The sequence below is a fragment of the Haemaphysalis longicornis genome, unplaced genomic scaffold (genome assembly GCF_048455015.1).
Source record: "Haemaphysalis longicornis isolate Haplotype H1 unplaced genomic scaffold, Haemaphysalis longicornis Haplotype H1 scaffold_7, whole genome shotgun sequence".
NCBI classification, from domain to species: domain Eukaryota; kingdom Metazoa; phylum Arthropoda; class Arachnida; order Ixodida; family Ixodidae; genus Haemaphysalis; species Haemaphysalis longicornis.
In genome coordinates this window covers 76,965,788-77,109,966 of record NW_027526422.1, presented here as the reverse complement: position 1 = coordinate 77,109,966, position 144,179 = coordinate 76,965,788, and the positions used below count along the sequence as shown (strand labels likewise).

The window sequence follows — 144,179 nt, the reverse complement described above, 5'->3', positions numbered from 1 at the left end:
GCCCTGGACAGGCTCGTTTCGCATTTAAGTCATATTGCGGAGAGAAATTCATAAACTGTGTGGAAGCAGCAACCCTACTGTACAGTAAACATGTGACTGGCTGCCGTTGCGGAGGCTCCTTTTCCGTAGAATCAGGTCCTGAGAGCGTGGTCCACATATTTCCGGCAAAAACTAGGAAAGAGGGAATTACTAAAGCGACCGTTGAAACACTCTGTGCTGAGTTCCGGCTAGTAGGGCTGGACCGATCTCCTTGGCAAGATCCCAGAGGAGCGTGAAGTCTTGTTCCTGTGAGCGAAAAACTTTTCTGGAGGAGGGCAAAAACTAATCGGAGCGATCCACAACACCTGTAAAGGGCATAGAGTCGTCGAACAAACTACCGGCACCCGGAGACCGCGTAAGGCGGGAGGAGCCAATTGAGTACCTTGATTTTTGGAAAACGTTTTCGACGAATCATTTGCACATCTTGCCGCGGCCTGCCGTAAGCACGGGCGGTTGATCCGAGTGTGACGGAATGGCTTTCAGAAAGTGGGTTTCAGAAATGTGGGTTTCAAAAATGTGGGTTTCAGAAATAGCATTTTTTTTTAATCTGAGCAGTTATTGCACCATAACAAGCAAGTTCGCAGCTGGGAAAATTTACTATCCGGTGGGTATTGCAATAAAGACATTTGCTGCCCTTTTATTTTCACTTTGTAGCGAATTAGTGACGAGAGTTTAGTTTTTTTCGACCGCCCGTGGATTTTATATTCAACTTTTGGTGCCGGTTTTCGGTAAGATGGGCTGTTTCTCCAGATCGATTATGTTCGCAGTTTTTCTTGTACTAAGAAGGTTTATTGGCCGTTACAACCTTCAAAAGCTAAATTCCACCGCCAGCAAATAAATGCCCTGCTGAGTTCCGCTTTTATTGTCCGTGCGATTTAAGACACGTTTCGGTAATATACGAAATCCAGCAAACCTGAAGCCGTTTACCCACAGGGGCGAGTTTTATGTGTGTAAGAAGCTAGGAGGAGTAGATTAGGCCATACATTTCTGGTTCATCTCTCTTTGGGCAGATATGAACAAGTACAAGCCGACGCTTTCTGCTGTCGTGCCGTTGTCATCGGACGACTTTCTACGTAACGTGATCACGCTCAGCGGCCAGGTTCATCTGACACACGACGACGCTGCCCTCCGGAGATCGCTGCAGCAGTTGAGCGGCGAGCTTCGGTACGATGGTGAGGTGTTTCTTGTGCCGTCCATGTACCTGACCGGTGACCTGCTGCACTCAGAGGCCTCCGAACCGATGCTCGACTACGCCACGGCCGGAGTTCCCGTTCTGGTTGACTGGGCACGCTTCCTTGTCAAGGAGGTACGCCTGCATCTTGCCAGCATCTTCTTAGCTACATACGTTGCTCACAGTTGAAGGACTTAGTTGAACCACCAATCAAACATTGCTGTGGTTTAGCTTTGGCTAACCCTAGTTGATAGCGAAAGCTTCACTGCCCTGGCTAGGCCCACTGTGGAGATGTGGTCGAGGTGTTATTTTACGATGATATACAGGCATGTTTGCAATGAGTGCACTGCCGATTTATCGTCTTTTTTCTCCTCACGGCTTTGTATAATCAAGTCTCGCCGTACGAGCGATTACAGCTCGATGTTCATCTTCCTCCATTGCACACGGGTCCGCGCCGCACGTGGCCTCCTGGCCTTCCTTTCTGGCGCGCGCTTATGGCTACAGCGGCGGCCTCCTCGCCTTTTTCCGCAAGAGGCGATATGGGTTCCACGCACGTCTCCGTTCCCTCCTCGCCTGTGTCTTCCCAACATCGGGCTGCTGCTGTGTGCCGAGCGCTTCTGGAAGGGGGTGTGGTCGCTCTCAATGTCAAAACTGATCACCCCGCGAATACTACCCGGGGTAGCGTAGTGTAGCTTTCGCTACAAAAATAACCGTGCTAGGGAACAATAAAAACGGAGTACTCAAGGATCTGGTTTGGCAATACCTCCTTCTCCCTGCAATTGTGTAACCTTGGTGCATGTGGACAGCTTTGCAAAAGATACGTACTGTGGCCGCTTCTCTACTAGCAAGATTAGGGAACCCTGGAGCTTCCGAAGTGGTAACGATGTGCATACGGGGCTGTGGCTGCAGACCACGATTGACCGCATGACTCGGGCCATAGTCTTTGGAATAATTTTTTTCACTTTCTCCCCTTGGAGGGCTTAATTGCGGTTTTCCTCTTCGAATGTACCCGATTGGCTTCTTCGAGTCAATGCAGATTCCGCAATGTTTAAAAATATTTATTTGCAAATTCCGTTCAAATATAAAACATGGCACATGGATAGATCGTAGCTCCTTCATGAGGCAGCGAACACGTAACGCTGGCCTTCAGCTGTACCGCCGCATGAGCATCACAGCGATTTGACCAAGTCTATGTCACCAATCAGCCTGTAAATTCCACACTTGAAAACAGACACCACTGTTCGACGAGCCACGGAATGAGCAATGCGGAGAGGAAGTTCATCACATCCTGATGAAGTGAATGAGCTGGGTAACGCGTTTAGAGCCTAGGTAGCAGTTCTGTCAGCCTGTACAAAAAATTCTGACGGTTACTTTTATACTTCCTAATCGAAATTTGGGTCCAGCGTGAGGTGGAGTCGTCTCGGTCACGGCGCATATCTTCTGCGTGTCTCGAAGTGATCGCGTGATCAGCGAACGGGCGGCGGCGTACGGTACTCTGCTGTTATCTCGTACCATGTCGCCGCCGCCGGCCAGCGTGTTGTGGTAAATCATGTTTGAATCTCCCGCGCAAATGTCACGTGGTTTGGATTAACGGTGGACAAAACAGCGTTTGGGAAGGCGGAGGGCGGAAAGGGGGCTCCTTGTGGGGCGACGCCTGAAACAAGAGTGAGGGGTAAGCAGGGAGAGAGATGACAACATAGTGACGCGTGCCGCCCTCTTCCTCACCCTTGTCGCGGGGCTCTGCTACGTTTTCTTTCTGCTTTCGCTACTGCGTCGGTCACTCGGTTACGAGGACGCCTTCGCCGCGAAGTCCAGGTCACAGCTGCGAAAGCGCTAAGCCCTAGAACAGCATCTGCGTACCTGATGCTTTATAGCATCCACAAAAGAATAAGGAAAAATTTCAACTTGAGACACCCAATTTGCTCACCTGCATGCTAAAATCTATTATTCTTGGTCACCAATACCACTACATCAAATTATCCCTAAACCTAAGCCTCTAATTACGCCATGTGCGACACAACGTGCTTTTGCTGAGACACCACGTTCCATTCCACTTTAGCTTTCAGAACCAACATCTTTCTTCAGAAGTAAACGATATTTTCTGTTGGGCCAGATTAGCTATCTGGAGTTTTGTTCTCGCTAAACGTAAATACTGAAAGTAAATTCCTCTCTGTTAAATGAACCCTGTAACACTTACCATCGACTACTCGGAATGTATTTTGGGGTAAAGTTTATTGTCCCAGCAATCATCTCCCACAAGAACTATGAAAATTCGTTCACTATCACCGAAACTACGCGCGATGAAAAATCGCGCATAAATGTTCCCTCTCAACTCAACTGCGGACAACCAACGTCACCTAGATAGAGTAGGCGCGCTCTCTCCCGGAGTGGGGGGCGGCGCGCGGCGTTCTGTTCGGCGGCCTTCGATATGTCACAGGCCGGGGAGTTTTGTCCTCTTCCCCTCAACGTGGCCGGGTCTATGTCCGGTCTGGTGCCACAAAAAAGCAGGCATGGCGGCCTGCTCGCAAGCAAGCGCTCAGGCTGGTGGGGCGTTTGTGGAGCAATAAACGTTTGTTGTCGAGTGGGCTCGTTGAAAGTGGAATATTTAGGTCGTCACTCAAACCCCGCGTGCACTCAAAACAAAAGAAACACCAAAAGCACGCGGACAGGTTCAGACATAGAAGAGGTTGATACACAGCGCCGACGACGGCGGATCGTCACAGGAAATGCCAGAATTTAGCCGCGAAGTTGACCAGCGACAGCCAATAGGACAGCCAGGACAGCCATGGCCCAATTGACGTCGCAGAGGCCATGCCAGGGGTGCATAATGAGGAGAATTGAAGAGACCGCGGTTGGTTTTTCCGCGTTTTTCACGGCGATTTGCGCGCTTACCGCTTCACGTGCACGTGTAATATTTGGCTCCGGTGTTCCTGCCAGTGTAATCTATACGTCGCGCAGGTTAACTTGCACTGCACGAAGAGTGTTGCAGGGTCCCTTTAAGGTAGCCGACCAGCGAAGCCCTTTGGTACATGACATTGAGGCGACACGTAGTTGGTACCAGCGATATTTTTTTTCTCCTCGGTCTTAATACTAGTCACACTTCAGAAGGACAAAAACATAAACCGAAACCCGTTTATTTTAACACTACTTATTTTGAAAACGGCACCTATTTATAACTGTCGTATTTTCGTGCGTATAACCCACCCCTGCATATAATCCGCACCCCCACTTTCAGCTCGCCGGAAAAGAGACAAAATCCTCGCGTATTGCCTGCACATTTGATACACCAAAGGCTGCACCGAAGCTACTGCAGCCGGAAAAAGCGTATATTTAGATACACGGACTGCAAAGCAAAAGTCACAATTCACTGGTAAAATTCAGTTAAAGTTAGAGTGCACTCGTCCATGCTTTTTCTTCCTTGTTGGCCTTGCATGTTTTGCGAAATCGCTGCCATGGAAGTCTTAGTCAGTGTCACTGCGTAGGAGCTTCACGGCACAACGTGCATTGCCACGAAGCTACACTAAAAGTAAAACCCTGCGCATCATCCGACCCCTACTTTGCCACTTAAATTATCGAATTTGCAGTGCGGGTTTTACGCGCGAAAATACGGTACTGTTTTCGAAATGCATATTCGAGTGATTAGGCGTGTAGCTTAGGGTCCAAGTCTTATGTTTATGTTGTAAATGGTGCCTACTATTGTTTCCTCAACTGAAGATGCATACGCAAGTGGCGAGATGCATAAGATAATGTTGTGAACCATGATGCCATTTTGTTGATGAGCGCGTGCTAATAGCCCACAGATGCCGGGGCGTTCGTTTCCCAAAGCCACGCGCTACAGAATGTCTTGCGCTATTAAGATGCTGAGAGCCTCGCGACTTCTTTTCTCGGAAATGAAAATACATGAAATCCTATACATGTGAACTTGGCTTAAAGGGCCGTGTAAGTGTGCCATAGACGCGATAGCTACAATACTGGCTAAGAAGCTCCATCTTAAAAGGGGAGGGTTAAAAAGAAGTCAAGTATACAAAAGGTTGTCAGTTTGAAAAAAACTTGACATGTTTAAATATTTCCAATTGAAAAATACATCTGTCATTCGTATCCAATTACCGAAACCAGAACGATACCTCTAAATGCAGAACTGTAAACACGAAAGTTTCTGAACTATAGTTATCGCGCAAATTATCTGCGCACGGGCAATAGACTGACCGTTCTGTGCCTTTGTCATACTCATTTTCCAGAATGCAACCCTGAACGCACAGCTCTCTGAGCGCGTAGCGTGCATTCGGAAGATGCTCCAGGATTCTGTGGACGAAGGTTCAGCCCCAGAGCTGACCTCTGAGATTTTGCACCGCATTGCCCTCGTGCCATGGGCTCTGGACGTAGCCTTCGCCGCAGCCCGTATGAACTCACCGCTCCCCGAAGACAATGTGACAGACGTACGGGCGAAAGAGCAGGTCTTTTTTCGTCGATTTTGCCACGTAGCCTGTGGGGATCCTATCGCCGACATCTTGTGTTCCCATGCTGCTCGGAGTTCAACGTGGTTTGCAAGCACGTTCGGTTGCCGTGACGTTCCCGGACTGGTCTGCTCTTAAGCATACGACAGCAACCTCATTTTCTGTGTTGTAATATACGCTGCAGTCGAAAGGGGAAACTTTTTGTTTTGTGTTTTTAATTCTTACGTGGCCGGTCGATCTTCAAGCCCCTGTTTGGAAAAATTGCCCTGCAAACTTCTTACTCTTCTAGTTTTTCCCAAGAGGAAGGCAAAGTCGCGGCATGATTCTTTAGAAAACATATTGTAAATGTAGGTCCTGTGTGTTTAGCTTGCTCTCTTACATTGCGTTTTTAAGCGTACTTCACTCTTTGTGAACAGCATGTACGCTGCCCTACGGTAGACGTTCAGTATCGTCCTTTAACTGACACCTTAACGTCGTTTGGCCTACCATGTTTTTATTGCCCCTTAAACTTGCCTAGCTAGCCGTTTGAGTTAATTCTATCTGCGAATGCCATTAGTGTGTGGTGGCTGCTTGTTGGGCTAATTATACCGGTTCCGAGCCCGGCATTGACGGGTTGTGTCCGTGTAGTTGTCTGGTGCTTTTATATACCTGTGTGTGTACTTTGTGTAGGCTTTTGTTCATTATGTGTTACTCTTGTCAATCAGATTCGTCATCTTATGTTTAAAAAGGTTTCTTGTCTGCTCAACTTTTTTCTCTTCTAGATGCGTTCTGCGTATTTTTCTTCTCCTTGCCATAGTGAGTGTTGGCAATCTGTCTGCTGTAATGGCGTATGATTGCTCTAAGACTCTCATTGACCTAGCCCGTCGTTCAAATACTTGAGTTGTCAACAGTGCACTCTCGTAACCTTCCTTTATACGAAAGTTCAACTCTCGTGTGAATTCATAGAAAAATATATTGTGAGTGTTGAAGCATACTGCAACCTGTTTTTCTTGGTCGCCTGCTATGTCTACTGGTGGTTGCACTCGCCCAAGTGCCTTTGTCAGCTAATTTCACCTTCAGAGACTGGAAAGTCTCGTGATTTTTTTATTATGAATGCCTTATTTTGGAGATGCTTGCAGAATGTTTTTTCCATTTCTGAACTTTTGCAGTGTGACTGTAGCGCATTCCAATACCTTCTTTTGTTGCCTAAGCCAACATAAAAGTGGAATGAAATCCAGGTGCAAAAACACCAACAAATATCACAACCTATTGATGTTGTAGAGGCTGTACTTAAGTGCAACCAACTAGTACAGTACTGAATTAGGATTCTAAGAATGGCGTGTTGCTACAAATCAGTAATAGAGTGGGAGTTTGCGCCAGATGTCTGCCTCTTAGAGGAATTAGGATAAAACTTGAAGGGCGCCTTGATTCTGCCGTCTCCGCCGTATGGCAGCACTGGCATCGAGGCACCCTGCCTGGAGCAGTAGAACGCGGCAAATTTAAATTGATTTCAGCAAACTTCAAGCGTGTTTACATTGCAAGGAGCGCGACGGGAGAGAAACAGCGTGAGAGGTGAGCAGGAGAGCGAAGCGAGACATTTACAGCAAATGTCGACGAAAGACTGCCGTCTTTCTTTCGTCGTCATTTGCAACGAAAGGAGCCGATACGCGGCCAATTTCTCATTCTCTGACGCTAAAATACATAAACCCTAGCCGTATGAGCTTCGCCAGACACCGCAGGACTGAGAAGGCCAGACACTCGCTCATCAAATACAACAGTACACCCAACACTGCACTCTCGCACGACACAACTTCCAGCCACTGGCTGAAAAGTTGCCAAACGAACACGAGGTCACCCTCCGACAGCTCCAAGCACATTGCCACCACACGGCTACATGCCAGTCACGTTACCATACGCAAGCCCCTATGTTAGAACTGCCACATCCAGCCGCATTATACCATATGGTTGGGGGCATGCCAGCAAATGGCAGATCTTGTACCAATTAACCGGGAGGATATGGAAGAAAAGCAAAATGAAAAAGATTATAACGATAATGAGAGGGCACGTAGGGCAATGGGACTCTATAACGCTTCTGCAATCACTACATAATTAGGAATGGGAGGTGTGCTTGTAATTATTTCCCGTAGTTGTTCTTGCAACGAAGGAACTCCTCTAAAGAGCGCGCTGGAGAAGAATGGCCGGATTCACATTACCATACTCACCTTTATCATCATCATCATCAACAACCTATTTAGGTTAACTACAGGATGTACACCTCTCTCATCGACCCTAACCCTTCCTGTCGTTGTCGGCCCGGGTTCACTCAATGTCGCAGAATTTTCTCATTTCTTCCATGTACCAAGTTGATGATCTTCCCATTCTTTAGTCCCATTTACCTGCACCACCTGGTGCTCAACCGGTTGTAAATTTCGCCGCATTGCGTGCCCAATTTATTACCACAATGGCGTGAAGAATCGGCGTTGGGATGAAATGATAGTTTCTAACTGTAGAGGAGGACAACTGGCAGCTATGAGAATTTGCGGAGCCGTTAATATACGTTAGCCGCGCACAAAATAAAGGATTTATTTTACACCATCAGCTGTCAGGGTGGTTTATGCTCAAAATCGGTCGTCTTCCTTAGCTCCGCAAAATATTACAGCAATGCTGCTGAGTCTTTACTTCGGCCTGCAGGAAAGCTAACTACTTCTGACGATCATGATGAATGATCCTGGATACAGTGAAAGAAAAAACCGCTTCCCGTTTGCGGAATAGTAACCGGGTCCCTCGCCTTATGAAGCCGGAGTCTATGCGATTTTTTTCTTTATTGCATTTTGAACAAACACTCACATCAGTGTCGGTTTAAAACCCGCCTACCGAACGTTGGTGGGCGGAAACAAACAAACATCCAAAGAAGACAATTTCTTTAAAATAGGTAACCCCGCAAGCTCCAGGCACTGCATTCTGGGTAAAGCACTTGCTGACAGTCTTTGCGCCAGCATCAGAGTGGCGCACCGCCGTACGACTCAGCCAGATGGCGTGCAGGCCCAAAAGCATTATGGTCGAAGCGAACGCTAAGCAGAAGTTACTGATTCGTGCCGTACACCCCAAACCCAAACGTTAGGCCTACGGTGTGCACACGCGAGAGTTGCTGTGGACATTCTAGAAAACTGGTGCGTACCTCCAGAGTAGCCCATACTCGTAGTGTGGGATTGGAGCGAGACAGCTTCGCGATCAACCACTGTCGTAGTTAGATGGAGAGGTGCATGCATGATTTGATTTCCACAACTTTCACTGGTGGTGCAAGGCTCAAAAAACATCAGAGCTGGTGGGCCCCCTCTCTTCGTCGGAGACCCAGCTGCTGCACCCGACGTGGATTTCAAAAGTTGCCGCTGGAAGGTCTCCATGACTGGCAGGACCGGATCGTTCCCTCCGCAGGCTTTCGCATCTCACAAAGTTGACCGCGTTTGCACGGGTCGGAAGGCAGGGCTCATTCAAACAATTCAGAGCTGCGTACTGCCTCTTCGTGTCTGAGTTCGTGTTTTGTATGCACCGGTGTATATATTAAGAATATTGCTGCCTTCATTCCTTGTAGGATTTGTGTTTGATATTAACGATCTTCCGTGCGACATCAAACGACCACGTTACGTGTTTCGTCGTATGAGCCATTTTTTTCAGCTAAATGTTCTGGGTTCTGAAAGGAATAAATTGATCTTTACTTCCTAGCAGGTATACGTAATCACTGGATGTCGTCAGGTTGTCTGCTGCCCCTAAGTGTCACTATCCGCCAATTTTTATCCTTACAATTAGATAATGGTCTTATGAACGTTGCATCCTCAGACGTATTTGTTCTTATAAAAGATTGCTCGTGGCATGAACAATTAACTACTACAGCCTGACTTTCTAGGTTTTCTGCGGTACCTATGGTAAGAATGAGGCCATGCAACTATGTCCGCGAAGGCTTGAGGAAGGCAAGTGATAAGTATTGTTAGAATGTACGATTATCTGTGCTTCTGCGTGTGGTCATTACTATGGGAATCATATCATCCCTTACACGCAGCATTATTATGGCAAATATATCTTTGTGAACCCATACATTTTATGACGGCGCTTCCTTTAAAGCAGTTTTCAGTCTCGAGGAGAACTGGACATACCGCATAGAGTAGTTACCCCTAAGATCTGTCCTATGATGTAACAATGCCGGAGCATCAGTTCACGATGGTCCGTGAAAGCATGTGTGGTTGGATTGCTGAACCGCCTGCTGACATCATCGATAGCCAGCTCCATTGAGTGGACATCCTAGGTTGTGCAGGTTATGCTGACGTAGAAGTCGCGTGCATCTGTAGACTGCTGTCATTGTCAACGAACTGTACCAGAGGGGGTTTATTTCTAAGCCTGAATTCAGTCTTAACGATAGGTTACCTTACCATTGATCCCGATGACGGGGCAACCAACGTCAAGCACAGTCCAGATCAAGCTATGGGTAGATCTCGTTAGACTTCAAACAGAAACGTAAGGGCTTAAGTCGGGCGGTCGCATACTCAAATGGTACGTTCGTCTGCCGCATGTCCCAATCGCAGCCGCATGAGGATTCCTCTACCGGTCGTGAGTCCACGTGCCTCCGGCATCGGTATTGACCAATACACGTAGGTTCGTGTCTTGTTAGAATGCCGCGTAGGAGATAATGCGGATGACATGTCCTTTTTTATTGATAAATATGCCCTCCAGCATAAAGTAAATGAACACAAACAGTCCCATTTCCACAATGATGTTAAGGAGGGGCCGGTATTTGGGACCGGGTTTCTAGCGGCGAAAGTCGGAGGTCGTCCTGGGTGATACCCGAGGGCCCCCATGAGGTGAACTCCGGCTGACTGAAGACCCGGACATGTCCCCAAAAGATTGTCCAGAGTCGCCTGAATGCATGGGCTGTAAAGAAAGGACACGGCTTTTGCTAATCTTCTTTGCGGGCGCCTCTTTCCTCGACAACTGAGCCGCGGTTAATTCTTTTGCATTAAAAGTTACTCTATTATAAAATCAAGCCCTTGCCTAGCGCGCAAGTACCTGTATGTTCTTTTAGAAGCCTGTCGAAAAAAGATGCTGTATTCTCGTCAGACTGGAGGTAAAGCAGTACCAAAGTAAGCGGTGAAGTCGGATTCAACATTAGAGCGAAGACTAATGGACAACCAGGGTCCGGAAAAACAACCAACTTTAGGCCAACGGTGGGTCACCGCAGGAGTTTAAGCCTTCCCGCCCTCCCAACAGCGGAGCTGTGCTTGCTGGACGCAGTGTGAACGCCGTCATCAGGAAACTCCTGGAAGTAGTCAGTCCCTCCGTTTGCCGCGCACGTGAGCACGCGCTTCACGGGGAGCGCCCTGTGTCATCCAGGCTCACGCGTGGAGCTCGCAAAAAATACCAAGAAAGCACTTCACGTGTGCCCGCACCTACATGGGGGAGCAAAGGACGCCCAGTTCGCGAAGTTTGTTGCTGCTGGTTCTCGCGCGTGCTGACGTGTTCTACTTTGAGGGGTGTGTGAAAGCATGCGGACAATCGATCCGGGCCCCCCAGGCATGCATGAGGAAGACGATGATATAGATGGATATGACGATGACTCCTACTACCACAGGGAAAAGCGATGGCGGAACATGCAAATAAACAATTTCAAACCTAACGCAATGTTAGCGCTTACATAGAAAGAAATCCTCCCGCTTCGCAGCGGTTCAAGCCTTGCAGAGCCTAGTGCAAGCTTGGCCATTTTCTTCTTTTTCTTCTATCTCCCCCCTTTTTGATGTGGTTTTTCAGCTTTTTTTTTCCTTTCCCTCAAAACCTCGTACACGAGTGCTGAAAGAACGTTCATATTCGTTCATGTACAGTGGTCTGCCTCTACTTGGCCTTTGACTTCCTATGAGCTAAGTAATGTTGACTGATATCAGCAGTTCTACCAGTGGTAGCAGTTTGGAAGAGAAGGAGAAGCTCTAACATTAGAAGGTAGGCTTAGGCCCGTTTGTAGAGACATGTCCAGTAGACATGTAGAGACCCCGATGATACGACTTTCAAGGGACCGTGAGGAAGCGACGTGGTTCGGCCGGGGGGTCGTACTACCGAGGTGCGGGTGAATGCCGGCCTAGTGGACGGTCGTACGTGTCACGTGGGTAAAGAGCTTATTTAAACTAGTATAGTTAGCGCGTTCTCGCGTGAATTCCGAACGTTTAGCTGAAATCTCAAGTTAAAAAATTGGCTCCAATCCACCCTCTGAAGGTCGATGCTGGAACGACCCCACCCCCTTCCCCCCAATAATTGCACATGCGACGTCCCTTGCATTCACACACGTGGCTCTAGAAAGACGGAAACAGATTTTGCCATCCGTTACCTGGGATTCGCGGCGGTGCCGTCCCGAACACAGCAGCCACGGCCACGGCCTGCCTCGAGTGGCGGACGCCGCCGCTGTAGCCGGGCTGTGTGTGGGAAGAAATAAAACAGAGAGGAGAGTGTTTCGAAGGGTGAGGCAGCAGAACCTAGCCATCCTTACGTGCTAGCTCACGGCTATACCACCGCACGACACAAACGCAGTCACCGTAACAATCGGGCCTGTGAGCTTAGTGATTCCAATTTATACAGATTTCAACTAAATAGTTTCGGAAGTCTGAGAATAGCGAGAAAGTTTAGGGAACTTTTATAATCTATATTTATCAGGACCCGTTGCTACTTTCGCCTTTTGTAATACCTCTCAAAACACAACCGAATTGGTAATCACCAATTTGGAAATCGGAGTGCCATTTGTGGGAAGCAGTGCGCAAAAGTTTGCGTTTCTTTAGCGGCCAGGTGTCTGTATGTGGTTTGCCGTACGACCACTTAATTCCGTCGGGTCCGGGTTACCAAGGAGGTGCTGTCGAACAAGTTAATGAAGCCGGGCGAAGTAAGGGCGCAATGAGCGTGAAGCTGCGCCAAAACAGGCCCAACACTGCCGCTAAACCAGACGACGAAGCCGACGAAAGGGTCTCGCCGACGTGTCCGCCAGGGTGAGCACGGGGAACGGTGGGTAATAGCGCCCTATCGCCGCGCCATTGACACTGTGCTTCGTGAGTGAAAAGCGCCCTCCGCCTCCCCAGCCGCGTTGGGAGTTTCTTGTCTTGCGCGCCACAAAAGAATCGTTGGCTGGTATAGGTATAAAGCTTTACTTTAAAAAAAAAATGCCTATGTTGTGCCTCCTTGCCCTCTCCATATTATCTATTGGCGCAACAAATTTGGGGTATGCAAAATAGGATATGTATAAATGTAATCAATATTTTCTTTCTGCTTCAGGTCGTTAAGAATTGCTGATGAGTTCTAATAATGGGTAATTCAGGTATTAATCGTAAAAACTTTCATTTTATGACCTCTGTCTTTCCGGAAATAAATTAGTATGTTGAGGTCCTCACGAATTTCGACAACCGAGTTAGCACTGGCCAATACCCGCTTGTGGTTACACGCCGAAAAACTTTCAAAGCATCATTATCATCCTCGTCATAACTACCAGCATCATAGATGGTGTGAGAGTCCCAGGCACTGTGCAAATGTCAGGTCGATCGGCAGGCTCGATCGGCGCTTAGCGCTTTGTAGAATAAACAGGCAAAATCAAATATGTATAAATGTGTTCCCTGCTATTCCATTTCCACTGTTCTAGCACACGTGGCCATAACTTAAAGGGGCACTGACACAAAAATTTTGCATCTTGTTTTTTTTGTTGCGATAAGTAGCTAGTGACCTACTTATAACCTGTAGAAACCTCATTTGCTTCAGCGTGCGACGGTTGTTTAATTAGAGGCATTTTCAATGCGGCCAGTCGCAGTTTCGGTTTCAGCGAGTGCCGCGAAGCGATGGATTTTGTGGATTTTGTGTGAACAAAGCTGACCACGTGACCGTCGGAGGGATATCACAGAGCAGAGCCGCCGTAGCACTGTCGAATCCGCATCGACGGCAGTTTCTGCGAATGCCCCCACGTACTGATCTTGTGAGGCGCTTAATTAAAAAATTCCCCCGCATTTCCCCGAGGGGGAGAATGTGAAAGTGCGAATGCACGGTTGTCGGCCCGCTTGCGGCGCTTGCGCTCGGCCCCCGCAGCCCACCGCCTCGCCGCCTTCTCTTCCATCTCTTCCATCGGGTTTGTAGTATCACGTGTACACCACGCAGTTATCAAGCCGCTATAACGCCGCTGAGTCGCCAACGCACGCCGCTGACGACGTAGTTTGAATGCGTTAAAGATATAAGGCGCGTTCTGACACCGATATCAGCGTCGCGTCCGTGGCTTATTCGGTAGAGCGTCGGGCTGCGGCCCGCAAAGTCCTCGGATCGAAACCTGGCGCCGGATGCTGTTTCTTTTTTAAATATAGAGGAGCACTGCGGACGCCGACGCCGCCGCCGCCGCCGCCGCCGGCGGTGGATGGTTTGGGGTCGCTTATAAAGTGCATTCGCACTTAAAAGCGACCGTGGATGTGACGCAGGCGCTGCGAGTGCAAATGCTACCGCGGCTAAAGAACGACGCGCGACGCTCGAGACGGTGGGTGGCAAGACGCGCGCTGGGAGCTGCCGGCCGGTCTGCCTACAGGTCCGCCTACAGATGTGTTCGGCTCAGCACTGCGGTGGATATTCGAGTGCCGCTCTCGTAAGCGGTGCAGATGACAATTTTTAATGCAACCCGCCATCGCATCATTAACTCCTTTCTCATTTAAGCCACTATGGTCGGGACTTGGGGACAATTTCGTGCAGCGGTAACAAGCTATCACTCGAGCTACCTGCGCCGGCCTGGGCCACTTCGCGGCCGTGGCCGCCGCCTGCACAGCGACCGTGCGGCTAGCTCAATGAGCTTTTCGTGCCTCCGGCGCGTTTTCGCATCCAATGGTAATAAACAGTAATAGAGACAGAGTGCCTGGAATCGCTGTAGAACTTTGGTCGCGGCCAGCTGCCCGATTAGCTGACGAAATCACGGCGCCTCCGCCGCCAACGATCGGGTCGTTCGTTCTCGAGAGGAGAAGCTCCGCCCTCCGGCCCTCCGATTGGAGCGGCGAGCCGGGCGAACCGGCAAAAAACGTCGGTAGTGCGGAAGCGGCAAACACAAACTCGTGACGTGTTTGGATGTTGTTTATTTACAATTGCGCGTGGTCCTCTGCTGGCTGCTCGGTTGCGTTTCGCACACTTCAAAATTGATTTTAAATATGTTCTAGGCTGTATTCGCCGCTGATATTTTGCAGACGATGTATATGTGTTCCCACCAATCTATCTCCGAAGTTATCTCGCCTTCAAAATTTTGTGTCAGTGCCCCTTTAAATCGTCCTCCTCCTGGCATCATCTCTGTTTCGGCACATTTTCCTGCCGTTCCTTTCGTTGTCCGCTCTCGTCGCTTGTCCGGTCTTTTCTTCCTTGATCTGGTTTCCCCTATTTCCGATACTGCGTAATCCCATTCGAAACATTTGGGTTCATTGTACATTTTCCGCGTATTTTTGTCAGCCCGCCACCTAGGCCTACTTTCCGGAAATTTTGCTGGAGCTGGTTCATGCTCCCTTGAGTTTTTAAACCAATCTCCTATATTTAGTAAGTGCCATTTATGAGACCATTCGTAACCATCATAGTCACCATCATCATTTCCTCCACTGCCGCTAGCCCGTGAGCGTATTGCTGGAGAAAGATGGAGAAGAAGGGACTGCATGAGGGAGCAAACATGGCGGACGTACCACCACCACCAGCACCGTCGAACGCCGACACCCCCGTTACCGAGAGCCCCGAGATAACCAGCGAGATCCCCACTGCAACCGAGCCATGCGGCACTACTGTTGGTAGTTCGTCGAAGCACCAGCACACGCATCGACGCACCCTAACAGTCCCCGGCACTTCTACGGCGATTCAGGGCGGCCCTAGCGTAAGTACCTTCCACCACTGGTGCAGCTGGCGGGATGCCCATTCTCTATATTCCAGCTTGGCGATCCGCACAACGGTATCTTTCACTGAAAGTAAGGAAGGAGATTATTGTTAAAGCTAAGCTATCGTGTCCTCAGTGATTCCGTTCTACACCAATACGGCCTGCCGGAAAGCTTAGTTTCTCTGACAATGATGATGAATGATCATGGGTGAAGGGAGTGGGAGAGAGAGAGAGAGAGAGAGAGAGAGAGAGAGAGAGAGAGAGAGAGAGAGAGAGAGAGAGAGAGAGAGAGAGAGAGAGAGAGAAACGTTTATTATAACAACAGTGACGGGATAGGGGGGAAAAGCGTTAGGAAGAATAAGTGGCCATCCCAGTCTGGCAGGCCGCGTTGGCAGCTCTGCAAATACAACCTTCCACTGCTAAAGGGTAGAAAAAAACGCTTCTGTGGCCGGAATCGATCCTGACTCCCTCGCGCTATGAAGCCAGCGTCTACCCGATTGCTACATTTCCGTCCGGTATAATACACTGGCACACGGGCTCTTTCAATCGCGATTGAGTCGGTCGGCATCGAACTCACTCGGGTTCGGGTGCTCCTACACGACAGTTTCAATCGCGATCGAGCCGATCCCGCTTGAACTCAATCCTGGTTCCTCAAGCACGATTGACTTTTCTGTAGTATCCGGAGTTTTCGCATCTCGGCGTTTGGGTAGTTCTACCACCAGGGGGATAACCTCAGGCTATATATATGACGTCACTGAATAAACTAGTCTCTTTTTGGCTTGACTCTTCCACCGGGCGTTTGTCTCCTGCTTCGCCCTTCGGGGCCGTCGCCGACGCGACACTACAATGGCGCAGCCGACTCAAGAACCGTCCGAAATGTAAGCGCTCGACATTCCTGCAGTAACATGTAAGCCGCCGAAAAGGCCGCAAGTTTTATTTTCAAGTAGTGAGGGCTGAAACAGTCAGCCGAGAGCGATAGAGAGTTAGGCCTACGCGGACGGCCACACCGGCGAGGAAACGGCGGCCAGCAGCATAGTGCCGAAATCGACGTGCATCGAGCGACACGCAGCAAATACGTCCAGCGACATGTAACCTTCAGGTAATACTGCAAGATATCGTCAACTGGCACCAAGTATTTTTCGCGCCAGGATTATATATAAACTTCATAAAGGAAAGTAAAGCGGCACCACTTCGTTCATTATCGGGTGAAGATGGCTGACATAGCCGCGAAGCCGCAACCATTTTTGCCGGGCCCGGGGAGGCCGGCCATTTCATGGCGCGAGTGGCACCGCTCATTCGAAACATACCTAATCGCAGCAGGCTGTGAGAAATTCACTCCGCGACGCAAAGCAGCGTTCTTGAAGACCTTTTTGGGAACGGAAGCGAGCCGAATTGCCCACATGATCGAGTCCGCCAGACCGGCGGGCGCAAGCACCGGCGACGACTACGAATATCTCGTTCAGGGCCTCGAGGCTCACTTTGACATTTCGACATCCCAGCGGACGAACCGCATACAGTTTCGAAGTTTATGTCAAGCAGAAACGGAATCGGCGATCGACTTCGCGCGCCGTGTGCAATACGTGGGTCGACAATGCAACTTCGGCTCCGACGAAGCCACGTCACTCGTGGATCAACTCCTCGTGGGACTGGCGTCAGAACGCACCAGAGAACGTCTGCTTACAGAAGGCCCGGCACTCACGTTTGACAAAGCCATCCAAGTTATTCAAAACGTAACTGAAGTCCAGGATCTGCTGCGACAATATCGAGCAGCCAGAGAAGAAATAGTTCAAGCGATCGACGGTACTCAACGAACTCGACCGCTTCGATTTCCACGTCGCGAATTCCGCCCCACAATCTCAACAAACAGAAGTGCAGCACCATCACGTCCGGGGATTAGGTTAGCCCGGACCAGTTGTCGGCGTTCTCCTCCAGTGTGCGGCCGCTGTGGTAGGATGTGGCACCCGCTTCAACAGTGCCCCGCTCTGGGGAAAACGTGTTTCCAGTGTGGTAAAATCGGCCATTTCAGAAATGCCTGCCGTACGCCGCGTACTGCAACCACGCATCCGTCGTCACCTCGTGTGAAACGATACACCCGGCCACCGTTGCGAAACATCGAGACCCCACCCGACGGCGATAAAACAACAGTCGTCAACCACCTGGACCAACACGAAAATTCATCACGCCAGGGATTCTACTATGATGTTAAGAAGACAAGCTCCGATACTGGCAAAAGCCAGTCTGGAATTGATCAACTGCGCGAAGTGGTTAAACAGCTCCGCCTTGAACTACAGGGTCATATATCTGAGCTAGCAGAAAGCAGACGGAGGCAATCGCAGATGGGTGAAGAAATACGGCTGCTAAAATCGCAACTAGCAGACCTTCGAAAGAAACTACAAGCGACTCGTCTGAACTTGGAGAGCGCAATTGAACCTCAAGAGGGTCAAGAGGAAGAAGCTAACAAGAACGCGGGAGACTTCGAGAAGGCCGACGAAGAGAAGCCCAAGATCGAGGACGTCGAGTATGACGACCAGTCCGCCAAGAAAAAAAAAGAAAGAAAAAGGGGAAAGGAAACAGTGCAGAGTGAAGTGAAGCACGGTGCAAATACAGTGAAGTACATTCAAGTGAAGTGACAGACAGTTTTGGACATGTGGATGATATTACCTTTGCTGTGTGGACTGTCAGTTGTTTGTGTAGAGTATGGGAATGTCATTTGCTCGTTTTTATTTTTTTTTATAAGGGGGAAAGATGACGTAAAAAAATTTAAGGGAAGGAGTATGTAGTATCCGGAGTTTTCGCATCTCGGCGTTTGGGTAGTTCTACCACCAGGGGGATAACCCCAGGCTATATATATGACGTCACTGAATAAATTAGTCTCTTTTTGGCTTGACTCTTCCACCGGGCGTTTGTCTCCTGCTTCGCCCTTCGGGGCCGTCGCCGACGCGACACTACAGTTTCCAAGCGCGATCGCTCGAAAACGGCGATACTCAGGCCATCGCTCAGTAATGGCGCAGAAGTTGACAACTTCAAGTGACGCCAAATATTGTATCACATAACTTTACTCAAATAATGTTCGATACATTAATATGGTTACGTGTCCCTACGACCGCACAAGCGAAGCTCGCGAAATACATTTTCGATTCTCCTCCAAGTGCACAAGTGCGGTGTCAGCTTCCTACCGAGTTCCCTCCTCACAAACGCATTTTCTTTCTAAATCTATCCTAAATGCGTTCATACATGCACACACACTGCGCGCAGACGCAAATAAATTACCGCTTAGGACATCTCATACATAAAATGTAGAAGCAGAGCTCTGCAGCACGACACACGCTTAGAAGGTCCCCAGAACTTCGAAATTACCACCCCAAACGAATGTTGAACAATACTGGCCGCCATGTCATGGTGTTACGCAATGGCGCCTAGGAGACTGTTCCAATTGTAGCAAGTGATATGGATGGAACTGAATAGCTCGCAGCGATGTGCCTCACCAAAAACGGCGCAAGTCTCCTCCTTAGACACGGCCGGACGTTCCCCACCCAAGCTGTTACAGCGGCCACATCGGGTACCCTTGACGGCCTGAATTTCGTGGGCTTACCATCTTATGTTTGAACAACGCTCAGAGAGCAGTGCGCACCCTCCCACAGCCTGGCTAGCCTGGTGAGATCTGTAGTGCCTTAACCTGCTTTCTACCCACCAGTGCGGCAAATTAGGCTATGTTTATCAAAACCATCGCTGTCTATAGGTATTATGCTTGGTGCGTCAGACCCAACAGCCAGAGAGAGAGTTAGCACTACGCTTTCGCGCATAATTTGTCACTGTCACATCACGAGACCGCCATTACAGACTTCGCGTTTCCCTGCTACGTGCTTGTAACCACACGAAGTGCCGACAAACATTTTACTTTGGCAATATCAAAGAAACTTCATGGTGCCAGCATTCGCGTTCACGCTATACTCCAGCTAACGGAAGGTGAAAAGATGAAATGAAATACAGAGACTAAAAGAAGCGATGGAGTTGTCTCCAGGCCATTTTTTTTTCTATTCTGGCACATTTAAACCAGTCCGAGGAACGAGTAACATTTGGATGCCATGTTAATTACTAAATTTCATCGGGGTTAGCGGAGAGTCAACGTATCCTCCTGAGATACCTTTGGAACGCGTACTGGGCGAAACAAAACTTGCGGATTGAACCGACATTTTTTCTGCAGTATGCAGACGTCAAGAAACACCACGGTGTTCCGCGTGTTCAGCGTCACGACGACCCGCCGGAAGAAGACGGCACCTCGAGGCAAAGGAACAACGCTGGTGCCTTTCCTTCGTCCGCCTATTTCCCCGTCAGCAGAGTCAGCGGACGCTCGGAGGCAACGGACAGCGAATTCGACATGGAAGCAATCTGCACCGAGTTCAGGGCACGTTTTTTTTTTTTTTTCAAAACCATTGAGCAGCTTTTATTGGTACCTCGGCTGTCTCTTAGTAACAGTTAGAACAGGCGCAACATCCAAAGTACATTACCTAATGCATAGTCCAACATATCTTAAAACATACAGATAATACAATGCTGTTAGTCTTGTGCACGTATTCTTTTTCCCGTCGTCTGCCCGTAGGAAGATTGGTTTTCATTGATTTGTGAGCACAACGCTCCGAAGAAGCACCTGAGCTATCAGGCGCGTCGTACTGGAGAGCTACGGAATAATTTTGACTACCTGCTGTTCTAACGTGCACCGAAATCTGGACACACAGGCGTTTGCACTTTTCGCCTCTATCAGAAAAGGTTACACCACTGCTTAGAAGATGAACGCCTTGGCCACTGAGACACCGCGGTGAGCATCGCTAGAAAGGTGTTGGTTGTGTCATTTTTTTTTTTCTTTGAAACCATTTTTTTGCTGTGGCGTGCAGTTGATCGTAGTTTTATAACGCCATAAAACTTTCATTGCATGAGCAATAGATGGCGCCTGTCGGCAAAAATTCACACTTTCGATTCGCGGACGAAGAGAGGCAGAACAGGTAACGAGAAGGCTCCGGCCGAAACAGGTGACGTCCGCTGTGTCTGCGGCAGTGTTGGCTGCGATGGCGCTGCGTTCACACTATGGTTAGAGGGCCTACGTCAGCGCGCTTCCCTGCCTCCATCTTTTCGGGTGATGACAAGTTTCACCACGGAGGCACGGCGGAGGGCACATGTAGTCTACCCAGCAGGTCCAGTTCAAGTGGTTACGACTGGCTCCCACTGTCTACCCGGCCAACGACTGTTGCACGACGTGTGACTCAGCCCCTAAGCGCTCGTTCGCGGAGTACACTGGAGCATTTGAGGAGTGCACGCAGAGTAGGCGCAAAGTAGGATGGAATGCCAATGGCAACAATGAAACTAACGGCAGGCAGCCAGCTTGCTGCTAAGGCGAGCAAATGTGACCACTTAGACGCTGGAACGCAAAGCACAGTTGGGATGGTTTGCGAGGGGAGTGCGAGAACAGGCACATGGCGGACGTCTAAATCCGGAGAAAGGTGTGCGCATACAGCCGAGCCCAGAAATGCGAAGTGAACGGAAAGATTTGGTCGAACATTTCTGACGATACACCACTTCATCTTCCACTGTTTTTTCGAACTCCTGTGCTTCTGTTTCTTCTTTTAGGAAGAACCTAAGAACCAGGTCACCGGTACACCCGAGGCTGAGGCTCCAGAACGGCCTGCGATGGTCCACCGTGCGAGCGAGGGCTTCGCGCTCAGCGATCTGAGCGCAAGACTGAGCAGCCGCAAGCAGACTGGCACAACCACACCAGTCGTGGGCTCGAACATCGCCTCACCTTTCTTCACAGCGGCCGCTTCCGGTAATTTCTTACACTCGATAAATGTGTAGCGCGCTGCTTTAAAATATATTCCCAGAATACAGTACAACAAACAAGCGAAATGCAATGTTAGTGTTAAAAAATGAAATAATGTGTAAAGAAGCAAGCCGACGCCTGGGTAGCCGGTTGGAGAGGGGTTTATTCGTGGTCGAGAGGCGCACACTCAAGAATCGAGTGCAGGGTTCAGCGAGCTCACACGCCAAGGGTGCTTATGTTCTTCCTCCGACGCCGATGCACTGCATACCCGCATGGCTGGGCAGCGCTGCGGTACGTCTACTTGCACAGATGTGTCAGCTCATACTCTTCGCTACAAATGATTAAAAGTATCAGGGAAGGAACTACTAATTTTTTTTTAAGAAGACTGCATTGCACATCGACCCCAACCATTGAGAAGCGAGACGTCTGCATAAGAGTCTGAAACATAGCAACCGGTGTCGTGATAACACCTTAAATGTTACTACAACCGATTTTCAATAGGACTTCAACAGATTTTCAAAACAGATTTTCATCATTCACAAGCCGTTTCATTTCATTTCAGTTGTCTCTAACTTGCTCGTAGGAAATTGGAAGTGCAATGTTTGCCTTAAGGTGTTTTAGAAAGGCTGTTTCTAGAAAAAGCGTTTTCTGGAGTGCCGTCTGACGGCAGTATAAGCATTCCACTAAAGTGACGTCCACCGGCGCTTTCTAGAAAAAATTCTTCATCTGCCACTACTACGCACTCTCTTGCGTAACGTAACCTAACAAACATCTAAAGAGCATGAAGAAATACTTTAAAACACTGGAAATTACCGTAAACAATGAAAATTATAAGCAATACTAAGGTGAAAAAAAATGAAGCCGGGAGGAGACGCACTCGAACCTCAGCCGTTGCTATATCAGGAAGCCAGGACAGAAGCTCTACGCCACAACGGCCAACCGTCTGCCCTAGGCCAATTTTGTCTTAAAGGGCCTCTGCAACACTTCCGATAAATGCCTTTACTGATTTATTTGTTTGGAAGCATTTTGAAAGGTATAGTTTCACCAGCACAGAGCGGCACTGCTTGACTTTCTCGCCGCAGCAGATCAGCGTTTTGTGTCTGCTCTGCTTTTGGGGCTTTTCTAAGTCGCTATCCAGTGTGTTTTTTGCTGCAATGGAAAGAAAACCGACCAATGGCCACTACACCGCTGTAACGAACTGATAAGAGGGCTCGAAAAACGCCAGGACCGGGAAAAAGATTTTCCTAAAGGAGCCATGAAGACAAAATACAAGTTAGGTTTATTAGAAAGACATCTTAGTCCCGATAACATTGATACCAATATCATCGCAATCTTCGGACAAATAACGGAGACATGTAAGAAAACGTGTGAAGCAGTCGCGACCCCCTAGCCAATTTCCCGCAACTTTTCTGTGACGTCACGGAACCTTGTTTGTGCGGTTGGCGGCCGCCTAACTGACCTGTCGCGACGACACATTACTGGACGTCTGTAATGGGGCCTCTAGTTCCATTTGACCACATCACTTGAATGCTAACGTGCATTTAACACACTGAAAATCCTGTTTTATTGTTGGCCCGTATGACGTCATTCTTGCTCATAACACGTCACTGTGGCGCAAAATTTGAAAGTTTTTAAATACTTCTTGCTGTTTTTTTTTGTTAAAAAACATCTTTTGTGGCTCTAATGGAACTGAGTGAGATACTGAATCCTAGTTCTTTCAAATTAAACAAAGCTGTATTTTCTCTTCATGGCTCCTTTAAGAAGGTTTTTAAGGTATCCGATGGGCATAAAGCAGTACCTTTTTGGTTGAGGTACTTTGTGACCGCCTATTTTAATTACTAGATGTGTTTAAATATATTCTCAATGCATTTTGTATTTACAAAAAGGGTAAAACAGTGTTACACGGTTTAAAGATTCGGAAGGAGTGGGACGTTACTGTAGCTATTGCTGCAGCGCGGAGCTGTAACGCCGTAGGACAGCACTCTAGGCACTGCGTTTTACAAAATTGGCGGGTATTCCTACTCAGGCACTGTTTCACAATTGTTTCCAGTGAGGTTTACCTAAAACTAAAACTTCATGCCTGAAAATATTGGAGGCATTTCGAAACGTGATCCTGTTCAGTGTTCAAAATTGGTAAGCATAGAATAAAGTATGCCAAAAAACAGGCTGCTTTTCTATTGGATCATTACTGCAATAAAATAGGCTGCAATAAAATAATACACGCAGACCCGCCATGGTGGCCCAGTGGTTAAGGCTTTGTGCTGCTGAGCACGAGGACGTGGGTTCTATTTCCGGCCGCGGCGGCCACTTTTATGATGGAGGCGAAAAGCTAAAACGCCCGTGTTTACGAGATTTCGGCGCACGTTAAGGATCCCCAGGTGGTCAAAATCAATGCGGAGCCCTCCACTACGGCGCGCCTCATCCCCTGCGTTGCATCGGCGCGTTAAACCCTACAATTAAACAAATCAAAATAATACACCTAATGTGTTCGGCTGTTCTCACAACCAGTACTATTAGCAGAGATAAAAGTACTTCCGTTGGTATATTCAGGTTACAATGTCAATGTTTTTTTTTTTGCATTTAGGAAGTTGAAGCCTTGTTTCTGTCATCATCATCATCGCTGTCACTATAAAACAAGAGAACAAGCTGCCAAATAGTCCACTCGCAACAACGATCGCCCCGTAAAGGTGGCAGTAAGGACCCCACAACACAAATAACTGAATATTAGCTTCTTCGTATGACAAACCAGATAGCATTTCATTTGCATAATTACCCCGTAACATCGTTCACAGTTTTTCCAAGCCGTTATTGGCAAATTCGTAAAAATATAGTGGTTTTTGTATGATTCCTGTTTGACAGAGCAGGGCTTTGTCATTGTCTACCCCATTCACGTGCTTGAATACCCAAATTTACCAGCTGACGCGAGGAAACACCAAAGTGTCACGACACGAACATTTTTTTAAAGGCAGACGCCGCAACAGCAAATGAGCGTGGCAGGCTTGAAAAGCATTCAAAGCTGTCGATCTTCAACTTTTTTACCAAAGTAGCTTTTGCAAAATTGAACTAGGGTCCTAATTTCCTGCACGAAACATAAATGAAGCGTTGGTAAAAGTGTCAGTATGCATTTAGGCAACCAGTTATTTCAGAGTGTTATGGCCACACTAGTAGCTTTAAGGTGATCCCAAAACAGGAGTGCTAATTTTAGCCCTTAAGTTGCAGTTTGAACCTAGTCTACGAGCGGGCGGTTCAAACGGGGACAAATTGCTTGCGATAAGAAGAGTGCTACATCATCTTCTCTCTAAAGTAGTAATATATCTCTAGGAGGATATAATTTGACAGCCTTCAACAACGCTTAATGTGGAGCGTAGGAATACAACTACATCCCCCATTGCAAATCAGCTACAGTATAGCCACAACCGGAAGCTCTCAGAAAAAAGAACTCTGCAGAAATTCAGAGGATTATCTACTAATGCGTAGCATTCTTGCGCAGCTTGTCTTAAGGGCTAGTTTTTATAGTCAAAGTTTTTTTTTTAAATCCTGTCGGACCAGTTATCTTCATTTAAGCTATTATAACGATCAGAAGAGTAACAATCGCGAAATCTTCATTATTGTGGAAATGGAGGTTGTTTGTTATACGGTTTGCAAAAGTTCCGTACTTTTTCATCTTCTTGTTATATTCCCTTTTTTTTTCAAAATATCGTTCGACCAATGATCTCCATTTACGCTATTATAACGATTACAGGTGGAACTTTCTGCGAAATCTGCGTTAGTATTGCGGAAATGCAGGGCGTTACACGCTACACCATTTTCGGGAAGTATTTTTATTATTATTTATATTTTAAAATTCTTTCGACCAATTAGCTACCTTCACGCTATTATAAGGATTACAGGGGAAACTTCCGCGAAATCTGCATTTTGGTGGAAATGACATGCATTATAGGTTTTGCTATTTCCCGTAATTTTTCAGTATTTTTCCTATTTTTTAGTTTCTTAAAAATTCGCCCGACCAAGTATCTTCATTTACGTGATTATAACGAGTGCATGTGGAACTTTTGAAAAATATATAGATTATTGTGGAAGTCATGAAGTTATACGGTTCGCCATTTTCCGTAATTATTTTATAGTTGTCTTTTTAGGTTTTCAAATTTTGTTTGACCAATTATCTTTACTTGCCTGTTATAACGAGTACAGGTCGAACTTTGGCCGTATCTGCCATATTGTGGAAATTCCATGCGTTATACGTTTTGACATTTTCCATAATCATTTTATGTTTTTCTTATTTTTTATTTTTTCAAAATTTCGTTCAACCAATGATGTCGATTTACGTTATTATAACGATTCAATCTGCAACTTTCCCGAAATCAGCATTGTTGTGCAAATGCAGGCTGTTACAGAGTTCGCCAGGTTTCGTAATTATTTTATATTTTTCTTAGTTTCATTTTTTCAAAATTTCGTTCGACCAATTATAGCCATTTACGCTATTATAACAATCACAGTAGGGACTTTCGCGATATCTGCATTATTGCGGACACGTAAGGCATTACACGGTTCACCAGTGTCCGTAATTATTTGAAATTTTTCTTATTTTCGAGTTTTTCAAAATTTCGTTCTACCAATGATCTTTATTTACACTACTATAATGACACGAAGCCAGAGACGACGCAGTTGCCTTGAAGGAAAACATGTTTATTGGAGCGAACTTGTGCTCCCCTAACAACTCAAAGAATACACAGGCGGCGAAGCAGCAGTCAACAAAGTGACGTGTGCGAGCGAGCGTCGACGATCGGAATGCCGTGGCGTCTGCTCTACAGGCTTTTATCTTTCGGCGCGAGTGTTTCTGGAACCGTCGATTTACATCCAGAACATTGTAGATCAGAGAAGTATATTCTGGGCTAGTGACGTTAAGACGAAACAGTCTGCTTATCTAAATGAGATAGCCCGTGTGGCATAAAAATAAAGAATGCAAGACGCGCTTCGCTTGACACAGATAACAGGGCCTGGCGTGGCAGGACAGTAAAAACAAACAATAAATAAACAAACGCATACATGGTTCGCGGCAATATCTATTACAGGTGCAACTTTCGCGTAATCTGCATTATTGTGGAAATGCATGGGCGTTAGACGTTCGCCATTTCCCTAATATTGTTGTATTTTTTTATTTCTTCGTTTTTTCAAAATTGAGAGTGGCCATTCATCTCTATTTACGCAATTATAGCGACTACAGGTGGAACTTCCGCGATATCCGCATTTTTGAGGAAATGGAGGGCGTTACACCGTCCTGGCTATGGGGGCACTCGGCAAAGAATGCTACGCTATAAAAGAACTGGTCATGTTTTTGTACCATTTTAATTGAGGAATAAACCCAATGGACAGCAGAAGCATTAAAAATATTTCGTACAGAAGGAAGGAAGGAAGAAAACAATTAAGAAAGGATGGCCCGAAGCCGCAGGGAAACACATCTCAGTGTGCACGATCAATTGCTACTGCAGCTCTACTGAATACAGGGGGGGGGGGGGGGGGGGGTGACAGCGATGGTGCTCTTGAATTTCGAATGCATTACGACCTCTGGAACTGCTCTGTCACAAATTAACATAACCCTGCCTCATAACTTGGATGAAATTCAGTGAGCCATCTGCTCATCAAAAACGCGAACAAAACCTTGCCCACACCGATGAAGGCAACTGCACCAGCTAATATGAGCGTGTTGATTAACATGTGCAACCTAAACATTTCAAGTAAGGTATATGTGACTGGCGGTTAGAGCTGCAATCGCCAAAAAGCCGGGATTCGAGGGCGAAGGGAGCTTGGCGAGACACCGCGCTAGATCGACCCGTGGGGAGTGCTGCAGCTGCTGTTGTCGTTGTTGTTGATTCTAGATTTTTATGATCTTATACCGTCTAGCCACACGGCGTAACCACAAAAAGGAAATGGTCCTCTCGCTAGCGGTCATCCAAATGACTAGAGCCTCGTCAATGCTCTTTAATACACATTTTATGAAAACTCCAGCTGTGATTTAGATGTTTACAGAAGTGTATTTTCTTCTGCTAAAGAATGGGAACTTAATAAACGCACCTTGGAGCATAAGTTGTGGTTATTATGGCTTATATTAGGGGCAATCTCACGATACATTAACAGTGCGTACACTCGGAGGAAACTGTTGACACCGACTAAGCTAATAATCAGTGATTGCACATGGCTACCTCTAAGAAGGCTCCACTCCCACATTGGTCTGCCAAATAAAAAAGATTATCTCCCTTTCTCTCTCTCAATGAGATCTTGTTCCAGTACTAAGACTTGACAAAAATATTGTATTTACGATTGCTTTGGGGTATGTCAGTACCAACTGCTCTTCCAAAACCTTTACCAGATATAAAACATTCAACACAACACTGAATTGCATTTATAATCTGGGCTTATAACCTTGCAGTCAGCAGCCGCAGAGAGGCACACAAGACTGGCCTCCTTGCCTGTATCCTGGTATTGGTGGCCTTTGGGCTTGGACTCCTGTTCGGGGTCCTCTTGATCTACCCAAATTCTAAGCGCGCCACCAGCGGTGAAACTCCGCCTCAGCCCGATGCTGACAACATCTGCTCCAGCCCATCCTGCGCCATGGTTGTCGCTCTTCTGACACAATCAGCACAACTGGACGTAGAGGCCTGCAAGAATTTCCGACGCCATGTCTGCGGCCGGTGGAACGGCACAAATGTTCACAGCGGCGGCTACGGAGGCGGGAACCGAGTAGCTTTCCACGCCCGCCTAGGGCTCCACCTCAAGCGCCTAGCCAACAATAGCCGGCTGGCTGGCTCTGGCAGATACCAAATGGCTCGATTCTATTCCGCCTGTCAGCTGTACGCACGCAGGCAAAGCCAAACCCGTATCGAGGAGGTCCTAGAGATATCGGGGATAGGTGCAATGGCTTGGTCCAGGGCCAATAGCTTCGAAGAGCTTTTCGTCTTAATGGTGGCCGAAGTCCTGCGTTCCGGGCTTACGTCTATCATCAGTGTGAAGTGGAGTGACGCGCGACTGTACGTGGATGTAGGGACTTCGCTCTCAAGCACCATGAGAGGGCTGTATGACCACTTATCTGCCTTTGTCAGAGACGTGCTTATTGCACTTGGTTTACAAGAGGACGCAACGCTGCTATCGGCTGCTATCCATCTAGACAGCGAGGTGGAGCGCTTACTGTTGGCTGCTCCCTCAGAATTCTCCGCGTTCACTGTCTGCGAGCTGCCTCCGGTGGGTTACTGTGGGCACTGGGTCCAGGGCCTCAACCTTGGATGGGATAACCGCACAATTATTGGTCACAGCACGTCGGTGATGGCACGAGGCTTAGTGAAGCTAAAAACACTCATCTCGACCCTTGCCTCTGCCAACCTGACGATTGTTTCCATCTACACTTTGCTCATACCTCTATCGCAAGTGATGAGATACGCATATGCCATCACTCCGGACAAGACACGGTCCAGGAGCCAAGATGGAGACTTCTGCCTACGGGAGACGTCTGAACGCTTTCCAACGTTGTTTCCCGTATGGGTTGCGGATACGGTAGAGACAGCGGAGTCACGTGGGTACTTTGATGAAATGGTGGCAGCGCTTCAACAGGCCACTGCTGAACTGCATCAACTTGCGGGTGGTGTCATCTTTAGCCCCGCAGACATTGTGGAAACCCAGATGAAAATTGACTGTAAGTTCACGTTACGTTTGTTTTTTCAGATTTTCTGTCACATGCACAACCATTTAAATCCAGGATTCGGAGCAGTTACGTGATGGAGGGCTGTTATTACTGGAGGTTTAGCAGCGTACTCCCAATTACGCGTAGTTTCTAATGTTTTAGCTCCTTGAATAACAAGGACTGCCATTTTACTCCTGTTTTCGGCTATTATGTTCAAGTCCGACAGTTATCACTACGTATTCTAATCTCCCCTAAGTGAGCTAGCATAACCCCAGTTTTTCTAGTCAAAACTATCCAAAAGCCCGTCGGTCAGCTGGTGCCCCCCCCCCCCCCCCCACACCCGCCAGCTAGCTTGGTAATAGCGGGATCGGCTCCCTAGCTTTGGGCAGTTGCAAATGCAGCAATGAGTGGGTGACCTGGTCCCGTTCTCGGGGCAGTCAATGGCCAAGTCAGCTTGCAGCAGCTCCCTGGGAATTTAAGGGCAAGTGTCTTCTAAGAGACCGATGCCTCATGCGGAGGCAGCCCTGGACAGGCCCGTTTCGCAATTAAATCAAATTGCGGAGAAAAATTCTTAACCCGTGTGGAAGCAGCAACACTCCTGCACAGTAAACATGTGCCTGGCTGCCGTCGCGGAGGCTCCTTTCTCCGTAGAATCAGGTCCTGAGAGCGTAGTCCACATATTTCCGGAAAAAAACTAGGAAAGAGTGAATTAGTAAAGTGGCCGTTGAAGCACTCTGTGCTGATTGCCGGCTAGTAGTGCAGGACCGATCTCCTTGTCGGGATCCCAGAGGAGGTTGAAGAGTCTTGCTCCTCTGAGCGAAAAAGTTGACTGAAGGAGGACAAAAAATAATCGGGGCGATCCACAACACCCGTAATGGACATAGAGTCGTCGAACAAACTACCGGTACCCGGAGACCGCGGAAGGCCGGAGGAGCCAAGTATTTGGATTTTTGAAAACTTCTTGACGAATCATTAGTACCTCTGGTCGCGGCCTACCGAAAGGAGGGGCTGTGAATCCGAGTGTTGCTAGAGCTGCCCCCGCCCCCTGTTATACTTTCTCGGTCTGTGACAGTCAGAGCACAGCAAACAACACATGCGCACCCCATTGCAGGGACCACAAAATTACTGAATTTGCGCCACGCCTGAAATTTCAAGGAGTCACACAGGAGAGCATCAGAACAAAAACTCGGTGTCCGATTCGCTGCCCAACATAACTCATTTGTTTTTTCTCTGTTCCTCTTTCCTTAAACAAACGTTACCGCTTCTTCCCAGGGAACACTGGAGTCTAACCCGGGCCTGTACTCCCCGCTGTGGGTTGCTGAGTAGCATTTCCCTTTATTTCCACCTTTGGCTTGTCGAAATTCCACTTGCCACTCTGCAAATTTATTTGTTTTACCATTGTGATTGGGAGTGAGCTTCGACAAACATGAGCAACTCCAATTTGGTGCTTCACAGACAACCAATGTGTAGGCAGAATTACCTTTACATGTGCGAACTATCTGCATGGCTTGGGCGGTGTTATAATTGGGAATCGTCGTAGTAGCCTCGCTGCCTTATATAACGGAATCTTACGACAACTGAAATCAACGCAAAGCACTGAATGTGCCTACCGCAAGGCGTTTGCTTTTCGGCTGGAAAGAAGGGAAGCTGACGCAATATACCTCTAGATACGGTGTTGCTTCTTGATATACAAAAATAACTTAATGTGGCTTAGAAATGTTTTTGTATGCGCGTTCTTGAATGTGCCTACTTCGCCTCGAAGCTTCTCCAGCGCTGCAAACTGCCTCCGTATCCTTGGAAATTCCCGACACTCCCATGACCTCCCCTCCTTCACGCTTTGTTAATCCGGGGTTCACACGACGGAAAAATCCAGTCTATCTAGCCTGCGGACCCGCCCACGTGACCAGTTTTAGGCTCGCCTCTCGGCTAGGAACGCTCGCGGATACTCCGGGAAAGAAAGGAGCCTCCGCATGTTTTTGCTCGTCGCCGGTGTACCTCCGCACGGAATGGAGTCTGCTTGTGGCAGTTAGGTCACGCGGTTTTAGGCTGTACCGGGAACGAGGGTGGCTTTTACGACGTGGCGTGGTTGACACGTGTGAAAGTGACAATTGCGGGCGTCGGAGAAGCGGTGCCTTGGCGTTTGGGGGAGCTGTGGGCGATCGAGAGCTAGGGTGTCTCGATGTGTGCCTCTCAACAGCAGTGAGTTTTATGCTAATATATACTAGAAGGAAATATGGCGCTGCAATCGCAGGCACCCGTGGGCGGCAAAATTGCAGCTAGCCACATACCTCGCCTACTTGGCTTAGCTACCCATATGGCTTCTTTTTTGTCTCCAAGCCAAAATCAACCAAAAGGGTAACATTTTTTTTTCTCTTTCGTTTAGCACGGAACTTAAAAAAAAACGCCCTTTTTCGACCTTCAATTTCATAATAACAAAACCATTTTTAATAATATTTTACTCAGAAAATGTTGCTTTTTTGAAGCCAGAGCCAAATCTTAAGCCGGTTCTTGAACCATGGTAAGGACAAGTGGAACGCGCCTGCTCTGCACATGGCGGAACGCTCGCTGCAACGCGGCTTCCCGTGACAGTGGCGCTCAAGAGCCGCCTCGCTTCTTCCGCGCTGTGGTCTGCTATTGGCTCCGCACGTGTGGATGCGCCGCCAAGCAGGGTCATCCGGTGAGGCCGGGTTGATGTCACATATCCACCCGCCTTTGCGGGCCTCTTCGTCCGTCGTGCGAATCCCGCTTCACAAGAGTGTGCGGAGGAGAGCGTTCACTTCCGGTCGTCGTTCGCTGTATAGGATGCTTATCCGGTCCCCTCTCTTGAGAGAGACCGAATGCTAAACCCACAACTGTCAGCGTACTTCCCTTCGACACGAGCTTCGTCGCCCATGTGCGCAACAAAGGTAAACAAAACATTAACCTGTCACCGTCTTTTGAGCAGGAGGGTGCACAAGCGGTACAGTGGTATTTAGATAGGCGGAATTTAAAATAAGGACCTCGCGACTACCGCAGAGTCAGCTTCGGCTGCATTCCTCTGGCTCGTTGTACATTTTGTTAGCGATCTTGAAGCGTTCCGCATGCTTGATCTAACACCTCAACTCTCTTCCTAGATCGGAAGCCTGAACAGCTCCGATGCCGGTGCGACAGCACCGTTTTAAAAATGCGGGTTTCAGATATAACAATTTTTTAAAATCTAAGCAGTTAATGGCAGCATAACAAGCAAGTTCGTCGCTGGGATAATTTACTATACAAAGGGGTATTGCATTAAAGGCGTTCGCTGCCCTTACCTTTTCACCTTGTACCGAATCAGTGACGAGATGCTCAGTTTTTACGACCGCCTGTGCATTTTATATTCAAGTTTGGGCGCCAGTTTTCGGTGAGATGGACTCAGTTTCTCCCGATAGATTATGTTCGGAGTTTTGTTTTTTGTACTAAGAAGTTTATTGGCCGTTACAACCTTCAAAAGCTAAATTCCACAGCCAGCAAATAAATGCTCTACTGAGTTCCGCTTTCATTGTCCGTGCGCTTTAAGACAGGTTTCACTAATGTACGAAATCCAGCAAATTTGGAGCCATTTAACCATAGGGCCAGTTTTATGTGTGTAACAAACAACTAGGAGTAGTAGATTGGGTTCTAAACTACTTGTTCATCTCTCTTTGGGCAGATATGAACAAGTACAAGCCGACGCTTTCTGCTGTCGTGCCGTTGTCATCGGACGACTTTCTACGTAACGTGATCACGCTCAGCCGCCAGGTTCATCTGACACGCGACGATGCTGCCCTCCGGAGATCGCTGCAGCAGTTCAGCGGTGAGCTTCGGTATGATGGTGAGGCGTTTCTTGTGCCGTCCATGTACCTGACCGCTGACCTGCTGCACTCGGAGGCCTCCGAACCGATGCTCGACTACGCCACGGCCGGAGTTCCCCTTCTGGTTGACTGGGCACGCTTCCTTGTCCAGGAGGTACGCCTGCATCTTGCCAGCATCTTGTGGGCATCATACGCTGCTCATAGTGGAAGGACTTAGTTAAACAACTAGTCAAACATTGCTATGGTTTAGCTTTGGCTAACACTAGTTGATAGCGAAAGCTTCACTGCCCTCGCTAGGCCCACCGTAGAGATGAGCTGCAGCAGGATGGAAAGTTGGGCGAGTTGGTGTTGCGACATGGTGACTAAACAGCGCAGAAGACGAAACACAGAGAAGAGCAAAAACAGGACGAGCGCTGTCCTGTTTTTGCTCTTCTCTGTGTTTCGTCTTCTGCGCTGTTTAGTCACCATGTCGTAGAGATGAGGTCGAGGTGTGGTTTTACTATAATATAAAGACAGGTTTGCAATGAGTTCACAGCTTATTCATAAACTTTTTTTCTCCTCATGGTGTTCTAAGTGTCGCCGCTGTACGAGCGACCACAGTTCATCTTCCTCCATCACACACGGCTCTGCGCCGCACGTTGCCTCCTGGCATTCCTTTGTGGCGCGCGCTTATCGCCGCGGCGGTGGCCTCCTCTCCTTCCTCCGCAAGGTGGCGACATGGGTTCCGCGCACGTCTCCGTTCCCTCCTCGCCTATGTCTCCCCACCATCGGGCCGCTAGAGGGGGGCGTGCTTGCTCTCAATGTCAAAACTGGTCACCCCGCGAAGACTGCCCGAGGTAATGTAGTGTAGCTTTCGCTACAAAAATAACCGTGCCAGGGAAGAATAAAAACGAAGTACTCAAGGTTCTGGTTTTGCAATACCTCTTCCTCCCTGCAATTGTGTAACCTTGGTGCATGTGGACAGCTTTGCCAAAGATACTGCGGCCACTTCTGTACTAGGAAACTTAGGGAACCCTGGAGATTCCGAAGTGGTAATGCTGTACATACGGGGCTGTGGCTGCAGACCACAAGTGACCGCATGACTCGGGCCATAGTCGTTGGAATAATTTTTTTCCACTTTCTCCCCTTGGAGGGCTTAATTGCGGTTCTCCTCTGCGAATGTACCCGATTGGCTGCTTCGAGTCAATGCAGATTCCGCAATGTTTAAAAATATTTTTTTGCAAATCCATTCAAATCGAAAACATGGCACATATTTAGATCGTAGCACCTTCATGAGAGAGCGAACACGTAACGTTGCCCTTCCGCTTTACCGCTGTATGAGCATCACAGCGCTTTGCCCAAGTCTATGTCACCAATCAGCCAGTAAATTCCACACTTGAACAAAGACACCTGTGTTGGACGAGCCACAGAATAAGCAATGAGGAGGTGAAGTTCATCGCATCCCGGTGAAGTGAATGAGCGGAGTAAAGCGTGTAGAGCCTACGTAGCAGTTCTGTAAGCCTCAATGAAAAATTCACTGACGGTTACTACTGCACTTCCTAATCGAAATTTTTGCGCAGCGTGAGCTGCAGTCTTGTCGGTCCAGGCGCATATCTTCTGCGTCTCACAAAGTGATCGCCTGATCAGCGAACACACGGTGGCGCGTATACTCTGCTGTTATCTCGCACCGTGCCGCCACCGCCGGCCAGTGTGTTGTGGTAAATCATGTCTGGACCTTCCGCGCAAATGTCACGTGATTCTGATTAGCCACGCAAGAGCACCACAGAATATGTTGCTGCAAAACGGATTTGAACCTCCCGCGCAAATGTTACGGGGTTTGGATTAACGGTGAACGCAACAGCGTGTGAGAGGGGGGAGGGTGGAAAAAGGGCTCCTTGTGCGGAGACGCGTGAAAGGAAAGTGAGGCGGAGGCAGCGAAAGAGATGACGCCTTAGCCAGGCGTGCCGCCGTCCCCCTCAACCTTCGAGCGGCGATCCTCTCTATTTTCTTTCGCCTTCGCTGCTGCGTTCGGTCACTCGGTTACGAGGACGCCTACGCCACGAAGCCGAGGTAACGGCTGCCAGAGAGCTGCGCCCTACAACAGCGTCTGTGTACCGGGTGCTTACCGCATCCACAATGAAATTACGGAAAACTTCAGCTTGAGACACGCTATTTGCTCACCTGCATGCGGAAATCTATTAAGATTGGTCCCCAATACCACTAGATCAAATTAACTCGAAACTACCGCCTTAATTACGCCGTGTGCCACACAACGTGCTTATGCTGAGACACCACGTTCCATTGCACTTCAACTTTCAGAAGCAACATCTTTCTTCAGAAGTGAACGATTACTTCTGTGCGGCCAGTCTAGCTATCTGGAGTTTTGTTTTCTCTAAACGTAAATACTAAAAGTAAATTCCTCTCTGTTCAGGTAGCCGACCAGCGAAGCCCTTTACCACATGACATAGAGGCGAGACATAGTTTGGGGTGAAAGGTAGAGCTTATATTATATCTCTTCGGCATTAGCAGCGGTCACACTTGAGAAGGACACAAACATTAACCGAAACCCGTTTATTTTAACACTACCTAATTTTAAAGCAGCGCCTATTGATGAGTACCGCATTTTCAGCGTATAACACGCCCCTGCATATAATCCGCACCCCCACTTTCATCCCGCCGGAAAAGAGAAAAAAATCCTCGCGGATTTCCCGCACATTTGATACAGGAAAGGCTGCACCAAAACTACTGCTCAAGCAACACATCCCATACCATGCAGAAAGAAAAAATATACTAACTGCAAGGCGAATGTCACAATTCACTTGTAAAATTGAGTTACAGTGCACTCGTTCATATTTTTCTTCCCTGCCCATGTATGTTTGGCGCAATCGCTGACATGGAAGCCTTAGTCAGTGCCACTGCATAGGAGCTTCACGGCACAACGCCCATTGCCGCGAAACTTCACTATAAGAAAAACCGCGCGTATCAGCCGACCCTTACTTTGCCACTTAAATTTTCGCATTTTTGTTGCGGGTTTTACGCGCGAAAATACGGTACTCTAATCGAAATGCATATCCGAGTGATGAGGCGCGTAAGCTTAGCGTTTAAGTCTTATGTTTATATTGCAAATTGTGCCTACTATTGTTTGCTCGAATCAAGATGCATACCCAAGTGGCGAGATATATAAGCTAATGCTGTGAACCGTGATGCGATTTTGTTGATGAGGAGCGCGTGCTAATAGCACACACATACCGCGACGTTCGGTTTCCAAAGCCACGCGCTATAGAATATCTAGTGCTTTTAAAACGCTGAGAGCCTCGCGAGTTCTTTTCTCGGAAATGAAAATACATGAAACCGTGCACATGTAAACTTGGTTTAAAAGGCCGTCAAAGTGTACCATAGACGTGATAGCTCCAATACTGGCTAACAAGCTCTGTAATCATAGTTGACGGTAAACAGAAGTCAAGTATAGAAAAGGTTGCCAGTTTGAGAGAACGTGGCATGTTAAAAATGTCTAATTGAAAATACATCTGTCATTCGTATCCAATTATTCATACCAGAACAAGACCTCTAAATGTAGAACTGTCAACAAGAAAGGTTCAGAACTATAGGTATCGCGAAAATTATGTGCGCACGGACAATAAGACAATAGATTGACCATTCTGTGCTTTTCTCATGCTTATTTTCCAGAATGCAACCCTGAACGCACACCTGTCTGAGCGCGTAGCGTGCATTCGCAAGAAGCTCCAGGATTTTGTGGACGAAGGTTCAGCCCCAGAGCTGACCTCTGACATCTTGCACCGCATTGCCATCGTGCCATGGGCTCTGGACGTAGCCTTCGTCGCAGCCCGCAGAAACTCACCGCTCCCCGAAGACAATGTGACGGACGTATGGGTGAAAGAGCAGGTCTTTTTTCGTCGATTCTGCCACGTGGCCTGTGGGGATCCTATCGCCGACATCTTGTGTTCCCATGCTGCTCGGAGTTCGACGTGGTTTGCAAGCACGTTCGGTTGCCATGACGCTCCCGGACTGGTCTGCTATTGAGCATACAACAGCGACCTCATTTTCTTTGTTTTGTAATAGACGCCGCACTCGAAAGCGGAAGCTTTTTGTATTGTGTCGCTTTTTAATTCCTACATGGACGGTCATTCTTTAAGCCCCAGTTTGGAAAAATTGGCCTGAAAATTTCTAACTCTTGTAGTTTTTCCCAAGAGGAACGTTAAGTCGCGGCATGATTCTTTAGAAAACATATTGTGAATGCAGATCCTGTGTGTTTTCTTGCTCATTTACATTGCGTTTTTTAGGCGTACTTCACTCTTTGCTAACAGTATGCACGCTGCCCTACGGTAGACGTTCAGTATCGTCCTTTAACTGGCACCTTCACGTATTTTGGCCTGCCATGTTTTCATTGCCCCTTAAACTTGCCTAGCTAGCCTTTTTCGTTAATTCTATCTGCGAATGCCATTCGTGTGTGGTGGCTGTTTGTTGGGCTAATCACACCCGTTCCGAGCCGAGCATTGACGACCAGTGTCCATGTTGTTGTCTGGGGTTTTTATACTTCTGCGTGTAATTAGTGTATTCTTTTCTTCATTCTGTGCTACTCTTGTCAAACGGATTCATGATGTTATGTTTAAAAAGGGTTGTTGTCTGCTGAACTTTTTTTTCTTCTTGATGCGTTCTGCGTATTTTTCTTTACGTTTGTGTGGTGGGTGTTGGCGATATGTCTGCTTTTATGGCGTATGATTGCTCTTAGGCGCTCATTGATCTAGCCAGTCGTAAAAAACCTCGCGTTGTCAACTGTGCGTTCTCGCAACCTTTCTCCTTACGGAAGTTTAATCCTCGCATAAATTCTTGGAAAATATATGGTGAGTGGTAAACCATACAGCAACCTGCTTTCCTGGGTTGCCTTCAATGTCTAGAGTAGGTTTCAATCACGCAACTGTCCTTGTGAACTCCTCTCCCTTTCAGAGACTGGAAGGTGTGCGATTTTTTTTCTTAGGAATGCCTTATTTAAATATTTTGGATGCGCTTGCAGAACTTTTTTTTATTTCTGAACTTTTGCAGTGTGGCTGTAGCGCGTTCTCAATACCTTATTTTGTTTCCTAAGCCAACACAAAAGTGGAATGAAATCCAGGTGCGAAAACGCCCAACAAATATTAACCTATTGATGTTGTAGAGGCTGTTCCAAAGTGTGACCAATTAGTAGAGTACTGCATTAGGATTCGAAGACTGTCGTGTGGCTACAAATCAGTAATTGATGTATGCCCAAACGATGTTCCCAAAACGATGTTGCCATCAGCCCAAACGATGTTCCATGTGGAATAATGCATGCCTAACCTCCCCGTTATCTTTATGAGCCACCATTGGAACTGCATGCTAAAACACCCACGTGATATTGTTACAGCAAAAGCATGAGTACAATCCGTTAGTAGAAAATTGGTCACGCCTGCCTCAGACTGCACACAAAAACGGGTGAAGGATGGCGCACCAAATATCCGAAAACTTAGCAGCAACGGCAACGAACATTCATTGACGTAATTTCAAGGGTAGGGATGTGCATTCAGCCTTTGTCGTTGAGAAGACGACGACTCCGCGCTGGAATCGAGGCACCCGGCCTGGAGCAGTGTAACGCGGTAAATTTAAATTGACTTCGGCAAACCTTCAGCGTGTTTACCTTGTAAGGACCGTGTTGCGAGATTAACAGCGGGAGAGGGGAGCAGGAAAGCGAAAGGAGACATTTACTTGGCAAATGTTTACGAAAGACTCTCGTCTTTCTTTCGTCAACATTTGCAACGAAAGGAGCAGATACGCGGCTAATTTTTCGTTCTCGGACGCTAAAATACAGAAAACCCTAGCCATATGAGCTTCGCCAGACACGGCAGGAGAGCTACTAAAGGGCCAGGCACTCACTCTGCGCATACAACGATATCACCCAACACTGCATTCTTGCACGACGCACATACCCGCTACTGGCTGAAAAGTTAAAACAAACACGATGTCACCGTCCAACAGCTACAAGCACATTTCTACCACACGCCTACATGCCAGTTTCGCCACAATACACAAGCCCCTATTTCGGAACTGCCACAATCCAGGCGCATTGTACCACATGAAGCAATACCGCGAGTTGGGCTAGTTGGTGCATGATCGCTTTGAAGTTTTCCATTGTACCATATGGTTGGAGGGTATGCCAGCCAATGCCAGACCTTGTATCAATGCAACTGATAATGATAATGAGAGGACACGTTAGGCACTGAGACTCTAACGCTTCTGCAATCACCACATATTTTGGAATGGCAGGTGTGCTGGTAATTACTTCCCGTAGTTTACGGTGATTATTTCCCGTACTTGTTCTTGTAACGAAGGAACTCCTCAAAATAGTGCGCTGGAGAAAAGTGGCAGGATTCACTTTACCATACTCACCTTTATCATCATCATCAACAACCTATTTAGTTTTACTACAGGATGCAGACATCTCTCATCGATCCCAACCCTTCCTATCCTGGGCTGCCCTGGTTCAATCGATGTCGCAGAATTTCCTCATTTCTTCTATGCACCAAATTGATGTTCTTCCCCTCCTTTAGTCCCATTTACCAGCACCGAATCTGTTTCCTTGGTGTTCCACCGGATGTAAATTTCGCCGCAACGCATGCCCAATTTATTGCCACAATGGCATGAAGAATCAGCATTGGGACGAAATGATCGTTTCTAACAGTAAATCAGGACAACTGACACCTATGAGAATTTGCGGAGCCGATAATAAACGTCCACCACGCACGAAATAAACGATCTATTTTACACCATCAGCTCTCAGGGCGGTTTCTGCTCAAAATCAGTCGTCTTCGTTAGCTCCGCAAAATATTAAAGCAATGCTTAAGTATCTTTCCTGCGACCTGCAGGAACGTTAACTTCTGCTGACGATGATGATGAATGATGCTGGATAAAGTGAAAGAAAAAAAACGCTTCCCGTGGGCGGAATAGAACGCTGGTTCTTCGCGTTATCAAGCCGGAGTCTATTCGATTGCTCCATTTCGACATGGTCGAAGCGAACGCCAAGCAGACGGTACAAACTCGAGCCGTACACCTCAAACCCAAACGTTAGACCTTCAGAGTGCACACCCGAGAGTTGCTGTGGGTATTCCAGAAAAGTGGTGCGTACCTCTAGAGTGGCACATACTCGCAGTGCGGGATTGGCGCAAGAAAGCTTCTCGTTAAACAATCGTCGTCGTTAGACGCAGGGATGCATGCATGATTTGATTGGCGCAGTTTTCACTGGTATTGAAAGGCTCAAGAAACATCAGAACTGGCGGCCCCACTCTCTTTGTCGGTGACCTAGCGGGTGCACCTTGCATGGGTATCCGAACTTGTCGCTGTAAGGTCTCCATGACTGGCAGGCCCGGATTGGTTCGTCCGCAGGCTTTCACATGTCACAAAGTGGCCCGCGTTAGCACGCGCTAGGACCGGCGGCAAGTCTCTTCGCGTACTCGGCGTGAACTGGGGAAGAGAAAAGCACACGAAAGCTAACGCTACGAACGCTCCAGGAGTGTTTTCCAAGGTGGAGTTTGGCGATAACAGGCGCTCGTCACTAGGCGCACGCTCGCCTGCTCTCGGTACTTTTTCGTTTTTTTTTTTTTTGGCGAGCCCATCACTTGGGGCAGCCCACGCGCAAGCCTGGACGACGCTGGGCGCTCCTCACGAGACGCACATTAACGAGTGCTCTGTAATTCTGTTCATAGACGGCGCAACCAAGTGCTGCAACAGTTCTGCTGGTAAAATGGTCACCATAGGCTTTTGGATGACTCGTATTCTTTGAGGTGACTGCATAATATCCTAGGGACAAATGAAATTATAACTCGTGTGCTCTATGCAGCAGATCTGCTCAGAAGTTGCGAACCCGAAGGATCGTCCAGCACACCCTCAGCATTGACTATGAAATAGCCTAATCCCAACACCCTGTCTGTCTTTTAGAGGCTGTCCGAGACAGCGTGGTTGCTTGGCTTGCCACCATATTGTAAAAGCCACAGAAGCAGTCCAAAATGGGCGCACACGCTGTGGTCTTTTATAGGCACTGTTAACATTTCACCAGGCACTGCTCAGGTTAAGAGGTAATGAAAGCCTGATGTTATTTGATAAATCTGGAAGGTTTTTCCAACTCAGAAGAATGCAGACCCTGGAGTGGCCCCGAATTTCTCGTAAAACTGGGAATGAAGTCACTTTGTACGTAGAGGAATGAAACGCTGCCCTCTTTTAAACCCTAATTATTGACAAGATGTGAAACAGTGCATTTTTAAGTAGACGGGCTAGATTGAACGCTCAGGTTTTTTTTTTTTTTTTTTTTTTGCTGCCTTCTATGTTTCCCAGTAACCCGATTGTGTTGGAAAGCGTGTTTTCGCCAGCAAAAAGCCCTCAACGTAAGGTTTATTTCGAACGGCAAATAAATATATTGGCAACGTGCACCTCTCTTTTACCGCAATGGAAATACTAAGCAGATTGTAGTCTATTTAGAAAAGCACGCATGCTATAATTCGTTATGACGTGTATGTACTAATACGCTTTAGGCTTTCGCTTTCGAAACGATAGGACGTGGTCACTCCGCCTAAGGTTGCTGATCACAGTGGCGATGACGTTGGCCCCAAAGGTCGCAAGCACAGATGTTGTAGAGTCGCCCCTGGCTAATGGAGACAACAACACTGCACTGAAAATTGGCTAGCAGAAATCAGTCTAAAAAAGTTGCAGGCGAAGAATAACAACTGTGTTCAGAGTGTTGTTAATGGATGTTATTTTACCAGCAAGATCCAACGTGTCACAGTTAGTGGGGGCCCATAGCCAGCTCACGTGGCCTTGATGTCACATACATAACTTGCGGCCATTTTAAAGCGAAGCTATCTCGGTCTCACTGATAGCGGTGTCGTGATGAAAACGCACCGCAGGAAAGCCAACTCTGCACAATAGGAGGGCACATTATGATCGTGATGGGGTTGATTAAACAAGAAAAAACGCTCCTAGCGGCCTGAATCGAACCTGGTTCCCTCGTGAAGTAGACGTCTATCCGATTGCGCCGTCGTTGCATTTTTTCTTTACTGCTGGGGAGAATACGCTCAAGCATGATTGTACGAGGGCACCACATAGTCTAGCAAAAAAAACCGTACAGTAAAGTTAGGGGAAACCCGCACAAGCGTTCAAGAGAGAGAACCAGTCAGGTGGTTGGCCAAACAAATAAAGGCGACAGCACGTCTCAACTCAGTGCTTCGGAAGAGTGCCGCGCTCGCTGTACTTTCTTGCTGATTTTATACCCCCGGGAGTTCGTTGCAGCCGTGAGAAATTTCAATCGCTCCAATCAGGACTCTCGCTGGCCAAAGTTTGAATCCGACGATTGGAGGCGAAGCGATTGTGTTAGCCGAGCCGCCGCGATGGGGAATGGGAAGGCGACGCCGTCGACGTCTCAGCGGCGCCGTCTCCAAGCAGGTAGCGGCGTGTCTGCCGCGGGCCCTTAGTCCGAAGCATGATTCGGCCCAGCCGTTGAGAAGGGAAAGGTAGAGGCGACTCTGCGGCGCCTTCAAGTTTGGGCATGTCTGCCGCGGTCGGTATGGTCGAGGCGGGAATCGGCCCGCTGTCGGCGCATCGCCCCGTGCTGCGAATTTGGGCTGGGCGCTCTGGCACAACACTATGTACAAAAGCTACGGTTTCTCGGGACTATGACTGCTGATCTTGGTAGCTCAGCATGTCTATCACATATGCCAAATCACCACAAACTGTGCAAACTAAGCAAAACTAACATTTCATAAGATGTCTCCCCAGGATAGCCGAACGGCAAAAATCGGATTCAGAAAGGCGTGATGTTTATATCTCTTCTGAGTGTTCGCTGCAAAATATCTCAGAAAAAACAGCATCTCTGGAAGCTACAACACAGTGATCGATTGTCTCTGGTCGCGAGCAGAGGCGGCAATCTGTCGACCAAGCTATATACAGACCCAGATATTTCATCCAAGTTTTAACAGGAAGCGTACCAGCGTGCAATTCTAAAAAGAACGAAGCTCACACTAACGCGTAAGCCCTGAAGGTAGCGAAGCTACACGCAACCTTCACGACCATCACGACGGTTTAAGTCTACGATTGCAGCCAACTTCCTTCTTCTTTGCTGCCTGAACGACCTGTACTCCATCATTGTTGCTGTAAGTGTGAGCTTCCTACATTTTTTATGTGATAGTCATCGGACATCACCTTGGGGGGGGGGGGGGGGTGGCGTATGCTATGACGTATATTTCTCGCTCCGAGCAAGTGTTGCCACTGTTACGGCGAACGTTGGAGTTTTCTGCCCAATCTTGGCCAATAGTTCACCACGTGGGTGTGCTTGGCTTGACAAACGTGCGCCGGGGACGCTGGGCAGTCGCAGCGAGCCACGCACACTCGAGCGCTTCGCATTCTCTTGGCTTTTTTAATGCCCGGCGGTCGCCGCGAGAAACGCGCTCACGTGCGCTCGGCATTTCCTTGGAATTTTCAACTGCGGACACCATGCACAAACATTTGCTCAACAGCTTCGGTGTTAAAATGTTTGAACACCTTGCAGAAGACATATTTTACACTATAATGAGCAGTCGGACACTGAAGGTACGGAACACGATATAAAGGCATGGGAAAAAACCCAAAAAACCAGCGAATCGGAAATAGAGTCTTGCAAACCCCTAAATATGTACCCAAGGCTAAACCGAGCATGCAAGCAGCGGAATGTGTCAACCACTTTTTTGAGAAAACCCCGCGGACTTTTGGACTCCCTTTACAGGCACCGAAGACATGGTAATATAGTGGAGAAAATGTGCAGGACGTTTAGCAACGTGTGGGTACGAGCGAGTTGGTGATCCATTATAACTGTTGAGCGCAGCAAAGAGAACACAGGACGAGGGATACAAGGACGAGCGCTACTTACAACTGAATTTTAATGACAACCACGGGACATATAAATAGAAAAGAATCACAACACGCTCAAATGACTATGAAGTAAATGACATCCTGCACATCCCCCCACGCACTCTTCAGGCACGGACGTGTGATAAATGTTTATCTAAGAAGGCCAGCCCTTTCGAACTCACAGATATGGACGTCGAACGGACGCAGTCACCTATCCGCCATCCGCTCCATCACCATCCGCTCCAATACGCAGGTGAGTCTGTAATGATAACAAATTTTCCTCCCGTTCACGAGGTTGAGATGCTGCGTAAACGACAAGAAACCTCCATGAATGGCCCGCACATATGATTAGGCGCCCCTCCCGATCAGCGGGTACAAATTATACACCTCATTGGCGGCGCTTGTTCAGAAAAAATCACACCATCTCCCCGAAGGGAACTATGTGGGGATGCAAAGCATCTCGGAGTTCCCAACCGCGGCCGCTTTCGCGGCGTGGTCGCGTTGACAGCAGCATCCGGATCCGCTTGGCGACACTGGCGTTTCGAAGCGGCTTCTCGTTGGCGAACCGCATCCGCATCCGCTTGGCGACGTTGGCGTGCCGAAGCGGATTCACTTTCGCCAGTTCGCTGACAGAATGGACCTCTCCCTGTATGTAAACACCGTGACGTCACGAAGCGCACGTGCGTGACGGGTGGCGCCTGCTGGCGGCCGTGAAATGCGGTGGCGGTTGGCAGAAAGCGCCTGCGCGGCCTGGCCTGGCCACGCGGCGCCCGAAAGAAACGATGTGCCGTTGGTTCGGGCCGTCACTGGCCGCCTACATTGCAGGTGGAGGTCCAGCTATCCTAGCTGTGGCCGTCGCACTTTTATGTAGCTTTCCGCATCTACAACCTCCGCAACAATTTCGTTTCCCGTAAGGTCAACTGAAGGGCGACGCTTTCGGATAATCAGTGCGCGACAGAACAGCCTAAACGAGTCATTCTGAAAGCTGGTGCTCTTGCGACGCATTCCAATAATGTTTTTTTTAAGATTCTGTGTGTTCGGACACATACCAAGGAAAGCTAATTCATTGTTGCTTTCGAGGTCCGCTTAAGCTGAGCTCGATGCCTCAGGCAGCGTATACGCTCCCTGTTCTTGGTCCCTTTGCGTCGCCCGGAGACAGTGGCGTACACATGATTTCATCTTGAGGGGAAAAAGGAAAGGTAGAGCATAAAAGAATTAAAAAGTAAAATAAGCAGTAACGAAACAAAAATATGAAGAGCAAAAGCCAAAAATTATTCCAATAAAAATATCGCGATGATGTCGTTCTCGACGTATTTTACCGATTGTTTTGTTACCTTTTTCCCCAGTGAAATCGCGAAACGGTTCATCGTCATTGTGAGAGTAACAAAGAAGCTACATATGGTTACTGCGTATAGCTTGCGTGTGCACTGAAATGATTTTCGGTAGTCAACATTTCATGATAGTTAAAGTTAGTGTCCTTGTACGCCCGCTGCATACGCCAGCGTCGGGAGGCCGCAACAAAAGAATACATTCACTGAGTCTGTTCGCTTAGGGCACACACAATTTTCGAGTTTTTTCGAGTCGCGTGAGCGGCCCATCTCGCGCCGAAGGCACGATGCTACATGTGATCACGGCAAGCATCTCTGTTGTGCCGCATCCTCAAGGGAGAATATAATTGATCAAGGTAAAAATCTATTGCACTTACAAGCAATGAATTTCGTTTGACTTGAACAGATCCCTCCATACGACCAAACTTGTCGTTGACGATCTGGCGGCTATCGCGGATCCCTCGTCGAAACATTTATTTCGCGTCGCCTAAGCAGGTTAGGTATTCAGTGTGTTTTTAATACACTACTCTAGCTCCTCAATACATGAAAATATTTAGCAGCAAGAAAATTTCCCTATGCCCCCTATCCCCGGCACTATTTCACTTGACCAAATTTGTGATGGTGCTGCATGATAGCATATGGTTGATAAACAGCATCATTTCATGGCACGAATCAGCGCGGACTGCCAGTGTAGACGGTATGGCTGCGCTTTGGAGAACAGCAGAAGTTAGAGAATGGAAAATTTTTCTATGAGTAAGAGAAGACCATGCCGCTGCTTTAGCTGCCAGCCTCTTCGGCACATTGCGCGCATCCACAATACACGCCGAATTTACCTGTTTGGGGACTCCGAAAAGTCTGATACCGCTGATTCTGCTCGCAAGATTTGCGTAGCCGGGAGCACAGCAGCACACCGGCATCAGAAAAGCCAACGCATAAACAAAAACTCCACTTTTACGCGCGTCTAATGCAGCCTCACTACATACGCCCCGCGCGCCGGTCCGAATGTTTTGCCAATCACCCTCTGGGCCACACCCAGCACGTGCGCTTTACGTGACGTCACGGCCGCCGCGTGACGTACCCCGGGAGAGGTCCATTGTTGGCGTCCATTCAGTTCATCGGACCAGCAGCAACTGAGGGAGCGGCGCGCGGAGAGGAGGAGAGGAGGAGCAGCGCGCGCGCTATCGCACAGCTGGTGGGGAGAGGGGAAGAGTAGCAGCGCGCGCGCGATCGCACAGCTGGCGTGGACAGAGGGAGAGGAGGAGAGAGGGAGAGGTGCGGATGGATACCGACGGACGGACACAGCCCGAGCAAGAGATGCTTTGCATCTAAAACCATGCGCCCAACAGATAGCCCTTTCCCGTTATAACGCCAACGTACTCTGATTGAAAAGGAGCTACAGCTTCCGCAGCCCCTTCGTACGACTAAATTTTGGTTTCTTGAATGGTCAATACGTCATAACTTCCAACCCCGCAATAAGTGAATAAAGTGGCCTTGGCGCCTCTTGGTACGTAAGCCACGTACATTTAACGTTCGAAACTGAAAGGAAAGAGCTCGTACCAAGAAACCCTACAGCATTGTAGCGTGCTTACCTCGCTGAGCTGAAGATGCATGCGCTTCTTATTCAGCCAACACCACGCAGTACACCTTCATCGCTTTTTCTATTCAAACAAAGACCAACCCTCCGCCTCCCTCGTCTAACGATGACGATATGTAAGGGAGAGGAGGGACGCCGAGATTTCTCGTGTGGATTTTGCTTGCTGTCGTCTACGTGTGAACTTTGACCCGCAGGCAGTCAGCATTTTGATCGTTTACGCTTTGAATTTGACTTTGATTGCAGCGGTTTTGACATTGGCATGTCGCCGTTTGATTTGTGCACGCAAGAAGATTACGCTTTTCAATCATCATCGTCGTTAGACGGAGGGTATTTAAACTTTTTTCAGCCATCCTTCCCTTTGCATTAAAATTCGTTGTCTGACTAAGCAACTCGAAACAACGGATGGGGTACGACGGAGGTAGGTATTTCTCATTCCTTGAGAAATGCCCATCGTGTTCACCAGAGATACGGTTGGTGGTTAATTTCCCTGGGTGCACGCTCAGCATTTTGTGCTTGGCACCATCGCAGTGACATAGCCTCAAGCCATGACGAGGTAGTTGTGTCGCCATCTTGCCGCAGCATAGACAGCTCCGGCGTTCAAGATGAACGCGGCAGCGTCCGCCCTGCGGTCGCACATAAGCTGCTGGATTATCATGCTGCCGGGGATGTCTGCATAAGCCGACGGGGCTTGAACCATCGTCCTGTGCTGCCTGGCGCCCATCTACTAAGGGGAAACTATGGCGGCCAGCAAAGCTTCCGGCACCGAGCCGGTAATAAGAAAAGGTATGCCCTAGTTTCACTATGGACTCCTTAACAACAGGAGTGCGCGCGTTCCGTCAATTGCAAGAGATATTTCAGGTTGTCTCCATGCCCATTGCCTGTGAGTGCTGGAAGCATCCACCTTTCCTGTCTCCTCACTAATAATTTGCGGAGCCGTATTTACGAGCATAGAGTATGGCTAAACTACGCGTGTTTAATGTATACACTGATGCGGAAAACTTGAATCTCTTGTTGCAGATCCTATAGGCCGCTATCTAGAACCTTGTTTTTAAACTGAGACTTGTGTCCTCACAGATGCCGTTGTACGCCAATACGCCGTACAAAAAAAAAACTTTTTCTGACGATGATGATGAATGGTCGGGGGTAAAGTGAGAGAAAAAAATTGGCCGTGTGTATCTGCTCCTTTCCTTGCAAATGTCCACAAAAGAAGATAGTACTTCGTCGGCATCTGCCCAGTAAATATCTCCCTTCGCTTTCCCGCTCACCTCTCATGCTGTTCCTCTCCCGTCTCGCTCCTCCCAAAGGTAAACACGATGGAGGTTTGGTGGAGTAAATTTAAATTTAGCGCGTTCCACTGCTCCAGGATGGGTGCCTCGATGCCAGCGCTGCCATACTGCGGAGACGGGCGTGAATCTAGGAGCCCCACTTCAACGTTTATAGAGCCGCGTTGCCCTTCTCCACGTGCGTTCAAGCCGAACGTGGAACCTATCTAGTAGAACGTTTCGTAAGTTTTGCCGTTTGATTTCTTAAAATGCCGCCAGAAACCGTAGTAACGCAGGCGACAGCAGGTGACGGAGTGATTTTTCTTTCTGCAGTGGATGTAGTATTTCATTTAAATCAAGCGTCCATGAATTTTTGATAAAGGAACACTGCAAACATCACCTATGTATTGATTTTCTGCTTCACATCTGCGTAATGTTTTGTTCTTGTTCAACAGTCTTGACAAGTATGAACGTTGCCACCGGACTTGGCATATAAGCCTATTTTGCAACTTTTCACTTTGGCCGGGGGACGGAATCGAGTTACAGACACACAGATAGACAAACAGACGTACAGGCAGACCGAACTTTCTGCGTTTAGGTAGCTCAAGAAAGGCTGTCGTTTTTCAAAAACGCCTCCCGTGGGCGCAATCTAACGTCGGTCCCTCGCATTATGATACCGGCGTCTATATGATTGCTCCATTTCGACATGGTTGAAGCGAACGCCAAGCAGTAGTACCGACTTCCGCCGTATCCAGCCAACCAAAACGTTAGGCGTATACGGAGTCCGCACCCGAGAGTTGTTGTGGGTATTCCAGAAAAGTGAGTGGTGCGTACTTCCAGAGTAGAACATACTGGCAAAGTGGAATTCCCAACCAAACATTCCATCGCGAGAAAGCTTCGCGTTCAACCGTCGTCGTTAGACGGAGGAGTGCAGGATTTTTCAGGGTCGTAGCCCCATAGGGTCTAGGGCTGCCGGCGTCTAATGATATCGTCGTATCGTGTCGTCGTAGCATCATGTAGTCCAGGTACTAAAACGCCGGGACACTCGTTTTCCAACGCCTCGCGCTAGAACGTAACGCGCACTAAAAAAATACATCGGGACACTCGTTTTGCAACACCTCGCGCTAGAACGTTTCACCAGCGTGGGAAAAACGCGTACTAAAAAAGCACACCGGGACACTCGTTTTCTAATGCCCCTCGATAGAACGCTTCATGCTTCAGACACGAGAGTTACACCAAAGCTGCATACTGCTACTCCCCAACGATTTCACACCCGTGGGCAAAAACGCCAAGGCGCCAAGAATACACTTATACACTGCATGCTTCGCCCCTCCCCAGGCTTCACGTTAGTGGAGATGGCCCGGGATTTTTTGAAGACGATAGTCTTTCTTGGGCTACTTAAACGCAGAAATGTTGGTCTGTCTGTCTGTCTGTCTGTCTGTCTGTCTGTCTGTCTCTCTGTCTGTCTGTCTGTCTGTCTGTCTGTCTGTCTGTCTGTCTGTCTGTCTGTCTGTCTGTCTGTCTGTCTGTCTGTGACTCGATTCAGCCACCCGGCCAAAGTGAAGCAGAAGCTGTGCAATAGTCTTATATACCCACAGCCACTTATAAACGTGTAAGTCCGGTGTCAATGTTCATACTTGTCAACATTGTTGAACAAGAACAGGACAATACGCAAATAAAAGGTAATATAAGGCCATACTTGTCAACATTGTTGAACAAGAACAGGACAATACGCAAATAAAAGGTAATATAAGGCAGAAATCAAAACATAAGGGATATTTGTAGTGTTCCTTTATTAAAAAATTATGAATGCCTAATTTTTGCAATAGCAAATGAAATACTACATCAACTTCAGAAAACCATCGCCTGCAGTGGCCCGCGCTCCTGGCGGCATTTCAAAAATTAAACGGCAACAGCAACGAAATGTTCCACTGGATAGGTTCCGCGTTCCGCTTGAAACGCTCGTGGAGTAAGGCAGCATGATTCTACAAACGTTGTAGTAGGGCGCCTCGCTTCACGCGTGTCTCCGCCATACGGTAGCGCTGCCATCGAGGTACCCGCCTTGGAGCAGTGGAACGAGTTCAATTTAAATTGACTAGAGAAAACCTCTAGCGTGTTATCTTTGGAGGAACGAGACGGGAGAGGAACAGCATGAGAGGTGAGCGGAAAAAGAAGGGAAGCATTTACTTGGCAGGGGCGCCAGTCGACCATCGTCTTTCGTCGACATTTGCCACAAAAGGAGCAGATACGTGGCCAATTTTTTCTCTTTATCTTGTTTTGTCGCGTGCTGTATGTCTTCCTTGATGCGCGAAAATTACGATTAGGCCCTTTGGTTTTCTTGAAAGCTTTGTAATGCACAAAGAAAAATGTAATATGAATTGATAGCATTAAGCAGCGTTCACGTTTGAAGCTAGTGAAGCAGGGCATGCTGCCCACAAGAAAGCAACCAACCGTGCAACCTCGATAGACAGTTGCAGGAATCGCAGCATTATATTGAGATAAAAGCTTCTAAAGCACGCGGCTGGATTCCCGAGTTCCACTGCTCGCGCCATACACTGGAACCGTTTTTTTTACTTTTGGACTTAAAACACTGACACAATGGGACCCCTAGAGTGCTTTTTGCCTTTTCACGGCATATTTTTTTTAAAAAGTAACCTTAGAAATCTGAAAGCCATGTTTTTTTTTAATTAACACGAGGTATATAGAAACATTTTGTTTTGCAAAGCTTGCGGAAAGAACCTGTTCAATCGATCTTTCACTACACCACGCGTCAAGAACGAGTGTTGCATTGTCCAACAAGACGCTTGAACAACTGGTTTTTCGCTCTTCATATAAAGCGCGGTCATTCCGCTCAGATGTATAAACAAGCACGACGTGGACTATCTTCTTACTCCCACTGTACCAGTGTCATGTATCAGCGTATAATGGAGGTCCTCTGAGCTCTCACATCTCACAAATACCGAACACCACGGAACCGCTGAACCTCACAAAAGTATGCAACACGTTAGCGCGTTTTTGTACCAGTTTGATTGTAACAAAAAATCTATTGAATGAACCGAACTTGTGTTTTGTTTTCATGGCTGGAAGCAATACTCGGCCATATAATATGGCAGCGGCACTGAAAACCAATGGCAATTCACAAACATCAAACTCGCCGCAACTCGCAACCATCAAATGGAAACTCGTTCCTCTTTATTTTAACAATGGTAATTCTTTCCGAGATGTGACCATGACTATATGCGTTCAAACTGTTTTGTTCCATGTATTACTTACACCAAAATTTGTGTCATCTGTTGGAAGCATAACCAACAATTGATGAAGAAAATTGAGCTTCGAGCATAGATATTTGTTCTAGTTTACTACCGTGCATGAAATGTCGTGTTGGAAGCTCGGCGTTTTCACTATAGCTATGTAATATTTTTGAGAAGCCACGTTTTTTGTGTGTGGCTGGGAAGAAGGTAACTGATGTTAGAGTCTGTTATGTTTGCTTGTCATTGCATATTTGCAGCTGTATGCCTTCCTCTTTAGCGACGCAGGTAGTTTGTTCATTACTTCCCAGTGCATGCTGAATGCACTCCTCCACGGCGACCGGGCGCGGCCTTCCGCCTTCCCCTTGTGACGTCACGGTGGAGCCTTCAGGCCTTAAATTCTAGAGGGTGTTGCGCTGATCGGCCTTCCCTCTCCACGTCACAGCGGCTCGGCTGACACCATCGCTTCGCCTCCATTCGTCTGATTCAAGCTGCGGTCAGAGGGAGTCCTGATTGGAGGGATTCGAACTGCTCGCGCTGCAACGGACCCCCGGGGGTATAAAACCAGCCCGGAAGCAGCGGCGAGGGCGGCACTCATCGGAGGCACCAAGCTGAGGCGTGCCGTCGTCTTTGTGCGGGCCATGTAACGCTCTTGTTACCCTTGCACATATTGTATATAAATGCGGCTTCAACTCACCGTCGACTCTACGATTTTGTCGCTTAGCTTGCCACCGGCTGAGCAAGGCAACGTCGCAATAGTGTTGACTGCGCTCGGATGGCCAGTCCCAACAGTTTCTAACACTGGGCTTGCCGCCTCATGGGAAGTTTACTGCATTCGCATTGCCCAGAAGCGACGCAGGACGAAGCCCTGTGGGGCTCCCGACCGCGTACTTCCGATGAAACAGTCAGCTTCAGTCCGAGCCCGTGACGTGAAGTGAGAAATGGCCAGAACATTTCTAAAACATTAAATACGCCATTTACATAATTTGCATTACGTCATCATGGATTGGCGCGTGTAAAGTATTTAAGTATGTCAATGTTTTAACGCTTTCTTCGAATAGACGCACAGGCTACATGTAGTTGTTGCCGCCTTGCAGGTCTTGCAACAAGTGTTGCAAACCGCACGCCACTGCACGCTTTCATCTCCCGCTGGACAGCGCCCTCAGTAGACAGCGCTCTCAGAACCGCCCGCAACGAGCTTCGCGAATTCGGCGTATTTAGCACGCGCTGTTCTGTGCTGCCCACCTGACGCGAGAAAGCACGTAAACTAGCGAGAAGAGCACTCAAGGTATCACTCCTCGAAACCTGGGAAGTGTGGACGAGCCAAGAGGAGCCAGGCTTGGACGAGCCTGGACGAACCAGGCTTGGCACTGCTTATGCGGCTGGGCGAAGGTCGTTCAGTGCTGCGCACGCCGGAGGAATTCTTTTTCTAGATATTTTTTTTTTTGCGGACGCCAACTAACAAACAGTAATCTAAAACAGCTCTGCTGTTAAAAAATAGTCAACGTTATGTGTGACTAAAAATTTCCCCGCATTTCCCCGAGGGGAAGAATGTGAAAGTGCGAATGCACCAGTTGAATTTGCGCGGTTCGGTAATGTTCGCGAAAGAGAGATCACACACACACACACACACAACTACAAAGAAAGAAAGATGCATTTATTCACAGACACCTATTTGTGTTGTCGTTGTACTTGATTGCTAGAGCGGATCTCAGCTTTGAAATTTCGTGTCAGTACTCCTTTAAGCGGGTGCATTAGCCCTTCTCACGCCCGATTCCTGGCCAATCCCCCACGTGGGTATGTGCCATGCACAGACACCTATTTGTGTTGTCGTTGTACTTGATTGCTAGAGCGGATCTCAGCTTTGAAATTTCGTGTCAGTACTTCTTTAAGCGGGTGCATTAGCCCTTCTCACGCCCGATTCCTGGCCAATCACCCATGTGGGTATGTGCTATGCACAGACACCTATTTGTGTTGTCGTTGTACTTGATTGCTAGAGCGGATCTCAGCTTTGAAATTTCGTGTCAGTACTTCTTTAAGCGGGTGCATTAGCCCTTCTCACGCCCGATTCCTGGCCAATCCCCCACGTGGGTATGTGCTATGCACAGACACCTATTTGTGTTGTCGTTGTACTTGATTGCTAGAGCGGATCTCAGCTTTGAAATTTCGTGTCAGTACTCCTTTAAGCGGGTGCATTAGCCCTTCTCACGCCCGATTCCTGGCCAATCCCCCACGTGGGTATGTGCCATGCACAGACACCTATTTGTGTTGTCGTTGTACTTGATTGCTAGAGCGGATCTCAGCTTTGAAATTTCGTGTCAGTACTCCTTTAAGCGGGTGCATTAGCCCTTCTCACGCCCGATTCCTGGCCAATCCCCCACGTGGGTATGTGCCATGCACAGACACCTATTTGTGTTGTCGTTGTACTTGATTGCTAGAGCGGATCTCAGCTTTGAAATTTCGTGTCAGTACTCCTTTAAGCGGGTGCATTAGCCCTTCTCACGCCCGATTCCTGGCCAATCCCCCACGTGGGTATGTGCCATGCACAGACACCTATTTGTGTTGTCGTTGTACTTGATTGCTAGAGCGGATCTGAACTTTGAAATTTCGTGTCAGTACTCCTTTAAGCGGGTGCATTAGCCCTTCTCACGCCCGATTCCTGGCCAATCCCCCACGTGGGTATGTGCCATGCACAGACACCTATTTGTGTTGTCGTTGTACTTGATTGCTAGAGCGGATCTCAACTTTGAAATTTCGTGTCAGTACTCCTTTAAGCGGGTGCATTAGCCCTTCTCACGCCCGATTCCTGGCCAATCCCCCACGTGGGTATGTGCTATGCACAGACACCTATTTGTGTTGTCGTTGTACTTGATTGCTAGAGCGGATCTCAGCTTTGAAATTTCGTGTCAGTACTCCTTTAAGCAGGTGCATTAGCCCTTCTCACGCCCGATTCTTGGCCAATCCCCCACGTGGGTATGTGCCATGTCAGCGGCCAGGCAGCGCGCGCCCATCTCCCCCCGTTGCCAAGGAAGACGAGGAGCGCGCGCACCCGCAGCAGTTGCTATGTGGACGGACTGCGGTCGCCGGAATTCAGGGTCGCTTATAAAGTGCATTCGCACTTAAAAAGGGAAATTATGTGCAAATGATGGAGTCACTAATACAGTAAGTAGAAGACGATGATAAGGGCGCACTTGGCTCCACTCGAAGGATTCCTTGGCCATAGCTTTGGCACACCAAAAGCTAGACGCGCGGCCCCTTCGATTCGGGCATATTTATTGGTTATATTTTAAAAAACAATGTCGCTTGGAGCATTTCACTGATTATTTCACACAGGCCAGGTCACAGGCCTGCTCCTTATTAGAGTTTAAAGGGACACTGCAACACTTGCCATCGACTACTAGTAATGTATTTTGGGATAAAGTCTATTGTCTCAGAAATCTCCTCCCGCAAGAATTATGAAAATCCGTTCACAATTAACGAAACCACGCGCGATGAGAAATCGCGCATAATCGTTCCCTCTCAACTCGACCGCGGACAACGCGACGAAAACTGCGCGCTCTCTCCCGGACAGGGGGGCGGCTCGCGGCGTTCTCTTCGGCGGCCTTCGATATATCACATGCCGGGTAGTTTTCTCCTTTTCTCCGCAACGCGGAGGGGCCTATTTCCGCTCTGGTGCCACAAAAAAGCAGGCATGGGTGCCTGCTCGCAAGTGCGCGCTCGGGCTGGTAGGGCGTTTTTGAAGCAATAAACGTTTGTAGTCGACTGGTCCCGTTGAAAGGGAAGTATTGAGATCATCACTCAAACTCCGCGCGCACTCAAAATACAAAAAAAAAACGGCAGAACTGTGCCTACAGGTTCAGGCATAGAAGAGGTTCGTACACAGCGATGACGACGACTGAAATGGGAGAATCTAGCCGCGAAGTTGACCAGTGACAGCCGATCGGGCAGCCATGGCCTATGTGACGTCCCTTAGGCCATGCCAGAGGTTGCATAATGAGGACAACTGAGGAGAGAGTGGTTGGTTTTTCCGCGTCTTTCACATCGATTTGCGCGCTCACCGCTTCACGTGCACGTGTAATATTTGGCTCAGGTATTCCTGGCAGTGTAATCTAAACGTCGCGCAGGTTTACTTGCACAGCTCAAAGAGTGTTGCAGGGTCCCTTTAAAGCACGCTCCGCCACGCCATTTGTTTATTCTGACCAAAAAGCAACAAGTCGCATCGTGTTTCAGCTTCGTGCTTCGTGTCACGCAGATCTGACTAGGAAACGAATACTCGACGCATTTATTTTCTTCCGTCGTGTCACCTTAAAGTAAGGAAAGGCGAGACAAAAAATCATTTCGTTTTTTTATTTCCGCGCAGGCAGCATAGAAAGCGGCCGCAGGGATCAATACGGCTGCTGCCGACAATGCTTGGCTATGCGCATTCTCTGCCCCTAAGAAAGACCGTTGGCTGCAGAGCTTACACAGCCTTCTGGGCACTTCCCTGGGCTTTGGCAAAGGCTATGAATATGTGCTCGAGAGTGTTGTTGCCGATCATGGCGTACTCGAGCGTGAAGTCCTTCTCCAGTAAGCGGACTCGGGTGAAGAGCTCGCTCCACAGGAGGCGCTCCACGAGATGGTAGCTGAAGACATTCTGTAGAAAGGAGGAGGAAGTGCGAATAAGTTTCACTGTTCTTCGCAGGTCCTGGATAGAAATCGAGACAACCAAGTGAACAAAAAACTGAGGGGTGACTATTCATCCTAAACAGCACTTAACAACACAACGACGAGGAAGAGCGGACACAAGACGGCGCTGACTCTCAACTAAATCATTAATCGGAAGAAAACAAAATATATATACAATCATACAACACACATTTCTCTAAACGTCATCACTACACAGCAGTGCGCCAACAATCCTATCGTAGCCCACTCCCCCCCCCTTCTCCCCCCCAAAAAACAACACAACCTAAGGCATCGTCTTTGACAGGAAGGCAAATTCCTTATCGTACAGTGTCACAGAAACATGGCTAATGCACTTCCCTTCCCTTTTTCTTATATGAAACGCTTCCACCAACTCTCTTGTGAACTCGTCATTGTGGCGCCAAAGAATACCCGTGTCCTCATACAATGGTTTACATTTTTCTTGACTGTTTTCTTCGTGGTCCTTACAGTGCCGAATCATATGCGCAAAAGGAAATAATCCTGCGGGGCTTAATCCTGCGGATTAAGCCCCGGCAGGATTATTTCATGAATTATGTCATATTTCCTCTTGCCACTTCAACATTTGCAGTAGTGGTTTATATGCAGAAAAAGGATATCGTGAGCGCGATGTCTGCTTGCCCTTTGTCCAAGACTATCGCAAAGCAATGCAGTTACAGTGCACGTGGAACGTTCATTCGATGTTACCAACTATTTTCATGTTCACGGTCCCGCCGAACACGACATAAACACGATCATACTTTAACTGAATAGTTCTATCGCAATGATACATTTAAATATTCATTTTTCCAGCTTGCGATACATGAATGGAACCAATTGGATCCTAACATCATCAGAATCAGTTCATCAGCTGAATTCGAGAAAATAATAGACGAGTTAAGTGAGAGCTATCACTAAACTGTTTTCCTGTGGATTGACGTTGTGGGATGATACGACCCTTAAACACATTACGTTTATTATCCTCTGTTAATGTCTCACTAAAAAGTGTATTTTTTCCGCAGTCATGTCTGATTGCCTAGTTCTCGGGAAGTACTAAAATGTTTTATGATAAAATTTTTGCATTTTTTGTTTTTCGTCTCTTTTCAAATGTCTTAGCCTTTGTCATGCTTATCTTGGTTGCTTCTTTTGATATATTGTGTTGCAAATGTTAGACTTGTGGGAATCGTGGAGAACCGCGGCCCGCGATCCCGAGCCGGCGCGCACTTCGGGAGAGACTTGTGCGCGGAAACCGGTCCGGCGCTCCGCTGGTTCGTCGGCGTCCCCCGAGAGATGGCACCACCGATCTTGTGTGCGGGCATAGGGGCATAAGCGCGTGGGCGCGGGCGGCGCGACTGGGGCAGAGTCTCGGCGGAGACCCGGTCTGGGCGAGATCGGCGGAACATCGCGGCGGTGATGGATACATGCATCTCAGGTGGGAGCTTTGTTTGTCGCGCGCCGTCAGTGCCTGCCTCCCGTTCGCGGTCACGACCCGGACGGCGTGATTCGTGAACGCCGTCGAGCCTTGTGCTCGCATGCTTTGGGATTTTCCAAATAAACGGCTGTGCTTCGGCACTACTGTCTACTGTGTTCTCGTATCGGCGAACCTCGCTGGGCTGCCGTAGGCATGGGAGCCCGCGTGGTTGACACGCCGGGTGCTAGCGTGGGGGCCTACCCCAGAGTGCTGGCTAGGTCCTCGAGGAACCCCTCACATATCCCACAGACTTTATACAATTCATGCTGGTGGTTGTATGCAAAATGTAAAGTTGTTGTAACTAATCGTCATAAAGTGACGAACGCTGATTTTTTTTTGTTTTATGTGCCTCATTCCTATCCTCGTTGCCTGTAACTACTGTGGCACGCCAATGCATTGCATTTGTTGTGCCCAGCTGCAATCAAGCTGAGAGTGGCAGTAATGGAAATAAATATATAAATAAATAAATGAACCTCTCAGTTTCCTGGCCAATTCTCTGTGAGCACACGTCTCATGCTATGACTAATGATTTCAATTTCTGGCTATGAATGTCGTACGCCACAATTTCCTGACACGAGGCTCAGCTGGCGAAGTAAGCTGTAAGTGTGCGTTCCAGGTATCTGTTCTTAATCTACGTTATATGTCTTATGTACGGCAACACGTACTTCGTCGAATAATTTCTCATTACACAGTCTTATCGAGCCACAACGAATCAAAAGAAATTAAGCACAATACTTCCTTGCGCGGGGCATAGCGGCAGCCTCAATTTCCCGCATAAGGTTCCCTGCTTTTTTTTCTTGCTTCCCCGTGGGGTATGCTATACCTACAAAAGTGTCGGAAACGGCACGGTTGGTTCGTATCGGTCCACGCATTATTGGATACTGGATTCACTGTGCCGTGAGCAGCCAGGAAATGACGTCCCGCGCTTCTTTCCTACGTAACATTAAAATTCGCCTTCCATAAATAAAAGCGAAACCATAAAACGCTCTTGCGGTCTTGTGATATTCTGGAAAGGCGTGTTATACGCACTGCTGGCGCAAGAAAACGACGAAATCTTTAATTGGTTCGTTACCTTGCGTGGAGACACTCTGGCTAAAAAAGATTTCCACAAACATCTTTCTAACCACCCTGAATCCGTTAGCCTAGAACCTCGATTTTTGAGTTAATGAGGGCTTAGTGACTTTTTGTTTTGGGTATTTCTGGTTATGATAGCCTGGAGAACCTACCGGACATGAACCGGCACGTTCCATCTACGCTTCTGTTAACACGTCTGTTTCCCACTTCCGTCTTTGCTCTTGCAATGCTGTGCCATAAACTGAGCCCCGCCTCGCCATACGCATAACGTATTTTCGAAGCAGATTTTTTGAAGCACACCCAGTGTAGTCGTCCTCAAACACTTGGGCCATGGCCATGAACTAGCGCATGAATTTTCGGCCCCTCCCTCTCTCGTGCCCTTCACTTTTTTCGAAGCCGGGATCCCACCCCGGTCTGTGTGGTAAACAACCCTGGCCGGCTCTTATGGTACGTGAATAGCTTGCACATCCGCAGTGCACCATGGGAAGCATGTTTGAAGGAGAGAGAGCAATGCACAAGTTTCTGCACGAGCGTTAACGTATGCGTACCAAGTTTGGTACAAGTCGCTTTCAAACAATTTCAAAAACACTTTCGACCACATAATGTGGGTTAAGAGTTTCTATTAAAAATCAAACAACAAACGCGTCCGTAGTGTGGCCTATGGTAACCATGAGCTGAAGCAATCGAGCTGCAGTACCTCGTGCCGGTCGCTCAGCGTGATGCCAGGGAATAGCTTTGGCACGGCCACCACGAACTGATCGGCGTCCGAGGAGGCCCCGTGCTTCAGCATGAAGTGGAGCCGGTATCCCTTTCCGTGCTTCTCGCGAATGTGCTGCAGGGTCCCCAGGCACATCATCTTGCCCTTGACCATGATAGTCAGGCGGTCGCACGAGGCCTCGCACTCGTCCATGCTGCAGGTTCAAGAGCACCAAATCATATATACTAGCCACTAGGACTTACAAAATAAACCTTCTATAACGTTTCTGTACGTACTGACTTTACGTTATATAGTACGGCCCTAGGTGACCTATATATTGTACTGGAGATAGTACTCCACCAAAAGATGGGCACATCTGTGAGTGTACTCTAGTTAGAACGTATGCACAGCATGGCGATCCAATGTGATCACAGTAAGCGAAAAAAAGAGAAAACTCGATCGGCATTGTTTGGTCCCGGACGGGAGTGCGCTCTGGCAGAAGACGCCAGGACTTTGGCTACCACTACTTTGGCCCTCTGGAACCAGCAAGCCCCTAGCTGAAACCAACGTCGTTATATGTAATCACTGTCATCTGTCCATTCATTCCTACTGTAGGTCATCAAAAATAGCCACATACATGCGTTCATTGCCACCAAAATTTCGTTATATCACCTTCCGTCGGTTATCAGTTTATACTGCAGTCTTTTTGAAACCATTCCGTTACTATGGGGGTCCACCGGTTTGCGAGACTTTGCCTAACATGCTCAGGCAACATCAACTGCTTTTTTACCTTGAGCTAGGACGTCTGCCACACAAATTCAAACTCAATTCAAGGTGCTCGTTTTGCAATCCCTGAGTGTTAACTCCTATTACTCGCCTTTTTTTCCTCGTTTTGTAATCCTATCAGTTTTCTAGAGCTGCTTAGTAAGAACCGCAGTTTCTGCTTCAACATGCATTAACGGGAGTAAGCATTCGCTGCATAACATCTTTAGTAGCAATGGAAGCCTACTGTTCATTATATAATACAGTCGAACACGGATATATCGAACTCCAAGGGGATCGCGAAATAGTTCGATATATGAAAAATTCGATATAAAAAATATGGTCTGAAACCTCACCTGTGGCGGACGACCGCTTACCGATCGGCGCATTCATGAATGACAACTAATTCCGCACTAACGACGGAACAGGATACTTTATTTGCGTGAAAAGAAATCGCTGATCTTGGCCTGCTTCTTCGTCCTGTATATGGAATTAAAGGCGGTGGTCTCGATCTTCTCGAGGATATCCAAGTGCGACAGCCCAGTTCCTTCCATGTCGCCGCAACTACGTCGAATGAAGCTGAACGCAGCCGCCATTTCACCGGTGGGGTACGATCGTGTAGCCACATCCACGTCCAGACGATCTTCGCCACCCGTGCTATCAGCCTGAGTTCCTGCAACCGCAGCTACGATATCCTCGTCACTGGCACTTGTAACAGCCTAAACATTGCTGTCAGCGTTCACGAAGTTGCCAGCAGACACTCCGGCTGGAACAGCAGCCGGGAAAAGGGACGACAGCTCGCGAAACGTGTCGTCCATGCCCTCTTCGTCGTCGTCGCCGTCTTCGCAAGCTTCCGAAAATTCAGCCGTCACGAAGCCTGCCTTCCGGAAGCAGTTGGCCAAGCTCTGCTTTACGCTGTTACCCCTCATCATGTGTATGGCCCCCAGCTGGTCAACTTTAAGCTCGGTACCCACGCGGAGATTCATCAAAAGACTATCGAAGAGTCGCCTCCTGTACCCAAGCTTGAACGACTTAGTCGAGCGGTCGAGCGGCTGCAGCCTGGCTGTTGTGTTCGGAGGCAGAAACTTGAGCTCGATGTTGTCGAGGTCGCAGGTGGTTTGGTTGGCCGACCAGTTATCCATGAGAAGGCAAGCGTGGCGCTCCGAGGCCCCGGCTTCTGTCCCTGTCGGGTTTCGGCGAAGGCACTAAGCGACCGCGGAAATCGGGGGTGCAGCGACCGCCGAAGAGCACCTTTCAGTTCGCGCGGCGTTCGATATACCCAATGTCGGGAAAAATACCGTTCGATATAAACGTACAAATCCCTATACTTTTACACTGAATTTTCAAGGGGATAATTCATGAGTTCGATATAGACAATAATTCGATATACCCGTGTTCGACTGTAGTACACACAGAATTCTTTTCAGCTCACAATATAAAATACGCCAGATTTTCGCCTCGTGGTTCGTATTTGACCCGCTAAGTTGATTAGTTAGTGTTTCATTCCCTCGCCCCTTCGTCTAGAACTGCACTGCCCAGGGCAAACAGTGCGCTTTATGCTTGTCTATTCAAGATTACTTTCAAATTATTCTTATCTCTTTTTACTCCTCTTACTATGCTTTCTGTGTGAATTTCTTGAAACAGTCTTCGTAGGTCTTACACCGATTTACTCAGCAAGGCGATGCCATCTGCGAATCTCAATATGGGTTTCCGAAGTATTCTCCATCTGCTCGTATTTGTCCTCCCCATAAGATTTTTGAAAATGCCTCCAGACGTGCTGTAATTAATATTGGCGCCATGATGTCCCACTGCCAGACACCTTTCCTAATAGGAAATCCCCCCCCCCCCCCTCTTAATACGGGTTTTTGTACCTGTATATTTTGTGTACATGCCTTCGCGAAGAGACCTGTGCCCGCCGCCTCTACTGCTTTTCTCAATGCTTCCACCACTGCCACGGTCTCTGTTAAATCAAATTCTATTTTCGTTATGTATAAATGCAATGTAAAAAGGGTTGTTATATATACCCGCAAATTTCCCCTTCCGATGTTGATGGCATGAATGCGATCGAATGCTGAATAGCCTTGCTGCAGCATACTGCAGGACTTGGTTAAATCCAATCCAGTCCACTCGTTTTCCAGTCCAGTCCAGTTTTCCAATCCAGTCCAGTCGTAGATCCAGCCTTATCCATCGGTTATTTCAAACCTACTTCATAAGTCGTAAGGCGAACTAATATCTTGTCGTAGCAGCGTCTGTACAACGGGAGGTAGAGAAGGATTTATAGGATGGAAAACGGTGTCTTGGATTAGTGAGCGGGGTCAGGCGGAAGGCACCGCATAGCTCAAAACAAGAGAGTGAAAAAGGCCGCTGTGAGATAGGTCGCCGCACGTAAATATGCTTCCTTTTTACAGTGAAGGTTCTCAAAACGGCGTGTCACAAGGCACGGACGCGCACTCCCACAATAATAAAACTAAAACGAGGGCACACCAACCAATGCGAACAAAGAGTCGTGCTTCTCATTTTGGAAAGCTCGGTAACCTGGCGCAGCAGGCTACAGCCAATCCATAAGCCAATGAAAACATCCAACGTTTCGCTTATTGGTATGGGCATCAACGAACCCTAGGAGCGTTTTATTATGATTGGTATCAACTCCTAACTGTTTGTGTTCATCCTAAGCCAGCGACGGTTATTGATCTGCCGCCGCATTTGGCTCCGACATGGCATGTTTGGTTCCGCAAACCGCCAGGTAGCGCCGCTGTTGCAGGTTGTTCCAAAATGCACAAGATAGCGGCGTTTTTCTAGTGGGCAAACTTCTTTTTATTTTTCTGAGAGATAAAATAAGGGCTGTCCTTGTTGGTGTTAAAGAAATCAACCACAGACTGCAACCTGCTCGTAAGGATTGAGCGCGAGCGGAGAAGCGGTTCGCTCAGGAAACATTTTTATAAGACGTTCATTCATCGATGTGCAAGCGACGCCATTCATTAGACACGCGTGTCGGCCATATGTCCGTACCACTCACTTGTGTGACGTGAGCATGAAGGCGGTGCGAGACTTCTGCTTGATGGCCGCGATAGCGCGGCATATCTTGGCGCGCGAGACGACGTCCACGCCGGCGAACGGTTCGTCCAGGCACACGACGGGACGCAGGCCGAGCAGCGCCGCCCCGATGGCCAGCTTGCGTCGGTTGCCTCCGCTGGAAAGAAGGTCAAAGATAAAAAAATTGGCTTCGTATCAGCTTTCGCCTCCGAAAATGTCGCCCCAAGACGATAGTTCCCTGCCGCCGAGCTGGCTAACACATTCTCCTCTCTCCCTCTTCTAACCCACTCCCGCACTCACAATTGTTGGAGTAATATTTCAGCTTTTGTTCCGGCGGTAAAACCGAGTGACCGACAGACAGAACAAAATTTTTGCGCTAGGTAACCCAAAAAATTTAAAGCCACTCAACGTGAAAGCTGTAAGGAGTGCAGAGCAGTGATTCGCCATTAAGTTCGGAAGCGGCGTTATCCGCTCACGGCTACCACCCAATGCAGTTCAAATTTCCCGCCTTCGCAGTGCTCGCGCGCCACCTGCCTGCAACTGTGCCAGCGGGAGTTCTTTTTTGCGCTTGCTTTTCTTCCCGCACGTTCCGGCGTTGTGCTGCCACTTTTTTGTAGCGTGAGCTACACTGGCCGAGGTTGAGCAGTTTCGCGTGGCTTCTGGAGATCCGTGCTGCGCATGCGCGAGTACCAGTACCGCCTCACGGCGCACAGCTGGCGCGCCACCACCGCGATTGGATTGGATTAGATTGGATTGGAAATCGTTTCAGCAGCAGTAAATATGGTGATCAGCTAATTCTAGACAACCAGAAAACCTAAGAATAACCAGCTGCGCATATCCTGGCATAGCCGAGCTAAGCCACTGCTGTTCTTCGCAGTGCCTGCGAAGTGCCTGAAAGCGCCTGCACAGCCGGAGCGCCATCCATGGAAGGACTGAGCGACCAAGCGCCGGGGAAACAGGCATTGAAACCTCGCCTAGTCAAGTGGTAGCACAGCGTCGAGGCTCTTTGGAACGAATCCTGAAGCGTGACGTCACAACGGCCACACGCGCTCCGGAGGCTTGAGGTCCTTTTGGCGAGATAAATGGCCTTGCGAGACATGGCGTTATAGAGATTTCGCCCTGAAACTGTGAGACATGTAGCTCCGGTTGACGCAGCTGAATCCCTTGTCAGTCTTTACCCGGAGGGATGCAAGCCAGGGTAGACCATTTACCTGTACAATCCACATTCCTTGCTGGCGTGCTGCTGGAGATCAGCAACGGAGATGACGCTGTCCACGGCGAGCTTGAGGTCTCTCTCCGGTATCCCCCGTAGTCGACCAATCAGGTACAGATACTCGTAGGCATTCATTCTGTCTAGCAGGCCACCGGACTGAAAGCAGTAACTGATGTTTGACTGCCACTGCAAACGGCACAGAGAGAGGACAACACACTCATGGAAACGGGAAGAGAACTGCTACACTGCAGCATATCTGTTTAGGACTTCAGTATAAATTATTCGAGTGTTTTTTGAACGCACACGAAAAGGTGATTTCTCGTGTGGAAGCACGCTTTTGATGTCCCATGAGTTAAGGAGCAAGAGCGGGATATCTTTCTTTGCACGATGTATTAAGAGGCTTGTGTAACTAAATATTCCTTTCCGCGTTGCTTACCTTTTATTTATTTACGTTATCCTTACAGTACTGGCCCGTGCTTAGAATATTATAAGACAGATGTTCCCACACGTACACAGCTCACACGTCTCACGCCGACAAACATCGACATATTTGGATGGTTGAAAAACCAGCCGTAAACACAGGACACAGAAAAACACGACACGACAAGCTTGTCCCGACGTTTTCTTCTGTGTCCTGCGTTTACCGCTTATTTTTTATTCATTCAAGCGTATACAAACTAGCCAAATCCAACGCCTTGTTATGACAAACATCGACATCATCCGTATTGCCAACCGAACGGCTTACGCATATATCTGGTGAACCCGCCAGCTAACCAAATAGTTGGAATACCCTCTGCCATCTTTCGGATGCTTATTTTTGCCAGTAAACTTTGCAAGGGCGCTGAGGGACATTCGTAAGACTAGTGAGCGCACTTGACTCGGTCCAGCATTCCAGCATTCCCTTCCAGCATTCGCCATGACTGCGCGCGAACTGCGTCATATTTTTTTTTTGAAAATTAAGGCCTACATTCACTCGTTGATGGGCTGTTTTGTGATTATTTCATGTTTACTTCGTAGACTACACGCTGGCGTTGGTTTAGATAACACGAGGCATACTTGCCTTTAAGCAAAAATTTCACTATGCGCAAGTCATGGTGCATCGCTAGCACTACGTTCCTCTCCAGGCGAAATTTTTCTTCACGAACGTCAGGAGGGTGCCTGGGCACTTACACATTATAGGCTCCAGTTGGTGACGGCAAGCCAGCTTCCAAAGACCGAGCTAACGCGAATCATTTTAATGTTTGCTTCACCTCTATGCACCAGTGCATCACTCGGAAGACATTTTTCTGTGGCAATATAAGCCGTCTAATATCAAGATATGAAGGCCCTATGACCTCGTGTATTTCTACGAGTTTTTTTCTTAAGGGGGCAGTTGGGTCTTTAGGGCCAAAAAATGGTAAAAAAAAGCGTTTTCTCAAAAATCGCAGTTTTGGCATCCACAGCTATTTTTCTGTCAGTCTGTAAATTTCCTCATCAAAAGGCAGCATATTTTGTTGTTATTATATTATAATAGCATTTTAAAGTGCACTCTACAGCTCAGGTAGCGCAGAATTCGACGGTGAAACAGCATTTTTCTTGCAATGCAAAGCTGGCATTTCATCCTCAGATATCCTGGCACCCAGAGCAGGTACAAAATTCCTTTTGCTTCTGATACCGAAATGTGTGGAGAATACAATAATGGAAACAAATTTTTTAAATGGAGGCTTTGGAAAATTATTATTGTGTTCAATTGGCACCACCTGCGAGCCATTTCTGGCAGAGCGCGGGAGAAGCGAAGTTCCCTGTGTTGTAAAACGACCAAAAATATCTGAATCAAAAACGTTCTTCCTGTGTTGTATTCTTTAGTCATTTGTCTGCCTAGCCACGTGGTAGTTGCCACTCTGTATGGAGTGGTTATTTTGTAGCGGTGACCGAAAAAATGGCAATTAATCATTAAATAACTCAAAATATAATCAACTTACAAAACATCTAATGGCAGATTTCAAAACTCTATAACGCAGTGCAGTTTCATTAAAATTGGTTGGTAAATAAAACAAATAGCTCTAAGACCAGTCTGCCGACCTCAAACTAAGGTTTTTGCCCTGCGGAGAAGCTTGCTCCAAAGAGACCGGGACCCACGGAGATTCTCGTCAAGGCTAGCGCTCGAATAGCTCCGCTGTGAGAAAAAAAATTTACACCATCTTCCCGCGAGGGGAACCATGGGTAGATGCGAAGCATCGTGGGGTTTCCGTTGCGTTTCCGTTATGTTGTTTCCATTTAGTGTGTCAATTTGTTGTTGTTTCCATTATATTACGTACGGTTACGCCGACCATCGCGATAGCAGGCCTGTTATTCTCCGTTCAAATCATCGGTGGTCATCGGATGTCATCGGAGCGGCGGAACGACTGAGCGGAGCGGCGCAGTTACCGCGCTTATATGTACCGCGCGTTAACAGTGAGGGGAATGAGAGAGAGCAGCGCATGCGCATGTGTTAGATGTTTAACCGAACGCTAACGCGCGCTGACGCACAGCTGGCACGGCGACGGGAGCGAGCGCTAACACGCAGATGGCGCTGCGGTGAGAGCGGCGTTAGCGCGCAGCTGGCGCGGCGAGGAGAATGGGGGAGGGATGCGGACGAAGAGCGAAGGAAGACGCCGGAGGGACAAGGCGAGTTAAAGAGATGCGTCGCATCTAAAAAGCGTAAATGCGCGCCTCGCTTAGAAAACAAGACAAGATTTCTGGGCTCAGCCAAGCGGTAGCTGGCCACAAAACACAAGTAAACAAGTCGAACTCATGGGTCGCTGCCTTACTCGAAACCCTGTGCTCACCGCGCGTACGTCGTCGCCAAGCTTGATGTCCATCATGTAGGCCTCCCCATACGACACGTTCGTCAGCCCAGCCAGCATTTCGAAAGTGGTGGTCTTGCCAGCCCCGTTGACGCCCAGCAGGCCGAAGCATTCGGCCGGCCTCAGCGCCAGGCTGACGCCCCTGACGGCGTACACCTCGTCGTAGCGCTTGTGGAGGTTCCAGGCGACGAGCGCGTAGCCGCCGAAGTTCCTCGTCTGGCACAGCCAGTTGACCAGAGCGCGCTCTTCTTCGACGTCGCTGTCCTCCGACTGCTGCCGGCCGCCCGGAAGGAAGCTGCTCCCCGAGAAGAAGGCGCCCGACAGGATGTAGCTCATGGCCACGAAGCAGAGCAGGCCGTCCACCAGGAAGAAGAGCAGGTCGCTCAAGATGCCGAATTCGTAAAAGCTGAACGGCGTGGTGACGTCACACTTCGGCTTGTATTGGTCCAGAAGACCTGCACCGACACCGGAACACCGAGCGATCATTTTCGTGTCGTTCCATTCACTGTCGATATCATGTATTTCGACCGTTACTAACATCCTGGCGGGAAGCGCATTCGACGAAAAAATAATGGTTTAGCTGTTCTTGTACACAGTGCCTAATTGTTCCGTTATCTACACCTATGGACTATTCATATAAAACATCTAACCCCTCGTCTGAAGAGAACAGTGGTGTGGGCGAAGCTAGTCACAGGGTAAGTGTAAACCGAACCAATACTCAAAACACCAAACCGACCCTTAACCAAACCCAAAACGACCACCAAACCCCAAACCCATACCTAATCAACCCAACACAACCCAACCCAACCCAAACCAAACGAGATCGAGCCCCACCTAACCGACTGACTGAGCTTGACCCGTTCCTAAAAGAAAACCATACCAAACACACACCAGATGTAGAATCACACCTCATCACATTCACAATTTGATTGTAGGGTTTAACGCACCGACGCAACGCAGGCGATGAGGCGCGCCGTAGTGGAGAGCTGCGGATTAATTTTGACCACCTGGGGATCACACACGAGCGTTTTTGTTTTTCGCCTCATCAGAAAGCGGCCGCCGCGGCTGGGAACCGAACCCGCGTTCTCGTGCTCAGCAGCACAACGCCTTAGCCACAGAGCCATCGTGGCGGGTGTCACATTCGCAATGACCTCATTACCTCATCACCACCGGCGTGCCTGCTGTCACGCTATACTTCTCGGCAACTTCCAGGTCAACCGGTCATCTCCCGGCATGCAGTGCGCTTTAGCAACGGTGGCGCCCGTGGCAGCGATGCAGCGCAAGGATCGTCTCCAACGCCGTGCATATGAATGCCGTGTACGAATAGTACAATCGAATACTTCCGACCACGCGAAGCTTATTTTTCTTGAAGCGTTTGGTTTTTTGGAACACCACCACGAGCTTCCCCGGCACAAGCCAGTCAATAAAGCCTTGTTTGAAAAAAAACACAGAAAAATTAACCTTCTTTCCCGTCTGCCCGATTTCCGTCCACGGCCAAAGAAAAACAGAGGAATACAAAACAAAACCAGACTGACGGAAGGAACCAAAAGACGGAGTGACAGCTTAATCACCGTATTTTTACTCCAACAAAACGTAATTGTGCTCTATTTCTCAAGTAGGGACGCGAGCGCATGCACCAGTATTAGAGAGGCCATAAAAACAAAACTTTGTTCAGTTTAGAAGGACTAGCCTTTAATAGCTCACTGAACTCCATTCAATACACGCTAAGCGTTTCTTTAACGAAAAAAAAATGCGAGAAATATTGTTACGCTGCCTACTCACGGTCCGCAAGATTATGTGACCCAAGGAATTGAGCAACGAATTTAGTGGAAGGTGCTGGAAGTAGAGGAAGACGAGGTTGCTAGCGTTCGCGGCTGCAGTCGGACATACAGAGCTACCCGTGTTTACTTTATAATAAGCCGTCGTTCCCCGCACGTAACAATATTAAAGAGCTGCCAGACATCGCACCACACGACGCCAGCACTGTCTACAGGCCAGCTGTAAAAACACATTTATACGTGTGTTAACACCATGTTACCATTCAAGTGACACGATAGAACGTTAGCGGCTATTGGGAACTATTAGCGCCCAGTCGTGTTTCTGGGCGACGGCCTTGGTAGGTGGCCCCCGATCGCACGGACAAGATGCTTCTGTGCCGTCATGGAGAAATTGACGGAAAGTGGTCGGGGGAGTTGCCACCGATTAAATTTTCCTTTTGATGTTGTATGTTCACTTGCGCCAGAAGACTAACCCTGGCACTCTCAATCCTTCCGCCACTCGAGCCTCCTGCAGTGGAGGGGATAGCCTGAAAGGAATTGCTCCCTCCCCCCAGCCGAGTGGAGAGGGCAAATGGAGTGGCGGAAGGACTCAGAATAAGGCCCTAAGACAGGAGAGACCACACGACACAAAGCGCTTAGTATCACGCAGTTTGTCCTGTCCACGTCTCTTTTGCGCAAGTGCACGTGTACAGCCCGGAATACCAACTCGGCCCAACCAACGCCCTATTTGACTTCACTGTCCCTCCAAGTCGGCCCACTCTCTTTCACCGCGGTTGGAGCATTACTGGGGGCACGCACCCGCCACGGCGACTTACTGCACTGTCTGAATCAAGCGACCGCTCAGGCTTACCGTCCATCGCGTCGGCCACAATTTTGTGCCGTGGGAGGCCGAGGTCGGCGTGTTGGGCCCACAACGACATCGCCGCCTGGCGGAGGCTGACGTGGGGAGAGCCGGACCGCAGCGCCTCGCACTTGTCGGCGTTGTCTTCGCCCTGGGAAATCTTGACCAAGCACGCGATCAAGGCGTACGGGGGGAACAGCATGAACGGTGCGCGCGGAAATTGGCCCCCCAAAAAAAGGTTGACTATACCGTAGAGTACAACCGACATGAACCCTGCAAGGTAGAAAACGCGTCGTTTAGACACGAGTAATACCAACAGGATCGGAAGGAAGGTAGTAGGAGCAAAAATTGGCCGGGTATCTGCTCCTTTCGTCGCAACTGTCCAGAGAAGACGATATTCTTTGTCCACATTTGCCAAGTAAATGCCTCCCCCCTCTTTCCCGCTCAACTCTCATGTTGTTCCTCTTGCGTCGCGCTCCTCCCAAGGTAAACGCCTTATATGGCCTCCCCCGCTCCTCCTCACTCGACCTGCGTCGCCCATATTTTTGGCCTCTCGGTGGGACTGATTGCTCTCTTCTCCCGCATTGCATAAGTCGTGATCCGGACGGGGCGATGCCGTTAACGCCGTTAACGCTTCGCTGTCGCCGCGCATGTTGCTGCAAATCGTTTTTAAACTTCCCACGCAAACGTCTCGGCGTTCCGATGAGACAGAAACGGGGGAGGTGACGGGTAAATTGTAAGGGGGAGGGCGCTCCTAAGCGGAGGCGCACGGCGAAAGTGCGACGGCTAGGCAGTGAAACATACGGTGAACACGCCAAAGGTTAGCTCAAGTCAATTTATATTTACCGCGTTCCACTACTACAAGTCGGGTGCCTCAATGCCAGTTCTGCCGTGCGGCGGAGACGCGAGTGAATCGAGGCGCCCTACTACAACGTTAAGAGACCCACTCTGCCCTAGTAGAGTGAAGCCCTAGTCCACGTGCGTTCCAAGCGAACGGGACTCTTTCGTAACCGTTCCCGCTTGATTTCTTGAAATGCCGCCAGAAGCTATAGTGGCGCGGGCGACAGTGGATTTTTTTTCTGCAGTAGCTGTAGTATTTCATTCCGCAAAAATAAAGCATCTATGATTTTTTTATAAAGTAACACGGTAAATCCCTTTTGTATTAATTTTCTGTCTTATATTTGCGTAATGTCTCGTTCTTGTTCAACAATGTTGACAACTATGAACATATAAACCGGTCTTAAACGTTTAAATTTTTATATTTGGCTGTGAGTATATAAGACTACTGCGCAGACCTAGTTTCCCTTTGGACGGTTGGCTGAATCGAGTCAAAGACAGACAGACACCGACAGACAGACAGACAGACAGACAGACAGACAGACAGACAGACAGACAGACAGACAGACAGACAGACAGACAGACAGACAGACAGACAGACAGACAGACAGACAGCCCAAAATTTTTGGGTTCAAGTAGCCCAAGAAAGACTATCATCTATAATAACTGTATTAAAGGAAAGGAGACACGAGGAAAAAAGTTAAGTACCACTGAACTCAGATACGTGTAAAATTGGTAAATCCGCCGGACTAATCGGCAGTCAAAAGATCATCCCTGGCACCAGTCTTCAACAATCAGGCCTCGACCGTCGTGAGCGGCAAATAACCGCTCTGTTGTTAAAGGAGTTTGGTTCAGGTGAGAAAATGCGTACATAATCAAAGCAGCGTTGCAGTGGAGATACTGAATTCGTGAGTTGCCACAAGGAAAAATGGTGCCCTCGGCCAAGAATAGAGTGCGCGTATAACCTTTTACGATAGCTATATACAAAAATTCGTCTCTGAATTGTTTGCAGCACTGCCTACCGAAAAAAAAATTGATAATTTTGCAGCCACACGCCACATAATTTCATCAGCCCACAGGCCGCTGAAATCATATCGAAGCAAACAAAATAAACACTGCAAACATCCCTCAAATTATCGTTTTTTGTTAGGAACAGTCAGTCGATTGCTTCGAAACCTGATCCACAGCCTAAGCAGTGGGATGGCCTCCCTCCCACGCCAATCCCGAGTCTGCACCTACGGCTTTGGCAGATTTGAAGAAAAAAGGCGAGCGACGTCCTGCTGGCGGGTCGCTTCGGCAAAGGTGTACTGGCGTAATTTCTGTTACGGATGTGACGTCAGTGAAATCCTGGTGTATGCCGGCATAAAACACTGTCGTGTTAAAATATAAAACCCGCAAACGAACAACCCTAAGTGTAACGTACTGTTTGTACTAAAGGTTGCTTCCCCGCAAGCAGACCCTGCGTGCAGGGCTACACCCTTTACAGGCCGCTTACTTCGTTGTACTGGTGTCACTCCCGTGACAGATATGACGTGAGGGAAATCTTGGTGTATCCGGGAACAAAAATGGCAGCATCTCCACTCCGTGGATGATGGCGAGGTGCGGTGTACGGGGACTCGAAATGACACCCAAGTTGCGCCCCGAGTGACATCCCATTTGCGCCCCGACCGTCATTCGATTTGAGCCGTGAGTTGCACCTTGATTATTGCCTAAGTTTATCTGCAACTCACGGCTCAAATCAACTTTCGCTTGATTTTTGCTTAAGGGTGGTGTGCGCACGGATAGACGCGGACGGAAATTGGGGGGTCCTAAGGTACTCCGCACCGTTATAGGCGAGGGAGTAAGCCTTTTGACTCTCGGGTACTAACTCACGGTCTTAGCCTAATGGGTAAGCCGACTGAAAGACTGAAACTAACCCCCGTATTCAGAAAGCATACTTAACTTATGCCATAACGAAGCCTTTTGTAAGTGTCGGAAAAGGACCAGAATGAGAAAAGGCCACTTTGCGCTTAACAAACCTTCCTTAAGGCACACTTATCAAATGCGCCCTTTTCGAGGCACGCTAGGCTCCTGCGAACGAGGCTAGCGCGCGATGCGCCAATCCGTACATGGCGTGTGGGCAGGACTTGACCTTTGCGCCAATAGGGGAGAACGATTCCGTGGCGCCATATTCGAAGCGCTCGGATCAGCCAGCTCCGTCCGCAGCCGATACCCGCAGGGAACTTTAGGCTTAACATCGCGGCAGAATACCGTTGATTTTCACTGTTCTCGGTTACTAGCAGCTGGCTGTTGCCTTTTTTTTTTTTGAAAGATTGCTTAATACAGAAGCGGACGCCTAGTTCCGGCTCTTCGCGCTCCGCACAGTAGCGCCTTCGCAAGGAATGCGGCGATGCCGGCAACGTTTGTTCCGTATCCAAAACTATATTTTTACTCATGCCTTGAGCTAGTACATGCGATTTTAAGCCTATTATTACAATAACAAGTGGTGCACACGCAAAATCTGGTGCCAGCAAGCATCAAAAGTCAACCGAGCGCAAAGAAACAGCAGGGAGAGCGAGCCCGAAAATGCGAGAATCCCTAAGCCGACGTCACGGCGGCGCGCTTCGCAGCGCCGCCTGTGGTCGCGCTCACCGCCAGTTCCTAGTGACGCAGCACGCAGCAGTAGCCGCATTAGTCATCCTTGTAATGTGTGCGTATTGCTCCTATAGAACACTGGCAAGCACAAATTTAGTATCGGCACTCCTTTAAGAAATCTGGCGTATCCGTCAACCCGACAAAACCACTTGGTCTTGCTTATTTAAACATGTAGACCTGTGTGGAACGCAAATTGCTATTCTACGCTCCGACCTGAGCACTGGGAGGAAGCGCTGGGCAGCTCAGACCTGCAGGTTCAGAAGAATCTAACGGAACGAGCGGCCGAGGTCACCGGCAAGCTGCAGCTGTCGATCCCCACACCTCAGAAACGAAAACTGTCCAAAAATAATGTTTTTAACACGAAAGTGTTTGATTCCGGGGTACACAGATTTCACTGAATTCATATCCGTCACGGAAATGACGCCAGTACAACGAAGCAAGCGGCCTGTAAAGGGTGCACCCCTGCACACAGGCTCTTCTTATGGGGAAGCAACCTTTAAAACCAAAGAGCACGTTATGCTTAGGGTTGTTCGTTTTCGGGCTTTATATTTTAATACCAAGGTATTTTATGCCGGGATACACCATGATTTTATTGACGTCATATCCGTCACGGAAATTACGCCAGTACACCTTTGCTGAAGCGACCCGCCAGCAGGACGTCGCTCGCCAAGCGCACCCACAAGACAACCGCCGACCCGCTATTATGCTCAGGTGCAGGTTTCACTGTACACTTCGCTTTCGTGTTTCACCGATTCCTGAAATAGGAATCAACATAATTTTTCTCTTTCTCTCTCTCCGAGCTGCGATGTCCACATCACAAAGGTTCCAGGCTACGCAACTTCTAGAACGTTGTCCCTAATTGCTCAGAAGTAAACTACGCGTAGACTAGCACATGCCCATTCACTCACCGCCGACATAGAATAATAGCACCATGCTCGAGACGGCTCCCCCGACTGTCTCCGCTCGCTCCGCCATCAGGTAGCCGATGCAGATGGCGGCCGGCCCGAACACGATGAACGACACAATCATGGCGGCTAGAACAGATCAGGAGGTCACGTGAATACGGAGAATACTACTGATCCGGAAAAAAAAAGCTTCATGCTTTGGAACGCTCCACAAGGCGCCATTTTTATGCCGCAGATTCCGACGCAGAAGCCAGACGCCAGCTTTTCCACACAATGGGCCGTTCGCATTTTTAATCCATAAACCTGTCATGTGCCTCGTGAAAGCGCTATACTGCACAGCGATGACTCCTCCTTCGCCTCTGCGTGTGGCCGGCTGTTTACTCATGTTTGCAAGCATTCCTAAACGCGAATCACTGCGGCCATTCATACGTTACCAGATTCGTGGTTGTCTAGGACCTCAGAACATCCGTTAATGCGAGGCAATTTTACACTGCTACCAGGGGGTTCAACACCGCCGTTTTTCTGTCCCGTGCCTGCAGCGATCCAAACGTTTGGGGGCTGTACTACACACGAGCATAAATGAACGGTGTTGATGCATTTTATATGTATTACCAGGTTACATAACTATTACGGAGTTTGTAATATGCAAGGGAGCTTAAAAGTTGCAGTTCGAGACTGCGAAAATACGAGCGCCACCCGGAGTCGAAAACGGGAACCGTGCCTTTCTACTTCGCACCGCTGAAAAGGGGTCTTTCTTGTCCCGCCCACAGGTATGCTACGATCGATGGTGTTCCGACGGCCGTTTTTAACACCGTAAAGTTTGTTTAATCGAAACAGGCGCTTCAGTGGATTCGCGCCGACATCACAGATCGTGCTGAACTGAGTGGCGTCAAAATTCCTCACCCCAGGCCGGCATAAAATTCTTTTTGGATCCCGCCGGACGAAAGGTGCGATCTGCATGCCGCTCGTTTTGCTTTTCTACGCTTGCACGACTAGCAGAATGCGGCTTCACCAGCAGCTTTATAATAGTAATTTCGCGTACACGTGCACTATTTTTGTATTACATTCTGACTGTCGTCTTTGCCTCTTGACTTCCGCATGAAATGCGTGGCAGAGCATCTGGCAATTAATCCAATGACGCCATTAACTGCACACGTTTGTTTATACGTGCGTTATTGATTTAATGCGTTTCGATCGTGTGTTTTGCATTATGGCTTTGCACGGTATGCAGCAAAATGCAGCAAAATGCAGCAAAAGAGTGTGACCTTGTCCGCACTATTTTATTACCTTTTCATTGCCTGCGTTGTAGTTGTTGTTGTTATTATTAATATTATTGTGATTATTCTAATTATTATAAGTATTATTGTTATCGTTATTATCAGCCTATCTTTGTTCACAGCAGGAAGAAGGCATCTACCATGCACTTTTGGCTCAAAGGGTGGGTCCATAGGTTCATATCGTGTTGTTAGCATTATGTTGACTAAGTAGGGACTACATAAACTATATTGTTGCGTTTCAATTGGGTTCTGCATTTTGTCTTCACGTGAATCCACGGCATATAGCTGGATCAATTTGTAGCAATAAATATAGAAGCTAAGCAAGTACTGTATATGTTTATATTACAATCATAACTACAATTCCGCCACTTATAATTTATAATTTACGCTTCACTTCAGTGCTTCGAGTTTCAGCTTTAAGTACAGGAACGATATATTCACGAGAACGCAGTTGCAGCTATAAGCCGATAAAGAATTAGACAATGCAGGCTTAACCTGTGCTAGTAATTTATTACAGTTTTTTAATAAGGTTTTATAAACGGTTTACTGCAGGGCCGGAGAAATACCTGAGGAATACATAGTGCGGGAAAATATATATGCATAAATAATCGTTTAGAGATCCTGGTGGAGGATGGCTGCTTTTTTGTGCAGAAATGTATTTTGGATTAGGTGGAATGGTGGGTCATTGCCATCGAACATTACTTATATATTATTTATTTAAAAATACTGCCAATCCCTTGTCGGGATTTTCGCAGGAAGGACATCGGAAACCACACAAAAGCACACAATAAAATCATCCGTAAGGTATACATCGTTTAGGATACGCGTTACATTGATGCTACCAAGTTCTCACGATTTCTAACAACCAAATTCAAACAAGTTCTAACCAAGTTCTAACAACAAAGTTTTAACAATAATTGTACTACATCCAAATGATTACAGTGCGAAAGAGTCAATATAACAAAGCCTGAAAACAATCGATTTTGCAAAGATGACTACAATAGCGCAACGTTAGGGTTCCGAACGCAAATGTGCTTCAACAAGAGGTGAAAAAATATTTAAAGCATGGCTGCTAAGCTGTTCCATTCCCTTATGGTGGCTGGGAAGAATGAGTGTTTGAAACATTCCGTGCGGAATGCGTATTCTTGCAGTATTTCGGGGTGCTGCTTACGCGTGGGTCGTGATTGTTTAACTGTAATGTATCTGGAGGCATCGATGTTGGTTTGCTTATGGCGTAGCTGGTACATGAATCGTAGGCGTGCTAGTCTTGCTCGTTTTTGCAGCGTTAGCATGCCCGCTTCTTCAAGCATTTCGGTAGGTGAGTCCGTTTGCCTAAACTTGTTATAAATGAATCGGACAGCTTTTCTTTGGACGCCTTCTAGCTTCGAAATATGTTTTTTTGTGTACGGGAACCAAACAATGTTCGCGTATTCAAGAACAGATCTTACGTACGTGTTGTAGGCTAACAGTTTAATTTCAGAAGGTGCTAGCCGAAGGCATCGTCTCAGAAAAAGTAGTCGTTTCAGCGCGATTGCTGTAACGTTAGAAACGTGGGCATCCCATCTGAGATCGCTAGTAAAGGTGAGGCCAAGGTACTTATGATGACTTGCTCTAGGAAGTGGGATGCTATTGATGGTATATGAGAACTCTGACCATTCCCTTTTTCTTGTTACTGTCATTATAGCTTATTTTTTTACATTCAGTACCATTTGCCAATCTGAACACCAGTTTGATACTATCTCAAGGGCTTTGTTTAAGGCAAGATGATCTTCTGCAGAGTTTATTTCATGATAAATTATACAATCATCCACGAAAAGTCTGACGTGCACGGGAATTTGACCGGGTAGGTCATTGATAAAAATTAGGAATAAGGTAGGAGCAAGAACACAACCTTGGGGACATCGGATGTGACGGGAACTGTTGTGGATACTTGGCCATTGAAATTAACAAATTGTGTGCGACCGGTAAGGTAGTTTTTGATCCATTTCGTAACGAAGCCATTGCCTAAGGAACATTCTAACTTTTGTACCAGTTTTTTATGCGAAACCTTATCAAAGGCTTATGATCGCACAAACAGAAAAACGTATCCGCGTCTCTTAATAATATAGGCTGATTTTAATTAAAGATTCGCCTTTAACATTGGTGTTGTCACAAGCCGTCTTTGTAGCCAAAATCAGTTTAAGAAGTATTCCTAATATATCAGATAACGTTTATTTCGAATACAGATGCCAGTTTTACTCAACACTATCGTATGTGCGCCTGAAAGCAGCAATAAAGCTAGTATTCATTCTAACCCAAATATACACACGTGCTTGTTGATGTTCCAGATCTCGCGTTTGGCTGCAGTGTGCGAGAAGGCAGGACCTGGCTCATTTACCACCTCGACAGATCTACCAAAGCTACCGGCTGTGACCAGCCCATTTCAGCAGCAGAAGAGACTACGCGAAACTTGGACAGACAAGGCACTGGATAGATATGCACTGGCTGGATACCTAGTTATTAGCATGCGGCCATGTGCCATACACTTTTGTACGCGACTGAAAGCGTAAAATATCCAAATTGTGTTTTTACTGTATGAATGGTACTAGGCAATTAAAATTAAAAAAAACTGTGCTCTTTATTCTTTTCTAGATTGTGTGTACTAATAAACCAAAACAACCTCGTACTTAGAACAAGTGGTGCAAAAAGAAGTGGACGCGCAAAACTCCATCAATCAAAACGAAACGATTGCCCTTTTGATAATGTGGTGGGTTGCACAACAGAAACAAGGCCAAGCGCTGGCCATCTGAATATCTTCCACTCGCTCAATTAACCCTGCATGTGCGTCCCAATTGAACTTGGCGCTAAATCACCCCCCTCCCCTCGCTCGGCTTTTCAGTCCTCATCAAGATGGCGCCTCCCAGTGCATGCCTGCAACGCGCCACCATGTTTTAGTACCACTCCCCAAAAACTAGGGGTTTGTCCGGCGCTGCGAGCAAATATCGCGTCCCATGCACAGTATAGAAAGTTTCACTCTCCTGCTGCTGCTGCTTCCTAATTGTGAAACCATCGCACACTTGACCGTGATCGGGCTCGCGCAGGCATGCTGGATAACAGGCAACATCATGTGGAGCGGCCCTAACGGCGGGCTGCCGCCGAATTGGGAGCAGTGAATTACGGACAGCTTTTTCGAAGCTTTGTTTTCCAAGGCATCGCAGTTGTTCCGAACGGCCGTGAAGTAGCGCTACAGCAACCTAGCCATGCTCTGGAAAACAGACTTCACGAAGGCGGTGCTTCTAAACGTTAACCGCCCGCCGCGGTGACTCAGTGGGTAAGGCCCATCGGCTGCTGAGACCAAGGACGCGGATTCAATTCTGGCAGCGGCAACTGCTTTTCTGAAGTCGAAAATCGCAAATGTCCGTATGTTGAGATCGTGGTGCACGCTAAAGATCCCCAGGTCATCTAAATTGTTCTGCAGCCCTGCACTAGGGCGCGTCTCATAGTCGAGGTGTTACTTCGGCGCGTTAAACACCACAATCACTCAATCTTAGAAGTTAACCCCGTCGAAAACGCACCAAGCATGGTTCCCGAGTAGCCGCTAAACCAGAAGTGGATGATGCACCAGGGTACCATGACGGCGGCGTAGCAGATCATGTCGAAGAATAGGTGCGCCAGGGTGAAGAAACAGCCTGATATTCCGGTCATGAGCTGCACGTCGCGGGCCCCTCCCAGCCGCTCGGCCACGGGGAAGGCGGCAAAGGCGGCGAAGGCCAGCGCGTAACTAAAGGCCGGAAGGAATGCCCAGTAGGACCAGGAGGCGAATGAGAGCATTAGGTCGAGGATGAACTGGAAGCTCTCGCTTTCGATGGCCAGGTAACTCAGCGTGGCCTGGATACGCGCCTTGGCCTGACCCGAGTACAGGCGGAGATGCGCCGTGTGCACCATGTTGAGGAGAACGGGCAGCGTCATGACGCTCGTCGGGTTCGGCATTCCTCGCGTCCTGCGTCAGTGCAGAGGAGGTGAAGTGTTTTAGAGGCGACAGTCTTTCTTGAGCTACTTAAATGCGAAAGTATTGGCCTGTCTGTCTGTTTCAACGCGAACGTGTTTTATTCCGGCATACACAAACATTTCAGTGACGTCATATCCGTCACGGAAATGACGCCAGTACAACGAAGCAAGCGGCCTGTAGAGGGTGCACCCCTGCACACAGGGTCTTCTTGCGGGGAAGCAATCTTTAAAACCAAAGAGTACGTTATGGTTAGGGTTGTTCGTTGTCGGGTTTTATATTTTAACATAAAAGCGTTTTATGCCGGAATACACCAAGATTTCACTGACGTCGTATCCGTCACGGAAATGACGCCAGTACACGTTTGCCGAAGCCACCCGCCAGCAGGACGTCGCTCACAAAGCACACCCACAAGACAGTCGCCGACCCGCAAATCATGCTCAACTGCAGATTTCGCTGTACATTTCACTTTCATGTTTTAGCGATTTCTATGTCAGAAAAATCAACCAAGATTTTTCTGTTCCTCCATCCAGCCGCCCAGCCGAAAGTTAGAAATACCCTTGAACGAGGCGCTTATATTATAAAAACATTTCTGAACAACTAAACCTGCTCGCGTGCTTCATACTCTTCGACGTTGTTCAGCAAGAAGAAAACAGGCAGCATATTTGAGGCAAAACATAAACACGCAACTGGTGCATGCAATGTTCGTTTAACTAAAAATATACGTGGGAGCAATTCTTGCGACAGGAAACATAAAGAACGCGTTCAAACAATGCCTTAGCCACAAAAATACAAAAAAGAGCTCACGCACGAGCCTTACGCTCGTGGCTCGAGCGCCAGGCGCAGCGTTAACAAAAGGTCTCAACAGAAGGAGCGGCAGCAGTAAAAACGCGGGACAATTAATTTAAATTCAGCAAACCTTCATTGCGTGAGAGGTGAGCGGGGGAGAGAGGAGAGGCGGTTACGTGGCACGGGCGACAAAGAACTATCGTCTTTCGACGACACTTGCAGCCAAGCGTGCAGATAGGCGGCCAATATTTTTAAGGCGAAACCTTTGTATCGCAAAACGCGAAAAGCGGACGCGAGGGGTGACCGTCATCGGCGTGGTCGTGGTCGTGTGCGTGTGCATACGAGCAAAACGTCACCTGACGCCAGTGGCAGTAGAAGGCAACCCATGCGGGCTTTACTGGTCTTTATGGGCGGTAGCAATCGTAACCTGAGACACAGGACCCATATGAGGAGCATTAACAATGCATGACACGTGAGCACACGTCTGTTTCTAAATACCTGTCATGACTAAGGACAATGTGTCGGGAATCGTATCCCGCACCTTTCAATTAGGTGCGTGCCTAAGGCGGGATAAGATGGATTAAGGTAGAATAAAAACGGTAAAATGGCATGGCTGCTGTGTCGATGGCTAGATTTGCTTATAAAAGGTACCCGAAACAACAGTGCGTCAGGCTTTCCCCTTCATAGCACGTAACAGACTTAAAGGGACCCAGAAAAACCTTTTGTAAAAGTTACAAAAGGCCTTTATTGTCGCGTAGTACAAATATAGCGATGCAATGCCGTTGGAATTATTGATCTATACATTCAGTATTAACTGCGCCAGAAGTAATTAAGTGACCTGTCCCACTTGCCTATAGATTCCTCCTCCCTCTCTGCTTCTTTCAAAGCACCTGGAAAGACTGGGAATAGCCATGTGACATCGCGACGCTTGACTTCCGTTCTCCGCTCGCTACATTCCTGCGCCTAGACACGCGTCAATCGCTGCAGACCGTCCTTTGCCTCGGGATCGCGCAGGAAGGAGGAAGAGCAACCGGAAGCCAATGGCAGTGACGTTGCCGGCGACCGACGATCGGCCGAATCTGGGGGGCGCCTCGCCGTTGCGCCAGCCAAGACCGGCGTTACGTCAGCAGCGGTCGGCTCGCTGCGGCGGCGCGCTCATCGGCTGAGAAAGGCGATCTTCAAAAAGTGTTTACAAATTATCCGTACAACGTATGGGGCTCACACTTGGCTCAAAAATCCCCCGTTATGTGTTCGACCACCTGAATGCATTTGAGCGCCACCTTCACAAAGCTTTTCTGGGTCCCTTTAAGGGCACAGGGTAAGCCCTATACTTCCCATGCGTTTATGGCCAGTTTTGGGTACCTATTACCCAGCATCTAATTAAAGGTATCTACACAATCCGTACTCCATTTTCCTTCATATTTTAGGCGCTTTTAACTGGGCCAGAATTATTAAATCAGACTGAAATTATTTTTCGTGAATATTTTTTCCTGAGTACCTAAATTTTGGCGTTATTTGCATATTAAAAATTGGCAAAAAAACACTGCATGCATATTTTCAATTGTGGCAGATGTGACAACGTATGTGTATGCCAGGGGAAAAATGAGGTGATTATCCTTGAAGACATAGGAAATGATGGTACCTATGTAATAAAAAACATTGTTTTGAGATAAAGTAAGAAAAGAGGTGAAAACAGTACTTTTTTTGCCACAAGCATCGCTTCAGTCATTTATTAATTAAGCAACAACTTCGTAATCACCATCGAAGTCATTTTTTTTTTTTACTTTCAGCCTGTCGCCTGTCCTTCCTTGCCGATTTCGTGCATCATCGTACAGCTCTGTTCGCAATGTATTTTCGCTTGTGGTCAACCTCTTTCAGCCACTTAATGGTGGTGTTGCGCCCAGGGTTTGATCCGAATGATTTCAAAATTCTGGCTCGTGCGTTGTCATTGAATGAAAGAGCAGCATCCAATGTTGCAATATTGAGAGTGTTTAGCCCAAAAAGGAACGTTTGTTGGAGCGGGGCACCGAAATACGCACAAGTGTGGAAAAAATGTGCAACAGCGTCTTTGTATTGCCCTGGCTGAAAAATCAGCTACGCAATGGTCGCTAAGCAATTTCTTAATACAGCTGGTTCCAGAAGACCATTTTGATCCGGAACTGGAAGCTTCTTGACGAAAAAAAAGACAGTAAAAACGGAGCACATACTTAAAGCGGATGTGGTCACTTACTACTTGCTCACGGAAAAACTGTTTTCGGTTCAGAAATACGACTTTCTAAGAAACGTGCGATTATGGAAAATGTGTATAATGAAACGAACTTCAGTAATTGCGAAAGTCATTTATTTTTAATTTCGCCTTACCCTGTGCCCTTAAGAACCCCGGGAATTTTTTTTTTTTTTTTGAGTGTTGGGCATGAGTAAGACCCACCGTTCGCCAAGTTAGTGCTTCGGGTTGGTATTCAGCGCGAGGTGCTTCGGCGTTGCTCTGGGCACGCAAGACACACCGGCGAAGTTTTGTGCGTTGGGATGAAGTTGCGTGTGTGAAGGTGAAGCCAGCCGATCGGACTAGTTTGGAGACGTCGAAGCCTCTCTATCGCGCGGGTTCTCGGGTTCGGTCATTAACACTGGCGGCAGCTGCATGCACCGGCAGCGCTGGATGTACTCTGTTCCCGCACTCTCTCCGACACAGCGTGCACTGGTTTCTGTCACGGGACCTGTGGATGGTGTGTATTGTGTGTTTACACTTGAGGTGCCTCGCGCAACATGCCGAACGCCTGTTGACCGTTGGGAGTTTGGTTAAAACTACTCGCATTGCGAGAGCGCACAACAGAGCGCATTCGGGCTCTGCTGAGAACGTTTCGCTGCCCGTTCTAAATTTCACGTTGTAAGCACGTCAGTGTACTTCTGCCTGTATCGTCGCTGTTCTCTACTCGCCATGCATTAAAAAGTCAAGTTTGGCTCTTGCCTTTCCATCGTCGGAACGGCGATGGAAAGGCAAGAGGCTCGCCCACGACGCTACCACAGCATGACGGGGGTCAGTTTTTGGACGCCCTCGCTCGTGTAACAATACCACGCAAGGCAATATACAAGGCAAAAACCTTGTACACCTCACCAAACTGCGAAAGTTTGCGCAAAAACGGCCGTCGGCGTCAACACAAATGGCGCCAAAAGTCATTTGACCTCAGTGGCTGCGCTGCGCAGTGGAAGACCGCGATGCAACTAGATAGCAACAGCTATCAAATAAGGCGTCCAACTGTAAACGTAAAATCTGTATACTTTGGTACGTTTGTCGTTCGGAAAGTAGTAGTAGTAGTAGTAAACGTTTATTGGAGCAAAAGGGAAAGGGAAAAGGGTGGTGGTGAAGCGTCCCTAGTCCAGGATGCCTCTCGACCGGGCCGACTCAATGGCCCGAGAAACCAAGGCCCTCTGGCGGGCCGGGTCCGGGCTGGTCAGCTCAGTCTCCCACTGCTCCAGGGTGGGGAAGGGGGATGGGTTAGGGGAGTGGGGACAGGAGTATACGAGGTGGAATGTGGTGAGTGGGGTGTCGCAGTGTTGGCATTGACGGGGGTAGATAGTGGGTGCGATCAAGGGTGAGCTGAGGTGATCGACGAGGATTATTACCTTCCTTCCTTACCTGGGTCCCTCCCGCTCCTATCAGGACGAAGTGGAAGGTCAGATTTGGTAGCCACACTTTCCGCGCATTGGTAGCCGCGCCTGTTCACGCCCCGTATCTTCTGCAGCGCTTTATGATGTTTGTAAAACACAGCAGCGCGGCATTTCCAGCTTTGGTTATTTCGCGTGATCACGTGACTCCTGGACTTATCAGACCCCACCCACACTTATCACTCCGCCTTAAGCGAACCTTACAAGACCACGCGGATAACGATGGGGAGACAGAAGCACTGTCTACGTCATAGGTCGGCCGGCTCACCCATGAGTGCACTCACACACCACCCACTCACCACCACTCGCGAGTGAGTGGTGAGTGAGCCTCACCATTGTTTCGGGCTAGCGAGTGCTAGTACGTGTGAGCGCCACTCGTGGTGAGTTCCACTCACCACTCACGAGTGAGCGCCACTCACCAATCGTGAGTGGTGAATAGGTGGTGTGTGAGTGCACTCGTGAGTTTGCCTGACGACCTATGGTCTGCACACAGTAGACTCTCGACAAATGGAACTTGAAGGGACGGAAAAAATTAGTTCCGTTTGCTGAGATTGATGTGTGAAAGTGCACATTTATGTACGTACACACTCTTAATACCATTTCATGGAACTCTAACCACTAGAAGATGAATATAGCTGATATTTTTTCAGTAGGCACGATAACTACGAAAGGTTTAGGCACAGCATACAGAAAGTTGATTTTGCCAACAATTAGTCACCGTGCACTGCAAAATGCATCGATTATTTTATTTGAGTCCTTGCAACTGCATCTTCGTGGAGGCTAGAGGCCTTTCGCGAGTGCTTCCGAGCCACAGAATTTAGAAGACGGCAACGTAGTAATGAAGCAAGATGGCACGAACCAGGCGGCAGGAGCTGAGCCCTGTAACGTCGGCGTCTTGAATCGAGACCTAACGACTGGAATAAGAACTGCGATGTTGCATTCGTTGCGCTAACACTAACGAGACGAGGCTTACGAGGCCAACGAGGAAAAAAACATGCAGGAAGAAAATAAAACGAAACAGCCGGGACCGTAAAAGGCTGATTCTTATGCCAATGGGTTTTACAAGTTCCATTTCTGGTTCCGTTTACCTGGTGAGGCGGAAATTTTAGTTCTGATTGGCGAGTTTTTTTCACGTTATCCGAATACAAAATCAACCAACTTGCAGCCTACGGTTCCGTTTAAGCGGCAATTCCGTTTAAGCGATTTCCGTTCGTCGAGATTCTACTGTAGCTTGGATGGGACGTCACCATTCTCCTTTCTGAAGTACTGCTCTCAGCTTCTCGCAGCGCTGCTAGGCTAGCGACAGTTAAGTTCGGTGCATTTTTATGGGTGTTCAAGCTGTGCTCCAGCATGGCCGCTACAGTGACTTCAGTGAAGGCTATACATATTCAGCCGGTGTTGAACAAGCCCGCTGGCATGCTGCCAGTAATCAGTAATCTCTGCGCTCACCAATTCTGCTCGAACACGGCCGCCATCGGGTACGTCCGCATGTATAAGCCGAAGTCCTCCAAGGCAATGGCCCGAATCTGCTCAGTAGCGTTCTTGCTGTCGCCCTCGAGGCCGTAGACGCTGCCTCCTTCAGCCTCGACAAGCAGCTTGAAAGCCTTGCTAGCGGTGCTAGCCGGCGACTCCTTGAAGAAGACTTGAGAGTCGGGGAAATGAACTCCCAGACGTACCTCGACGGGCAGCGTACCGTTCTGGGTGACCTTGTCCTGGCTTCTGCGGAGCACGTTTGATGAGGGCATCCGTAAAACGTGCACGGTGAGAAGCAGAAGCACCAGGGGAATTACGAGGCCCACGATGGCGATGCCCCAGCTGCGCGTCATGCAGACGGTGCGCTTGGTAAAAAGCGCGGCCAGGCATCGCACCGAAGAAGCAGTTCCCGAGGCGACCACCTGGCAAACACCGGCTATGTCGTTCTCTGCGGGGAAGAGGACGGCAGAAAGAACCAGTGTAGTACTCTGGCACGCGGGTCGGTCTGAAACGATGCGGGCGATGAGGCGGCTGGTATAGATAGTTATAAGCAGGCCATGCACTGTGGCCGTGGCCGGAGCCGGCGCTGTCTAAGCAAGGGCGTTGAGCTGCCGCTGTCAACTGGTTGCGCGGCTAAAGAGAGCGAAGAAAACTTCCGTCCACGCCTTCGCCGCGACAAGTGCGGTGCGAAGTGCCTGCGCTGAAAAACGGGCCGTGCGCTGTACTTGCCGCGCCAGTCACCCTACGAAAGCAAGAGCGAAAAATCCCATCGCTCTCTTTAGCCGCGCAATCAGCCGCCAGCGGCAACCGCAGCTCCTCTACATGACCGCGCGCCTGGTCCGCCCGGGGTCACCGTGGGCTTCAAAATTTTGAAAAATGCTGTACTTTTTCGGGAACCTTCGCGCATCCAAGCGTAACCGTAATCTTAGTTTTTAAAAGCGGCTCGCAATGAACATGCGATTGAGTAGTAGGCAGGCAGTAGAAGGAATGCTGTTATGCTTTGATGCGCGAAGGTTCCCGAAAAAGTACGGCCTTTCTCAAAATTACACTTTCCAAAAGCAGCCAGAAAAGGAGGAAAATAGTCGCAAACCTGTTCTCTCGGCGGCCCGCACGCCGTCTGCTTCCGGCGGACCAGCGTTGCCTGTACGCGCTGGGCTGTTAACATCGCTCGGCGCGGTGTGCTCCGCTACGTATAGTGCAACAGTGTTTCGCACCGGGCACTTAGTTTTTGCGGAACTTTCAACTGTTTTAGCCAATGCTGAGATGTCGTTCAAGGCGCCAACTTCGCTTGGTCATGAACAACCAGAGAGAGCCAGAAAAAGTCGCCGACGGCACACATTTGCATGACTATGCCTGGAGAAAATGCAGCCGGTTGGGGCGTCTTTTCGCTGCATCGCTTCCCAACGAACACCGAGCGAGATATCGGTGGACACCGTTGATAAACCGCAACGACTTTGTACCAACTACCAACTCTAGGGTTTGTTCGGCGCGCTTCTTGTATGGCAAGCAGACGGAGAAACATTCATTTATCACACGCAAAGCTGCGACAGGGGCGACAAAACGGAACCCCTGAAGTGTTAGAAGAAACTTTATTCTTTACAATACAACATTGATTGATTAATTGATTGATTTGGGGGTTTGACGCACCGACGCTTTACAGGCGATGAAGCGCGCCGAAGTGGAGGGCTCCAGATTAATTTTGACCCCCTGGGGATCTTTCACTTGCGCCGATACAACATTACAATAACTTCTGGGTCCTTGTATTCAATTGAAAATAACGTATATTATTTCGGTCATAATAGCCGATTGGCGTTAAACAATGCCATTTCAATCCAATATAACCTTTAAAATCACGGCGTTTTGTTTACACTTATTCAGCGAACGCATTACACTGCCAAACGAGATGAAAGGATAACTTTTAGGTGCGGAGTACCTTAGGACCGCAAAATGCCCGTCCGCGTCCGTGCGCATAGAATTTACAACCACGAAAAATCACACAGGCCCCGGCCGGATTCGAGCCTGTGTCGGGGAGACCAGACAGAGTTAGTATCAGTCATATTACCCATTGGGCTACGACCGTGAGTTACTACCCGAGAGTCAAACGGCTTACTCCCTCGCCTGTAACGGTGCGTAGTACCTTAGGACCTCCCAATGTCCGTCCGCGTCCATCCGTGCGCACACCACCATCAAGCGAAAATCAAGCGAAATTCGATTTGAGCCGTGAGGTGCAGTTTCATTCAGTCAGGGAATAATCAATGTGCAACTCACGACATGATGTAAAAACAGCGCGTTAGGACGAAATACACGAGGAAAGGAACCAGACAGGACGAGCGCTCGTCCTGTCTGGTTCCTTTCCTCATGTATTTCGTCCTACCGCGCTGTTTTTAGATCATGTCGACCTACCAACTCACGCAACGTTTCATCCTGGTGCAACTCACGGCTCAAATCGAATGACGGTCGGGGCTCAAATTGGATGCCGTTAGGGGCGCAACTTGGATGTCATTTCGAGTCCCCGTTCTCCGCACCCTCGCTCATCCACGGAGGGGAGCTGCTACCATTTTTGCTATCATACACTGGTGGTCGATAGCAGCATAAGCAGGCAGCACAATGTAAAAACGCAGCTGGAGATGTGCGAACGCTTCATTTGGAAAATAGCTCAACTGTCCACAACGCGGTCCAATGTAAAGTTTCTCGTTCTGTGGCGTTCTCAGGCAATCTCAATTACTACAATTACGAAACAGCTACTGCTCATCCCGCAAAGCATTCGTTGTGCATGCAAACGGTCCACAAAGATGGGCTCTGAGTGACAGGGCCCCATGCGCTGCACAGAGTTAGCCAAATCATGATCACAACCGTCGAATAGTAGTTTGACTGGTTGTGCGGTCATGTTGGTTTTCGGTTCAGGTAATTTCGTTTCGTCAGTAACCGTCATAAGTCTAGTTTAGAAATATTATATTGCATTGCATTATCAACAGCGTACCAATCGCCTCGTCGAAACACCATCGTCAGCGCGGGTCAGCGTGACCCACATGCTGTGCACGCTCCGCGTTCGACGTCCGTGCTTCCGTAGACATGACCAATCGGTGAACATAGCAAGCATGGTGGCATTGAAAATACGTGTTTACTCCCCGATATCGATTTCTGTGTCAGTCAGTACCATAGCCGGTAGCGTTTGCATCGCGGAACTGCGGAGCACCACCGGCACCACAACCACCAGTGCTGCTCCTCGCAACAGCGGGGGTCGGCATCTTCCGCTCTGACACCGGATTAGGACCTAAAATCCGTCCGCAGGTGATGAAAACAAAAATACCGCCCACACGCACACGCACACAAGCACTGCAACCGCTAAATTAACTTAACGCCAAACCACTACGGTTCACTCGGTAATTCACGGGCGCCGAATAGACACACGTAAACAAAGGAACACTTAACAGCCCAGCCCCGCGGTTTCGGCGTTCACTTCATAGAGGGCGCTAGCGTGTGGTCAGAAAAAGCAAATGGCGGCGCCCACCTCTAGAACACGGTGACCGCGGCCGGACTTGGCGCGTGGTCGAGGCGCGCGTGCGTGCGTGCGTGCGTGCGTGCGTGCGTGTGTGTGTGTGTGTGTGTGTGTGTGTGTGTGCGTGCGTGCGTGCGTGCGTGCGTGCGTGCGTGTGCGTGTGAGTGTGTGTGTGTGTGTGTGTGTGTGTGTATGTGTGTGTGTGTGTGTGTGTGTGTGTGTGTGTGTGTGTGTGTGTGTGTGTGTGTGTGTGTGTGTGTGTGTGTGTGTGTGTGTGTGTGTGTGTGTGTGTGTGTGTGTGGCTACGCCCATCACCTGCCTTACAGTAGTTCACCGCGATTTTCTTTTCCCATCTTCCCAAACAATTGGCTCTTTTACTTAAATTCGGCAATAACTAAATATAGTCGTCACAAACCATTGACTTCCTCCTCTCGTTCCTTGCCACCAGGAGCCCAATCTTGATTTACCCTGGAAAAAAACAGCAACTTCGTTAACTTGCTGCGCTTTTGAGACTGAAGCTAGTTTTTCTACTTCTTTTATTAACACGAAAGTGTTTTATGCCGGGATCTACCAAGATTTGACTGACCTCATAGCCGTCACGGTAATGACATAGCCAAAAAAACGCGGCTGCGCCAGGATTCAAGCTCCATGGGTGCTCCGTCGCGGCAACGGGAGCTGCTGGGCGCTTTACTGACTCCACCACGAGTTTTTTTTTTTTTTTTTGTCCGCCACGAGCTGAGGCGCAGACACTCGTATGAACGCACCATATATCTTTCCTATATCCTACTGTATTTCGATGGTGCTGCCGTCTGTGAGAGGTGAAGCGAAGTAGAACATCGCGATGCTAATCAGCGCCGACGGTTGGCGCCAGCTGAGCTCGACGCAAAGCAACCGTCTGCCGAACACTCCACGGAGCAGGGACGCAGTGGTCGCACATTTGCGAAAGCGATGCGCCAGCAGGTTGTCGCTCGCCAAGCACACCCACAAGACTTTCCCGCATATCATGTTCTTTTGCTGCAGCGGACCGGGAGTTCACCAAACGATTCGCTGGCAACCCGTTCGGTTTTGTTCGCATGGTTTGCGAGCGCGTGTGGTTTCATTCCGGTTTACGCAGTGCTCCGGCGCGTGCAATCCAGTGTCTAATGTTGATAGTTCTGACGGTGCCATAGCGACGAAATAGCACAATAAACATTTAACTCATCCTGTGAAGGCACATCTCACTTTCGTGTTTACCGATTCCTATAAAAGAGGGATAAAGCACATTTTTTTTTATATTAGTACTAGCGCACTCCATTTTATTAATCTGTACTGTGTGATGTTGTTCTAGTTACGCCAAATCATTCAAAACTTGTGCAGAGAAAATATGGAAAACGGCTTTGTTTTTATAAAAATTGCCTGCAGCACCAACGCTAAATCTTTCCGGAAAGGTCGGTTTTTGTTTTTCGAGAGGATAAAGCTTGTTTTCCCTGCTTAGTTTCCTCACAACTAGTCAACGTTGCTTGTATAAACGTTTTCGTCCGTTAATCTTTTATAAGATCAGAGCATGTTCTGGGCTGTGTTGCGCATGCGCAGTTACATCTCCCTGTCGACTGCGCCAATTGTAGGGCCGCTAGCACAGCCCACTGATAAAATGGAAGCTTCCAGGACGAAGAAAATAAAATGGTCTATAAGCGGACACTTTCAACACCACTGTTAAACTTGGGGAGTTATGATTGGAGCTGATGAAAAGCTGAGGAGCGGAACCTTTGTAAACGTATTGCATTATTATAAAGCTGGCGACAGCTCTGATATCTCATCTGTAATCTCGCTTCCATGTGCGGCAGGAAGCACGTTTTTCCGTACCTGCGCACTGACATTAACGGCTACTACTCTTCGTCACAAATATTTTTCTCTACTTTACCATTTGCTAGTGTATTCAGTCTTCCCGTGCTACCCCTATCGCTGTTTTACTGTTTACTTTCCTTCCATCGGTACGCAATTATTTGAGTCAAATGTAGGAATAAATTAATTAATAGATCGCGTTTGCCCACCATGTTTTCGTCTCTTGCCTCCTGCTCTTCATCGTACTTTATGCGCTCCGTGACATTATTGTACTTCCTAGGTTCTTTTTAACTCTTTAACTCTTAAAGAAGCAAGCCCACCCCCTCGCATTACCAAGACAAGCATCATCAGAATTTAGGTGCTTCAAAGCGAATAACTTGAGCTGCGGGACCGGCCAGACGGCAGCTGGTGCATGCTTTTCCGGAGACAAGCCTCACTTGAGGTAGACGTCCTTCATTGAAGCCACGGTGACCCCGATGGTCGCAATGCCCAGCTGTTTCGACGACTGCTCCAACGCCTTGAACATGGCGGGAAATCCCGTGATGTCGAGTGTCTTCAGCGCGATGGTCGCTTCCCCCTGCTTGTCGGCTTCCACTTCCGCGAGGGGAACCGTCTTGCGGATCTCGGCAAGCGCTCCCTCAAGGTTGAAATCGCTCGGAGCCTTCATCAGGGCGATCTTGTATCCAACCCCTGTGATGGCAGTTCGCTTTTTTTAGTCATTCATTCATTCATTCATTCATTCATTCATTCATTCATTCATTCATTCATTCATTCATTCATTCAATCATAATTAATTCATTCATTTTGCATTTTCTTACCAACAACAACAACAACCACAAAAGAAAATGCAGGAAGGAGGGCCAAAAGCTGGTCGCAGACAGTTTGACGGGGACCCAATTCCCTTTACAAAGCAGTGGGGAGTATAGCGAACAATTCCAGAATTTCTTTTCTGTGGGTTAAAAAGCAACACCAAGCGAGTTAAAGGGACCCTGCAACCCTCTTTGAGCAGTGCAAGTAAACCTGCGGAATGTTTAGATTACACTGCCAGGAATACCTGAGCCAAATATTACACGTGCACGTGAAGCGGTGAGCGCGCAAATCGATGTGAAAGACGCGGAAAAACCCACCGCTCTCTCTTCAGTTGTCCTCATTATGCAACCCCTGGCATGGCCTAAGGGACGTCACATAAGCCATGGCTGCCCGATCGGCTGTCACTGGTCAACTTCGCGGCTAGATTCTCCCATTTCCGTCGTCGTCATCGCTGTGTACGAACCTCTTCTATGCCTGAACCTGTAGGAACAGTTTTGCCGTTTCTTTTGTGTTTTGATTGCGCGCGGAGTTTGAGTGATGAGCTCAATACTTCCCTTTCAACGGGACCACTCGACTACAAACGTTTATTGCTTCAAAAACGCCCTACCAGCCCGAGCACGCACTTGCGAGCAGGCACCCATGCCTCCTTTTTTGTGGCACCAGACCGGAAATAGGCCCCTCCGCGTTGCGGAGAAAAGGAGAAAACTACCCGGCATGTGATATTCCAAAGGCCGCCGAAGAGAACGCCGCGAGCCGCCCCCCTCTCCGGGAGAGAGCGCGCAGCTTTCGTCGCGTTGTCCGCGGTCGAGTTGAGAGGAAACGAGTATGCGCGATTTCTCATCGCGCGTAGTTTCGTTAATTGTGAACGGATTTTCATAATTCTTGCGGGAGGAGATTTCTGGAACAATAGACTTTATCCCAAAATACATTACTAGTAGTCGATGGCAAGTGTTGCAGGCTCCCTTTAAGGAAAATATGAAAAATCATGACACTGGACACTTTTAGTGCAACATAAAGAATGATAGAAAAACAAAAACTATCATCTAGTACATAGTTAAAACTTTGTAGGATTTACCTTCGTGAAAAAAAGAAAAAGTACGAGATTCTACAGCGCAAAGGAGTATAATTGCTGAAGTGCACCAGAGTAAACGAATGCACAACTGCCGCACATTGGGAACACGTTACAAATGCACAATGGCAAATACAAACGTAACAAAGCAGAGTAATTCAAAGAAAGGTAAAAAACGGAGTTTGCAAAGGATTGTCAAGATAATAAAGTTTTGTCATATCCTGACATTTTTTCATCTTAGAATGAGAGCCATGCTTGACTGCTGGCAGAAAAATGCCCGTAAGTAGGTGCGTACGTATCATTTGTCATGACACCCCATAATCAGCGTAATGAGCAAAGAGGATAGGAATACGAATCAGCGCCTCATGAGCGACCGCGAGGGTCACTTACGCCTCACTACCAAAAGTAACTTATTCCGGCGAGAAGTCCCTATCCTGCTTTTGATTGCAGTCAGTTTTGTACAAGCATGCGCAGATGTCTAAAAGGCTACTGAAAATGGTGCGCTTACCGTTACTATAGTACTTGAAATAATTGTAGGGTGCGTGGCGTAAAGAGAGCTTGCTGCACTATGCATGCCTGTATAGTAAGCGCCCAACATGTTTTGTGCGGGCGTGCTACATTCCCACCTTTTGCGCCGGACAGATATCAGCACCGTCAATCCGCCTGTCAAAGTGCTTTCCATAAGTGAATGACTGTCATTGGAAACGTTTCTCATTGTTTTACATAAGTTGTGCAGTCCGCATTTGGAACCGCGCCTCCTTGTTTGCCTGCAGGGAACCGCAACATTGAGGGCTCGGCCCATTCCTCACGAATGTGACGCAGGCACCCCTGCAATGCCAGGTCCATTGCTCACCGCAGGCCTTCTTGAGGAACGCGGTCGAGCCGCTGCCCACGTTGATGCCGGACGACATGATGATGATGTGCTGGCCAATGGCGTCCGCTTCCTCCATGTCGTGCGATGAGAGGAGGATGGTGTGCTGCTTGCCCACGATTTGGATGGCGTCCCACACGTTCCGTCGCGTCTCAGGATCGAGGCCAGTGGTAGGCTCATCCAGGATTACCAGCTTCGGGTCGAAGAGGAGGAAAGAGAAATAGCGCGGATCCATGCATCTTTCTGGATAATATGGGTACGCAGTGCTGCGAGTGATGCACACCGGGTGAAGGAATCATGCGTTCGATCGTTACAGAACAGCAACGTTATCCCTGTCCTAACGTTGGGTGTGGGATAAGGAGCAATTGGTAATGATCCCTGACAGGAACGTTTTGCTTCGCTAGTCCCCATCTCGAGAACGAAATAGCAGGCCCAGTATTGTAGGGCGAGACCATGGTTCTACTCTCCAGAAGCATGCAAAGACGTTAGACTTCCATGCCTACCGTCGTAAGCATTCATGCGTATTTACACAACAGAAACTTGCTTCAAGGTACTGAAGACAATTTATACGTTCCTTCGTGTTGTCGGCGTAATTCCTAATGCAATGCGCCCGCGTTAACAGTCACTTCGAAAGTCGACTTACGCGTCTAAATCCACCCCTGTGTGGCCCATTAATGTGACGCGCTCTCTGTAGCGCATTAGCCCCGTTTACGTGGATGCGATACGTGAGAAAGTTGATGCGATGCGATGCGCCATGTGTCGCATTCATGCAAACCCGGCTTATGACGCACGTGAGAAAGAAAGCTCGCAGATAGCCGACAGCGAGAAGCACGTGCGGTTGAAAGAACGCAGTGTGCACATCGCTGTGATGGCAATTAAAAAATAAAAGGAAAAGGGTTCTCGCATACGAGCGCTGAGGAGAAAGGCGCGTTCGAAGAGCGAGGAGGTGAACGAGCGGGATATGGCAGAATCGCAGGCCAGACGCATAGATATGAGCGCTTTGACAAAAAATTAGCAGTGGCTTAGCTCGGCTATGCCAGGATATGCGTAGCGTTCAGCCGGTTATTCTTCTCTTTCCTGGTTGTCTAAGGTTAGCTTGGTTACTATGCTTACTGCTGCTTCAATGACACACACATAATATACGCATTATGTGACACGTATATTTATCAAGCGGCTCCGCCGTGGCGTCACCAATTGCCCCAGAGATAAGTTGGTTCGACAGGCGCAAGCAGGTGTTGCTGCGATGCACGAGCCATCGGTTCCACACCCGGCCACACCTCGCATGATCATCAAGTGGACCGGGCCGCCACGTGCGGAACGCAGGTCGGCGAAGACGCTGGACGCGTGGGATGTGGGAAATACGTCGGGCAGCGAGCAACGTTCTGTGCGCCGTGTGACGTCACTACTCCTCGCGCATACACTGCCCGGCTCTCCAGGAACCACGCGAAACTGCTCAACCTCGACCAGTGTAGCTCGCTCTACAACAGCCGTCGATATAAGTCAGGACTGCGGGTTTCTATGGACAGAATTGCATGGCGATAGGCCGGTCGCCGAAAATTTCGTCCATACTGCGGAGTATCCATATTAACAAGGTTCATATTAACAAGACATGACTGTAAAAAACAGAACTCCCAACGGTCAACAGGCGTTATGTGTCTTGCGCACGGTAAAATAGTACAAATATAAAAAAACACTCTTCCTATATTCCGTGTTCGCAGTCCCTAGGATCACCGCTAATGTTCCCAGAAGCTGGAGCACGCTGTGCCGGTTAAAAGGAGGCGGAAGAGGGGAGGCCAGCGCACTACGCCTCTGCTGAATCCACACCAGAACGGTTTTTGCAGCCGCCGCGGGCGTGATTCACCGGCTCCGAGGGACCGCGCGACAGACAGGCTCCAACTTGACGAAACAAGTTTGATGAGCTGGCTTCACCGCCCCACACACACGTAACTTCCCCGCAATGCCCAAAACTTAGACGGCGTGTCATTCGCGCACAAGGTAACGGCGAAGCACTTCACCCTAAATCGTAACAATATGCGGTGCGGCGATCGCGCCATTTCCGACTGCACGTGCGTTCACGCTCTCCTAAATTCATGTAAAACAAGGTATTCGACATCAAATAAATGTGGCAATAACACGTCTAGAAACCACAAGCCCACCTGCCTGTCCTCCCTTCCCTGCCTGTCTGTTGGTGCGTCCTCCATCCATATGACTGGAAATACATGTCACTGTTCGCGTTTTCTCCGACGGACATATTGGTGCTGTCAAACTGCAGTTCACATAAACGCCTGCTCCTACCTTGGGGTTGGACACAAGGGCGATGGCGAGGCTGAGTCTCCGCTTCATTCCTCCCGACAGCTGCCTGGGCATGTTGTACGCCTTGTCCTCTAGGTTTACCACCTTCAGCGTTCTCTTGATGGCTTCCCGTACCTCATGCCTGGTGGATCCTTTCAGCTGCACCACCATGCATGGCCGAAGATCAGCGACACAAAAAGGGAGGAACGCCAATGAATGCGTACGTAAAGTCTACGGTTTGCATGAAGCAACCACGCATGGAAACCGCCATGGAAACCACATCCGGGAAAGCGGATTCAGACTACATGTGATCTCCAAAACTAGATTACATTCCGACTCCGTAAATTCTTATTTGTTCACATACACACAATTTGCAGATTGGCCCCACCTCTTGTGCGAAAGTGGGAGTAACCACATCCGGGAAAGCGGATTCAGACTACATGTGATCTCCAAAACTAGATTACATTCCGACTCCGCAAATTCTCATTTGTTCACATACACACAATTTGCAGATTGGCCCCACCTCTTGTGCAAAAGTGTGAGTAACCACATCCGGGAAAGCGGATTCAGACTACATGTGATCTCTAAAACTAGATTATATTCCGACTCCGCAAATTCTCATTTGTTCACATACACACAATTTGCAGATTGGCCCCACCTCTTGTGCAAAAGTGTGAGTAACCACATCCGGGAAAGTGGATTCAGACTACATGTGATCTCCAAAACTAGATTACATTCCGACTCCGCAAATTCTTATTTGTTCACATACACACAATTTGCAGATTGGCCCCACCTCTTGTGCGAAAGTGGGAGTAACCACATCCGGGAAAGCGGATTCAGACTACATGTGATCTCTAAAACTAGATTACATTCCGACTCCGCAAATTCTCATTTGTTCACATACACACAATTTGCAGATTGGCCCCACCTCTTGTGCGAAAGTGGGAGTAACCACATCCGGGAAAGCGGATTGAGACTACATGTGATCTCCAAAACTAGATTACATTCCGACTCCGCAAATTCTCATTTGTTCACATACACACAATTTGCAGATGGGCCCCACCTCTTGTGCAAAAGTGGGAGTAACCACATCCGGGAAAGCGGATTCAGATTACATGTGATCTCTAAAACTAGATTACATTCCGACTCCGCAAATTCTCATTTGTTCACATACACACAATTTGCAGATTGGCCCCACCTCTTGTGCAAAAGTGTGAGTAACCACCTCCGGAAAATCGGATTCAGACTACATGTGATCTCCAAAACTAGATTACATTCCGACTCCGCAAATTCTCATTTGTTCACATACACACAATTTGCAGATGGGCCCCACCTCTTGTGCAAAAGTGTGAGTAACCACATCCGGGAAAGCGGATTCAGATTACATGTGATCTCTAAAACTAGATTACATTCCGACTCCGCAAATTCTCATTTGTTCACATACACACAATTTGCAGATTGGCCCCACCTCTTGTGCAAAAGTGTGAGTAACCACCTCCGGAAAATCGGATTCAGACTACATGTGATCTCCAAAACTAGATTACATTCCGACTCCGCAAATTCTCATATGTTCACATACACACAATTTGCAGATGGGCCCCACCTCTTGTGCAAAAGTGGGAGTAACCACATCCGGGAAAGCGGATTCAGACTACATGTGATCTCTAAAACTAGATTATATTCCGACTCCGCAAATTCTCATTTGTTCACATACACACAATTTGCAGATTGGCCCACCTCTTGTGCAAAAGTGTGAGTAACCACATCCGGGAAAGCGGATTCAGACTACATGTGATCTCTAAAACTAGATTATATTCCTCGGTGGGAATCAGCTTGAATAAGACGAACACAAAAGGAAGAGGGGGTAACACGACACACTGTTACCCCCTCTTCCTTTTGTGTTCGTCTTATTCAAGCTGATTCCCACCGAAGATGTACCAACTAGCACAGACCAGAGCCATTTTAGATTATATTCCGACTCCGCAAATTCTCATTTGTTCACATACACACAATTTGCAGATTGGCCCCACCTCTTGTGCAAAAGTGTGAGTAACCACATCCGGGAAAGCGGATTCAGACTACATGTGATCTCCAAAACTAGATTACATTCCGACTCCGCAAATTCTTATTTGTTCACATACACACAACTTGCAGATTGGCCCCACCTCTTGTGCGAAAGTGGGAGTAACCACATCCGGGAAAGCGGATTCAGACTACATGTGATCTCCAAAACTAGATTACATTCCGACTCCGCAAATTCTTATTTGTTCACATACACACAATTTGCAGATTGGCCCCACCTCTTGTGCAAAAGTGTGAGTAACCACATCCGGGAAAGCGGATTGAGACTACATGTGATCTCCAAAACTAGATTACATTCCGACGCCGAAAATTCTCATTTGTTCACATTAACACAATTTGCAGATTGGCCCCACCTCTTGTGCGAAAGTGGGAGTAACCACATCCGGGAAAGAGGATTCAGACTACATGTGATCTCCAAAACTAGATTACATTCCGACTCCGCAAATTCTTATTTGTTCACATACACACAATTTGCGCCCTAGTCATACGAAACTAGCTGTGTACAAGACCCTTATCCGCCCCGTGCTCGAGTAGGCGTCACCTGTATGGAACCCAAACAACCAGTACGAAGTCAAACAAATTGAATCCGTACAGAAAAAGGCCATTAGATTCATCTTCAGGCGATATGACTCTGCTTTTTCACCTACGTCAGCATTACCATCTTTAAACATATATCACTACTTTCATCGCGGAGGAACATTGAATCGCTTAAGCTATTTCACTCTATAAGTTACTTGTCGTGCAAGCTTTCAAAAGATCTGTACTTAGCCTGTTCCAGACCTTCTTTAACACGCCAGTAACATCCTCTGAATACGACATCATTATACGCCCGTACTAACACGTTTAAATTTAGCTTCCTTCCACGAACTGTTGAACATTGGAATAACTTAATCGGTGACACAAGTTCTTTGCCCTTAAATGAATTCGCGTTATCCATAAATACCCTTTGTTTTCCTTTTCCCTTTTTTGTTATGTTTGCTGTGTTCTGTTCCTTGCCACCACGTCTTCATTATACCACCATGTCATGCCATGTCTTGCCACCATGTATTGTATAATTTATTGCTAAAGTACTTTCCTTCGCAAAGTATTACACCATGTTTGTTTTGTACCACCCTCTTCCCCACTCCTGCCATAGCCCTTACTGGTTGCAGTATGCATAAATAAATAAATAAATAAATAAATAAATAGCCTGCAAAAAAACAAAAGCATTGAATCGAAACTACAAAGAACTACAAGGAAAAAGAATATTTCCTTGCAAAAAAAATAGTGGCAGTGGTGTGCAAGAGCTGCAAGTTGTTGGGATCTTTCGCAACTTATTGGAATTTATTGGGATCTTTTTCGGTTGCAACACGCTCTAGAAAATCATTCCACTTAAAAATAGTGCGCGGGATGAGTGATTATGGGAGCAATTAGATGAAATACGATCGCTGTTCCCCGTAATCGGCTCAGGGCACTGTCTCTGGCCACAGAAGCTTTAATGGAGCATACTGATTATAAAATTAGAGCGCGACTGAGACAGTGACACGCGAAAGAACGACGGGACAGGCGCTTTCCTCTACCCGCGCATTGTGAACAGTGCAGGCCTGTCAGATCGTTGGAAACGAAATGGAGACCTTTCTTCGAGCATATTCAAATTATCGGCAGGAGTGACAATACAGTAGCAAAGGAGCTCTTAGAAGCCTTTTATATTAAGAAATAAGGGGGCCAGTGCGTCAGCGACACATCTTTGCTTCTGACTGCAACTGAGTTTGAATTCATGGAAACTTGACTTTGATTGTAGCTATCTTTTGTTTCTTTCTGCAGTTTCTTTTATTTTCCTGCGCGTATGCTTCCAGTTATTTTTCCTGTATTCATAGAAACACAGAAAAAAGAGCGCTCGTCCCATCGTTCTTTTGTGTGCCGTTATCTTAGCCGTGCTTTAATTTTATCATCAATATGCACCAACTTGCGAACAGCTTGTTTTACCGAAGTGCCTTAACAAAGATTCAAGCATCCCTGCAAATGTTTGAACCATTCTGCCGAATTTCTACCTCATGCGCAGAATAAGCGTTAATTCCCTTTTCTTTCCTGTATCCTCCGCGGGCACGTGGGTTATACGTTTTAGGCTATAGGTGGTATTCGTTGGAAAGTTTAGCTGTCAATTTCTTCGCTTGGCTACACTGGAAACGGCCACAGACATGGCCGATGCGCCGCGGAAATGGCGCGGCTTGGGCCACTGCGCCCGCACGCCGAAGAAGAAAAAAACAGCGGCGTGCGTCGTCTGCTCGGTTTCAACCCGGTTCTCAACGGTGGTGCACTCATAGATGTTATTCATCGCACTGACATTGGACTCGAGGCAATACTTTGCGTTCATTGAGGTAGAGTTTGTTAACGTGCGACACAGTCCTGTGCTTAGCAAGGACAAGTACCGTCATCCCGTGGAGCCAGACGTAACGAGGGACGGCGCACTCACACGGTTGCCTGCATGCGCGCCTCGCCAGTGAACACAAGCAATAACAGGGAACGCACCGATCCGAAGTACATAAGGTTCTCTGTGCACGACAGGTCCTCGAAGAAGATGTCCGTCTGCTGGCAAAAGCTGACAATCTTGCGGATGTCGTCACGGCAGGTGGCAGCGTCGTAGCCGTAGACACGGGCCACACCGCTGGTCGGACCCTTAATGCCTGCGCATGACCAGTCCTTAAATGGAACACTCAACAAATCTGAGGATATGGAGCGCGGAACGGCGCTGTATGAAATGCATGCACAGCGTTAGCAACGGCGATTTCGTACTATATCTAAGACCATTACTCTGAAGCTTAGCTTTGAATTCGCGCGAATAAATTGGGCCTAATAAATCCGCTAAAAACCCGACGGAAAAGGAGGAGGAGAATTGACAAAGCACCAAGTTTACACCTCGTTCTGCTCCTTTTATATCTCGTGTTTTAGCGCTCTTAATGCGTCTCATGGCGTACTTACTCGCCCAACCGCCTGTTCTACACTACAATGGACCCCACTGTTCCAGATTCGCCACTATGCAAAGTAACCTTGGAAAAAAAACAGATGAAGGGATGCCTCAAAGGCTTCCGACATAAGCATAACCGCAACGTCAAGTGGACCTCAGCCCTACCGTACGGCGTAAGCTCAAATGCGGTGGTGTACTGACGAAGCAAGTTCGTAGGCTTTTGACGTCAACGTTAGCGGACGAGACCTAAGATGAGTGAACCACAGTTTTGGGTCCAGTTACACGGTAAGCCGGAAGAAATAGTGCTGTCCTTGTTCAATTTGTATTTTTCATTAATCTGTTGTGCTTACCGCGCATGATGATACTGAACGTATCTCTAAATGAGTGCCCCTAAAATTTGCGTCAAGGACTCGCAATATACCCATTACTTTTCAGAATTATTTTCACGAAGGTATTGGGCGCTCTTTGCAACTAACAAGTATAGTTGCTGCTACCTCAGGGGCGCTATTTTGTACTTCATATTCTCGGGCGCTCTTTGCAACTAACAAGTATAGTTGCTGCTACCTTAGGGGGGCTATTTTGTACTTCATATTCTGCGCCTCACAATTATGCCTGTATAACACTGCACGTCACGACAGCCGCTTTCCAATGGATGAGTAGGGACGCCTGAGGCATGTCCGCTGGCGCGCGCCACACCCCTGATCAGCGAAAAAACTAGGTGTCGTGGGGACCAAAACACGTAGACTTAGGATTGCCACCTTGCGTAGGCTTTACAACCTCCTGAAATTATTTTGTATATTTTTCTCAGGGCAGCACTGCCCAGCGGATAGAACTCAGGCGAACGAGGAATGGCAGGACAGAGCAACAGGAACCTCTCTGTTTTGCCATCGTCAGCTGACGCGATAGGCCACGTTATACAGGTGGCGTTGATCATGCTCACCGTCATTTTTTCGTGAACATCGCCATCACTGTCGACCTGATCGCTTTTCCGAGGCGGCGGCACCGCATAATAAACGTCCAGCTGAACCTATCACGCAAGCGTCTTTAAGCATATATACTCAAAACAGCTTTCCCTAACGGCTTCGCATAAACCGAACATTTACTTCCAATACATGAACGATATCTTCGACATTTTAAAACACGGACGAAATAGTTTGAAGGCTTTGCTATTCCATTTTAGTCCCTTCCATCCCACTATCAAGGTTGCATTTCAGTATTCTGACAAACAAGTAAATCGTCTGCACAGAACTGCCTTTCTAAAAAATGGTAAGCTGAAAACCCTCTTTTAAAGAACAGGAGCGAGGCAGTAGCATAGAGGATATGCAAGCCACCACCACTCACACAGCAAGCGAGTGATCTTTGTAGGACAAGCACGCGGGCTAAACCTACCCTGACGACACAGGTGCTGTCCCGTCTGTCACCGTCCTCGTCTTTGTGCTAAGCCTTCCATTAAGTACGTACCAACTCGCCCAACAACATGTTTCATTGGAGGAAAAACCCCGCAACCTATCTTTATCAGGCTTAAAGGAGCCATGAAGAGAAAATACAACTTCGTTTAATTTGAAAAAACTAGGATTCAGTGTCACTCAGCTCCATTACAGCCCCAAAAGGTGTTTTTTAACGAAAAAAAAAGCGAAAAGTATTTAAAAACTTTCAAATTTTGCGCCGCAGTAACGTGTTATGAGCAAGAATGACGTCATACGGGCCAACAATAAAATATAATTTTCAGTGCGTTAACTGCACGTTAGCATTCAAGTAATGCGGTCAAATGGAACTAGAGGCCCCATTACAGACGTCCAGTCATGTGTCGTCGCGACAGGTCAGTTAGGCGGCCGCCAATCGCACAAACAAGGTTCCGTGACGTCATAGAAAAGTTGCGGGAAATTGGCTAGGGGGTCGCGACTGCTTCACATGTTTTCTTTCATGTCTCCTTTATTTGTTCGAATATTGCGATGATATTGGTATCATTGTTATCGGGACTAAGCGGTCTTTCTAATAAACCCAACTTATATTTTGTCTTCATGGCTCCTTTAAGCAGGTGCTCCCATTCGTGAACAACGCGTGGTGCTCAGCAAAGAGCGTATAATCATTTTTGTGTCATTTTAGGCTACCTTCTTTATCCTTTATTCTATGCCACTTTCTTTTTGGAACAAAGCTTAGCTCACCAGTGAGTATGCTCATCAGCGTCGTCTTTCCGGCTCCGTTGTGGCCCAGAAGCACAGTCACCTTCGACTCGTACACCTCCAAGTTAAGCCCACTGAGAGCACTTTTCTGTCCGAACATCTGCAATCAGCGGCGAAACACAGGGATATTTTAAACTGAGAGTTTCACCGCTGACATTATGTGAGCTAGGAACATTGCGAGATTGCTTTGAACTACGCTTACTCTTTAAAAGTTGTATCCATGTCAACGAATTTTGAAGCCAAACAGACCCGTGGTTTCTTTTGCTCCAGAAACACAAAGCGGAAATAGCACGCGATTATATTCAGTTCTTAACCGAACTGCTTGCTCAAGTAGCGTTTCCTCTTCGGAGTTCGCTAACAACGTCTATGAGAAATCTGCTGAATCACTATATTCAAGTACCCACTCATGCCAATCTCCATTTGCCGAGCCTCCACGACAGCTTAGTTTCTTACATAAGCAAACTACATATAAGCACAAAAAATGCTCGTTCCAGCGAATACTCCATAGAAAAACACGTAATTTGTTTGTTAATGCTACCGACATCAACACTGTGCTTATGAAGCCTGCTAGGCATATCGAATAACAATTTCGCCATTAAGTAACAACTCGTTCTAATCCAGAAGCCTGCAAAGCTTTCAAGGCAATTCTCTTATACTGCTGAAGACCCGCCGCGGTGGCTCAGTGGCTAAGGCGTTGCGCTCCTGCGCACAAGGTGGCGGCCGCTTTTCTGATGGAGGCGAAAAGCAAAAACGCCCGTGTGTGCGACATTTCGGCACACGTTAAAGATCCCCAGGTGGTAAAAATTAATCCGTAGCCCTCCACTACGGCGTGCCTCATCGCCTGCGTTGCGTCGGCGCGTTAAAACCCTACAATCAATCAATACTGCTGAAGAAAATCTGTTGACAGTAAGTATTAAATCTTGAGTTAATTATATGGCCGCACTTGTCCCAAAGGCCAGCTCTATAGTTGCAGCGCGAGATTGTCCTTGGTTTTCTTTCGCAGTGAACCATATTCTATTTACAATGACAGCAATAAAATGCCGATGTGTCAAGCTTCGTTACTCACTACACGAGTTCTAAAAAACGTCACGTTTTGTACTACGGTTCACCTGAGAAGACACATACTTTGAAACAAAAATCTTCTTATCAATACATTTAACGCACGAAAAAGTATTTGTAATCATATACCTTCCCGCTATAAGGAAGAATTGATCTACTATGATGTTCGACACTCAACAACACGTGGCGTGCTCAGCTCCCGTCTACGCAAAATAAAATACAAATCTCCGTGTACACCTTGTTTCACTGGATGTTAAAGAAGTTCTGTTAGTCCAAATTATTTGGTATAAAACCACGCTTCCTCCACAAGCCCCATTTGAATGCGTCTAATTCTGAAGGTAGATTTACACTGGCGACGAAGGCACATTTTCGACGAGTTTAATGCCGTTTATGCTGAGAGATTGCCGCGCCTCGACAGCGCTGCATTCCGTCCGTAATGCGCTTCGCCATGTCGCTCCGTGTAGCATGCTCACTCACACTAATGACGGAAATTTCAGAGTGGGAGACAAGTGCGAAACGACACGCCAGCATGAAAACCCTTGGACATTCCATGACGTCGTACCTTGGTGAGGTTTCTGACGACAATAACTGGACGCACGTTGGGCGGAGCCTCCTCGAATCGTGCCGGGTCCCTTCTGGGACCAGTGTCCTCGGAGGCATGTTCAGCCGTAACGGGCTTCCAGTAGCTCGGCTGGCACACAAACAGTGCGAAAGAGCATAATCGCGTTGGTGAAAAAAATTCACGCATCTCCACGAAGTCAATCAAGACGAGTGAGTGAAGTACTGGGGATTGTTCTTACAGTAAATCACCGGTGGAATTGCCCACTCGCGCATGTAAATGAGTGACAACGCGTGTGTACAGTATATACAATTCCAATCCAATCCAATCTAATCCGCTGCAATTCAACTTAATCCAACCCAATAAAATCCATTTCAATCCAATCTAATCCAAATCCAATCCAATGCAATTCTCTTCGCGCATGCGCAACCCTGTGTACACGGACGCCAAGCCCCGGACAAAGCGAGGTATAAGGTGGTTCGCCCCTAACAAGAAAAAAACTTTCTGTGTACGATTGGGTTGCTTGTTCGATATCCTCAGCGTTTATAAACTTAGGGAGAAAGTGCTGGTGCCAAACGCAGCGCATCTGTCGAAACTGTAGTATCCTGAAACTGAGTAATTCATCTACGCGTTGCTTTTCGGGGCATGGGTACTAAGCTGGTTTAGATACAGTGGACCGAACTTAAGGAGAACTACCCCTTTTTAATGCTACCAGTCTGCCAACAACAGAAGGATTGACTACGTGCACAGAGCCTCCTCGCACTGCTGTGACTATTTGCATGCAATGGCCAACAAAACTACCTGAGACTTTCGCGCAACAGCACGTTATGCACAAGACGTTTCGCATTGGCACGTGAAACCTCCGCTGCGCCTAAACAATCAGCACGTGTTTTAAAGGGACACAGCAGTGATTAGTAAACATTGCGGGATTGCTAGCGCAAATTGTAGTCCGGAGTCCATAGGCCATTTTTCGACCACACTGAGCTCGTTTACGCGAATTTATTTAGTAGAAAAATCAATTCGAAAATGCTGTCCTCCTCTCTGCACCCTCGCCCATTTTATGTGGCGTTTTCGTGTGACGTCAGGAGGAGATGAGCTGGCTATTGGGTACGCTACTGCACGGCTCGCCGACCTTCCGACAAAGACAGTCGGCCCAGCGTTTTGTGCGCCGGCCGCCGACAGGTACTCACAATTCATTCGCTCAGTTGAAACTAAGCCACAACACGTTCGTGAATGGAACAATGTGCCTTTCTTTACTTTGTTTGTTTGTACACTGTATCAAGCTCCGAGTCCAGGTCGCTCCACACAAGCGCCGCACAAGTGCACATGCGACGCTTCGCTGACTGGTACGCTAGTAGGAAACCCTAAGGCAACTTGAAGGCGGGAGGAGGGTCAGCGAAGTCAATATATGTACTAAGGAAATAAAATCAACTGAAACTTATACCGTACAGAGCAAAACTAGGGAGCAGGAAGCACTTTTTGCGTTGGGTGAACAAGCACAGCGGTCAGCAGCACGATCACACATCTGCGAACGCTTTTCCGTCCAAGAAATGCAATTGCTAGACGTGAGATATTGTGGAAGTTTGGTGACGCTTACTGCACGAGCGCTATACAACAAATAGTCACCTAAGGTACTTGAATTGCTAAAAATAAATAGCAGTGTAAACTGGTTCTACATTATATATCTTATATTTCAAACATTCGCATCGTTCGCCCGTGGCCCAGTGGTCTGGAGCGCTAGGATTACTGTTTTGCAAGTCGCAAGTTCGAATCCTCGGGGGTACGTGCTTTTTTGGTAAGTTGATTTTTTTTCGTTTGCGGCCGGTTTTCTAAAACTGAGTTCAACATTTTTGGGCCGTAACATTCACTGCTCCACGAGCGAGTTCGCAGAACGCACGCAGACTGACACTGACGCGCTAGCGAGGTCTCACTGATGCGCTAGCGAGGTCTCGCTGGCGTGCTGTTGCTACAAGAAGCGACTACTTGCGAGCTGTGGAAACAGGCCAGAATCAGCAACCTTGGCCTGGTGCGAACACGCTGTTTACGATATATAGACATGGTTGAAGCAAGCTCCGAATATGCGGGAAAAGCGCATGGCATTTGAGCGTCTGCGGCGAGATGGAGGTCGTTCATCCACTGCGTAGTCCTCGGCTAGTGATTGCTACGATTCCAAGTCGTCCTGGGAGGCTTATCTTAGGCATTTTACAGCCGACAACATGGCAGAAACGCGGTACGACGATTACTGAGACACCGACAATGCCCATCCAACGATGCCGTCGGATGTAAAGCATGTTGTTTTGCAAAACCGAAACTTGTTGGAATGCTAATCCTGGACATCGTCCAATCACGGTGCGCCTCCTCCCGTCGTCACAGCCTTTAGTTGGTGCGGCCGCCAGAGACCGCGCATGATAGTTCTTCTTCTTTCCGGCTTTATAAATTAATTATTTACTTATCAACCGGATAAACGATAAAAATTGTGGTATTTAAGCCAGTCTACGCAGTGCAAGCAAAACCGGGAGCTTGACGATTCACTTCAGTGTCCCTTTAAACTGCATCAAACAGAGTACGCTCCTAATAGCCCCAACCGACACGGGGAGCCGCACACTTGGGTGCAAAACATGTAAACCCACTAATATGCTAGCCCCTGCTTTCGACGGAGGCGCTTTATCGAAGGTGTGGAAAGATCGGAACGTAATGTATTCGTCCCGCCACTCATGTACGCATGCATACACATCAGTACCGGTCTGGCAGCGTCGTCTTTTATAGCCTGGTTCCCCTCCATACCTCGTCGTCATTGTACGTATCCTGGGGCCCAATTCTCCAAAACGAGAGGGCGGGCGTCGTTTTGAAACGACGCGGTAGTTCCATGTGTTCTTGTGTTCTTGGGCTGGTGCGCCGATTTGGGGTGTTGGGGGCAAGAATGGCCCTGCAGAGGAACACTGCGGCAAGGGCGCAAAGCAAGACACGCACTCTCCCCGTCGTTTCGCTTGTCCCTTTACGCCATTCCCACAATGCTTTTCTGCAGAGCCAAACTGTTCCCCAAAACCTTAAAGCGGCGCACCAGCCCAAGAACGCATGCATTTGCATGGCGCTACTGCGTCGTTTCAAAACGACGCCCTCTCGTTTTAGAGAATTTATCCCTGTCTGTTTCTTTGTGAGCGTGTGCGTGTTTGTATGTGTCTGCCTTTAATAGGAATCTACGCATCGCGTGGCGTTTTATTACACATGTAGGGACCGCGAAATTGTAACTCCTGTGTATTCCGCAGTGCTCCCTTTGCGGAGCTATATTCAGGACCTTTCTCTGGAACAGGACAGTGGCGCCGTCTTGCGGTTGCTTTCCGAATTATGCGGCAAGTTGCCAAGAAGAGAACGCTGGGGTCGTTACATGGGTCTTCCTCCATGGGTTGTTACGCATAGACAATGACTTAGGGATGCATGCATTGAGAAATGCTTCGGAAAAGGCATTGAGTCTGTGAAATGCCCAGTAAAATGAACTATCCTTCGTGAAAAGACTTTGTGAAACGCCTCAGAAAACGAAATATCCTTTAGCATCAAGCTAACTATCTAGAAGTCGCCACACCATCCCTAGCACATACAGCATCTACATCCCTCCTTCCTTCTTCGTCTGTTTTTCCGTGAGCTATAGCGCAAGCTGAAGCTGTCCAACTACGGGTTATCTGTGAAGAAGAAAACCTTATGACAATGAAGTGAATCTGTCAAAGTCTTATTTGTTGCTGCATCGTGCAATGTAACCCACGTGATCCATCCTCAGACTATTTTAGTGCTTTAGTTTACCTTTTAGGCGACGCACGCAGCCTCCATGCGCAGTTTACACCCGCCGCAACAACCAGCCCAATGACGTCAGACTAGTTTGCAGTAGTTTGCAATTTGTTTTCAGATAATCTCAGCCTTCTAAATTGTGATTTTTATCTGTTTCACGTTAACTATCCCCTTTTAGTCTGTTCACACATTTTTTTTTTAATTTAGCGCCGCGGACAGGCATATACGCAAGTCGATAAAAGGCACGGTTAATGAGAAAACATGCACTTGCTAACGCGCTTTTCTGTCAACAAATGCACGTACGTAGGCCGAAAAAAAAAACAAAACATGACCTACGCATTGCTGACTTCTGCCCGGCAAGGCATTGTTTACATCGCACTTCGGCGTCCTCTTAGGTCATTCCCACCTTTAAAATTAAGATATGAACAAGTTCCCCACCTTCAGAAAGAATATCGGGCTCTGCACGTTGTCCGTGCTCCAGGGCAGAACCTTCGACAAGTACCAAGCCAGGAACGTCATTGCCACTCCGGAAAGCACCATCAACAGCCAGATTTGCAGTATGGTTACGCTGTCCACTTCCAGCACCCTATCGGTCACCACCGACCATCCAGTTTTATCTGTCAGGGCAGAAGCATGGTAGACAATTCATTCTATGTCTAACGTTCGTCCAGAGAATTTCTACTCTGTGTATCGTCTTTCAGCGCTAACAATGTCTTAAATCGTCTACTCGTAGACGATAAACCAAAATATCCAGTACGCCCGAATGTACGTTTAGAAACCGGGTGCGCGAGGTATTTGAGAACGCTATTTCTTATCGCCACACACACCAGCAGCCTCATCATATATATCTAGGCGTACGGCTTCTTGTTCGTCGACCCCTTATCATTCATACTGCGCAGTTTGCTCAAAGATGGAAGTGTACAAGTTGAATACGGAAATGAAATGCCATGCCTTCCTCGTCATCATGGCCACACACCACAGCGACTTGGAAGTTGCCACCTTTCTGAAAGTAGCGGTCTCGTTTACAAGGTGCGGACAGAGCTGATGTGTTGTGGCGGTGACGTGGCATCTGTGGCCAAAAGGAAAAAGCACAGTCAGCGGCCAGGCATCGTCAGAACCCTTTAATTTCTCCGGCGGTAGTGTTATCCGTTATCCGCAATGAGGGTGACGTCATGCCGCCACACTATTTTTGCAGGACACCGCGTTAATGTTGCGGGTTACGTGAATGTGCTTGCCACCGTTGTAAAGCCATAGATAGAGAGTGTTTCCAAACTCTCAGCAAGATTTGGTTCCTGTCCACATCGCCTGCGTCACCCAATAGTGGCATGGCTGACTTTTTCTACCCCGTCACTCCCAACTTGCATCCTACTTCTGCAGATTTAAATTCGCTCCACTACTTCATCTGGGACGTCGTTGAGAGAGAGGCTAACAAAGGGCCACATAATACAAAAGACTCGCTGGAAGCCGCCATTTCTCAATCAACGGTCAAAATCTCTAAGGAGCACCTGATCCGTGCATGCAGCCGTTTGCGAAGCCGCATCGAATAGCTTATTGCCGCCGTGGCTGGATTTATTGAGTAATTACGGAAATAAATCTTTAAAGAAGTACTTTGCAAAGTTTGTTGAAAATATGTCTGATATTGCTGGAGATATTCTATTGCGCCTGACGCCAACGTTCTGTTCTCGAATACCTCGCGCTCCCAGTATATACGCATATATGTGTCTACATAAATGGACGTATGCTGCCGTATACGTTTACATTGTGTTCTTTTTCGTCTCGTTGACAGTGCAGATTAAAAAAAATGAACAGTCGTTCCGTTCCACTCTTGAGTCCGGACTACGCGCGGCCTCCCCGTTACCAGCACAGAAGAGAAGTGAAGTCAAAATGGAGAACGACAATTTGCCTTGACGACGGGACGGTTGCCCCAAGAAGACGGAGGAAACTTGGCATGTAGAGAGGGCAGTGCGAGCGTAGACATGGCCGACGCGGATGGCGCAGCAGCAAACCTTTTAGAAGCCTTTGTTTTGTGAGACACTGCGGATCTTGAAAATTGTGCAGTTTATAACTAATATACTCAAAAGGAATATTCAAATGAAGACACGTGCAAGATTGAGGCCTACATTGATGTTTTCAACTGCGTGCGCCATGGGAGTTGACAACATGCTAATAGCACACACACCGGGACCTTCTTTTTCAAACGTCTCGCTCAATAAAAGCACGTAAATCTTAGAGAGTTTTTGTTCGCTGACATAGCCATACAAGCTTCCATATAAATAAAACCATATATTCTTCGCTTAAAAGGCCAGAAGTTTTTGCAGGGCTGTGAGAGGAAACGTTCGCACGCCGCCTGAATGCGTACCTTCGAAGTCGCGAGCCATGAAGGCGATCCTCAGTGCGCTGGCCAGGCCCGTGTGGGGAAGGAAGGCAGAGAGCAACTTGTGCCACCTACTCTGGAGCATGTACTCGGCGACGGACACGTCCAGGGAGCCGATCCCGGTCATGTAAGGCAGGACCACGGTGATCACGATGGCCACAATGATGCCTGCCCAACCTGCAGAAGGACATCGCTTAAAACTTATGCGCGCTGTACTACATATACAGTTTTCCTCGTGGATTTTTTAGGACCCACGTAGGCGACTGTTTTCAGTTTTGGGCAGGGTCTGTCCTGTGCGTAATGCTAAGAAGCTTTCAGACAAGAGAAATACTGCCGTAAGTTCGGTCTGCGGTTCGAAAAATTATGGTTGTCAATGCAGGCGTCATTTTCTTGCTATGGCAATCATTCGGAAGGCAATGTCGTAAAGACACCTCCAGTTAAACGATGCAACACGCCTTAAACAATTGAAGACGGGCCGGCTTGTCCTGGTACAAATTACAGCCACTAGTTCGCGTCCGCGGCTAAGAGCTTAGTGGAAACATCGCCGGAAGCCAGATAGACCGTGCAGAGATTGATTGATTGATTGATTGATTGATTGATTGATTGATTGATTGATTGATTGATTGATTGATTGATTGATTGATTGATTGATTGATTGATTGATTGATTGATTGATTGATTGATTGATTGATTGATTGATTACCCCTATAGTGATTGATTGTGAAGTTTAACGCACCGACACTGCACAGGCGATTAGGCGCGCCATAGTAGAGGGCTCCGTATTAACTTTGACCGCCTTGGTATCTTTAACGTGCACCCTAAACCCTAATGCCCATAGAACACTAGGTACCTTACCAGGGCCAAAAAGCAAGAGTATTTGGGCTTTAGCAAATACTATTCTGTTCATGCATTGCTTTTTTTGTTTTGTGCCTTCGTTTGTATGCTAAACAGTATAAACGGGTGACACCTTGAAAGACGTAGCTGTTGTGTCGTTTGTGGGATGAGTTGTTTGTTTAAGGAAAAAAGAGAAGTCGTACGCTAAAGGTGCCAGCCAAAGCGTTCATTCAGCAATCACTTTCCTCGTTAAGACGCAGCAATGGTGGGTTGGCAATGCTGTAGATTGTCGTCCATTTGTGCCCGATGAGTTCTGCCTGGTTTCAGCTGAGACGAAAGGACATCCTTATTGATGTCTCGCACGGAATTTATGCGTTGCCCGGCTCAACCAACTTTTTATACACTCGATTTATCACACCTTATAAGCGATGACAATACGCGTACACGCGTCTGACGCTGGCCAGGATTATTGATTGCGTGGCTAACGGTAGTGAGAGCAAAATGCGCAAAACGCGAGCAGAAGTTATCGCTGGTGTTCTAGCACCGTACTCAGCCTGAATTGTTTTTGACGTGTTCTGGAATGTTGTTTGCATACAGACGTGACAGTCACAATTTTTAGAATGCGCTGACTGTCAGAAAAAAAACAAGAGAAAGCTAAAATGCTCGTATGAGCGCCTATCAACATGCAGTTCAGCGGTGTTCCCCCACACACCGCGCGAAGGCGACACCAGGCGCCGCATCAGTCGCGAAGCTCCGGGCCTATACGGATTGCATAATACGGTAAAAAAAATAAATCGAATATCTCTGCACTTTTTGTCTATACCCCTACTAATTCATAATGATGCCGTTAATCTATTTATGCGTCCTACGAATACCCCATAGCTGAGAGAATCACGCCCAGGACGTGGCACCATCTTTGTGAGGCTCTTGTAGCAGCTTCGCTAACTGTAATCCGGCCGTGCGTGTGATGATAAAATCGAAAGATATCGTGACCTCTGGATGCCAGCTTTATAATCAGAACATTTAGAGCTCAGTTCAGTTACAGTTTTGGAATTCTAGAGAAAAATTTACATGTGCTTAATGTTCACAAGCGGCGTAGACTAGAAATAGTAGAAATTCATGGCCACATCATGAAATAAATGAAAGGCTCTTGGATCTTTTATCAAGCCTAACGGCAATGCCTGTTTTCATGATTTCAACCTCCCCTCCTAAACCTATGAAGATTTAGTTAGTGTTGCACTCCATGCTGTGAAATTCGACCGTTTAAATGGATTTTTTTTAACAGAAACCGTATTTACCGAACACAATTGTTTCGAGGTAAAAATTGCTTGATCTTCTCCATAATCAATGTTGCGTGCTTTTTGGGTCTGTTAAATAGTGTGGCGTAGAACTAACAGCCGCTAGGTACACAGCTCACCTGTCGGAAAGATCCAGGATATGAAGATGATGAAGAGCGCATGGTTGATGTGAAAAATTCCAAGAGACGTCAGCATCACACCAAGGTTCATACTCTCGGCGTAGGCTTTCCTACTTTTCTTGGCGTACAGGTACATCATCCCAAGGAACATGCCGCCTTCCATCACTTCGTAGGTCATTATGGTAAGGAAATGGCCAAGGAGGAAGTGGACGCCGGACAAGCCCATCACGCCCTGGTGTTCCTGAAACCAGAAAATGCAATCATATGAGTTTTCATCCTTCAAGCCTTAATAACGTATTACATGCTTTCTACGGCGCATGCGCAGTTCGATAATCTGTCGATTGCACCAATCAAACTGGTGTAGAAATTGTAAAGATTTAGACGAGCTTGCACAATGTGGTCGCGCCAGCTCAAGGTACAAGTTGGCCTATACCTCTACAGCCTACATCACAACACTAGGGGCATTTTTTTAACCTGAACTGGCGCAGATTAGTGCAGTGTCGTGCAGACCAGTGCAAAATGCTACTGGGAATATTAATTAGTAAAAAGAATGAACATATGCTTCACTGCTTGCACCAGTGCAGCCAGTTCAGGTAAAAAAAATGCCTCTACAGTAACCAAGGTATACACGTAGAGGCGCAGAAAGGGGCAGAATGTTTTCCATGCTTGCACCGTCAGAAACAAGCAACTTGTAACATATGTTAGTATGACTAATTCACAAATACTCCAAAACTAACGCCCATATGGTGGCATGCAATGGAGTAGTTAACGGCGGATACGGTACACTGTTACCCTGCTAGTTTTTCAGTGAAGAAAAAACTGGTTTTGCGTAAGTGTGCATATCACTGTCCCTACTTTACAAATACACCGCCAAAATAAAACGAGAAAAATTCATGAGGAAATTTCACTATGTGCAGAGGAGGGGGTGGAGCTTGAGTCCGGATTATACGCAAGCTCACCATTAGAATGACAGACCGGAAGTGAAATTCAAATAGTGGACGGCAACCTCTCTTGACGACGGGACCGCAACCCCGAGGAGCCGGAGGAAACCATGCCCGCAGGTGCTGATAACTCCGACAGAGATTGGGCGGTGCGAACGTACACAAAGGCGACGCACGGCGGAGAGCGGCAAATGTTTGAGAAATCTTTATTGTCCATTTGAGAGACTCATGATCTCCAACTAGGGGCCTGTCGACAACTAATCTACATAAAATCCATACCCAAGCAATGAGGCGTATCAGCTTATCCGGAAGATCAAATGATTTCGCATCAAATTCGAGGCCCTGGTTGTTGCACACGCAGAACAAAAATGCACAGAACCCTAGCCATGAACAGCTTCTACGTAAAAAGCTATGACAGGGACAATCCAACCCACCGTTTCAATGTCAACACGCGGTAACTTCCCCTCTACACCAGAGCTCAGCCGGGGCAGAGCGTGCTTCATCAGGGTATTTCTGTGGACCAGGTCACAAAACGTTTCCCGAACGCTTTTGTTGTAACCATACATTACCCGACTGACCCGACCCGTCCGGCACTACCTAATTGATCTACCGTATTCACTCGCGTAATGATCGTATACTTTTTTCAATAAATTCCATGCAAACTTAGGGGTGCGTTCATTACGCGGGGTAATTTTTTTGGAAAACATTTTTGAGCACAGAAAACTAAACATTTTTACAATAGTTCTCATGAACATAACAAAAATAAATAAAAACAATACCAACTCTACCCACCGCCGTCAGCCGATTTGCGGAGTGACGCAAAATGCCCTGTTTTCGTGAATTGCCGAATGTGCTAGTATGAGTTTGCTGCGAGGTGGCAAGTTCGACCAATTAGTGGCTGCCACTGTTGCAGTGCGGGACATCAAAGCAGACATATCGGTCGACTCAGCAACCTGAGCGCGTTTTTTTCTTTGTATTGTGAGTATATTATCTGCCCTTAGTGAGTTAATTTCTTCCTCAATATTGAACGCATGCTGGCCGATATCGCTAATATCGGCAAGTCTGCCGCAATAACGTATCCATGTCCTCTTCGAAAGAGAAGGAACAGAGGTACGTACTGCCATCACCAGATAGACATTGCCCACATACGACATAATGCTGCGGCTAGTTCAGGGGGTGTTCATTGCTCGGGAAATTAAAAAAAATTAAACTTGGACGACATACTTAAGCGGTGCGGTCATTATGCGGGTGCGATCATTATGCGAGTAAATACGGTAATCTACCCTTACCTGACATTGAAGTAACCCTATTTGTCATCTGGTACCCCACAGAATAAAGCTGCATTCCTAACTGATGGAGAGTCTCATCACCAAAACGAGCTGCAGGGAAGCCAACTTTACACAAGGTTTCAAAAAACAATGATGATGATCAGCGAAGACGCATCAAGCGCCTCAAAAAATTGGCCGTGTATCTGCTCCTTCCGTTGCAAATGTCGACAAAACACGGTAATCTTTGACGACTTTTGCAAAGTAAGTGCCTCCCTTCGCTTTTCTTCTCACCTCTCATGTTCCTCTTCCGTCACGCTTCTCCCAAGATAAACACGCTATAAGTTTGCTCAAGTCAATTTAAATTTACCGCGTTCCACTGCTGCAAGTCGGATGCCTCGATGCCAGCGCTGTCGTACGGCGGCGCGTGAATCGAGGCGCCCTACTTCAACGTTTATAGATTCTTAGAATCATAATCCACAGGGAAATAGCAGGAAACGTAGAGGAACTCTTCAGCGTAAACGAAAGAGTCGCAATCATTGTGATCCAGCTAAATCAGGGATACAGGTTAAAAATAGTACAAGCCTATGCGCCAATAGCTAACTACTATGATTAAGACAGAGGATGTCGAATCACTCATGAAGAAGGGCACAGCACTGTTCACGATTGTGGTGGGAAACTAAGGCAAAAGTACGTGAAAAGCAGATAGGAGAAAACCTTCCGCGAAAACCTTCGGGATAGGCAGTAACAACAGTCGAGGAGATACACTAGTGGGATTTGAAGAGAGCAATAATCTGAGGATAATAAACACATTCTTCCGCAAACGAAAGAATAGGGAATGGACATTGAAGAGTACCAACGGTTCAACAAAAAAATGAAATTTACTTCGTCTTAAGTGAAAACTACGGTATTGTGCATGACGTAGAGGGGCTAGGTAAGGTTCGAACCAGCGTTATAGGATGGTTAGATGCAAAGTAATGCCTAATTTCAAAATAGAAAGAAGGAAACTCGTGAGAAGTGAGAACCCCAGCATAAAGTCAATGAAAGGACGCTGGAATATGAAATAACCCATCAAAACCAATTCGCCCCTCTAAACCAGGAGAACGAGGATCGTGTCGACAGGCTAAATGACAACCCAACAACGGCAATCACAGAATCAGCCGCAGCTGTGGGAGAAGAACCATGTAGAAAAACTAGAAAACTACGTAACTCCGAAAACGAAGAACCTAATTGCGAAACATAGGAACATGAAAGTGCCGAGTACGGCAGATGAAATCGATTAAGCAGAGCTGTCGAAATTTATTAACATGTGTAAAACAAACGACATTCGTGCGTACAAGATAGCAGTGATTGAGAAAACGCTGGAAATAGGAGGATGCCTGAAAACAATTAAAACAAAGCTAGCTATCGGCAAAGAACGAATGCACGCACTAAGAAGCAGGGTCACATTACGCGTAACGTGGACTGGATGATAAAAGTTGCAGAACGATTCTACACCACGCAGTACCCCTGCGTAAACCCACGGCAAACTACTGAGCGTAAAAGCTTAGCTTGCGATATCGCACACATAACTAAAGAGGAAGTGGAAAAGGCTCTCCAGGACATGAAAGTGCAAAAGCTTCAGGTGACGACGCATAACCGTGTATATTTTAAAAAGAGGGAGGAGATATTGTACTGAAAAAAACTCACGGCACTATTTTCAGGCATTTTAATAAGGACTCTCAAAGTGCCCTCTGCCTGGGAAACGACCAACATAATTCTCGTTCACAAGAAGGTAGATAACAAAGACATTACTATTACAATTACTCTTACAAATCGATAATCTAACTGCGTAAATAAATTCGGGGCCAAAGAATGGACTCGAGCAGCACAGGACAGAAGCGGTTGGCGGTCATTCGGAGAGGACTTCGTTCTGTAGTTGACCTGTGTGGGCTGTTGATGATGATGGGCAGATGCACTCGCAGTTGACTCCATTGCAACCATTTTAGAGCGAACGTCTCGAAAGGTTGTTCACCGCGTAGCAATGACATGGAGCCGCCGGAGAACAAGTGTGGCAAATGTGACGTCACGATGCCTGATCCGCTGAGGACGGGCGTTCCAACAGCGCTCGCCTGGAGCGTCGCCGCTGGCCTACAACGTGACTATGCGAGGGTGTAACGGCTGCTTCGCCGGCGCTTGGTCACTCAGTCTCACCATGGATGGCGCGCTGACTGAGCCATTTGCGCGGGAGCTTTAGCGCAGAAGACAGACTCAATCCAATCAATCATTTCACATACCTGCACGGCAAGCTGCGAAATCTCAGCCAAAGCCGATGTTGGCCGCTGTAACACTGCGGACGTAGTCTTTGCAAAACCAAACCAAACAGACCTTTCACTCATCATAACTAGGCTTGCAAGTGTTAAGGGGTACCCACCTGATCACATCCTGTAATACCCCGACGATGCAAACAATTGATGAAAATTCCAATGCTTTATTACTTTAAAATTTCGTACTCCAACAAAAAAACCGAATTTTTTTTCTTCCGAGGTTATTAAATTACATAATGTACCGTATACCCATAAAATGTAGTCATTTGTTTACCTAAATATATCATATAGGTACATACTTTATAATTTCCCCATTTATACGTTGCCATATGTACATCTACATGGAAAAATGCGTATGTAGTGTATCACATACCCATAAAACAGTGTATCATGTACCCATAAAAATCAGTTTAGACCCGCCGAGAGTGCTTAGGATGGCGGAAGCCATCTTTCAAACTGTTTGTGGGACTGAAGCGGCAAGTTATGGAACTATAGTTTTCTTTAACTTTAACGAGGTGTCAGAATTGGCATAGTGTGCGAGTAAAAAGACTAAAGGTTGCGTATCATATATGATACATTGGGCATTACAGGGGGGACACCTGATCGCGTTCCTATGGGAATTACTAACTCATGACCCGCGGGCCTAAAAAGCATCGTGTGCCAAAACCAAACGTTTTACAAATCCATCTAAATGTTCCTAGTTTGTTTCTTTTAGAAATGTAGCCCATCTTTACTGAAATAAAAAATAAACAATAAATAAGTTTTAGTTCATGTAGCTTTCATTAGATGGCGATATCTGTGTTCCATGCCAGTTAGTATAGAAGTGGCATATGTCTAAAATAAGCAAACCAGGCCGTTGTGCACATGTAGCTATATGTACTTTTAAAACTTCGCATTACTGCTCGATGGTTTTTAAGACCATGGATCAGGAAGTATTAAGTTCCATATGGATGTCAACAGGTGAGTCCCCCTTAAATTTCGCAAATTTTTATTTGTTTTATTGTTTTATCGCGTTAAAATGACATTCTACGCCCCTCCCACGGCATTATTAACCGTACAACGAGGGTTTTTCACATAGGAAAGGTTCGACTCACCGCGAGGCCCGCCGAAAATTCCACTTCAATGGCATTGATCCGTCGTATAAGCGGAAATAGGAAGCCCAGGGTGATCGCTTTACCGAGGCTACCCCGGTACGCGTCACCCTCTACGTTGCCGAACACCCAGCCTGGCATGTCCTGGATCTTGATCTGCGAAGCAGGAGGAACGAACGAGTGCTTTTAGCATACAATAAACCTACGTTACACGAAGTCTTAGGGAGAGGAAAGCGACTTCATTAACGCGGAGATGATGTTCTCTTTGTAGAATGCAGTGGGGACCATGGCACACTTTGAATGAAGCGATATATTGCACTCTAAGAAATCAGTGCAGGTGGTCTTCACGACAACGCCCCAGAACGACCATTCAGCGTGCTTAAATTTGGGAATTTGGCGAATGACGAGGCCCAGCATGCGATTAAAGTAAAAACTAGGATCTGCGCTGGGACAACAGCGCACACGCACGCCTTGCGCAGATGTCCCAGCGGAGATCCTAGTTTTTACTTTAATCGCATGCTGGGCCTCGCATTCGCCAAATTCCCACATTTAAGCACGCTGAATGGTCGTTCTGGGGCGTTGTCCTGAAGCCCACCTTCACCGATAACTTAGCGTGTACGAGCAAAGTGATTTGATCATAACGAAGGTTTTCTGTACGCGAGTCAGCCACAGCGACCGCCACCACGGAGTGGCTGAAACAGCGCTTTATTTGGCACGAGGTGGCCCCTTTGACTACCGGCAGCAGCGGCCCGTTATCCTCGTTAGAATATAAATAAATGGTCATGCATAGGACGCACGTTAAGGTACCCCCGTGGTAAAGATCAATCTTCAGCCCTTGTGCACGGCGTGCCTGAAAGTCTCGGGATTAGAGTCGTGGTGTAAATGAACTATGAAATAGCTAAAAAAGTAAGTTGTTGCAGTTGTTCATATGCGAGTACAACTCTAGGCCGCGAGTCAAGCGGTACAATGGCGTTCATTGATTGATTACGCAGTGCACTTCGGCTGCAATCACCCCCTGTCCACGTCGTCTTACGGAGCAGTGATGCTGAAAGGTGTGCATTTATCAGGACGTGAACAAACATCAGCGGCAGCAGCAGCACCGTCAAAACCGGGGAAGAGCCAAAGAAACATTCGCTTTGAATTTGGAGTACCATTCTGTCAGACAGAAGTGGAGGGCCAGAGAAGCTGTGTGGTGCCGAGATGCCCGTTGCATAATATAACTCCCGTTCCTTCTTCCTCCTATACACCTGCTGCGTCATGACGGCCACCGCTGTCCACGTGATCGGCGACTGGCTGTGCAGGTGTTTGGGGCATTGCTTAGAAGCTCTCCTGTCTCAGACGTTCACGTGGACTCCTCCCGACAGGCCGATGGGGAGGTACCCTCCAACCTTGAGTGGCACGAACCCATCGAGTATGCGATGAGGATACCAGGGAATCGCATATGAGGATACCAGGGAATCGCATATGCAGGTTCGCAGCCAATAGGGGCATTAGGTTGGTACATATCCGCCTTCGCTGCCAATGGGAATTTGATGAGGGGCATCTGGTCATACACGCACCCAACGGGAATGCTTTTTAAAGACGATAGTCTTTCTTGGGTTACTTAAGGGCAGAAATTTTGGCCTCTACGTCTGTCTGTCTGTCTGTCTGTCTGTCTGTCTGTCTGTCTGTCTGTCTGTCTGTATGTATGTATGTATGTATGTATGTATGTATGTATGTATGTATGTATGTATGTATGTATGTATGTATGTATGTATGTATGTATGTATGTATGTATGTGTGTATGTATGTATGTCTCTGACAGCATTTGCTGTCAGCCAACTCGTTGCGTGCACGCTTCCTAAAAGTGTCAAAGCAAAGACGTAACTCACCTCTAGTTTATCGTGCTTGTTGAACTTTTCCTGCTGAAGCTGCAGGTGAGTCTTCTCAATTACGTACTGGTACTTCGAGGCGAGGACTGCGAAAAGAGAACGGGAACGCTTGCTCTCAAGCAACCATTAACTGACAGTATGGCGTGCCACGGTATATTATGTGTTTGTTCTCACGTTAAAAAACCATAAAGATAAAATACAAGTTTTATTCATTGCAAATATTCCCATGTTACCAACAAAACGATGTCAACTTTGGGCATGTTGACAACCTGGCCCTTTACACCAGTCATCTTCATTACGTTGTCTTTTACTTGGTTTATTTTTACTGAAATGTTCTACTTTTACATCCATGCCACTTTCGTGTAATCACTATTGTTTGGCGCTCTTTGCCCTTAGTCGGCCTTGCGCCATTAAACTCCAAACATCATCATCATGTCAACTTTGGCACAAACTTAGAACAGTTAATTCAAACAAAATGTTTTGGGGCACCTAAGTCTGCAAACGTGTTTTCAAGGTGAGAGCTTGGCCATGCTTATTCACTTCAGCCGCCGACGAGGCGGTTCCGGTCCCACCTGTACTACTGTGCTGGTACCTTTCATATGCGCGGCCGCCCGTTGACACAGCAGCCATCATATTGTACCATTTCACCTTTTAGATGCGACGCTGAGAGGAGCATCTCTTGCCGGCGGCCCTGTCCTGAGTGCGTCCGTCATCCGCGTCCGCACAGCTGCGTCTCTCCTCCGCTCGCCTCCTCTCCTCTATCCGATAGTGAACCCTCTCTCCCAACATCTGCGTTCGCGCGTCGCGCAGCTGCGCACTGTGCGCATGTGCAGTACTCTCTCTCTCCGCGGTCCCCTCTCCTTCGGGCGCGCTGCGCATAGAAGCGGAGTGCCGTGCTCCGGCCGGTCTCTCAGTCGACGGTCGTCCGCGCTTGCTATCTTGCCGTACCCGACAATTGCTTGATGCGACGCCAATGGAACCCCCTTCAGCGCCGCATTACACCAGGGTTCCCGCGAGGGGAGGTGGGCGTAATTTTTACCGTATCAGCGCTGTATCGTTCACTCACTTTCATTTAATATCACCTTAATCTGCCCAATTCAATTCTAATCTATGTTAATCCTTACCTCAATCCACTTTCGTTCATTACAATCAAAGTAGATTCATCTGCATGGTTAACGCCCTGATAACCCTGTTTCCTGTATTTCTGCTGCACTCATTGCTGACATCGCCTAACGCGAAATTCAGGAAATTAATATTTCTCACCATTTTATGTGCAAGCAATGTCTTCCACGGAGGGAATGGTGTTGAGCAATGTTACCAAAAGTTAGTTTTTTCACGCAAAAGGGCCTTGTATTTTGTCCTCCCAGTTCCTTTAAATTTAAAACGTAAACTCAACTTTGTTTAGAGGCTGATGTCACTAAATCACACTGATATTTTTTTGTAAATAAAAAGCGGGACAGGCAGACGAAACATCATTAGAGTGCGACCGCGGCGATTTAATGCAGGGCAGCGACAACTAGCGCGATGGAACCTATAGACAAAGAATTACAATATGGGATGATCTGTAACAGATCTGTTCCACGTGCGCAAGTATAACTCCTCTGTGGTTGCTTTTGGTTCACTCAAAATGAAATCAAATCCAATTTTTACTTTTTATCTCTCCACGTTACGTTACAGACTGGCGTTGCAAGGTGTGAGCATGCAAGAAATAAAAAGCTAAGCGGAGGCCCTGGCGTCAGCTCTACCGAAGCCACGAACGTCATTTTAGGTGGCCTCCTCTTTTACTTCTATTTTTCGGACAGAGACCACATCATCTGCATTTGCTCCCTCCGCTGTCGTCAGCTCTCTCGGCGCCTGCCGACCATCGGATATGGTCGTACGGCCTCAGTGGACCAGCCTTCGATGCCGTTGCTAAGACGCGCTTGCCGCTGGCCTCATGGGAGGGTGAAAAAGCGACCTGACTTCCTTCACACTTCTTCCAATGCGCCAGGGCCCCCGGGGCCTCTCCCAAGCTTTCTTTCCTCTATGGGTGCGAGGGTAGGTGACAGGGGTTTCAGGGAGGATGTGTCTGATTGATTGTAGGGTTTAACGCGCCGACGCAACGCAGACGATGAGGCGCGCCGTAGTGGAGGGCTCCGGATTAATGGTGACCACCTGAGGATCTTTAACGTGCCCCGAAATCTCGTACACACGGGCGTTTTTGCTTTTCGCCTCCATCAGAAAAGCCTTGAGGTGGTGGTCTTCGCATTCTCTCACCTCCGCCAACAACCAAGCCACTGCGTCACCGTGTGTATATTCGCTACAGGAGCCCGAGGCTACGCGGCAACACGGTTACTGAATTCCCATTATGCACTGCACAGTACTCAGTGAGACCTTTTGGGTTCCCTCGGGCAACCCGCGTACAATTGACCTTACTGCTGGAATGTTGCAAGCGCGCACGAATGGTCGGGGCTCTCTCTTCCCATATTCTCGCCCCCTTCTCATCTGTGTCGTTTCTCCCCATCGCATTCTCCTTCCCCATCTTAGCAACAGTCTCGATTAAGGTGTACAAATTGCACGACGTCTCAGCATCCACACCATCTGTCCTTCTAAGTAACCTCTGGTTATAACGGTAGTAGCCAGGTAGCGAAACGGTTCAAGTTGGCTGCGCCACATTTACGCTGCTTTTAAAGGGTCATGGAGACAAAACACAACCTTCTTCTGTTGGCAAGAATTACCCTTCGGTAGCTCGTTCAGCTACATTCAAAACACGACAGACGTGGGGAAAAACGCGAGAAAAAACTGAAACACCTTGAATTTCAAACGCTTTCCCCCGAGCGCTGCGCCCTGCTGTGTGATTCTCGAGTGGCCCTACTCCAGATCCAGGAGGGCGACCCGCGCTCCCTCCTGGTGCGGGCCGTGCGGGACAAGGTGGCACGGCTGGCCCAGCGGGGGACTCGCATGCGGCTGCAGTGGGTGCCAGTCCACATTGGGCTGGAGGGCAACGAGAGGGCAGACGAACTGGCCGCCGACGCCCACGAGCTGCCCCCTTCGCCCACGGCAGCCCACGCAGCTGCGGATGACGCCCGCCTGCTGATACAGCGACATGTACGGGCCCAGCACCCGGACCCGAGGTTGGCCGCTGGAGAGGCCCCACCACCCGTCCGGGCCACACGGATGCCCAGACATCAACGCTCGGCTGTCCTGCGCCTACGCGTGGGGTGCGTGTGGACAACCGAGCGAAAACACCGCCTAGCACTCATCGATGACCCGTCGTGCCAGCACTGCCGGGCGGCTGTCCAGACCCTGCCACATCTGGTCCTGGAGTGCCCCAGTTTGAGGCAGGGAGGACCGAACTGTTGGCAGCCTTCGGGGGAGGGGCTCGGCCCCTCGAAGAATTTCTGTGGCCGCCAGGCAGTGCCAGAGAGCAGGACGGAGTCCATGAGGCCCTGGGGTCCTACATGGATGCGTCAGGACTCCTCCCGGCTCTCCGCTTTCTCCCCACATAAACTAAACGGTGTGTGTGTGGGTGCTTCGTTTTTGTTGTTGTTTTTTTCTTGTGTTTTTTTTGTCTTCGTGTTTTAGTGTTTACCTTGTATATATTGTACATATATGTCCTGTTAGACCTGTATATTTGTATATATGTAACCTCTCTTTCTCTCTATCCTCCCTTTCTTGTACAACAGTTTTCCTTATTCCCCACACCCCCCACACCAGCAGGCGTTCCGGTGTCCACCCTTAGGTGAGACAAACTACGCCTGCTGGTGGTTTTTCCTTTCCTTGTTTACAATAAATTCATTCATTCATTTCAAATGTCGCAGTAGGCGACGTCTCCAGTGACGCAATAGGGACAGAATCGACGCAAAAGAGGCCAGCTTGCATGGCATAGTTATCAGTGTGTTACGGGCACGTGAGCATTCAAGTGATGCGACAAAACGGCAGTGGAGGCCCCACTACAATGTTGCAGTCATGTTCCTTGGCGGTGACTTTGGTCCGCGGCCCCCAATCTCATAAACAAGATACTGGGGCGGCATTCTCATGTTTTGTCCGTTTTGTAAGTGTCCGTTTTGAGCAAGCCCTGATTGGCTGAAAGCGAACACCCGGATGTGACGCCATGGAAGCAAGGCAGAGGTACTGCGTTGTGCCGCAGTTTAACGGAGCAGACGATTTGGAGCAGACGATTCTTCGTCGCTTTGTTATTGGTTCTCTGGCGGAACAATAAACACATAAAAGCTAATTTAAAATAGGTTTGGTCATTTAAAATGCGTTTACAAGAACAGTTGCGTTAAGGTCAACCCAGAGCCCGCCTACAACTGCAGGTACGTCACAATAAAATGGACGCAAAACGGACGTTTTCAAAATGGACAAACACGAGAATACCGCCCCTGGTCACAGACAACTCGCACGGATATTGCTGTGGGGGGTCGGCTTACTACCTTTCCATTAATATCTGTATGACTTGTTTGAAGGCAGCGATACAGTTGGTGTCACAGTTATCGGCACAAAACGGGCTTTTTTTTTTTCAGCCTAACTAGCATTTTGTCTTCATGGACCCTCTAACCCAAGCTCCGCGAATAATGGAGCTCTCACTCACTTATATCTTCTTCTCCCTGTTTGCGAGATCCGAGTGGATACTCCGTGATCTCGGCGCCGATTATGGGCGTGGGGGCGTACACCGTGTGCTCGAGGTTCGGTGACGCGTCGACGCTGTGAAGCTCCACGCATAGCAAGCCCTTGCCCACGTAGAAGATGTAGTTCTCTCTCAGCCGGGAGAAGGTCTTCCGGCAGGCGGCGAGCACCTTGTCTGCGCTCGTCACGTTCCTCACTTCGAACAGCCTTCCCTCGATCGACTTGGTGCCGCCTCCACTTTCCGCAGTGCTGTCCCCCTTATCCTTCTTCTTAAAACGGTCGAGATCTGCGGGAGCAGAGAGCGGGAAAAATGAAGTGCGATCACTGGCATGGCAGCCTTTCGCGCTGCACAAGAATGGCCGGCTACGGAGGAGGCAAGCGGCAGGCACGTGTGCGCCTCAGCGGTACGGTGTCCGATGCCGCGAGGCCGAGATCAGCGATGTTCCGTACGGAATGTGCAGCTTTCCCGCTCCTGGCAGTCATTTCAACAGTGATTACTCTGTAGTTTTTTAGCGAAATGTAAATTGTTAATTTGCGCAGCTATCATCATCATCAGCCTATCTACGCCCACTGCAGGGCAAAGGCCTCTCCCATTATTCTCCAATTGCCTCGGTCCTGTGCCAACTGTGACCAATTTATCCCCGCAAACTTCTTTATCTCATCTGCCCATCTAACTTTCTGCCGCCCCCTGCAACGCTTGCCTTCTCTAGGGATCCACTCTGTTACCCTTAATGACCAGCGGTTATCCAATTGCCTTCGCATTACATGCCCTGCCCACGTCCATTTCTTCTTCTTAGTTTCCACTCATATGTCTTTAACACCTGCTTGCTCCCTGACCCACTCCGCTCTCTTCCTGTCCCTTAATGTTACACCTATCATTTTCCGCTCCATTGCCCGCTGAGTCGTTCTCAATTTAAGTTGAACCCTCTTAGTGAGCCTCCAAGTTTCAGCCCCGTAGGTGAGTACCGGTAAGATGCAGCTGTCATACACTTTCTTCTTCAGCGACAATGGTAGGCTGCTATTCATTATCTGAGAATGTCTGCCATATGCACCCCATCACATTCTGATCCTTCTAATTACCTCTGCCTCATGGTTGGGATCTGGGGTAACAACTTGGCCTAAGTAGATATATTCGCTTACCACTTCCACTGCCTCGCCTCCAATCCCAAACTGCTGTGCTGTCCCGAGGTTATTGATCATTACTTTAGTTTTCTGCATATTAATTTTCAGGCCCACAGTTCTACTCTGTTCGTCTAGTGCGGAAAGCATGCTTTGCAATTCGTCCCCTGAGTTATTAGCAAGGCAACGTCATCAGCAAATCTGAGGTTACTGAGGTATTCTCCATTAACCCTTACTCCCACCTGTTCTCAATCCAACGTTCTGAATACTTCTTGTAAACATGCTGTGAATAACATTGGAGAGATTATGTCTCCTTGTCTGACGCCCTTCCTTATAGGTATTTTACTGCACTCCTTATGGAGGATGATGCCTGTGGACCCATTGTAGATATTCTCTAGTATTTTTACATAACGCTCATCTACCCCCAGGTTCCGTAATGCCTGAATTACTGCTAGGGTTTCGACCGGGTCAAATGCTTTCTCATAATCTATGAAGGCTATATATAGGGGCTCAGTACACTCAGCGCACTTCTCTATCACCTGACTGATCGTGTGAATATTGTCCATTGTTGAATAACATTTACGGAACCCTGCTTGTTCTTTAGGTTGACTGAAATCTAAGGTTGCAGAAATTCTCTTAGCGATTACCTTGGTAAGCACCTTGTAGACGACTGACAGTAAGCTGATCGGCCTGCAATTTTTCAAGTCGTTCATGTCACCTTTCTTATGGATTAGGATGATGTTCGCGTTCTTCCAAGATCCCGGTACACTTGCGGTCATTAGGCATTGCGTATACAGGTTTGCCAGTTTTTGAAGTACAATTTCTCCGCCATCCTTCAAAAGGTCTGCTGTTATCTGATCCTCAACAGGTGCTTTGCCCCCTTTCATTTCTTTCAAAGACTTCCTTACTTCTTCGGTCGTTACTGGTGAGATGTCTATCTCCTCTGAACTACTCTCTCGTTCGGCATTATCCTAGATGTCCCGGCTACTGTACAGATCCCTATAGAACTCCTCGGCCACTGTGACTATTTTATCCCTATTTGTCATGACATTGCCTTGCTTATCTTTAAGTGCATGCATCTGATTTTTCCCCAGGGCAATACGTCTCTTCACTGCTTTCAGGCTACCTCCGTTCTTTACAGCGCATTCCATCCTCTCCATATACTTCCGTATGTCAGCTATGTTGCGCTTATTGATCAACTTCGAAAGCTCCGCTAGTTCTATTCTATCAGCTGGGGTAGAGATTCTCATGGTTTGCCGTTTCCTGATTAGATCTTTCGTCTCTTGTGAAAGTTTACCGGTATCCTGTCTAGCCATCGTGCCCCCGACTTCTACTGCACACTCCGTGATAATGCGTGTAAGGTTGTTGGCTTCCTGTGTCGTAAGCTCGCCTTCCTAGGTAAGAGCTGAATATCGGTTCTGCAGCGCGATCCTGAATTCTTCTACTTTGCGTCTTACTGTTGGCTCATTAATGGGCTTCTTTCTTACTAGCTTGCTACAGTCCCTCCTCAAATCTAGCCTAATTCGAGATCTTACGATACGGTTGTCACTACACCTTACCCTTCCGAGCACTTCCACATCCTTCACGACGCCAGGGTTATCGCATAATATGAGGTCTATTTCAATTTTATGGTCCACATTCGACCTCCTTCACGTCCACTTCTGGCTCTCCCGTTTACAGATGAAAGTGTTCATTATGCGTAGGTTATTCCGTTCTGCAAACTCAACTAGTAGGTCCCCCCTGCTATTTCTACAGCCCAGTCGATAGTTCCCAACTGCCTTGTCTCCAGCCTGATTCTTGCCTTCTTTAAGTCCCCCATAACTACGGTATACTGTGTTTTTACTTTAGCCATTCCCGATTCCACATCTTCATAGAAGTGTTCCACTACCTGGTCGTCGTGGCTGGATGTGGGGGCATAGCCCTGTACCACCTTGAGCTTGTACCTTTAATTGAGCCTAATTACGAGACCTGGTGCCCTTTCGTTGATGCTAAAGTATTCTTCTATGTTGCAAGCTATGCTTTTATTGACTAGAAATCCCACTCCCAGTTCTCTTCTGTCCTCTAGACCACGGTGACATAGGACGTGCCCATTTTTCAGCACCGTAAAGGCTTCACCTGTTCTCCTAACCTCACTTTGGGGGTGAAAACTTGCTTTGTGCACAGTTCCAAGTCTCAAACGTTGCGTGACTAAGTTCCTGAGCCATGGAAACTATCACATAGAAATGCATGGGTAATAAGATTTGACAGCGAATTACACAAAAAATATTCAGTATCCTAGAAACTTCTTTTAGTGCTTTCATCTTCACGATGACTTCTTGCTTTATGCTAAATATCATTTTCCTGAAGTAGTTGTGTTAGGTTCCTGAGAGGTCTGAATTTTGAGCGAGAAACCTCGGTATGCCGGGGGCCAAAAATTCCCATTTCTCGGCTCACAAATTCCATATTTTTAGCATATCTTCCCCGCAGGTTTCTCAAGAATTCCCTGCAAAATTCCCTGCGCTCTCGCTCTTCAGCTGACAGATCTTTACGTCGATTCCTGTTCGCTTTTCGGCGTTTACCAGAGACCCCTAGATCTACTTTACCGACGCAAATGCCATTCAGAGAATGAAAGTTTCACCGTGAACCAAATTCCTGTACATATTCCGCCCAACATCATTTGACTATGCATTTCACGTTTTGTGCCAAACAGCAGGCTTACTTTTCATGCTAGAGATCTAAGTAAAAACTGTTCGTGTGAAAATTAACAACGCGCATTATTGGGTAATCAGGTAATTTTTGCTCAGCGCTGGTACCATCTCTTGTTTGCTGCGAGCACGCGCACTAAGGCGCAGCCGAAATACTTTCTTGTATATTGCGCAACCCTCCAGCCACCGCCGCTTCACGCTTTACTAGCTCTTCCTCATGGAGTGTTCTTTCCTCTATGCTCGACTCCTACTTTATGAACCGTATTGGAAGCGGCCTTGTATGCTTGTGTCTTGCGGGAAAACGACTGCGGATATTTGAAAATAAATACCACGAAGTGTTCAGGAAACTTGTTAGAAGAAAACAAAGCCATAAATCCGGTATACTGACATTTCTTTTTTACACCACGCACGAGGTCGCGGGTTCGATTCCTGGCCGCGGCGGCCGCTTTTGTGATGGAGGCGAAAAGCAAAAACGCCCGTGTGTACGAGATTTCGGCGCACGTTAAGGATCGCCAGGTGGTCAAAATTAATCCGGAGCCCTCCACTACGGCGCGCCTCATCGCCTGCGTTACGTCGGCGCGTTAAACCCCACAATCAATCAATCAAATCAATCTTTTGTACACCACGACTCATAAAATTCCCTCCATCTATAAAGACTCCCTTTTTGCCTTTCGGCCACAATTACAGTCGAAAATTCCCCAAAAAAGGGAAAACTCTCCGCACGGCACATCACTGGCCGAGATCTGTTCCCTGGTACTGTACCCAGCAGCTGCGCGCGCTCGGCGCTGGCGAAACTAGTTGTGCGCATGGGTAGGTGCGCCGACCGCTTACCGGGAGCCATAGCGGGACCGGTTCTTAAAGGCCAACTGCACTCAAACTTTCGACACCGCAAATACAATGTCATATAGTGCGCATAAAAAGAGTGCGAAATGCTAAATACTACGTTTCAAATATGAACGCGCGTGACCCGAACGGCTCGTAAAGTTTGGCGTTTTCCGAACCAAACCCGAAAAGAAAGGCGCCCATTACCAGCGGCCGGACGTGACGTAGGTGATGGAACGGTAGCCGGAGCGCAAGTTCCAGCGCCCGCTCAAAGCAGTTTTCAAATGCGCTTAGTAGCGTCGTGTTTCGCATTGTTGTTTCCGCAGAAGAACTTCCACGAACGTTTGCCCAAGATAATGGAGTTGGGCGCAATTCCGACATCCCGTTGCTAGCAATCGAGCTGAAGTAGACCGCCCGGCAGTTATGTTTGCATCAGAATAACTGCTGTAGTAGTGCTAGAAAAGGTTACGGAGTGTATTGGCACTCTTTTCTCTTATTGTTCCGTGCCGCCGGCGTTATCATTGGTCAGTTCGCATCACGTGACATTTGTTTACAGTGCGCCCGTTGATGGGCACCGCCATTTTGTTGTTATGCGCTTTCTTTCGGTCAACTGTGGCAGTCTCAGCCTGTCCTCCCTGCTCAGCGGCTGCGCGCGACTGGCGTCGCTCCGAACGCGAATCGAAGATAACGCGCTTCGGAGCATTTCTGCAGAAGTGTGCCCGAAGATGCCGTTTGCTGCGTCTTCGGCAGTGTTGTTTACAAATTATCTCGCCAAATTTAGCGGTGAGACCACAGAGGCGACAAGCAATCTGGCAACACTGATAAACACCAAAATGGCCACCGTTGCTCACCTGCGTGCCTCAGTGGCGGTGGTCCGCTATCTTATGTAGTGACGCTATGCTGGAGTAGCAATCTTTGGCAATGCGAGTAAAGAGAGTTAAGAATTACGAAAATTGCGCTAAATGGGCATACAGAGGAAGGAAGACAGACAATGCGCGCCTATCTTGTTCGTCCATTTAGCGCTATTTTCGTAATTCATAACGCCCCAACTAGCCCAGCAGCACATTTTACTGAAGTAAAAAGAGGGCCGTGATTTACAAAGCTACTTGCTCGTACGATATCGAAAAGCAGCTTTCTTTAGCCGCAGCCTCGGTTATCTTATCGCTATTTTTGAAGGGAACAAATCGCGCACGAGCTGAGATCAATCACTGTTTTTACTATAAATTGCGTGCGAACAGCTTCGTGATTATCGGTCCAGTATTTTTGACCTCGCTGCACATCAAGGATTGAAATGTAAGATTGGTCTGGAGCCGTATGTCAGCTTTCACAGCTAGGTCATGTACTAAGACACAACAAAAGTTACATATTCTACCGCTGCTTTCTACTTTACCAGAGACACGTGCAGTTGAGAACATTTTACTTCCAAGTACAGTAAATCCAACATTCTACGAAAGTAAATACTTCATTTTGCGATCAGAAAAAAAATGTCGCTTATCGTTTAGGAGAGGAGCAGATTCGTTAGCTTTCGCTTCTAACGAAGACGATGGCCTATCTTTGTGCCGATGCATTTGTAACCATGAGAAAGGCTGATTTTATCGATACATTTGTTACCACGAGAAAGGCTGATTTTATCGCGTAAATGTTTGTACCCACTCGTGCAACTCTAGTTAGGTCAGCAAACTTTTGGAGAGGTCGAATGCGAGGAGGTGGCGATGAGTCAGCCCGAATGCGGCAAATATTCGACGCGAAAGTGCAATTGGGGGTCGAGAAGTTATAAAAGGTCATTTTGTAGCGTGAGCTACCCTGGCCGAGCTTGAGCAGTTTCGCGTGGCTCCTGGAGAGCCGTGCTGCACATGCGCGAGGAGCACTGACGTCACACGGCACACATAACGTTGCTCGCTGTTCGGCGTCTCTCACACACCCCACGCGCCCACCGTCTTCGCCGACCTCCGTTTCGCACGTGGCGATCCCGGTCCACTTGATGATCATGCGAGGGGTGGCCGGGTGTAGAACCGATGGCTCGTGCGTCGCAGCAACACTGGCGTGCGCCTGTGGAACCAGCTTAGCTCTGGGGCGATTGGTGACGCTGCGCCGGAGCCTCTTGATAAATATAAATGTGTCACATAATGCGTACACCGCGTGTGTGTCATTGAAGCATTAGTAAGCAAAATATTCAAGCTAATCCTAGACATTATGAAAGCTAAGAATAACCAGCTGACCCTTAGCTCACGCTACGTATATCCTGTCATAGCCGAGCTAAGCCACTGCTGTTTTTTTTTTTCTGTGACAGATGATTGCATTGAAAAAATTGCGGATATTTCTCCCCATGCGGTTAGTTTTGAACATGCGATACCGACGGCGGTACAGCGTGATGGCGTAGCGGAGAAACCCCGGCGTACGCATCCTTGCGCCAGTCAGAGCGCTGTGCAAGTTGCCGGAGAAGCGCTATTTCTACGGGACAGTTTCCCCTTCTCCGTCACAGAATGCTCGGAAACTTGTTTCGGCGACTCTCCGCCAGGTGCAAACGTCTTCTGCTCGGGTACCTTGTGTGCTCTGTGCTTACGAGGCTCAGTATTTCGCCATGGTGATTTCAAGAGTACAAACTACTTCTTTTGATCAAATCTGGGCAAAGAAAAATTTGAGCGCAGCTGGCCTTTAGGCGCGAGACACATGCATGACGACAGCACGCGATTGGCATGCGACTGATCGTGACGACGGTCGCACAGGACCGGTTTTCGCTCAGGACAGGTTTTCGCTTCGTGAGATAGCCGTACGGGCCCCACAATGTGCGACTGGCGAGTCAGATGCAAGAGCACGGTCGTTCCGACCGTCCTGCGGCCGCTGCCAATGAAAGCCCGAAGGTGTCGTCATAATGGCGTCACTGTTAAAACTTCTTTCAAAGCCCCGAGGTGGCGCCGGTGGCGGCAGGTGCAGTTCCGAGAATTTCGAGGTGCGCAGCGCGGGGACGCTCAGGCGTCGTCGCCGATCCACTTCTGGGAAGGAAGAAGGGACTCCCGATACAAGTCTCTGCGACGCATTTTTAAAGCAAAGCTTTAATAACCTCGTCGAGCGGTTTCACCGTCGTCCGGAATTTGACCTTCATTTGACCGCAGCTCGAAGAGGCACCAAATTCGTAAACAAAGGCAGGCTTTCGACGAATAGTGTACAAGATACAGCTAAATCAAACGTTGACCAAGTCTTAACCAGACTAAGCCAAGCTTTCGCTTTGCATATCCAGGGTTAGCTCAGCCAAGCCGCAGCCATTTTTTTTTTTCTCTTTTTTTCAGAAGTCGTTTGTGTGTGTGCGGCGGATGACTCATGGCTGCGCGCAGTTGGCAGTGACAAAAATCTTCTGCGAACACCTCAAAGTAGCAGAGAAGATAGAGATAACGTGGCACCCGCCATGCGTGAACAGCCACAAGTGAACCCATCTTCTAGTCCAATCTAGCGACAATAGGTGATCGGTAAAAGGCGCAAAGGCTCATGGGTACATTGTCTGCCCCGCCGAGGCTCGCCACTTCCAGTTCGAGCGCTCTCCTGGCTTCCCGTAGGCCGGCGGTTCTCACGCGAGCGTGTGCTTGCTGTTTATCTGTTTCCAGCGAAAAAAAAACGCTCATGCATCGCGCATTCAATGAATAACAACGATGAGTCCTACCAAGGGCTCCTCTGAAAGATAATTCACTCTGACGAATAAACAACACGCACACGCGCGCGTAACAGCCGTCGGCGTACGGGAGGCCAGGCGTGATCTAGAACCGGAAGTGGCAAGAGCAGACGACGTACCCATGAGCCTTTGCGCTTTTTACCGATCACCTATACAGACACCGGGTAGACACGTGTTTTCGTTGTTTTCGTTCCACACATGCAGGTTTTCGTTACATGCGAGCTTCGAGTTGAGGCTTGCGTGAATGAAGCAGAAACGAAACCGAGATGCTAGGCATAATTGATGGTAAACTAACCCTTAAACAATTTATTTCACAACGAAAAACTGCGTGATTTGCGTCTGCTGATCTCCCACAAACTTAGTCACTACTCGGCACCCGAAAAAAGCGAGGTCACTTACCCCCGTTTGCACAAGCACAGCTTAAGTATCACTTTTTTTCCTTTTGAAAGTTTTCGGTGTCTTAATTCAACCCGTTTCAAGGACCAAACTTATATTTAAAAGGCGCCTTTTTGCGAATTGGTGCTGTTTGCCCCCCCTCAAAATTCTTGAGAGGGTGCTAGTTGGGATACAGTACCGGGCGGCAACGTTCATTCGTTCTCGCGTGCGGAGGCGGCGGCATTTAAAATTGCGAGCTTGTTTTGAAAAGACAATAATTTTCCTTTTTCTGGCGAAACAACTCATAACCGACGAACCGACACCACAGATGGCAGTAAAACTAAGGCGTTGCGCTGTTGAGCACCAGGTTGCGGGTTCGATTCCCGGCCGCAGCGGCCGCTTTTCCGATGGAGGCCAAAAGCAAAAGCGCCCGTACGTACGAGATTTCGGCGCACGTTTTAAAGTTCTCCAGGTGGTCAAAATTAATCCGGAGCCCTCCACTACGGCGCGCCTACGTTGCATTAGCGCGTTAAACCAAACAATCATCATAATCATCATCAGATGAAGTAGAGACGCGTGACAACCGCCGAAGAGCAGCAGGCCTAGCGACCAACCGACACCGCACTCACACACGTGGTGGAAACGCGCGGTAGTTTGCGGTGCGGCCGAGGTTCGCTAAGTTAGTGACTTCCTCCAGCCCTTTTTACAGAAAAAGTGCAAATAACAATGGGTCATCAGAGTAGCGAATGCGTTACATGAAGGTTAACCATCCCAGCGCCTTCGTTATATACAGGTCGCAAATACATGGGGCTTAATGGGGCTTGAAATATGGAATTGGAAAATCTTCGTTACATTCAGGAATTCGTTACATAGAGGTTCGTTCGGCCGTAGTGGGCTGAAACAGAGAGGCAACCATGGAGCGAAAACAATTGGCAGAGCGACGCCTGCACTTGCAAGCGCCTGCACGCATGATATCACCGGCATCGCAAATAAAATTACGGAAAAGGAAACCATTTATTCATTTTTAACAGAAACCATCCTGCCCATTCCGCGATAAACACGGTGGTGGTTTGTTCAAGTCAATTCCATTTTCCCTCGTTCCAGAGCTCGCACGCCATCTATCTATTGAAGCCTTTCGTTGCTCTTGGACTGTTAGAATGCCACCACGTCTTTTTTTTTGTATTTTTTCCGTGTATTTTTATTGCGTATCGCTGGTATCAAGCGCAAATATAGTTTCAGTTAAAAATACTACCTACTACCAGTTATGCAATGATGTTATGCCTCAAGTATGCCTATTTTTTTCTTTCTTTCTGGTCGATTAATTTGACAATATAAAGTGCGGTTTTGGAATAACAATTTGGAAAGGCTTTACCTATATAAACTGATCAATTCAGAACTTTTAATTGATTGATTGATTGATTCATTCATTCATTCATTCATTCATTCATTCATTCATTCATTCATTCATTCATTGAAGGGTATAACGCGCCTACGCAACGCAGGCGATGAGGTGCGCCGTAGTGGACGACTCCGGATTGATTTTGACCACCTGGGGATCTTTAACGTGCGCCGAAATCTCGTACACACGGCCGTTCTTGCTTTTCGCCTTTATCAGAAAAGCGGCCGATGCGACCGGGAATCGAACCCGCGTCCTCGGGCTCAGCAGCGCAACGCCTTAGCCACTGCGCCACTGTGGCGGGTAATTCAAAATTCTTGCATTTGGCAGGGTGCCTGAATCGAGACCGACAGACAGACAGACAGACCAAAATTTTCGGGTTTAAAGCAGCCCAAGAAAGAGTGTCGTCTTTGAAACAACGCCAAGGCATGATGCATGCTTTCAAAAGCGCGCTAAGCGCCACTTGATTGAAGCGCTTTCACCACTATGCCCTAGGTGGCGCCACAGCAGCAACCGCAATCGAAAGTTTGTTTTTAGGTAGTGTACGCCGAGTATTAACTCTATGGTGTAAGCTGTACGCCAGGGCCGTACCCAGAGGGGGGTTTGGGGGTTCGAACCCTTCTCGAAATCTTTTCGAGGCAGCACGTAAACAATACTTACTGTTGCTTTCAGAAAAACTACCCCCTTCCCAAAATTCATACCCCCCTCCCCCCCCCCGAAAAAAATTTCTGGGTACAGCCCTGCTGTACGCCCATCGCTGTGTACGGCCCTCTAAACTTGGAGATCGCCTAGTCAAGCGGTCTGCCCAGGTGTTCATAAGCATCCCCGACGCCCATCGCCAAACCACCTGTTTTGTTTCCTAAAGTGTCAAATTTTGGTTGTGGCGAAATTGGCTTTGACACATGTCCTCGCACATCTCGGCTTTTCCACACAACGCTGCCCAGCATTCGGTCTCTTTTGCAGAGTGCCAGAGCTTTGCGGGAAATCCAAACACAAAATCCGTTGCAAAACATCGGCTTGAAACCCAGAGTTGGAGGGAGAATGCATGACAAAATACATGACATCGGAGAAATTCCCGGCCGCGATTAATTACTGAACCCTACTCCACGAGTTTATAAAAACAAAGATCTTTCGGCTCCCGTTCGGGAACCGGAACGTTACTGTTTTTGTAGCCGCGGTGTCAGTGTAATTTCAGGGCGCAGCTCCTGCTCCTGTGATTTCCCGTCGTCCCTCGCCGTCGGCCATCTTGTAACCCAAATAACGAAGAAGACACCAAAGATAGCGCGGCACGAAAGCGGGGGAGGAGAGCATGGCGAACGTGTGAGGGGGAGCGCGGTATACCGAGGGTGCCCTGAGAGACGTGCTCCCTAGCGCCAATAAATAAGCTACGCTTAAGCCTATTCGTGCACCCGAAAGCGTCTGGGGGTCATTTTGTTTCTGGCTTGCAGTGTTGCCATCTCTCCCAACGAAACCGCCGCCAGTTGTGACGGGCAGAGTGCGACCGGCCGCTCTAGCGTCCGCGCGCAGCAGAGAGAGAGAGAGAGAGAGAGAGAGAGAGAGAGAGAGAGAGAGAGAGAGAGAGAGAGAGAGAGAGAGAGAGAGAGAGGCGCCCAGAAACAAAATGGCTGCGCCCATATGTACACAAATATCACGTGGTGCCGACCGACCAATGAAAATCCTGGCGGCACATAACAACGAGAGAAAAGAGTGCCGATACTCTAAAAGCCTTCATTTCCCCGGCGGAGACGCGCTACAAGATAACGCCAGAGTACCGCGCGCCGTCGTGCGTTCGCTGATGACATGATCACTCCCTGAGACGCAGCGACTACGCGCCGTCGCCCAGAACACTACAGTTCGCGCGGCGCTCAAATTGATTAGAGAGTATCGCAATCGTCGGCCATTTTTTAGATGCAGAGCATCTGATTCACTCGCCTTGTCCCTCCGGCGTCGTCGTCGTCGTCGTCATCGGCGTTGTCCTCCCCTCCCCCATTCTCCTCGCCGCGCCAGCTGCGCTCTCCGCCGCTCACCCCCTCTCCTCTCCGATAGCGAACTCTCTCGCGAGGGGCATTGGATTGGATTCGATTGGATTGGATTGGCTTGGATTGGATTGGGTTGGCTTGGCTTGGCTTGGATTGGATTAAAGTGGATTGTGTTGGATTGTGTTGCGGCATAGCCGCGCACGTTGCGTCATCGCCGCGGCAGACGCGCTGGGGCCGGCGCATGTGCAGTACGCTCTCTTCCGTGGTTTCCTCTCCTTCGGGCGCGCTGCGCACATAACCGGTGTGCCGTTGTCCGGCGAAGCAACATCCACGCTTGGCTCAAACACCTAGAGTCCACACCGCTTTACAAGTACGCCAACGTCGTCATCGACTGGGACCGGCTTACGCAGTCTCCTCAACGTTATGCGCGCTATAAAACGCGGTCCCTTCGCCGCTCCGCCTATGCGTCGCATCTACACAGGGGTTCCCGCGAGGGGAGGCGGGAATTTTTGGTCATAAAATCGGCTTGTGATGTCGACATCCCTCTTCTCTTCACTCTAGGTGCCCCTGAATTCCTGCAAGCCCGCAGTGGTCACCAGCGCAGTCACAGCTAGGTTGCGAGCCGTTGCGCTGTCGGACTTCGTTACCGGGAGGGAACGCAGAGGAGGTGAAAAAGTAATGCCCATCCTTCAGCTTGCCTCTGAGATTAAGTCGAAAATAATTTGTAATAGCAAAAAGAACAAAGTTAATAAAAATAAAAATAAAGACTGAAGGAGGGTGGATACAATTAGCGACTTCCCCATCTGCAACAAGAGGGCGCGACGCTACCACGCTGGTAGCACTATCTTCAGAAGCGGAAATACCAATCACAATCATGTAAACTCGCACAAACAATCACGAGACAGTGACGGCAACATATCCCTACCAGCTAAAGTTCCGGCTATATCCGTTTCGTTTATATTCAGGGGTTGCCGCGAAGTAGCGTTTTGCAACTCACATGGGTCCTGCGGGAAGGACTCCAACTCTGCGACCACGCCCTCCATGAGCTTGTTGTTGTAGGTCGTGCTGGGGCCGTAGACGACGGCGAGAGGCCGAAACGGCCGCATGGCCGAGTCGACGGGCACCTCTTCGTTCTCCGCGTTCAACGCTCGCACGTACTCCCCGTCTTTGAGCTGGGTGTAGAACAACAGGCCGACCATGCCCAGCTCGAGCCCCGTGAACAGGTAGTGGCGTAGCACCGCCTGGATGTACAGGGTGCGCCAGAGGAACGTCAGAACGTTGTGCATGGCGGCCGCTGAAGAGTGCGATGTTCCGTGCCACCTGCGCCTCGTTGGGGAGCCGTGCACGCGCTGCCCCGATGCTGACGATGACGCTGCGGCTCGACGTGACGAAGATGCGGCGGCGCTGACGTTCTTTTTCTCTTTTTTTGCGAAAGCTTGCCCTACGGCATACGAAAAAATATTTTCACAGCTACAACACTGCACCCGTAACGCGCAAAAATTCAAGAAGAGACCGGGGCTGGGGCCCCCGTATCCAGCGCTTGAGATCTGGGGGTCTGCCAGGATGGAGCCCTGTGCCTCGGAGGTGTTGCGCTCGGGCGCCTCCAAGGCCTGGGCAATTCCACAGCAAATGTTCAACGTCAGCTTCTGGCGCAGGAAGCACACAGAAGGGGCAAGTGTCCGCAAACGGCGCGTGATAGCGGGCAGGCTAAGCGTGTGTTGCTGGGAATAACTGCTGGGAATAACGCCACCCCAGCCCGAAGCCTCCGCAGCACGCAGCGAGCCCACGGGGGAGGTCAGTTCCTTCCACCCGGTGGAAATGAAGCACGCGTGGCGCGACGGAGGGTTTCCTTTTCCACCAGCAGTTCTTCTATCGTAGATAGTGGAAGAAGTGGCAGTGCCCGTGGGAGGTTCCTGTGACAGGCGCGATCCGCCGGTGTGTGGGCAGGAAGCATGGGGCCGGCGAATCCACGAAACGCGGACAGCGCACGGATGTGCCCATAATCTCGTGAATGCGTGCGGCCAGGCTTGTGCAACGCGCCACGCGACGCAAATCCCGAATCACTTCCGTTGAGTCCGTGTAAAGTTCCAGCTTGTCCCCAGTAGTCAAAGTCGATGCAAGCGCCTGCAGGCCATCACTAATGGCAGCAAGTTCGACTGTCTGGGGCAGGGAGAAAGAAGACGAGCGCAGAAAGTAAATGGTTGAAGTTGTTCGCATCGAATCCCAGACTACACACCCATTTTTATGACAAAATTTTTAGCCATAGTTCTCGCTCTATGTAAAGTACCGCAACATGCATCAGAAATCATCATACTATCCGATTCGATGTCAGTTATATCGCCATTAACTTCCTCTTCCGACTCTCCATTGTACCGCACATTATTGTTTTTCGTTCCAAGGCACGTGAAGGAGGTACGCTTGTCTTGGGTCCCTGGCCATACGGACATCAGGGACAACGAGCTAGCGGACCAATTAAGTAATCTCGCTGTCACAGCTCCCGTTCTATTCGGCATACCTAATCTGGCTCTTTTGGCATCTTCGAGATTACGACGGTATTGGCATTCTGACGCTACTCGTTCAGATGCACTCCTATCCTTTGAAGAGTGTCGACAGTTAAAGTTCGGGTGGAATGTTCGTCTTTGTGGTTCGCGGCAATGCGAAGTGACCTTCGCCGAGCCGTGCTGCAGGATTCCAAGGCTAACTTTCTATTTGTTTAGAACAGGGCTTTCACCTACGTAACTATGTGAGTGGTGCCGGGTCCCGGAAACAAAATCGAACATTTCTTGTTCTCATGTCCCCGCGCCTTGGAGGAGTGCTTTGAGCGTCTGGGGATCTGTTCCACTTGTATTATCTATTGCAGGTATGAAAAAAAAAAAGAAAAAAAAAATATATATATATATATATATATATATATATATAATTCTATTTAAGCTTTTCTTTGTGCTTAAGGTTGCTTGAGTTACTGAAGGCTACTATTTAATGGGTAATTGGGATTACATAATTGGGTAATTGGGTATTTTACATAACGAACTTTCAATCGGGCTTCTTTCTATCCGGAAATAAATAGGTATTTTGAGGTACTCACGAACTCAATAAGTGACTTAGCCCTGGCCGATACCACCTTGTGGGTACGTGCTAAAAACTGCCGGCATCGTCATCATCAAATGCCCTAGGTTTACAAAATACATACGAGAAGCTTTCGACCATGCCAGCACGCCTCCTCCACCCAGTTTTGGGGAGTGGATACTGCGAAGAGCAAGAAGCCCAATTTGCTATCATCGGTTATTCCTCGCGCAGGAAATCTTCCTGGAGTTGTCCGGCCTTGATCGTTTTTCCTGTGATCTCCATGTAGTACTCCTATTTTCCCCTCTTCTTTCCTCTCTCTTTTTTGTGCGCAACAGTTTTGGAGGCCGCTTATGTGGTTTGATATCGGCGTCGGCGTCGTAACCGATCGGACGAATACAGAAAGAAAACGGCGGAGGGAAGTGTGCCGGAAGTGTGAGGGCAGAGGGCCGTATGCTGAGCCCGCACGAGACGCTCCCCGGCGGCGACGCATGGCGAAAGTTTGAGGGCGGGGGAAGTGAGACATGCTGGGCGGTGGCGACGCCAGGGGCCTGGAAGCGTGAACAGCATATGGAGCCCATGAGAAGGGTCCTACCCCATATATGGCGCCTAACGGCGCCAGATATTCCTGCTGAACAAGGTCTATTCTCTATCTTCTCTGACGACGCGGTGCGAGATTACGTCACAGCAGCGCGTGCCGTCGTGCGCTCGAATGTGCGTTCACTTACTGTGACGCAGTTCGCGATCGCTGCCTGAGACGCACCAGATTGTTAACCCTTCCTGAGACCATCACACCGCCGCCGCCGACGCAGAGCTATGGTAGCAGAGGCTTACCATCGCTGCCGTCGAGAGGACTCACGAGTGAGTGCTGCCTCAGCGCACTGCAGCCACTCTAGAGGGAATGCTGAACAACGAGTGAGGCAACTGGCGGATGCGGTTCACGTCCTCCTTATTGCGTGACTAGTCCAAACTACGTGACATTTGCTCGGGAAGTTCAAACACGATTTGCAACAACATGCTCGGCGGCGGCAACGCGCTGCGAGATAACGGCAGAGTTTCTTACAACATATAGTAGCGAAAAATCTGTCTCTAGCGTCTATGCGGCTCACATCAAGCCCTCCTGTGTCGTCATAGGCCACCATTTTACCGTACGCTCACCTTACTTTCGTCGGTATACTATAGCTTGTATTGAAACGTTTTAGTGGCCTTAAATTCAAACGCAGTGCCACGAAAACGCCAAGAGAGTGCTTTGTTATATATGTAGAAAAAAAAACACGCTGTTTTAAAGCTACGAAAAAACGAAATCAAGCGTATTCGTTTTAATGGCATTTTGTCTGAACGGTTGTCTTGGCATATCCATGCATAGTGAAGAAAGCAATCCCAAAAAAACGCCTGAGAATCTAAATGTCACGCCGAGCCCAAGCCATCATCACTGATATTCCCGTAGCCCCCCACGCCGACATGGATTTCCAGGCGCAGTTTCCTCTCTAGTATATTTACTAAGAAACTCAATAGCGCCCACTTCTGTGCGCTGGCTGATCACGCGATCACTTCGTGAGAAGCAGCTGCTATGCGCCGTGACCGAGAAGACTGCAGTCCGAGCTCCGCACAAAGCTTGAATTAGGGAGTACAGTAATTGTCAGTGCATTTTTGTAGCGAGAGATAGAATGGCCGTATTCTCGCCGTTTCGCTGTGGCCGGTGGCCGCACCGCGAGCTGAGCGGTTGCCTAGCAACCATCGCAGCTGGCAGCGCCGCTCGCCGCGCCATCTGGCATGACGTCAGAGGAGGAGCCGGCGTTGCATCGTGGGATTCGTCGTCAAATATGGAAAGTGAGTCGGAGAGACTGAAAGAAGCCAGGCTTCGTCGTCAGAACAAGACCAATAGGAGCAGACGGAGGAAGAACGAGCCGCACGCATCGAGAAGCGTCGTAACCTTACAGAGAACCAAGCTAAACAATAACATTAACCGTACCTCTCGCTGCGCATACCCAGGCATAACTGAGTTAAGCTACAGCCATTTTTTTTTCTTGTTCTTACGGCACTAAAATGTGCTGGTGCATGACATGGTGTATGACCCCAAAATAAATACCTTGTGCTGCCCCCGTAAATGCCGGCCCAGTGAAAAAGACGAAGTTGATGGAATCTTTTTGTAGCGTGAGCTACACTGGCCGATGTTGGGCAGTTTTGCGTGGCTCCTGGAGAGCCGTGCTGCGCATACGCGAGGAGAAGTGACGTCACACGGCGCACAGAACGTTGCTCGCTGCCCGGCGTCTCTCACACACCCCACGCACCCAGCATCTTCACCGACCTCCGTTCCGCACGTGGCGGCCCGGTCCACTTGATGAGCATGCGAGGGGTGACCGGGTGTGGAACCGATGGCTCGTGCGTCGCAGCAACACCGGCGTGCGCCTTTGGAACCCGCCTAGCTCTGAGGCGATTGGTGACTCTGCGCCGGAGCCGCTTGATAAATATGCATGTGTCCCATAATGCCTATACCGTGTGTTTGTGTCATTGAAGCAGCAGTAAGCATGATATTCAAGTTAATCCTAGACAACCAGGAGAGCTGAGAATAACCAGCTGAACGCTGCGTATATCCTGGCATTGCCGAGCTAAGCCATTGCTAATTCTTTTTTGATAGAATTACCGTTGGCATAAAAATAACCTATTTACAGGTAGACATGGGCACCCGTCTCTAGAGGCAAGAAGGGAGCGGTGGTGGGGTACCCAGAGCCACCGCTGGAGGTCGGGGGCCTTCCCGGATGGAGGCCTGTGCCTCTCAGGTATTGCCTTTGGCTGAGTCGAACGCAACAGAACAAAAACAGAAAATGGAGGGCGAATGGGCGAAAGAATTTCTTTGTCAGCAAAACGATTTCACAACTGATTTAACAGCTTCGCGCGGCACTCTCACATGCGAATGTCTCAGGTGATGTGTAGACGTTGGATTGTGGCCATGACCAGTACCAAAGCCTCCTAGAAAATGAAATCTAGATGGCGTTGCCAGTACCCGTTACTATCGACGCCTAGCCGCACCTTGCGTTGGCTTCCTTTTCGCGTCGTATAAAAGAATAGAACATATAGTAAACAAGTTGGTAGACTAAACCGACCAAACGATGCCAAAATATCCGTAATTTCGACAAGAATGCGTACAGTTGATCTAAGAGTAGATAGAGAGATAGCAATTTATTGAATGGAAGGAAAACACAGACAGGTCGGCCTGATCGATAGGCTCTGCCCTCCTACTCTGTGAGAGGGAGGGGGAAGGGCGAAAAATGGCATAGAGTATGACACGTATGGTGATAGAGGTGTGAGATAGAGGTGAGAGTAGAGCTATATAGAAAATGCTTATGCCATGTACAGTACATTTTCAACAGTTCCCCACAACGGGATTGGGCAAATGCCAAAGCGCTGCTTTTTTAAGAATGCCAGCACTGCCTTGTAGGCCTTGTTTGAACACTCCGGGTCTGGCCAGGGTCTCAGGAGGATATCCTTAGACAATGACCGATTGTTTGACCATCCCAACGACGTGGCTAACTTTACACGGTGATGCACGAGCAGGGAAAGTTGCGCAGTACATGTTCAATAGCCTCTGGTATGAGACACGATTCACAGTTAGGGTCACTCGAACCACCGATGAGGTGTCGGCAGCGATGAGTAAAAGCTACGCCGATCCGCAATCGACTCAAGAGCGACGAGTAGCTTCGCTGCGTCCCTGCGGGCATCCGAAACCTGCAACCAGGGTGGAGCCTCCTGTGACGGTGGTCATGGTGGGCCCAGTAATTCGTCGTGGCGTCGCGGAGAATAGCAGTTCGAAAGCGGTCGTGTCCGATCTTGTGAAGGTAATGCGCATGACTACCATACCCACTGAAGCATCTTTTTTGCATCCTCGTCATGCCATTCATTTCCCGCCAAACTACAGTGGCCTGGAACCCACTAAATCGTCAAAATATGGTCTTGCTGCACCGCAAAAGAGCATAGCTCCCCACTTCTACAGCTAGTTCATAATAAGATCCTTGCCTTATAACACCATTGAGGACCTGGAGCGCTGGCTTGGCGTCACAGAACAGGGCCCAGGCTTGAGGTGGTTCACAAGACGCTAAACGAATTGCCTCCCGGATGGCTACCAATTCTGTAGCAGTAAAGGTTCTCTTGTGGTCCAGTTTGAAACGTCGGCTTACTTCCAGGCTTGAAATCACCCCTGCCGCGGTTGACCTGGACTCAGTCACAGAACCATCAGTGTAGACATGTATAGTTCTGGCATATGTGCTTGTCAACAATGCTAAAGTAAACTATTTGAGAGCCACTAAGTACACACAAGACTTCTGTAGTTCC

The 144,179-nt window shown here is 48.3% G+C and overlaps 3 protein-coding genes across 3 annotated transcripts in view; 1 reads left to right on the top strand and 2 right to left on the bottom strand.

Moving 5' to 3' along the window:
* Positions 1-7,662, top strand: part of LOC144144508 (uncharacterized) — a 9,383-nt gene extending 1,721 nt beyond the window's left edge. Inside the window, exons 2-3 of the mRNA XM_077675986.1 lie at positions 1,050-1,345; positions 5,449-7,662. Coding sequence (XP_077532112.1) covers positions 1,050-1,345; positions 5,449-5,802 — 650 coding nt within the window. The 3' untranslated portion in view covers positions 5,803-7,662. The remainder of the gene's footprint in view (positions 1-1,049; positions 1,346-5,448) is intronic.
* Positions 7,663-55,468: 47,806 nt separating this feature from the next.
* On the bottom strand, positions 55,469-120,770 carry LOC144146368 (phospholipid-transporting ATPase ABCA3-like). The gene is made up of 22 exons (XM_077678325.1): positions 120,713-120,770; positions 120,141-120,226; positions 118,273-118,425; positions 112,667-112,907; positions 110,401-110,592; positions 108,480-108,658; positions 104,265-104,393; positions 102,626-102,743; positions 100,025-100,179; positions 95,438-95,593; positions 93,125-93,335; positions 90,830-91,082; positions 88,987-89,039; positions 85,049-85,520; positions 78,717-79,141; positions 73,889-74,014; positions 69,519-69,782; positions 66,873-67,345; positions 64,064-64,251; positions 62,836-63,009; positions 59,058-59,271; positions 55,469-55,768 (listed from the first exon to the last, which is right to left on the bottom strand). The coding sequence occupies exons 1-22, from the start codon at positions 120,768-120,770 to the stop codon at positions 55,595-55,597; spliced, it is 4,494 nt and encodes a 1,497-aa protein (XP_077534451.1). The 3' UTR covers positions 55,469-55,594.
* Positions 120,771-124,016: 3,246 nt separating this feature from the next.
* LOC144146001 (uncharacterized) lies at positions 124,017-138,111 on the bottom strand. The gene is made up of 2 exons (XM_077677901.1): positions 137,785-138,111; positions 124,017-125,034 (listed from the first exon to the last, which is right to left on the bottom strand). The coding sequence occupies exons 1-2, from the start codon at positions 138,071-138,073 to the stop codon at positions 124,706-124,708; spliced, it is 618 nt and encodes a 205-aa protein (XP_077534027.1). The 5' UTR covers positions 138,074-138,111; the 3' UTR covers positions 124,017-124,705.
* Positions 138,112-144,179: the final 6,068 nt, after the last annotated feature.

What these genes read in the sequence shown, in the direction of transcription:
- LOC144146368 (XM_077678325.1), bottom strand. Translation starts at nt 120,770, where the DNA reads ATGGCTGCTGTGTCAACGGGCGGCCGCGCATATGAAAGGTACCAGCAC. An exon ending in GTACCAGCACAGTAGTACAG is followed by an intron (nt 120,227 to 120,712) that starts GTGGGACCGGAA and finishes CTCTTTTCGCAG; the next exon opens with TCCTCGCCTCGAAGTACCAG. An exon ending in ATGAAGGACGTCTACCTCAA is followed by an intron (nt 89,040 to 90,829) that starts GTGAGGCTTGTC and finishes GTTTTTTTCCAG; the next exon opens with GGTAAATCAAGATTGGGCTC.
- LOC144146001 (XM_077677901.1), bottom strand. Translation starts at nt 138,073, where the DNA reads ATGCACAACGTTCTGACGTTCCTCTGGCGCACCCTGTACATCCAGGCG. An exon ending in GTCCTTCCCGCAGGACCCAT is followed by an intron (nt 125,035 to 137,784) that starts GTGAGTTGCAAA and finishes CTGCTCCCGCAG; the next exon opens with ATCTCGACCGTTTTAAGAAG.